The sequence below is a fragment of the Melanaphis sacchari genome, unplaced genomic scaffold (genome assembly GCF_002803265.2).
Source record: "Melanaphis sacchari strain LSU unplaced genomic scaffold, SCAv2.0 Contig77_pilon_pilon, whole genome shotgun sequence".
In the NCBI taxonomy this organism is placed as follows: domain Eukaryota; kingdom Metazoa; phylum Arthropoda; class Insecta; order Hemiptera; family Aphididae; genus Melanaphis; species Melanaphis sacchari.
Genome location: NW_020271547.1, coordinates 2,755,593 through 2,899,771, shown reverse-complemented (window position 1 = coordinate 2,899,771; position 144,179 = coordinate 2,755,593). Strand labels below are relative to the sequence as shown.

Here is a 144,179-nt window from a genome sequence, read left to right as displayed (position 1 = left end):
CATATTACTATGTACATGTTTATATATTGCATTATTATACTATTATAATCTATGATATTAATTTCAGAACAATAATTATAAGATGTTTTTGTTTATGCCAAATAACTTCAACAATTATTTAATTTGTGTATAACTGCATTAGGAATATGATATTACATGACTATGTTGTTTCCATATTAAAAATGTAAAATCTAGCAATATTTCTTTAAATCAAAAAATAATTTTGAAGACCAAATTGATCAAATTGAAATTTAAAGCTATTCAAAATTCCTATTTCGGTTTAACAAGTATGACTTATCTATGTATTTAAAAATTATTTTTTTACAGTACACATATAATGAAGTATAACAATTTCAGATGGTTTAAGTGGAAAGGGCACTAATCAGCCTTAGTTCCCAAACAATAAGACATTTTCGAATCACCTGCACATCAATCATACATTTTAATAATAGATAATTACACTGATGTCATCTGAAATATCTATGGAACATTTCTATGTAGTAGTATACCTATTGATTACCACCTACCACCCTCTCCAACCTACTATAAGTTCATTTTATCACAAAATTTTTAAGTTTTTCTTGAGACATGGTAGTTAGAAGTCTCTTTTCACCAATTTCAAACCCCAGGTGGCAGGCATTTATATTCATTAACTAAAATTAACTATGACATTTGTCATAGTTGAATCATAGACCATAGTACAGCACCACTGGCAATAGTAAAAGCACAATTTTCGTCAGAAGTCAGTACCTATCTAATAATTATTAATTGAAAACCCATTTATGGCAATGAATAATAACAAAAGTAACTGCTGCAATACTGATTAGAAGGGCTCGGATTTTGTAGCAAAATAAATTCTTAAAAAAGCATTTAAAGTAGCAAAAAAATAGCATTTATTAAATTAAATACTAAAAAAGGAATTTACGACCATATTATATTTGGTCAAGTTACTTTCATTAAAACTCATCCTATTGGGTACTGATAACAATTATAGAGAAATTATTTAGAACACTATACCTCATTGATTTATATATTTTACAGGTCATCTAAAGTATTAGAATATTTAGAATGTGCTACACTACACAGATATAATTCAAATAATTTTAAAACTATACAATTTCGGCATTATAACGATAATTATTTTATCAGTTATCCATTTATTAATATTTTTTTCACCGGTTTTATAATTTCTAAAAATAATAATACAGTATTTTTAGTTTACAACTTATAAATAAGTTAAATTTTCAAGAAAAGTAAGTAAAAATTAAGAAAAAAGGAAGCAAATAGAGGAAAAAGCAAATTTTGTGAAAAAAAAGTTTACTTCATTGATATCAGAACGATTTAAAACGTATTTATGTAAAATAATTATTTTTCTATTACACTCCCCTCAAAAAAAGCATTTGCTATAAAATATTAAAATCCGAGTCCAACTGATTACTGATTAGTGACAGTGAGTAGTGACTACTTAGTTAATTGTTAATAGTTAAGAACGCACCCTTTGTTCTTTGTGTTTCTGAAATAATAGCTGAAAACAATGACGGTAGATAGCGTTGTTGTTACCATTGGAAACCTCATCAAAATATCTAACATGTAAAACCCGCAGCTACAATTCTCTTTAAATTTTTAAATTTTAACAAAAAATAAATTATAAAATTCTATAATCAATAATATCTCCTATCATTAGATTATGACTATGAGCCCTTAGGTACTATTTATTTTAGGGATAGAAGAAGATCAAGATGTAGCTTTAAAGGTAAGTAATTTTTAATTATTTTTTTTTGTGCGTGAAATAATTTGAGAGTTAAATACAAAATTCCTCGTATTACATTGTTCTTATAACAATTAGATAAGTATTGAAATTGCATACCTTAGTTGCATTTTATTTTATATCTAAACATTAGATTAGGCTAAGTTCCAAATTTTTACAAAATACATTAAAATCATATTAAAATTGGTTTGTAGTTGAAAATTAAAAAAATAATTTTAATAAGCAAAGATGAATATAAAATTCAATTAACCGCATAAGTTTTTTTTTACTTTAAATAAAAATAAAAACTAGTATAAAATCGTATACATTTTGTACAGGTAAGTAATTAAGTTGAAGAGAATAAAGTTTTGAGGACATGACTATGCACACCTAAAACAAGAATTATTGTTATGGAGTTTTGTAAATAATTGGATTGATTTTATTCTAATAATAGTTCAGTGGTTTTAAATTTTAAACATAAAACACCAACGACTTTTTACGTTTTTTTTTAATCATTATTTAATTTTTTGAATAAAATCGTACACACCCAGTTTAAAAATCGCAATCACTGATTTATAATAGGTTCTTATACCTAATTCATTGTCTTTTGTAAACATTTAAAATTTATGAATCATTAAGTTTTTATCTGTAAATATTTTTTCAGTTATTATCTACATTTTACAATATATCTGCATTATAAATAATTACTTATCAATTAGAGCCGTCTAACAACACTATTAAACTGTATTAATGATAATAAGTAGTCGCCATAGTTGACACTCGACAAGAGTTGAAAAAATTTTAAACAATTAAAATTTGAAACACTAAATTATGGTTTGATACTGTATAGCAATGTCAAAAAAAAATTGGTACCTATATGATCTAACATATAAATGTTTATTTACTTAATCATACATAATTTATTATTTATGTAGGTAGTTAGGTACACTACAACTATATATGGTATATTATGCATATTTACTATTTTACTACCTTCCAATATACAAATGTAAACATTTACCTACACATAAAAACATTAATTATGTTATAACAAATTATCTCACCATAATTCAACTGTAGATCTGAATTTTGAACGAATGAAGAAAAAATAGGCTTCCACCTATCTCGTGTATTTACTACAGTAATATTAAATTAAATAAATTTATATTATTAAAGAAAAAAAAACAATACATTAAAATTCAGAATAAATTTATAGCGTTTTACTGTAGAAAGACACGGAAAGACTGTTGATGTCAAAATTGGACAAATGAATGTCGCTTGAACCAATACAATATTTTATGTAGATAAGGACATAATTTACAGTTTATAAATTATATAATATAATACATTTAATAAAGGTTATGAATTTATGATAATAGTCATTCTCATTAGTCGTTAGTCATTAATTATAGAATGGCTATCATCACAATACATCTCATATTAGTTAAACATTATAAGTTTAATATATCAATATAATTGTAATTTGTAATTTAAAAAATTTATAAATTATAATTAACTACATCAATATAGCAAATGGGAATTATCATACAAAACAAATTATTATGTAAAACACGAAAAACATTTTGGAGCCTATTTGCCACCCCATTTCCACCTATTACTATAAATAAATTCATTATTATTATTTTTAAACACACTGGATATTAAGTATTTCATTATAGTAGGTACCGTCAGTATTGTTATTTAATTATATTTTATTTTTTTTATACTTAGTTTTGCGTGTATGCCAATTCTTAAAATGTTAGATTTCCACTGGTTACTTAACTACGACGAATTTTATCAGTTTCATTAAATACAATAATCTATTTCTAAACACACGTCTACCGCTAGAAATTCCGTCAATGGATACTGGATAATAATCTCTACACAATATACATAAGAAGCATTAAGAGGTATTTATTTTTTAATATTTTTAATGTCATAACATTACCTAATAGGTATGCTTCTATTAATTACCTATATACATATATAAATATTATGTATAAATATTAAATACCTATGTATAATTATTAAATATTATTTATTAAATAAAAGTATTTTAATTTTTCTTTTTTTTAATAAAATACATACAATTAACATTATATTAAATAATATAATTAATATTATATTATATTATATTAATATTATATTATATTATATTAATATTATATTATATTATATTAATATTATTAATATTTATTATATTTAATTTAATATCGATTGCATAAAAGACATACTCGTATTATTTATACAATTTTTCATCGATATCATTTGTAGTTTTTTATTTTCTTAAAAATTTAATATACATTTTTGATTTCAAATTTTGGTGGAATAAGTTTTTAGGTGTATTTCGATAGGAACATCAAAACTAAATTTCGATGAGCCTAGTAGTCAGTATGTACAGCTACACAAAAATACAAAGCAAAATATTGCTTTACACTAATCTGCTTATCTGAACTTTTACTTCAAAAGTATTAAGTTAAATTGAATTAATCAACTGATTTTTATGTATCGAAAAATTTTAAAAAAATAGATGTGCTTCGGAATATGAAAGTAAAAGTACAAACTAGATCCAATTTATTGTCCAAAACTAATAAATAATATAACGTAATAATAAGTTATTTACAAATGTACGTATAGTATTTTAAAAATTACGAGTACCTATATTTAAAAAAATGTACAATTGAAAAAAAGTGAACGTACAGTGTTAACTCTTTTCATAGTGACCGTAAATTTAAATTGAGGGGAGGGGAATTATTTTAATATTATAAATATAATATAATATTTATCATTACAAATGCGGCACTGATAATATATATCCACGTATTTTATTATTATCTATCATTCGACACACACACACACACACACACATACTCACAGAGTAGACACACTATAACGCAACTGCAACTTACCGCAATATACGTCTGCGTGTACACAAGCTCCGCCCCGGCGCCACGGACTCGTCGGTTGGCCGACGCGAGAAGCTACATGCTCCCTGCGGCCGTCCACCGATGGGCGCCCCTCCCTCCGAAAGGGTCGTACACAAAAATTTCCCGTTAACAAATTACCCGATTCATTGTTTTATTATTATTATCGTAATCATCACCATCGACCGCGGAGCATTTACCTGTCCTGTGCGCGGAGTTACCGGTGCGCACGGCATTTCCGCACCGACCGCCGTCTAGCGTTACGCACACCGATCGACCGATGTCGTCGTCGTCGTCATCGTCGTCTTCGTCTTCGTCAATCGCGGTCACTCAGCCCAGCCCGCTGTCGGACGGACTGTCTTCGTTGGTGTTGTCCAAGAGGTATCTGTCGTGCGCCAGACCGCCGCATTTGTACAAGCTGGAACGCGAGAACAATCTGCTGGACGGCGGCGGTGGCGGTGGCGCAGAAATCTGCGAAGACTCCGTAATCGCCGCCGACTGTTGGCAATCCACCGCATGGGTACCACCGCCGACCGCGTCCACCGCGGTGCACGCCCGCTACGAGCCCTCGGACGTGTTCACGCCGCTGGTGTTCGAAGAGATGCAACCGCCAACGCCGCCGCCGCAAGCTCAGCCCCAGATGTCCATGTGGTCGCGGCCTATGGAACGTTACAATCAGCCGCCACCGTCGCATCACCACGTGCAATCTGCTTCCGGTGCGGGTAATGCGGTGCAGCAAAGGCGCCCGTTGCAGCACCTGCCGCCGCCAGCACAATCGTCGCTGCAGCCGCCCGCCTGCAAGACCGCGTCGGCCGCCGAACCGCAACACCAGAACGGCAACAAGCCCGGCGACTTGAGTTGGCTGGTCAACTTTCAGGTGGCGTCCATATTCGAACCCACCTGCAACGGTGGTACGACCGCCGGTGGAGGCGGTGCTGGTGCGGGAGTTAACGTCACGGACAGCGAATGGCCCGAGCCAGAGACACTGAAACAGAAAAAGAAAGCTACCAAATTAGATCAGAAACGTGAGTATATTTTCTACTGGACATTTGACTGGAAATGTCAAGTAAAATTATCTTATTAGGGAAAAAAACTTAAAATTTTAAGGGTGAACATTTTACGTCTACCTAATTGTCCCAAAATTGCACTAGCCGTTACTCTCTAGTCTCCTTTATATCATTATATTTCATAAATTTTAAGAGATGTTATCATGGACATCTATAAATAAAATTTTATAGGGGAGAGGCAAAACAGAAAAAAATTCAAATGTAAGATAAAAAAGATTTAATGTTATTTTCACATATCAATGTAAATATGTTGTTATGCTAACTATAAGTGTATTAATAAAATAATAACTGATATCTGTATCGTTATATATATGTATATTGTATATATAGTTAGTTAAAATAAATTTTAGTAAGTACCTATAGAAAAAAAAATCGAAAATCTAATAATACAATCAAATATGTATTATTCGGTATCAGTAGTCTAATGAAAACTGCAAATTTCTTCATTTCATTCCAAACATATTAATGACATCCTTAATGAAAATATCCTTATTTATGATCACTCTTTCACGATAAAAGCTGATATCATATAGTATCACACACAATCCATTTAAACGATCTTCACCTGTAGTCAACCAAAGCCACATTTTTACTACTCATAATGTACTAAACGATCTTTTTATTGTGCACATTGTCGAAGGCAGTGATAAAAAAATATTGAGTGGGTATTTGAAAAAACGAGAGATAATGAGCTAGATAAATCAATAAACAAAATTTCATCACGTTGGGATTCAATTAAATTGTTTTTAATCCAATACTGATACTAAAGATTAGATTCTTCTATCATTTTTCAGAGGGGACCCTGTCTTGCATCCCCAATGGGCACCCATGGATGGTATGACGTATGTGTACATTTCACACAGCCTTCAAAGTTTTCATTAAAGTCATTTTGTCGGAGGTTAATCACATTTTTAAATTAAGGTTTATGCAATTATGCATAAACATTGATACGAGATTTAGTTAATCGTTGATATTAGGTTATTGAAATAAATAATACTATAGGTATATTATATACCTATTATAATACCTGTACGTCAGTTTATATTACATACACCTTTCCGATATTAATTGTGAGTTGAATGAACAACAATGATACTGTATTTCGTGTTCGTTTGTTTTGATAGCACATTGATATTTATACCATTGAAATAATTGTCCATAATTAGACAATAAATATGACGAAACTTATTTTATATATTATCTACAGCTATGGTATACGGTATTACCTTATATACATCGGTATCTTCATTTGAAATTTACTATTAGAAATCGTTCATCGCTATCAAACTCTTATAGGTAGAAATCTTATTATTAATAAGTTTGTTAAATAATAAATGTATTTTGCTAGATATAGGTATATGAAATATTTTAATTAATTACTATTTTAAATTATATATTAATTTAAACCCCTAAGTTTTAAATTAACATTAAAAATATTTAATACATTTTACACATTTAAATACTAATAAATAACAGTGTTTATTAATTATCTTAAATAACACATTTTTGTCAATATAAAAAATAGAAAATCAGTTTATTAATCTGTTTAATAAATGCAGTGTAACTACATTTTTATTGTGTAAGATAATTAATAATTTTACTATACGATAAATATAATATTACAATTTAAAATACTTATATATTTATAATACAATCAAAAATCAATGGACATTTTCTTAAAAATAAATTATGTATAAAATAGATTCACTCAAATAACGTTGCCAGAAAGTGCATCACAAGGTATTAATATTAATATTGTTAATTTTACTTCCCCAAAAAACAATATATCTTAAAGTAATTCATTAAAATAATATTATTAAAAAATATTTATTGAATAAATATTAAGTCCATATTTAATTACATTGTTTTAGCCTCGTCCAAAATAAGTCGAAAACCATATAGAATGCCACCTTCAAGGTTAGATAAAGCTAATAAACCTGGATACACCTATACAGAAATGATTCATCAAGCCTTGATAGAAAAAAAAGAACTACCAGTAGCAGAAATCTATCAATGGATATCGTGAGTAAACATTGTCGTAATCTTCTACAATTGATAAGATAAAACTTAAATTAAATAACACAAGACTGTCAAGACTTAATCATATGATAATTTATCATTTATTGATGTTCATTTTATATGTCAAATTAACTTAAATGAGGTGTAAATTTTAAGGACGCTTTTCTAAAAACGGTTACCTAATGTTGTGAAACATGTAAGATGTAAGCACATCAGTATTTTGAAAATGGCCGATTGTATAGTGTTAATTTAACATAAATAGGCGGTATACTTGGACACTTTTAAATCCTGATCTAAATAGTCGAAAGCGGAAAGAGTGCATCTTACATAAAAGAAATCAATTATCAGTCACTTTATTATATATTTATATATAATAAATTATCTATAACCCATTAACCCTTGTGAATTGTGATTAATAATTTACCAAATTATTCATATTTATTTTTCTAAATAAACTTTATCACACCTTCAATTTTTTTTAAATATTTGAATCGTTAAGTGGGCAATAAATTGGTTTCAATGCAATAATTAATTATTATTTATTATTAATTGCTTTTAAATTATTTTTAAAAAACAGCAATTAAACTACTTTATACAAATGTACGAAAAACCATTAGTTAATTTAGTTTCTACATTTTTTTCAAAAGAATAATGTTCTACTAGAGAAAAAATTATTAATAAAATATTAACTTAGGTATTAACTTCTTAATTACCGAGGTATATTATTAAATCATTATGTAATTAGAATTTTGCAGTGATTAAAAGGTAAACCCTTTTCATTATGTTAACATGTCTTCACCACAATATTTATGTTTAATATTGTCCACGTATTTATTATGTAAATATTTTACTTTCATTGCATAGTCATCAATTGACAACCACAACAGCTAAAACTCCCACACCCGTATATTTACAATAACGTCCCTCAAGCGTGCTAATACCAATTTTACGGTTCAGTGGCAAGGAATCGCTGTTTATGTATTGCGTGACATTATGAGAACAAATATGTAGGTACGTAATATGTATACCCTAGACAAGTGCATTTAGGGCTGTGTGCTTATAGTATAATACTTAAAATAAAAATAAGGTTTAAACTACAAAGTGTAGCATCCAAAAATATGATAATATATTTTAGTTTATAAAATAAAAAACAATACTATTTAAAGTGTTAAATGCAATAGGCTTAGATAAAAATAATAAAAAAATTAATTTTGGTAATTTTTAATGAGTATAATTATCCCCTAATAAACAAATTTCTGAAGGTTTTATAGGTTATTACTTTAACCTTTTAAATGAAATAACATAATTTATAATTTGTAAGAAACCCACTTATTAAATATTTATAACATTAAATTGATAAGTGGAAATGTGACAATGCATCTTGTAACTGAATGTCTATTCGTATTTCAAACTGATTGAGTTGTTATCAGTTTAAAATCTAAACAAATATTTTGATGATAATTAATTTAGATGATATTATATCTAATTTATTTTGGTATGAAAAATAAAATTTACTTTTTTGTTGTTTCTTCAAATCAACCGCAACTGACTAATGGCTAATTATGTGTGTAGGGTTAAGCTAAAATACGTCTAAAGACAATGATTTCATTTGCACTCTAGTATCCTAATTTTTCGTAAAGATAAATCAAAATAACATTAAAATAATACTATAACATGTACATTTATAAGATACCATATTGTCACATTGATGTTACTCAACTTATTATCAAATAGTTTATCAAAAAAAAAAAAAATTAATGCTTTAATTAAAATAAAAGACAAAAAAATTGTCACATTTGAACAAGATGTTATTTTAAAGTTTAAACCAATAATGACCAATAGTTAACTCGACACTACTAATGACTATATTTTTAAATTTCATACCTACTTATCAGTTATTATATAATAAAATGTATTAAATACATTTTATTACATTTTAATACGATAATCTGAGTAAAATTCAAGTATAATATCTGAATATTTAAATCGATTATTATAAATTATAATTTCCCATGACCCACACCCTCAAGTTATATTAGTAAAAAATACTTCTCCTTTAGTTTCACTTCACCTGTCTATAAATTTCCCTTGCCACGTGTTAGTGTTTCCTGTGTAAAACTGTTTTGGAAAAGGGGATTATAAGGGTTAATAATGGTTTCTGTCTATTTGCTTCCGTAATCAACCGGCCGTAAAACTTTTTACCTATTCCCACCCTGATGTATATAGATGATATTATATACAATAATGACGATTATAATTTTATTTAAACTATATCGTTTAAAGTCTTCATATCTAATACGTGCTGTATTGTGTAAAAATGATCACATAAATGATTGTGTATATACGATGAATTTTTACTGTAAAATTTGATTGCACTTATTTTTAAAAAATATTTTTCCATTCATTTTCAATATGAATGTATTTTGTTATATTTAAAAATAAAAATTCACAAAAAAATATCTTGAAGTAAACTTTGACAAAAAATAGCACAACACACCACATAACTATACACTAATAAAATAAAATTACCTTCTATATTGAGACAATTTTTACGCTAAAACTCTAAATTAACACTTTACAAAATTTAATCTCTACAAACTATTTTTTAAGCTATATAGCTTATCTAAACTTACAGTATACAATTTTTGGGGTCAAACTTAAATAAAATATAAAAATAACTAGTAACAAAATCTTTCGACGATCAGCACCATTTTATGTCACAAACCAAATCTTATTTACCTTACATGTAGACTCACAAATGAAAAAAATTGTAGTTATATAGTAGCTTAAAGTAATAAAATCTCACATCTGTTTCTGTATGTATATATTTTAACATACATATACATTTTTACAAAATTTTTATTTCGGCCAATTCTTAACAATACCCATAAGATATCGAAAAAAAACTTGTGTCATTAATTGTAACCAAACTAGTTAAGTAGTTACTTAACATAATATGTCATTCATTTTATCAAAAGTTCTATATTAGGAAACGTATTTAATAGGTGGTTGTGTCCATAATCGCATTATTATTGTTTGATTTTTTAGGAGAATATTAGACATATTATGTTGGTGCCTAGTTTAAATTTTTGAGATTTTAAGAGTTTAGATACAAAGATACTTAATTTATTTAGATACAATTTTATGAATAATTTGAACATAAATATGTAGATACGTTGGAGTGTAGTGAAAGTATATCTAATTTAACTATAAAGTATTTTATTTATTAATGATTTACAACTTTTATAAAAGACACATAGTTTGCGTATTAGAAACATACATTTAAATATAAATACCTATATATTATAATATACTGGGGATTCTGTCACCTGCTCATCAATTCCTTGTTGCTTCAACCCAGAAATCTAAAATTCGCTTCTCTTTGAAGCTTAAAATTTGAAAGAAAAATGTTATATTTAGTGTTTGATAAAATGAAAGTTATTATAGCAATGTATACTTTCTCACAAAATATATTGCATTTTCATTCATTTTTAGAAAATTCAATACCCTAAATAATATGTTATATATAAATTGAATTAATATGAAAATCGAAATGAGAAGAAAGTTTTTCTAGTTTTGTATACCTATATATTTTGACATTTTTGACTAACCATTAAACTGCTCGTTAAAAGTATAGACACAAGTCACACAAAAAATATTTTTTTATCTGTTTTATATTCAAGCAAAATCCGTTATAGATTACATCTATTGTATTTTTAAAGATAATCAATCATTGCCTTATATCATTGGCAGATGTATGATAGTTTTATGCATTAGAATTCTGAATAGTGTCTTTTAAAGTCTTACATTTTCACATGTATAATATTGACTTTAAAATACCTAAAACTTAATTTTAAAATATTTAGAGAGTTTAAATTTGAATATATTATTTATTCAATAAACAGAACATTTTTATTTAATAATGTTCCTTAATTTATTTTAATTATTTTTTAAGTAAAATTATACTTATAATTTTGTCTTCTTTTTTTATTTTTATACAAACATTTTTATATTTTAAAGTTCTTAACCCTGGTGCCTTGTGCATACAATATTAAGCATAATATTTACTTAACAACACATATCAAACAACTATATGTTTTTTAAGTATATCTGACCACAAATGTAGATTTTTTTTATTCTTCAATACGACCAGTTTTGAAATAAAAAAAAAAAATGATTTTGTTTATGAGTATAGCGTGTGTATGTTACCTATGAGTGAAAATAACTCACCCCTACACACGTTTATTGTGTTCGTACCATCTTAGTACCAGGCACCCATTTGTGTTTCTTATAGAAATTAAAGAAATAAGGTTAACTTTTCCGAAGTCACGGCCCCCCTTATAAACTTGCCTGTTTAATATTATCCTACAACAATAGAGACCAGTAGACCATACCAATAATGTTTATAATTCTAATATAATTTCGACAATTCAACGTAAATCGTACAATTTATCAGATTACAAATGTTAACATTTATTTGTTCAAATATTAAAATTAAAATTACTATAAATATATACTTAATATATATATATATATGATACCTATACTGTCTTTACTTACCTATAAAATATAGTAAGCAAGTAACAATAGGTCATATTTTTGTAAAATATATAAATAACATTTTTGATTGATTGAGTAGATCCTAGATTATCTAATAGGTGTACTTAGCTTGCAACTATATTAACTTGTATTTTAGATTCTGCGTGAGGATTATAGGTAGATATTGGTTTTACAAATGATATGTTAATTTTTAATACTTACGATGTTATAGAGTAGAAAAAACTTCAATAATTGTCCACATCGAGAATATTTATTTTTCTGGTTATTAATGTGATTTGGTTGGTATTAAAAGGATTAAAAAAAATAAAATTCCCAATAGCGAAAATTTTCTATTTTTTTCTTCTGTAAACGGCTGTTATAGTTGTTAATTCAATTCATCTAAAACGATTTAGTTAATTCACATTTGAAATGTGTATTAGAAATAACTCAGGTCTCGGGGAATATAAAATGCATGTAAACATTGGAACGGAATTCTCAATTTGCCGGTTTTTTATTTTACGTATAATGCTGTGTGATATCTACCTAAGAAGTATTAGTGAATCTAAGAGATTCTTCCTTGCCGTTTTGTCATAGGGCGTTTGGTCCCCGTGGACCGGATTATATACGTATTAAATTGGTTAAAGCCTATTTAAATGACGTTTGATCCAACAGTTTTTATATAATATTTTTTTTTAAGTAATTTCTTCAGTAATATTTAAATAGCAAGAAAATAATATATTTCGAAATAATTCAATATCAGTTAATTACTTCTCGGTTTAACTTGGTAATTATTATTTAAAAATTAACAATAGAGAACGCGCTATAGCTGATTCTATTCAGAGGGGCCAAATATCTTAGCTTTATACTTGTCACAAACTCAATTGTTTGGCATGAAAGTCAAACGAACTATCTGTTTACCATGATAGGCATGATAAGTAAGTATAATCGAAACTTACTAAAGTATTACACAATTACTACATCAGATAAAGTTATTTGGTTATTTTATTTCAAAAATTATTCATAAATAGATAGGTACCTAACTAACTATTTAAGTGAAATACTAAAATGTATAATGATAATTTAAAAACTACTTTTTAATTTTTCTAATTATTAGTATACGCTGTGGCGTGATTACCGAGTATTCACGAGGTTTCAAAGGACATTGTTGTTTGTAGGCAATTATTTGTGATCGTAAAAATACATATGAAATATAAGGTTAATATCTTTCGGTAAGAAATCTACCAGCGGTTTTCCAATTATACAATTCTAGTATGCGCCACACTGTGTGATTTATCTTTAATGGCCATGCTGCGGATTAGGTATTAGCTATTTAAATAAAAAGAAATGGTTTTTAATTAGGTACCTACTTTAGCTAAACCTTATAAATATAAACGTTTACACTTAATATTGCTCACAACAGAAATACTGAGTGAAAATGACTTGCTTTATTAGTTATTACTTTATGGATTGGGTTGTTACACACAGTTTTATTATATTTCAGAAAATTCTCTCTTTACTACTGTCTTAGCTTAAACACCTACAGAGATGTAGGATAAAAAGTGTATTATTATATTAGCGTCGAATGAAAATCGCTGGAAAGACTGCTTAGACGCACACTAGCTGTAGCCTGCAGAGACTATGGATTTAGGGTTAATATAAATTGGAGAGAAATCCACGTATCGTTCCCTAGTAAAAATCATTGCTTGTCAGGAGCAACTTCATAAAAAATTACCTACATTATTATATTGAGAAATATTAGAAATCATCTGAATATTAATGTGATAGTCATACATTTATTATTTATTTATTTATTAGTTATACATTCATGCCTGTAAAAAATTATTTTCAATTTGTGTTTTTATAACACTAAAATTCCTACCACTTTTACACAAATATATACTGATGTAAACATTTTGAGAAACTGTTTTTTGTAGTTTTCAATGAATTAAAATATAAATGTATTTTTAAAAGAAATGTCTTAGAAAACAGTTAGGTAATACGTAGATTAAAATATACATTATTAAACCATCTTCAAAGTTTAATTAAGAACAATCAAAACAAAATAATTATTATTATGGATTTAAAATGTATTTATTTTGCAGAAGTCATTTTCCGTATTTTCGTGAAGACGACGAACGTTGGAAGAATTCTGTACGTCACAATTTGTCCATTAATCCTAATTTCAGAAAAGGTAGAAAATCTCAAGGGGCTGGTCATTATTGGCGGCTGTGCAATATCGAAGAAAGTTTAGGTCAACGAGAGTATTCTATAGCCACCGAAGACGACACATCATCGCCACAAGAGTCGTCAGAATTAGAACAAGCTTGCAAGTATTTAGAAGGCGAGCTACAACGAGATAGTTTGGAAGACGTAAAAATGATTCAGAGTATCAACACAGAATTAGAGAATGGTATGTTTTTTGGCGTTTAGTCAACAAACAAATTGTATTATAAAATATTTATTTTAACGTTAGATTAAGTTAAAATCAAAATTTGTATAAGTACCATTTTGTACAGTACAATATTTTGTTAAAATTTAATTTAATTTGTTTTAAAACCACTCTACATTACTTAAAATGTATAGTAGGTATTAAAACTCAAAATATTTTAAACAAAATTGATAATATATAATCCATGTTGTCAATATTTACTAATACTATTCAACTAATCTTGATAAGTTCATTCAGTCATGACTTATTTAAAATTATAACTGAAGAAAATGATTTGTTTATTAACTTAGAAAATAGCAATAAATATAATATATACTCATATATTCTACTAAGGTAAAATGTTTTAGTTATAAAACATTGATTAGGAATTATGTTTATACAAAACTACTAATTTCTAAGAATATTATAGTAATTTCATCAACTTTCAAATGTTTAAGCTTTCAAATACATGGTTTGTGGTTTTAACTATAAAATTGATGTTGACACCAAAGTAAAAATAATTATGTTATTGTTTTCTAATGTGCTTGTTATTTAATTGTAATTTTATTTTATTTTATTATGTTGTAGTAAAGAATAAAAGTCAATTTTATACATTTTTTGTTTTTGTTTCAGAAATATATACCAATTCGTTTTTGATTTCCAGTCCGTCAAAGTACATAAACGAACAAATCAGTTTATCAAATAATGATTTTCATTCATACAGTGATAACCTGTTGGAGGAGCCCATTGACTTTCAATATTACAATTTATAAATCTTCCAGCTCAAATTATTTTGGTTTCAAAAATTCCAAATTTTTTTACATATATATTTAAGACTGACCAACAGGTGACCTTTTTATAAAATTAAATTTACTACACGGTTGATTAATTTCATCAATCCAGACACTCGAATTTGTTCAGTTTGAAGTTTATGAAGCTTTTTTTATGTTACCATTATGTAAAAACATTTTTGATCATCCTGATTCTAGTCAATTATTTATTATTTAAAAAAAACTTTTGCTTACTCTTTTTTTTTTTTTTAGCAAAATACACTTATTATTGAATAGATTTAAATATAATTATTGAAAAGCATTTTTTTTTTTTATTTAGATATTAAGATGTTTAAATTAATATCTCGTGAATAGTATTTCATATTTTTATATATTATAAAAAAAAAAAAATGTATATAAAAAACATGTGAATTAAAACAACCTGATGTGTTTGGAGTTAGTTTGTTATGAATATTATTATATAAATTTAAGATAGTTAGAAATTAACAGTGACCACGATCTTCAACTCGTTGTCTTGGAGCAGCTTTAATGATACAATCAACACGCAAAATCATTTCAGCAGCCTCAGCTGCAGATACTAGTACTTGTCTCTTAACAACAAAGGACTCAGTTATTCCAATATCTCGCATACATCCTAAAGTGCCTTTTTCCATATCTAAAACAAAATGTTTAATATAATATAATACTAGAAAATTAAATATTTAAATATGATAACTTACCAAGACCCATTGTACTCTTGCCAAGGGCATGATTGGCTCTTAATTCATTGACAAGTTGTGCAGAATCTAAACCAGCATTATCGGCAATAGTGGTGGGTAAAGACTGTAGGGCACGTGCAAAAGCCTCCATGGCTACTGCTTCTTTTCCGGGTGTTTTAGCTGCTACAGCACTAACTGCATTTGCCATTAGCATTTCACTGCAACCACCACCATAAACAATGGTTGGTTCTCTCACGGTGGATGATAATACACACAAAGCATCATGCAAAGAACGGTCGGCTTCATCAATAATTTGCTCAGTCGCACCACGGATTACAATGGTGCATGCTTCACCAAGAGCTACGCCAGAGAAACGTAACAATGTGCTTTCCCCAATCATGGTTTCTTCGATAAGTTTACATGTACCCAACTTAGCTATGGCAGGAGAATCGAATGTCGATAGAATCTCACCACCAGTTACCAGGGCTAATCGTTCAATACCATCAAAATCAGCATGTTCAATAGCCATAATACCAGCATCAGCAAAAAGTTGTTCAGGATAATTGTAGATCAATTGTCTGAAATAATAAAACAATAATTTTAACTAATTTATAAATTAATCAAAATTTGATTATTTAAAACACAATTATTGACTTTAGTTTAACTTAAATTTTGGTTAACAAACAAGGTAATTATTTAACAGTATCTATTTTCAAAATTTCATAATCCATTGAATAATGCTATATTTTAGTAATTAAAGCATTCACAAAAATATCAAAACAATTTTATTTCTTTTATTTGACTTACACATAAAAATTAAAAATTAATTAATTTGTATCTAACAATTAATAAACTTTAAAAGGGTAAAAAAAAATAATATTTTATAATTTCTAATACAATATTAAACACATAGCAATCAATAACATTTTTATTTAAACAGAAAAATAAATTACCCTGTGTGCGCAACTATGAGGTCAGATACCACACACTAAAGGTAAACTAGAAAACAATAAAATATTTTAAATAGTAACAAGGTACATATTAAATTATATTTTAAAATTGAATTAATATAAACTTTTAATTATAAATATATAAATAATAAATAGTTCTTATAGCAGCGGTTTTCTAACTATTTTATTTGTGTATCCATGTTCCCAATAAAAATTTATGAAGCCTCAAAAATCAAAAATATCAGTTTTGATAATAACTCACAAAAACTTAAGTTAATTGAAAATTGTTTTTATAAAATAGTACACACATGTAAAAAATAATTTCATCAACAATAGTTAATAAGTAATGACTGAAGAAATTATTAAAACTTCGTTGATTTTAGATAAATAAATTTAATTATTGTACACATAAAACGAACAAAAAAAACCAAACTTGTATCTCTAATCTTTTTTTATGACTATGACACAGAATATGCAGGTTAATGAATAGTTTAAATGTTAATGGGTTTTCATATAATATTGAATGTAAATATAATATATGAATTTTATTAATATAGAAGATGTGCTCATGAAGCCCTTTAACTATTCTTGTAGAGTATTAAAAGTCCTAAGAGCAGTTTAAGAACCATAAATCTTATAAGCCTCATAAATCTTTTTTCCACAATTAATTTAATTTGAAAAAAAAATCATAACTAGATTTTTATAATATTATCAAACAATTTTATATTACCTGTTAATAAAAACATTACATTCGTGAGAAAGAATTTTTCCTATTTTATCTTTCATTTTTTCTTTTTCAGCTAATTCAAGTTCAGCTACTTTGGCCATAGAATCAACTTTAATACGAGATCCAAATACTTTAATTTTATCTGTATCCATAGGAGTGTTGGCAATAAGTATACGGGCATTTTCAATTCGTTTAGGTTGATGTTGGCCCGGTTTTTTGTCAAGAAGAAAACCTATTAAAATTAAAGTTAATAAATATTTTCAAGTTTTATTTAATGTCTATTAAATGTACTTACCTTCATCTAAAAATGAATCTTCCAAACATCCACCTTTTAGCTTAATAATCTGTATAGCTGATAAATTACCAGAACCTTTTAGACGCAAAATTGCATCAACAGACAATTTAGCAAAATGTTCTTTGTGTTGAGATAAAATTTTAGAACTTAAAGTTGTGCGAGCAATATTCAATAAATCTTCTCGGAATTTAGCATCATTTTTGCTATTGTCCATTGTAGAAGCCTGTAAAGCTTCATGTGCAATGGTTGTTGCTTTTCTCCATCCAGATATAATGACTTGAGGGTGAATTTTTTGATCAACTAGTTTTTCTGCTTCTCTTAACAGTTCAGCAGCTAAAAATGAATAAAACATCATTCTTCCAATTCATTTATAATAAGTAGTGTTTGATAAAAAAAAAATAATGTGAGAGGTACAAAAATGTACTATATTTATTATATTATCTTAAAGATTTATCAAATTAAATGTCTTTTAATTCAAGCAACAAAACTTTTTTTGAATTAGCTAATAATTGATGTTTTAATAACATTATAAATGTATTACAAAATTTAATTGAAATTTAATTATTATTGATGAATTATAATTTTTAAATACAATTAATATAAAAACTCAAAATAACCAATAAATATAATTATGCTTAAATAAATAGTTAACTTGATTAAAAAAAAAAAAAAAAATGATAGTATAAAAATAAATAACCTAGAATAGTTATTTAAAATAATAATAATTATTTGTAATTTTAATACATCAGACTTGGAATTTATTAATTATCAGTTAAAACACAAAATCAAATAAAAATATATTAATTATTAATTTCAGCCAATGTGATAAAAAAAATAATAGATTTGACAAGAAAGTAAGAATCTAAATATTATAAAACTCAAGTTGAAACACCATATGTCATTCATAAATTAAAGCCATAACCAATTTTTTATTTTTAAGTATTTAAATACCTAATACTAAGTTTCATCAACACAAAATATTTATCTAATTATAGGTACATTATAATGGTAAATAATTTAAATCATATTACCTAAAACAGTAACAGATGTGGTACCGTCTCCAACCTCACCATCTTGAACTTTAGACATATCAACCAATATTTTGGCAGCTGGATTATCAACTCCAATATTTTTCAAAATCGTTGCACCATCATTGGTGACTTCAACTTTAGCATCCATTCCTCCGCGACCAGCCGATATGAGTATCTTGTCCATTCCTTTTGGACCCAATGTGCTTTTGACCAAATCACCAATAGCGATGGCTCCAATAAAACTGGACAAACGAGCATTTTCACCTTTGTCTTCTTCGGCTTGATTTTTCAAAATACGAACTGGATTTAAAGAAACCTTTAATGGAAAAAAATAACCAAATAATATTACTAATTACCCTTAATAAAACGCCTACACAAGATAATTTAGATTTGGTAGGTTAAGTGAACACACGAAATAATTAATATTGTAACTTACCATTTTGGCGATCTATAGAATAATATGAATACTATACAACGAATAGAAACTATGCCGGAAAGACGGCTATTTTGATTTTAGAAAAATATTAAAAACTCAGTACTTTTTTGTTTGTTCACAAATATACAAAATCACAACGAGGTATTATAAATTGTAATAATGTATGGTCGACCGGTGGTGGGTGGTTACTGCCGTTTGGTTGGTTTAGCTTTAGTTTATCACAAAGTCCTTATCAAAGATTGTAGTTAATCATAGATACCAACCTAACATAGCAATGTAAAACACCGGGAAATTTGAAAAAAAAAACGCGCCATTTCTTAAATTAATACAGATTTGACAACTGAAGACTAGTTTGACCGATTCGATTTTAAGATCTAAATTAGAATTCTCTTCATTAAATGTTTATTAATAAGTACCATACAATCGATAAATATTTTTATCAGTTCTATATTATATGTTTTTATGGCGATCATCTTATGAAAACCGGCGACTAACCATCTGAACCATAGAGTTATTACTCCATGATCTGAGCATATATTGATCATTGGGATATACTATAAGCTTTTCTACTATCGCATCATTATAAAAATACTTTAAAGCGTAAAATAAAACTATTACGATTACCATGAAATTTTAATTGCTAGAAAAACACGTTCGTGGATAACTGATTTTGATATTGAGTTTTTTTTACGTATCAAACCAATAAACCTCACGTTTAAAAAAATTCCGACAAAAAACGAGATCCCTTATAGAGACGTATAAATTTATGTTCGTATATGTTTCTTCCAAAAAATTCGACTAAACAGTAAATCTTTACGTATATTTAGGATAACATGTACAAATGAGAAAATCAGTCACATATAGTAGTAAACTGCAAGATGATAGTTTTTGAAATAATGAGTAGTTCATAATAAAAAAACCGCCTTATATAATATAAATACATACATCTCAAACATAAATATACATTTTAAAATACTTATTTTTATTTTCATGCACCATATTATATTATATCGCGTTACATGCATACTTACACAGATACACAGTTTAAAGTCAAGTAATAACAGTATGTAAAATAACTTATAACAATTGTATTTACCTTAACATATTAACACTGACCTTTATATAGATGTAATGAAAATAATTAATAAATATAAGCTTATATGTCTACACGAAGTAACAATAATACTATATTTGTATTTTTTTATGTAATATATATATATATATTAAAGGTAGTAGGCAGTATGTACAATAGTTTACATTACGATTTACAAGTATCGTAAAAAATAAAAAAATAATAACAATTATCTTACACAAAATAGAATTATTGAATCATTTTTCAACAAAAATTACTTGGTGTTGTTTTTAAATAAACACTAAACAATGTAACAATGTGAATAGTTATGTACAACTCTCAATTATAATATAATGTTATGCGCTAGAAAAGGATAGATGATAAATTTTTTTCTCGTCCATACTATCGACGATCTCCTGCCGAGCACAGATGCCGCCCCTGCAGTGATTTTATACTTATAAGTTATAACCATTACAAAATGTACACTATCGACCTGACGTTATTCTTTAAACGTCGTCGGATATAAGAATCCACAATATCATATATTGTACAAGTGGAATATTCCGCCCCCATTGCCGGGATGTTTAGAGGTTGACTTCCCGGAGTTTCACGTGGTTGTCCAGCACCTCGGTGAACCATTTCCGCTTGGCCGGTTCCGTGGCGAACGTGGATACGACCTTGAGGTGCAGCCCGACCACCGATTGGTCGTCCATGAGCGCGATGATCTCGTTGCACAGCTCCGGCCTGTTCTTAAGCGCGTACAGGCTGACGTACGTGTGGCCGTGCTTGGACTCGACCTGCAGATTGGTGTCCACCCATTTCTCCACCGCGTTCGATCCGACGCTCAGCACCTGTCCCTGATATTCGGTGTACACCGGAGACAGCAGCAACGCCGTGTCCGATTCCGAACAATTGTTGAGAATGCACTTGTAGAACTTGTTGTAGAACACCGGCAGATACACCAACACCTGCGCAGGACAGACAAACACCGCACATATTCGCGCGCGGTCATTACGTTAATATTGGTATGTACATAATATTTTGGCGTAGCCAGAATTTATGAATGGAGAGGGTTTAAGGTTTAGATATATATCAGGAATGGACAGCTCAAAATTACTAAAAGGTCACTTTTTAGGGGTCGCTGTAAATTGCGTCCCGTTTTAAATTTTTTATGTAAATTGCGGCCCGGGTATATTTTATACATACGTAAATTGCGGCCCGGGTATATTTTATACATACGTAAATTGCGGCTCCGGTATATTATATACATACGTAAATTGCGGCCCCGGTATATTTTAATATATTTGCCTACTTTGTACAACACCAACGTTGAATATCATTCTTCAGAAGTTTTTGAAAACGAAATTTGAAACCATCAACTATTTTCAACGTTTTATTTTTTTTACTTTTCATAACTTCAATTGTTATTAAATTTAAAAAAAAATACAAATACTAATTTACCAAATACTGTAAATACTGTAGACCAATGTAAAAACTCGTGCGAAATATTTCGATCAAATGCACACAGCACACTGGCGGCTAGTAATATTATATAAGTGAGCATCAAGTGATCTTATCGATCAATATTAAAGATAATATAACCAGCCGACCGGAAATCGGAATATCCCGGGCCGCAATTTACGTACATTTCAAATATACCTGGGCCGCAATTTACGTATGTATAAAATATACTCGGGCCGCAATTTACACAGTATATAACTATGACCTTTTTTGCGGGACGCAATTTACCAACTCCGCTTTTTAGAAAATTAAAATCTAACAGGCCAGAACGCAGAAAGCAAATAAAAAGTCATTCAAAATATGCGTTTTAATTAGAATTACTTTGTTTTTAATGTAAAAGTACTTGTATTTTAACTTTATTACATTAACCGTAGTCTTCTTGTTTTGATCGCTGATTTACTAAATAATCAAATTAAAATCAATAGTGGGGGGGGGGGGTCAACACCAACCTTGGCTACACCCTAGGCTTGTCGCATAATACGATCAATATCAAAATCGGTCAGTAGAGCGCAGAATATACTTGAAATTTAAAAAAAAAAAGTATTAAATAGTAACATGAAACGGTTTCGTTAACGTTTAAATTATTTTTCTGCGCTGTCACCGTTAAATTCTACATGATGATTGTAGCGAATGGCCTGATGAGGTACGGAGGATCAGTCTACATCTTCCCTAAAGAATGTGCAAGGGAAACGCCGGTGACGGTTTATTCCGTCTTTACGAGGTCCTCGTCAATTGCAGACTAGTGCGATTCGGTCAAAAATTTCGTCTTTTGGGAAGATGTACACATTTACTGGAAGGCATTACGCGACCTAAGAAGAGTACCTAATGACAAGCAAAAGGCAGGGATGCTTGCCCAAAAGCTGTTCGTAAATATGCAAGACCACGCATAAAAACTGTGGTTGAAGGTGAGTCCGAGATATTTTTTTATCATCCATCCAACAATCTCGATTAAACATCAAGTGATTATCATATATTTCTAGACATGAATTCGTGAATCTCACCACAATAATTTACATACAATGAACCTTGTGAACGGAATAAACTTGCAATGACTCAGAACACTAATGGAATCATTCTTCAAAAAGAACATGAAAAAACTATACTATACAATACAAAAAGAACATAGAATTGTAGAACGTAGACTATAAAGAAAAAAATATATTTTATAGTAAATTAATTGTTTAAAAAAAAAATTTATATTTTATACTTTCTCCAGAAATTGATTTTGAGATAGTCCTCGTATTAAATATAATTAATATAGGTACAATATTATATGTATAGCACATCTATAAGTATTTGTTTCCACAACATATACCTATCACTATTATTATTAGGATGAACACAGTACACACTAATGTTATAATGCTATATACTGTTATGTATGTAAGGGAGTTCTAGTAGCTTTTAATTGAATGCTCTTCTCGATAAACTTAAATATTGAAGACATATAATATATTATTTTATAATTATTATTATTATACAAGTGATATCGAGAGCAAAAACCTACGATTTTTTACGTGATGGACAATAATTTTATTTGATATATACTTGGTGCCCAATGTCCATGTACATTGTACGTAGTATAAACTTTTTGTATTAAATTTCTATAATGAGTTTAATAGTCACGGTGTATTCCATAAATTATTATAAAAACAGTGTGATCATTACATGTATAATCGCTCATTAACATAATAACACGCGCCGTCGTGTATATATTTTTGCGTTTAATGTTATTATATGTGTTTAATTGTAATGAATTTAAAATAATTACCTGATAAATAAGTTCATTTGATTATTTGAATTCATGTAATTAGGCGATAAGCTTAATACAGAGCAAAAATATTCACACAGAGAATGGATATTGATATAAATTAATAAGTATGAGCACCTAAGAATAGTAACATTTATCATTAATGAAATTTCAATATAATGAATATTATTTTAAATTCTAGAGTGCGTATATGAACTTTTGACTTGACAATAAAATTTGATTATTTCTAAAATGGTTAACCTGCATCTGTCCAACTTTCATATACCTAGGTTAAAAAGCGTTTTTTTGGCGGTTTTTTGTTTTGTTTTTAGATTACTTGTTGTTTTTGAGGAAATCATGATAAACATCGAAATCGGGAATTACAACAAATCTAGAAATTTAACTATTTTTTAACTTTATCTGCTCAGTTGAATTATGATTTACCAAGTTATTTCACTCTAAAGTATCTTTGAAATTTAAAGACGCTCGTTGAACAATATTGATTAGGTACTCAATAATTATTTTAAAAATGTTCAATTAAAATATTAGTTTTGATGTACAAGTGTTAAATATCTGTTACATAAAATAATAATTTAACGATTTGTCAGTAAATACAATATACATTATGGTAAGTGGTTTTTTGAATTTAATTCAAAATGCAATTTATAGTTCAATATTTTATATATAATATATATTAATACCACCATTATGCATTGCCGTAAAAAAATATGTAAGTATATATTTTTATATTATTTAAGGTAGTTAATTTTAAATAATTATAGGTAATTATAGTTAACTTATTATTAGTTATACCTGAAAAACAGTATCTCCTAATGTGTATTCATCAATATAATGTGATCCATGCTCCGTAATAAAATCCGTCACCATTGATTCTATACCAATGGACATACATTTAAATTTGTCAGATATTGTTGATTTTAGTTCTGCCAATTGTGTGAAATTGTCAAATGTTTTAATTCGTTTCACTGGTCGCCTATAGGACACAATTACAAATTTTTGTCCAAATCCCATTGCTATATCAGGTACACCAAATCGTTCGGATACCATATGTCGTGATCTACTTGTTGTCAACAATTTCCATGGTTTATCGGCTAGATCAACTTGAAATCCGTCAAAATATACATCAAATAGGCAGTCCAAATCAGGACAAAATGTGATGTTTAGTAAATTTGTATGATTTTTTGTCACATTTAAGACTTCACTGAAAAAAATAATATTTATATTAATTAATATAAACATATTTTAATTGGTACTTAATAAATAAAGTAAAAGTAAACATTATGTCGGTATGCTGGTATCAATACACTACACAATATATTATGTATTCATAAAATAGTGATGTATTTACGGGGAGGGGGTTAAAGGGGATAAATCCCCCCATAGGCTGTATACACACAAATAATTTATTATAGTCATCATATTATTTAAAAAATTATTATTATTTATTTTTTTTTTTTTATCAATAATTGATTAAATTTGCAAGAATTAAAATATTATAATATATTGTACAATATTCTTATTTTCTTCAATTTTCTAATTTCTTATCTCTGATTTTAAGTCTGGTTAGTGGTTATTTAACTATAGTCCAGTCGTTCAGAGGTCTTCGAAGTTCAAATCACTGCCGGTGATGAAGTACAAATAACAATTTGAGTGAACTGCTTAATCATGTTATATTGATAATATATATAATAAACATACATTTAAAAACTAGGAGCCTTATATGTATTCAATGTGTTCACTGTTAATGACAACGAAATAACAAAATGTATATGCATATACATATATGTATTAATAGGAAAAATTATCAAAATTGATCTATGGCACACTATGAAAAATATTGACCCGTAACGGTATAACACTACATAATATATATAGCGTATCCATCCTACAAGGTATGCCGCGGTCGACGATTCATTCAACATGTTCTATACATATATATAAATCTAATTGTAGTAGATTTAGAATAATAGATATCTATAGTCTAATATGATTGTCTAAAAATGCAGTAGTATACGTACAACTGCAGCTATAACTTATACAAGTCATATTATTAAGTGTGTAGGAACAGGATTTCTCTGGGATCCTCACCCACTCATTTATACTATATAGGTATATAATAAAGCAATTTAGTCCTATATCTAGAACTTTTGATAATAGGAGGGGGTCTAAGAGTTTGTTTGTGGTTTAACGGCCGCTACACCTAGTAATGGCTTGGGATGGGCTGCATCATTGATCCATACTTAATCGAATAAATATAAATTAAATTATTTCGTATAGTTATTTATCATAATATTGAAGAGTTTAATTTCTATTATAACGACTTGTTTATACTATTTGTAATTAATAAAGTTTTATACTTGGATATTTCATTTACTAGTTTTGTCATTTTTACTGACGATATGCAACATAAATCTTATTAAGCTTTAAACTTATAATTTCGCTCTAACATTAACCTATATTACAGTATTACTTACGAGTATATTTTAAACAACATTATAAATAAGTATAAACACACAAAGACTGATTATCTTTTTATCTATATAAATAATAATGGAGTATATATTTATATTAATATGAAACTGTTAAAATTTGGTCCAGACACTAGTCTGATATATTCGTATTACCTTTAATATGTTAAAAAGGCCTCGCCTCTTTGACATCTATATAATATGTTTATTCACGAAAAATCCGGATAACATGTAATATAGTAATTTGGGATAATTTATCAAACAGTTACCTATACAAAATGTATAAATGTTAATAATAGGCTAAGAATATATATTTAATGCAATAAGATCGAAGTATTCTCATTTATATCAATGAAATAGCCAAAATACATTACCTAGCTGCTTCTAATTCAGAAGTTGATATGATTCCGAGGTACACTCATCATTTATTGTACAGCAGAGTAGTTATTTAAATACTCTCCTATTTATTAATTTATAATTACAATACTTAAATAAGGTTATCTGTATGGACTGCTGCGTAGATAAAATAATCTCTAAAGAATCGAAATTAACTAAATCGCAATTAATTTATACAAAATCAGTGGATAGTAAAAAATGTATTGTTTTATATAATTGCGTTTGATTTAATATTTATAAGTAAACAGTATTAAATAGATAATAATTATAGGCCTATACATTTATCGATCCCTATATAGTATATGCTATTTTTACTACATAAGCCATGAGGTTATACCGCAAATACTGATAATACACAGGTACATGTATGTGATTAGTTATTGGGAGAGCGCAATAAGGTCATTTATAGTTTATGTTATACGTAAAATAAGTAAATATAATGTATACGAATTTATAACGAGTTATAAATAAAATAATTATTTAACATTTTGAGGTTGGAAAACTAACATTGAACACATTTTTAATTTTTAATAAAATGAAGACAATTTTAACATTTTATTAATACTCAAATTTTAATGTACAATAATGAAAATGGAATTTTTTTTCAAATATTCTATAAATTCATATTGGGGTAATATTTATTGCGGTTGGTTAACCACACTAATAGTTTGTGGAATGTTCAATGCATTGACAAGGTTTTATAGTAGAATTATTTAAATTTTTATGACATTTAATATAATAATATCATAAAATTATATTTTTTCAATACTTTGGTAATTACACTTATGTTTATTTCATCATTTTTTTAAATTCATATTTTGTGGTTTTTATTGTTTATTATTAACGAATATTTATATATTTATGAATCCTTTTAAATCCTATCCCTGAATAATTATGGTTCCAAATTTTAATTGTATGTAGAGTTAAATATAAAAAAAATTAACAGTTTACTTAAAAAACCAAATATAATTGCTATAAGTACTTACTTGATAAAATATTCGATATTTTTCATCTTTTTTCTAATTACCTAATGATGTTTATTTTAATCGATAGTAGTTATATAGCATGTTTTATATTATTAGTATATTGGATAATATTTTTCTCTGATCATTTTTTATAGAACTAACTTCAAACAAGAGATTTTAGTTTTTGTCTATTTAGTATTTTATTATTTATGATGACGACTATTTTAAAACACAGTTTATTATTATGATACTAATAATAGTAATATACTGAAGAAAGTTTAACGCGGAAATTTATTTTCTAAAATAAAATATAAATACTTATTCTCATAGAATCAATTTATTTTAGATCAATGTAATATAATAAAAATTTAAAATTTTGAAATTCTGATTTTTGATTTATACTAAAATTTCAATTTTGCAATCAGGTATTTGATATTTTTTCTCTATTTATGGTGATTGATGTATATGTGTATCGTATATAGTCCCTAATTCTAATTTTACCACTTTCACGTAAGTGTACGTACTACGTGGTCTACCTTAACAATTTTACAGACAATTAATAATCTATAATTTGAACGATTTGTACCGAATCGTTGTAGCAATAAAGTTATTATTATCATGAATGAGAAAACGTGCGTTTATCAACACAACTTTTAATTAAGTGTAAATGTAAATGTATAATAAACTGTAAAATATAGACATAATTATAGACCTATAGATTAAACCTAACCTAAAATAGTGCTATAGTAGCCAACTAATAACTAATAAGTAATAATTGTACGAATATACCTACGTCTTATCATTGATTATAAATACTATAGTATTTATAATCAATGGTCTTATCCAGCAGTTGGTTAATATTATAATCTGTGTAATGGACGTAAGTTTTCATTAGGTTCGTTAAGTTGATAACTTAATTAATTACTAGTGTTCAACCAGATTCTAACTGAAATATTTAATTATCGGACAACAAATATTTTCTGACATTTTATACTAGGTTAAGGCACAACATACTCATCATTGCCACAATTTCTAATACTTGAAAAATAAATTACCATGAACATACATTTAAATTTTAAATACAACAATCAAGCTGAACGTAATTTGTACATCGGATGAAATGTCATTAGTTAGGTTTATTAAAGTTTAATATTCAATACAATTTTCAAAATGACGTTAATATTATATTAAAAAGCAAATGTTTTTAATTGAAAACTGAAATTATGTTTTATAATACTAAGATTTTGAACTTTGAAGTATTTAAATAGTAATTTTATTTTTATCCCTGAATAATTGATGCACATTATTATATTACGACATTAATTAATTATTACCTATTTACTTTAGTTAACGCAGGGCGCTACTTTTTTAATTCAACGTGGTAATTTAAAGTTAATTTTGTATTTAATACATTGAGATTTTATAAGATTCACAGCACGCGGTTAATCAAAGACTTTTCATCCTACAATTTTCGGCCCGTAGTTTAAACGAATAACAACAAAATTATTATTGGATTTTTGAAAAAAATTTTTTTTTTTTTATCGTCACCACAGTTATAAAATAGGCTGTAGTTGGATTTTTGAGAGTACACTCACGTAAAACGATCGGCGCCCTCGATTATGTCGTGGGTGACCATCTCCTTGGTGTTGGACACGTCGCCGTACAACACATCGCCAATGATGCCGAACCGCTGGAGCACGTCCACGCCGCGGCCGATGTCCACGTTACCGGTGGTGTCCACGCGGATGGCCGACCGGAGCGCGAGCAGCAAGACCGCGGCGACAGCCACCGCGAACATCGCAATCGTCGGATGCGTGAAGTGGGCCCCGGGGACGACGTTTGCCGTACCGTACCGATGACACGCAGGCGTCCGTCTCGGGGTCGGTCCACCGATGTGGCCGCGGTCAGCAGTCTGCAGCGGTTTCGACGGCGCCGGCCATCAACAAAAACGACGTATCGCGCGAGACCGGTCAAGCGGGGGAGCGCGCGTACGGTTGGCACTAAGCGGCGATTCCGTACTTACGTACACGCGTACTGCAGCGCCGCACACATCGCTCGTACATGCAACAAAATAAAATATAATATTATAATATTATTATAATATTATTTTATCGTCGGCGCGCGCGCTATGGAGCGAAAACCGAATGAGAGATATAACGTTAGACTTGGTCTGTAGACGGCCGACGGGAATTTATAATAATAATAATAATTATTATTATTATTATTATTAATATTTTTGTGTTCTATCGTCGCGTGCGTGCGCGCCGGAACGTTTGAGTCACCACCGCTCGCACCTTATCGTCGGAGATGTATTATTATTCGTTAGACAATCAAAACATAGCGCGCTACAACATCGCATCGCGCGCGTCCGTTCGTTCGTTTTAGCCACATCGCGGCCGCGCGTACTACTGAGATATTATAACAATAATTATTATTTTATCGCGAGATAAACCCACCGCTTCCGATATCATACCTTGGTAGCTATGTCAGATTAATATTATTATTGTTATAACCATTATAGCATGTGCGCGCGATCCTTAAACCGTGCCGGGAGCGTGTGCCGCGTAACGTCTTCGATGATTTTTTTTATTTTATTTTCGTTGCAGTTCGAGAGATTTGGTAAAAAACAATTGATCCTAATTGATTTATATTGGGGGAGGGGGAGAGGGGTTTGCAGAACCGTTACTCAATGACCAATATTATGATGACTAATATCATCGAATATTCAAAACGATATCGATATATTTCAATTTCATGTGTCGGTACCTAAGTGGCCGCATGAATGGAGAGCTCTAGTATTAGCCCCCTTACGGATGTTGATGGTGGTATAGTGTTGTCTTAGCAGCTCTTGTCCTCTCAACGAGGCTGTAGACAGAACGCTAAATGGCCTGATTTTAATAACGTACGACTCTTGAGAATATTCGATATTCGTTTGACATTTATTTTGAACGTGATATATCATATTATACGTGTACTATTGTTATAAAGCGTCAAAGTCGAAAAATCTATGAAAACTTCTCGTCATTACACTCGTTTACAGATTTATTATAGATATTATAACTATTTATGTCTATATTATATATAATGTGGTTTATTATCGGTTCTGTTCATAACCGTATAAATCGTTATACCTAGTTTTTGAACACTCATAATATTGTGTAATGAATTATTGTCCGGCTTTTGATAGTTAAATTAAATAGAACATTATTTAGCTATACTATACTATATAATTTATTTTACGATAAAGTTGCACACAAGTCTTGCACATAGGTGTATCAGTCAATGACCAATGAATTTATGATTATATACATCTATCATCGATGACGTTGTTCCGTTTATAGATATATACAACAGGAGTGGTTTTTTTTTATAGGAATTTCATGTTAGCACTCGAGGTTGCTGGTTTATTGTTCATGAATTTGACCTTTGTGTACATACCTACTTCGTATATATGTATAATAAACTGACAACGGCGATCACTCATGTAATCGAAATAATTGCGCTATAGATAATGTGAGTGTATTATGTACCTAAACTACCTATAGTAGTATAGTGCATACATAATGCATGTATACGTTATATATTACATGCATATAAATGTATTACAAACGTTTTTCACATAAACAAATCATCGTGGTTTGTACCTATTATCATGCGATAATTTGCAATTGCCTATAGTATTGTTAGTTGTTACGTGTAAATAAGTGGCAGTAATGCGGTATACACTATATTATTCACACCTTAAATTTCCTAAAACCATCTATCTAACTCGAAATCAATTATAAGTATGAACCAATTAAATAGATTATAGCCTATAATTACTGTTATGTATAATATAAAATGATGTATATTATGTAGTGTATACAACATAAGCTCAAGACTTGATTTAGGATTGTATGGGTCACAAGGCCATGGATTTTAAGTTTTAAACTGTTTATCTTTAAAAATTAATAAATGCCACTATACAAGTTAACTATTCATAATTGTTTCATTTGATTAAAACGTACTGGATTTTTAGTAAAAATCAAAACTATTAAAATTAATTATATTTATTAGTTAATTTTTTCTGCTGAAAAAATATCGAAGTTAAAAATTGAAACATTTTTCTATTATGAAAAGTCTTCAAATAAAAAAGAAAAAAAATCATGTAAATTTAATCCATTTTCACTCCGCTTAGAATCTAAAACAAAATAATAGTTCTAAATTAGATATTATTATACTTAATGAATAAGGATGGTAATTTCCCAGGAGCTAGAACAGTCAATTTTCAAGTTGTGACATAAAGTGTATACTAATGAATGTTGACTTAATATGAGTACCTATAAAATACCTTACTAATTTAGTATACCTACTATATTATACATAGAACAAGTATGTGTTAGGTATTATTTTCACATACATATATTATTATTATTATTATTTTTTTTTTTTTTGAGGGTATTGACCGAACGTACAAAAATATAATACGGAAAAATTATACCTATGTGTTAACTAAAATCCTTAACACGTACACTCACAATTATTTAGTATGTTTTAACAATATGTATTTTTCTCAATAGGTGCCAGCTACGTTTAATGTTCATTACATTTTTATGTATATATATTACATGTTGTCATATATGTATAATATATATATATATTTATAATTATTTTTAATACCGTTAGTTGCGTAATTTATACAATATACTAAATTTGTCCATATTAAACCTTCGAAATGGTTATGTATTTACCATCCGGGAAGGCAGAATTAATTATACTGTATAGGTATAAATTTATAAATAATATTCAGTATACCGAGTGGTAGCAGTATACCAATTAACAATAGTATAATAACTAATAATTTAACTACGAGGCAGCTATATATTTAAAAAAAAATAAGGTTGAAAAATGAATATTTTAATGACCTCTAAAACAAACTCATGACTTGTTTCAAGTGTTAAATAAAAAAAAATTTTCGAAAATTTTTTACCGTTTATAGTTTCGTTAAAGAGCTAAACAAATTAGTAATATACAGATGATATTCTTACCCATTGATCAACAGTGATAAAAACTAAAAGCAATTTTACAATTATTTATTAATGCTATAATTAATTGTTATGCGAGTATCATGTAATATATAACAAATTATATTTACTTCGTTAATGGGCGATGAAATTAATCGTATTTAATTGTAGATACGCACGCTGATAAAAATATAATTATACTATTATACTAAAGTAAATACTGTAAAATAGTAAATTATTATTATTTGCTAATAGCAAAGGTGGATTAAATACATACAAATGCAGAATGACTTGGCAAAATAACATTTTTTGCAGATATTACAAGTAAACTGATGAATAATAAAGCTAAAAAGTTTATATTTTACAAATTTTTGAAAAACTAATTTTTAAATTCAATAAAAATTTGATTTATTGCTAACTAAAGTTTATTAAAATTTAAAATTATTTTAAGATTACTTTAATTTTAGCACTGTTTTATTACACATTTAAAATGCATACTATGATCAGTCTGAATTATTGTATTTATAATAGTTAAAACACTGTTAACATTGTTATTGTTTAAATAATTAATTTATCAATATACGTATATTAATTAATTATTATTATGTCATATATAACTTATTTGTTTTATTCTTGATAGTATAATGTACAAAATTAAGTTTTAATATGAAAAGTTAAACTTCATTAAAAAACTTTTTTTAATAACGACCATAATAAGTTTTATACATTTTTTTTACCTAAATAAGTGTGTTTAATTTAATTGTAGTAAATATCCTAGTAAATTAGTGTAATTGTAATATTATCACACAATTTAAAACTAAAATATATTTGAAATTTTATAGAAATACCTATCCGCAAAATATAATTCAATTCGTTTATTTCATCAATTGATTTTAATGTTTATTGACATTTTTATTTCCATGACAACTACAACTAAACATATAGCTAAACAAAATCATAACAGGTAGGTAAAATTACGTTGCTCTTGTCTGATAGTATAAAATGATCGTTTGGATTGGTAAAAACAAATGGTGACTTAATGTTTTAAAAATGTTTATACGTATATTATTAGTTTTCACAATTTCTGCAATTATATTAAGTAAGTTAATTATATATATGAAGAACAAAAGTAAACGGTTGATAATTATATATAATTATTTTAATTCAACATAATTTTGAAAAATTGTTTTTATTTAAATGCAATTTTTATTTCTTAAAAGTTAAATGTATATTAATAATAATTGTAACTTAAAATTATTTTTATAATAACAATAATTTATATTATAACATTTACTTTTAGTCAATCCTATAACAGCCATTGATGAAATATACATATCACCCTTCATCTATGACGTACAAAATAATACTGATATAGTAATTGAAATAAAGGGATTGGCATCAACAATGGATATGATAAAATCTACTGTATGTGATGTAATTGATCTGGATTCTCAAATCGTTATGGTAATACAATTTATTTTGTAGAATTACACAAAAAATTTAAATAAATAAATCTTTATTTATTATTTATTATAATAAAAACTAAAATAATGTTGTATGAGCTTCCTAAATTTCAAATCCCAAATTACAGTTAACAATCAAATAGAAAAATATTATCAGTAAACCAAGTCATATACCATCAGAATTTATTTAGGATCTACTGAAAAACAAAATTCGTAATGCTCAATTTTTCTGAATATTAATCAAGCTTGTAAACAATCTATTGTAAAAGTGGTATTATAAATAATTTTCGGAAAATAAGTAAATTATAAGCTACAAATTTTTAAAATTTTATTATACATTTGTATTTTTGCACTGCACATTAAAATAGGGACTCCAAATTTTAAAAAAACCAACTGAAAAATATTGTAATTAAACATTAATCTCATATGTTTCAAACGTTGATAATTAATACTAATAATTAGGAAACTCTTACTTTGTAGTATTATCTGTTAATTAACAAACTATAAGTAAAATAATAAAGTGTACTTATTTAAATTTCAAAAATATGAAATTTACTTTAAATTAAGTTTGAAGACTTAAAACATTAAAATGTATCATTATTTCTGTTATTATAGAAAACTGATTTAGATCTAAGTAACACATTTACGATATTGGCACGGTTCGAAATCCCAACAGCCTTAGGTGCTTTTAAGATGCAATGTTCAAAGTTCGGTTCTCTTATGAAGTTTTATGGTAATTTTGTACTTGTTAATAGTCTACATTTGAAAATCGAAAACGTTGAACCAAATACAATAAAACTAGGAGAAAGTGTTTCAGTAAGTTTATACGAGTACAATGCATATTCAGTCTCTCGTGAAAATTATAGATACTAATAGGTACTCTGTACACTATAGATAATAATAAATCATTTTTTTTTGTATATATAAATTACGTATCAAGTTCAAACTGGAAATATTTAATTTGAACGAACCTGTTCCTTTATTATGTCATTTAACTGACGGAGAAGATTATATAATTTTACCAACTAACTCGATCACTGGAAATAAACTATCTACATGGATTACATGTCCTGAATATAAACTTAATAGAGCCACTGAATACCGAATAACAGTAGTATATTCAACAAATGCAATTGATGCAATGTTAAGGTATGATAACAATTTTTTATAAAATTAATTTTACAATTGTATATTTACTAAAAAATATTTTTTCATAATTATAATTACAGTGCATTTGTAAAGATTATTAAATAACATTCACTAAAATACGTAAAAAAAAATACTTATGGAAATAAATGATATAGTTATGTTATACATATTCTATATATATATAATATCTTTGTATTTTTCTATAAGATATATTATTCTCTAGTATGAACAATTTCAAAGTAGTGGCGGTTCAAGCCGATCGTCCAAAAGTGATGAAATCTGGATTCACTAAAGATTTGAGAACTATTTGGTTTCAATTTGATCAAAATGTAGAGGGATCAGAATCGTGTGATGCCATTTTTACGTCAACTACATTAAATCAATTTGGCCACGGTATAAATAATATAAAATTGATAATAATTGAATGTTTATAAATGTTAAATAATATTATTTTAATCTGTACAGACGCTATTTGTTGGTTTTCTTCTGATCATTTAACGGTACTCCTAGGAAATGTAAAAACTATTAAAGAAAATAAACTTCATGTTCAATTTTCTTCAAACAATAATATAAGGAGTTACAAATCGTTTCCGAATTTGAGTTCAACAATGTTAAATATTGAAATAATTGTACCAATAATTCCTTCTGAGGTGATTGATTCTTTTTTTTTCTCAAAATCAATTGTTTATTAAGCTGGTCAATATATAACATTTTACACTTATATGCATAATCTTGGTTAGATACATATTAATTTGATCATTGGTATGCTTAAAAGTAAATATGCATTGTAACATATTATTTATAACTTAATTAAGATTTGAGCTATAAACAATAATGTGATACATAGTTTTTTTTATAAAATCTATGTATTGCAACTTGTAAGTTGACAAGTTATGCTTTAATACTTAGATATTTTTAGAGCAGATAACTTAAAAAATACAATTAATTAAAATGATGTTACAACCACATACTATAAATAAAAGTTTTTTATTTTTTACATATATCAATTTTCCTAAATTTATTATAAAAATCAAATATTGTGTTAAAAATAATTAAATGTATGTACGTTGAAATTTTAATTGGTCTAAGGTAATTTATTATTATACATTAGTACATGTCATACATGGTATTAACTATTAAGGTATCTATATTACTATACATAGTAGTAACATTATTATTTATATCCCGAAACAAATATAATATTATTATTTATTAAATAAATGTTTTTATCATTCTTATTAACTTGAAAAAAAAATCGTTTTATTATACACATTCACATAATAGTTAGTGATTTCAAAGTTAAATGATAATAATTAGGAGAAAATATTTTGTTAGGTTACATTGCCGGTATATTGGATGAATGGGCCTCGACAATTTTGTAATGTTGACGATGGAGACATTCTCGGAACACAATCTTCTGACCAATCTATATATGATTGCACTGGTTCTCAAGTCATAAGTGTTTCTACCTTTGGTTCACCTATGCTCAGATTTAGTCCAATATTAAGCTTTAATGACCTCTCAGACTCTGCACAAATGTCAATAGACGAATCTTCACATCGATCTTCTTTGGTGAGGAATAGTGTAAGAAGTCTTGTAATAATGATAAATCGTCAAAACTTCACAAGCAGCATTTGTTTGAACAGTGCTTTGGTAATTAAAAAATAACCTAATATTTAAATATTTCATTGAATCGAAATTAATTAATTTCATTAATCATAATTACCTTTTAATAGATGTTGCCGTACGTAGAATATACTTTAGAATTATCAGGAACAAATATTTTAAACCAATCAGGCTTGAAAAGTCAATTCAAATTCAAATTAATTGAAACCCATGGTATTAAATCCCAACCAAAATTGCAAATAATGGCACGTCCTATCGTTTCAATTGGATCTGAAGCTATATTTGAAACAGTGTTATATCCTATTTGTGGAGAACCAATCGAGGATGATTATAATAATTTACAAGTAATATTTATTTTAATGAATTTCTTATTAAATATAAGCATATAATATATTAAAACATATCAAATGAAAAAAAAATGGGGAACTTGCTTCTCCTGTATAATAGGTTTTGATTGTACCTATAATGAAGTGCCTAAGTACCTATTCATTGCTCAAATGTTTATATAACAATTGAACTTAATGATAGACCATTACAAACGAATCTAAGCAAATGAGGTGGATTAATTAGCATTTATTTCTTAGAATAGTTACTTATGTTATAATTAGTATTTTATTATTTTAAAGAGTTGAAAAAATATTTACCGAAAGTTTCAGATTTATAAACTATAATTTATAAATCCATAGCGATATGTACCGTAGAATGAGGCGATTAAAAGTTCATGGTATAATAAATAGCTTAAAATAAGTTTAATTTCATTAAATGTATATAAAATAATAAAGTATATAATATTTGTAATAAAATTGCAAGTCCATAATCAATATTTATTTTTAAATTAAAACCTGAGTGTTGTAATCATTTTATCGAATTAATAAGTATATATTTTGATGAAATATTATATACTACGTTTTTATAATAATTGTATACTTGTATATCTAGTTAAAATTATTTTTTAGCATTACCTAGCATTGTAAATTTTTTTTCAAATCAAACTATCCGTTCTAAAATTGTTTTTGTGAAACAACATATTACACTGCATTCCTAGACCCCAGTGTTCATTATTGTGACTTATATACAAACTATTCATAATAAAGTACTGTTATTATTTTTGCTTTACGGCACGTAAATGATAACTGCAGATTCCTTATTAATTATTATTGTTTGAGATAATAAGTTCCTCAGCGATATGATTATTTTATCTTTTAATTGAGCTATTAAATTTATTTATTTAAATGGATAACTGAATTTTATCAATTTAAATAAAATACTGTGTGACATTAGTTTTATTATGTTTGTATATCTACATAACTTCATAAAGTATTCATTTTATAACGAATATCGCACGAGTGATAAATTAATATAGATTCACTGGATTTAAAAAATATAAATATTTATAAATTTAATTTTGTCGAGTTATTTATCAAACTAAAGACTAATATAACTTTTTTTTTATTTAAGTTTTTTGTATTTATCAATATGTATTTCGTAATTTTATTAATAAATACTCATTTTTTTAATTTTAACTTTTGTAGCTTACAAATAATTGTATTGATGAATTATATTTTTGATTGTAGTATAGTTGGTATTTTATAACCGAAAACAGTAAATACAATATCATCGGAGTGAATGGCCCAGTATTGATATTAGATACAAAAGAATTAATTCGAGGCAAAACTTATACAATCGGTTGTGAATTGCATAATGATATCATTTTTCCGGGGAAAAAAACTACAGCAATAGCAAAGGTAAATCTGTGCGATCAAAATATAAGTTTTTTATTTTTCATACATCTACACATTCTACAACCATATCTAAACTTATTCTCTACACTTTAGTTTTAATTCTTACGCGTATTTTTTTCTTTTTCGTCAATTTATGTATATTACAACTTTTTATACATTAATAAACAGTTAACAATAAATATCATAGATAATAGTATATAAAAATAATGACATGAAACCATTCAATTACAAAACCTTAACATTTAAAGTATTAAAGTTAAAACATTTATTTTTTTTTTTTTTTTATTTTAAAAATTCTCAGTAGCTAGTTTCTTTTTTAACAACGTGGAATATTTTGTGGCAATGTGAAAGAGGACATGAATTACATCACATATGAAAGGTTACTACGATTGATTAATTTAGAATTAAATCCTTCTTAGTGGCTTCTAGCAATTTAAATTATTGTTTATAATTTTACGTCGCCATAAAGTCATGGAGAGCTGTGTTTGTTATGTAATATGATGCCACCTGTTATAAGTCTTAAATTGATTAATTAAAAGGATTATATAGGGTGCATATATGCAGGTTTGCGGGGCCCAAATTTTAATGCCATATGGCAACATTGTTTAAATGATTTATTTGTGTATAAGAAATGTATGATTAAAACTCATGTTAGCTTTTACTGTTTTTAATATAAGTTGGAGTAAATCAAGCCTAGAATTGAGACATTACTTGTTTTCGTGTGGTTTAATCATACTAACCATTTGTTCAGAGTTATGCCTAGATATTTAATTGATATAAATTGGGCATTTCTTATATTTAGGAAAATGTTCACCTAGTCAGATTTTTCGTCATTAATTTTAAATTTATAGTTTTTTGACCAAAACTCAATTTTATTTAAACGTGATTGAAAATTAAGTGACACGATATCTGATTTAAGTTATTTGAAGCAAGTATTGCTGTTTCGTTAGCGCACATGGTCAGAAAATTTACGTGTATTTACTATTTCAGTTATACAAAGTAAATAATTCAATTATCACTCATGGATTATCCTTTCATTAGTTAATTCAAGTAAAAAATAAATGATCACTTTATATATAAATTTAAAAATTGCATTGTTTTTATTTTATTTATATAGGTATATTCTTATATTATATATCAAGACAAAACATAATATTATTTATGTGATAATAGTACAATTTTCGTATTTACATTAACGTTAATCATTAAAATATCAAACGCAAGAGAGACAATATTCGCATTGTTACATCTAATTAATTCAGTTTACCTCAAGAAAAAATATATTAACAATCAATGTTTAATAATAATAATAACGATCGTATAGTAAATCAACAATAAAAATATATAAATATTAACACAAGAAAAAACTTGAAAGAATATTGATAAAATATTGTGCAGAATATTTACGTATATATTAAAATGTATTTTGCTTTAAGTCAAGTATGTCTCTATATCATAGATTTTAAATAATTGAAATAATAATGTAATTGGTTAATTATTATTTATATTTTATGTATAGTTGTATTATATGGGTCATCAATTGCATACTATTAAAATTTATCAGTTTCATTATTTTAACTTAATAGCAATATTGTCTATAATATACTGAGTGATAAATTATTGTTTTGATATAGACTTAGTTATTCGCAGTTAAGTCGAACTCTATTCGAGGGAGGATTTGCGATTTGTAGAGTAAAGATAAGCTCAGCTTACAAGTACCCGAAATTCGAATATTTTCATCGTGTATAAATTAACAGTTTTAAATTTTTAATCGAATGCCTGGAGAAATTAGTTATGAAAATCGATAAAAAACCGACGTTGTCTATGTAAAAACTCCTTTTAAACATCGTTAATGGAAACTAGAAACAAAAATTATGGAATGCAATTTTAACGATAAATTATAAATATAACTTATTTATTGACTTTATACACAGATCTGTAAATATATTTAAATTAATTTTCATTCGTTATTTATAAAACATAATTTATTCGTATAGGTACTTGTCTTTTAAAATAAATAAAATTTTAAACATAATTTAAAGCAATATTTACCTATAAAATATAAATACATTATTTATGATATAGGACGAAATTGATTTTGGAATTGAATCGCTTAACACTAAAACAATTATTGTGCCACAGCAAATTGTGGTTGGATTTGGCCGATCTATTCACTTAAAAATAAAACATCAAAATTTTGTCGCAATGGGAAATGTGCAAGTATGTTAAAAGTTGTTATTTAAAATTAAATCTTTCAACGCAGACTTTACAAAGAAATATAAATGTATATTATAAAATAAATTCAGTTTTTCTTTGATATTTCAATAAAACATTTCATACAGCTTTATATTTATGTCAGTATGCATTAAATAGTAATAATTATACTACCACAGCATTTGTTTGTTATAGTATAAATGGCTTTGTAAAACAACTAATGGTGATGATTGTTTAATTGTTGGAAATTATCCTACATTAAAAGAAGCTATGGATGAAAAATCATCATCAACATCTTCAGAATTAATAATCCGTGAATTAACATTGCAGCCAGGAAGGTAAAGTATTTACTCGTAATCAGTAGCCTTATAAAGAAGTTCTGAAATGTTAGTTATTATATATTTTCAAATTTTAAATCATGTGAAAAATATTAAAAAATATTAAAAATATGAAAACGGAGCCTTATAATTTACTGAGAAATAATAATAATATATTTTTATTTTAAAATTCATTATCAAATCCACTGCATGTAATTTTAAATTGCCACAATTTAAAAGCACATACTTCCATGGTGGCTGTATAATTCTATATAATATTAGCAGTGCCACCTCGGTAGTGGTATATTATGTACAACTCCATTTTGTCAATCTTTCCACAATATGTATGAGCCCTTTTTGTTGTTGTAATATTATGTCTTTTTTTTGTTTTTAATTTTAATTATATAAAATTATTATTTAGGTATTACTTTGTGGTTCAAATATCATTAAATGGTATTCCGATTGACTCTGCTGTATCCGTGGTTGTGGTTTCTTTTGAATCTGGTCCACATATAATGTTTTATTGGCCAGATGGAAATTTCAACCCGAGTATACCTACATTACCCGGGAGTAGTGTTATAATAGCTGCAACTGTCTCCTTTTTAACTTCCAGTTGCTTAACTACTTGGACTACTTCATCAGATTCTGGATACAGTTACTTAACGTCAAAACATATGGTAAATACAAAATATCTAACAACAAAACACAGTTTTTTATTATTATTTTATGTACATATTTATACAGTATATATATGTATAAAATTGCTCATTACAAGTATTGAATTTTATATAGGTACATCATTTTTTAGTTGATATATAGACACAGATCACGTTAATTATCAATTGAATAATTCTTAACAATTAATAGTTTGTATATATATTATGTGTATAGGGTGGAAAAAATAAAGTCGTTAGAGAGTTTATGCTTGCTCAAAATGAAACATTTTCTCGTGATATTCGCATTGCAGTAACATTACCAAATAAAATTAACCAAAATACAGATTTTTTACTGAAATTAAATGTCCATTGTGCTTCTTTGAAACATTCAATATTTGGAGTTGTACCGATTTCAATAGTTGCTCCACCACGAACATCCAAATTAGAAGTATGTGTTTTAATTAATATATAGTAATTTCATTAGACTAATAAATTACATGAGGTATACATTAAATTCGTATATTACCTACATAAATCCATATTGTTAATTATTAGGTAACACCGAAAGAAGGAATTGGTATTTTAACTAAGTTCAAATTTTCTACTGATGCAGCATATGACAAAAAATCAAGTCACCCAATCCGATATAGTTTTGGATTTTATATACCAGCGTTAACAACCGTTCCAATATATTTTTACACGTCAACTTTCAGGTTACAAACAGAAACAATTCTTCCATCAGGTCAGTAAAACATTATTGTGTGTTTAGACCATAGAAATGGCGTATTTACTGCTCCTTCGCTAAACGCACACTACGCGACACACACACACACACACACATACATACACACACATTGTACAGACTTCTGAACGGAGCAATGAATGTATTTATTTTACAACAATATGTTTTTTTATTTATATATCTATTTGTTCATGTATATGTGTGCGTGTATTACGTGTATATAATCATCTTTTTAACCATAAAAAATGCTTGGATTTTCATTTTTGAGCGTGATTTCTGGTACTTAAAAGTTAAAATGTTCGTAATAATTAATAAAAATACTTAAAACTATAAAAAAAAATTACAGAAAAACAAGTTCATTTTTGCAACATTAACTTATGACAATGTTAGTAGTTATTTTTGAGACTTTATGTACAACTTTCAAAATACTTTGTTTCTCTTTGGAATATTTGTATATATTTGAAATTATTTAATTTCTTATTTTTCTTTCAATTTATATCAATACAATTTTTTTCTAAGTTAAAAATAGTTTCAAAATTGAATACAATAATAAGTTCTTCAAAAGGGTTTTAATTATTTTTTACTAGAATTAAAAAAAAAAATCCATAAAGCCCAAATTAATATTTCATGAATATCAATTTTCAAATTTTGTTACGGTTTATAAAAATCCCAAAAATGAGCAAATTGTTTTTTAATTAAAAACCATAAAATTTTTAATTTTAATACCAACAGCTTGAAAATACGTAATAATTTAAATTAATAAATATTTTGTTTTTCTAATATGAAAATTTTTTTGAGCACCAATCACAAAAACTACTTATTTGACATAAAATCAACGTCATGTTTTAAAAAAAATTATAGCCTATATAACTGAACCTCACTTAAATGTAAGATAATAAATAAAAAGAGAGAAGCAAAATTTCTCTTAAAACTTGACGCATCAAAGTGTATCGTATATACACCATTGGTTCACATAGGCAAATACGTATTTATATAAGTTTTTATTATATATCAAGACAATTGATTCAAATTCTTATTTTAATACAGTTAATTTAGATACATCAAGGATTAAAACTATTTTAAAAGTATGCAATATTTATGAAAGTTGTAGTACGATTGAAGGTCCAGAAATATTTGTCCATCATCCAACACAAGTTTCAGATGAAGATATAACGTAAGATTTTTTATAATAATATATTTAATAGTTTAATTATTTAAGTTATTCCATTTAATTATACCCTGGGTTCGTATATTGTTGTAGTGTACTAATATCAAAGAATAGTCACTCCAACTTTGACACGACCATTTCTTGTTATTTTTTTTCATAACAAATTTTCTAATTAAATACAAAGTATAAATATTTTCTACTTATAAAAATAAAAGTACATATTTGTATTTTTTATAAAATAAAATTATATTGTAAAAACGCAATCGTTTTTGATTTGTAACGACACTATACTGAAGCTGAAAAATAATGTATATTTATATTTTCTTATAGATACTTTGAACAAAAATACAGACGTATGTTAGTGAAACAAATGCTAACTGAATCGGAAGCTTATATGTTTATTTATATGATGACATTAAAAACTTTTAAAGTTGAAGTATATGAAAAAACTTCTAATGAACTATTTAATCTTATTTCAATGTATATTAATAATGATATTATAGAAAGGTATTAAATTTACAGCTTTAGAATTCTTATAATTATGTAGTTAGATATAATACTATTGTTAATTATTATGAATTTTATAGTGTATCCTACAGTATAGAATACATTCCATTTGGACTGGCACTTCTAGATACAATATCTCGTACTTTTTTTGTATTTCCAAAGTTTAATAATATAATTGTCTCTCAATCGTTAGTGTCATTGCGAGATCGAATATACGCAAAATTAATAGGTATACATAATTTTGATAAATTATAAGTGAATAGAAAGTATAAAAAATGTATTGTTATATTTTTATAGCTTACGATAATGAACCAATGTCAAGTACCGTAAATAACATGAGATACGTCTTAAACAATGTAAATTCTGATATGCATAATATTTACTCACACACAGAGATAAACACTGAAGTGGTACGTTTATTTCTATGTATAATAGAAAATAATAATAAATTCCAACTGAAATCTGTACAACATATCAATTTTTAGGTGAAATTGTTTTTACATGTCTCAGAAATCGTAATTTTAAACAAGGATGACGGACCTGACGGATTAAATGAAAAAAAAAAATTACTTGATAGTGTTGAAAATTATGCTAAACACGTTTGTTTGACAATGAATGAAGAACAGGAAATATATGTAGGTTAGTTAAAGGAGAAATAAATTTTTAAAATGTTATTAAAAATACGTTATTAAAATGGTACATAATATGCATTTTTATTTTAAATTGTTTTAGGATCATTAGTTGGGAGTTTCAGCGTACGACAAATAAATAGTGTCAGTTTAATAGAACCATACATTGAGTTACCTACTTGTAATTCGGATTTCCACAAAAAATGCATCAAACAAAGATCTAAGGTAATTATTTTCTGTTATATTTTAGAAATCATAATTTTTGAACAAAATGTACACGTTTGGAAAATATTTTTTCATTTGTGGATGATTTTATAATGGATCAAATTTAATTATTAAGTCATTCAAAACATTTGTCAACAAATAATTATTTTTAGGACTGAAAATTTGATATTCTAAACAAATATGAAAGTTTTCTATCCATAAAGTGCAATTTTTTCTTGGATAACCAACAACGAAAGAGAATCTGTGTGAACAATACTAATTTTCCACTGCCATAATTAATTATAGTTTACAATCCAATGCATAATTCTTAAAATAGTACATAATAACTTATATACGAATAATAATCATAAAAATAAATAAAAATTTTAAAAATTCAAACTTCAAATTAAAATTTAATGTATGCATTTAAAAAGATTTGAAAAATCAACTTGTACCACCGTTGCCACTTAAAAAAAAGGATGTGCATCAAAATCTCAGTTCTAATTGTTATTTTACTCAGTTATTCTCTGGTAGTAAATATTTCATTTCTAATTAGCTACCAATATATTCTACTATAAATATTATGATAAATTATATTTCATATTAAATTTGTATAAGTAATACAGTTTCAAAATAATTATTGATTAAATAAGTTTTAGAAATAACTTTCAATATTTATAGTACCTATAATCTATATGTATGTGTTTATTTTTTTTTTATACTAAAAATAAAATTCATAAGTAATGTAATATAATTTTATGTAAACTTGGTATTCGTAATGATAATTCTTTTTTTTTCAGAATATTTTTAATATTTTATACTTACTGTAATAATGTGATAATAATTCAAATATGTTTTGATTACAATTTAGGTTATGATCAACAAGAACCTTTTTTTATCGCATAGAACTGAGTTTCCATTATGTTTTATGGCTTTTCACTTCTATGACGATTTTTTCACCCAAGTGTATGGTAATAAAGGACAAATTCTGAAGAGGTAATAATAGTTAATTAAAAATTAAAAATATAAAACTATATATTATTATATTTACTGTTATATCAATATATCATAGACTCGCAGAGTTGATAGATTTTCCGAATTATACAATTCTTTTTTGGATAATCCTTGGAAACTGTGACAATTGGATTTTAAATTACAAATATGTTCAATTTTCATAACATAATTTTAAATTTTAAGTTATTTATAACCAATACAGTGAAATTATTTATAACTATAAGTAGGTTTGATATTGTTATGAATAGTATTAATCATGATTTGCTGTTGTACTGGTTAAGACTTAAGTCGGTTAAGAGATTCATACAAGATGTTAGAAATATTGGTCTCATATCATAACCCGGAAGTACTGGGGTGCAAAATGCAATTAAAATATATTTTACTTAAAGGTGAATATCCTCTACTAACGCAGGTAGGGATGTTTTTACAAGGACCGTGAGGTATTGAAAATGATTGTCATAATGCTGTGTGTTTAAAGCCTGTAGATAAAAAATTGAAATTATCCTTATCAAACTAGATTATAAATAATTTATTCATCACATATAACTTATAAAAACTAATTAACTCTATGATTGTTGATGACTGTCGATTACACAATTTTAAAATAATATAATTTTAAGTTATTTATGCATTTTTATTTAGACATAGCGGATTATATGGATTTTATATTATGAAGATAAATAATAAAAGAAAATCCAATTATGAAAGTGTAATATCAAATCCATCAAATTTATTGAATATTATTGAAATTCCATTACAATCTACAACTGATACCCAACTAGAAGTACGTATTGCACAATAATTTAACAACTTACTAAATTTACCTACCTAATTAATTACTTGAAAATTCTTAATTTTTAGTGTAGATATTGGAATGGTTTATTAGGTTGGACTAATGAAGGATGTAAGTTTCTTGGCGTTGTCACAAAATCATCTAATCAATATGTTACGTGTGAATGTCCGGCATTTAAATATTACGGGTAAGTTGTGCTATGAAAAATAAACCAATAAATATTAGTATAACTTTTATACAAAATAATATATATTATCTATTATGTATCACAGTATCATATTTTTTCAGAATATTTTCTGTAGATGTTACAAATGTTTTATTAGATAATTCTGTATTAGATTCTACACATAATACAATCGTTTATGTTAATAAAAACAAGAATCAGTTTTTCAATAATTCTTCGATTACTCAAAGATCTCTTTCAGATATATGTGTTGCTTTCAAGTAAGAAATTTTATACTTAAGAATACTACCTAAAATAGTTTTTAAATTTCAAAAAATTATAAATATCAGATTTTCTCGAACTACATTTATTTTGTTAATGATGATGTAACTCATACATAGTGAATAATGTCTTACAATATAATAATATTGTATGATATTTTGTCATAAATAAAATCTATTGAGTAAAATACTAAGTATTCATAAAAGTAGAAGGTAGAATAATTGTTTTTTTTTTTTTTAAAAAAAAAGATCTAATGATCGAGTAAGTATTTGTGTGTTATTAACTCAATTCTATTGTTTTAAGTTTCTAATTAAACAATTAGGTACGTTTTGTATAAATTAGGTATTTTAAATATATCCTAAAAAAAAAGTAACTGAATGTTTATACTCACGTTCACAGAATAAATGGAGATCCTGCTGATTTGCATGATCAAAATCTTAGGGACTTAGAAAATTCTCTAAGTCGACAATTAACGGAAAAAATTATATCGCTGTCTTTAGTTTTGAAAGAATTAAAGTTGATTTTGAGTAAGTTATTTTAATTATTATCAATAATTTAAAGTGTATGAATTATTGCATTACTTATAAAATTATTATACATAATTCAAGATATACATTGATTACTTATTTCATTTAATCTCTAAGTCATCGATCATAATAATTTTAACAAGGTAAATCTTGGAAACACTATAATTATTATGAATACATTTATATTCAAATATTTTACATTTTCACATAAAACTATTAATTATATAACACTAATTTAATGGCTTGGGTATTTTTAAATTGTCATCGGTTTATAACTTAAAAATAGAAAAAATTTCAACTTTTCGTTTAGTCATTTATATAATATCGTAAATGCATTTAAAGTATCAATCTTATAATTTACATTATAATAATTATTTTAATTTGTAAATACTATAACTAAATACAAAATAATAATTTAATTTCACCTTTTTGTTATTATAAATATGTACCTGTTATAGTATTATTAGTAAAAATTATAGTCAGGGGCGCTAAATGGTCATTTATAAGTGGTTAGCTATATTTTGGCACCTTTATTTTTTCTACATCTTATTAGCCTGCTATCCAATTTTTAAGCTCTTTGATGGTTGATGCATAAATAATTATAAATGTATATTATGAAAACTATAACGCATGTAATATAATATGAATAGAGGTAATATGTATATTATTTATAGATATACTTACACGCACATTATTAGTATGTATGACAAAAGCTATTTTTAACTTACAAATTTCTAATATTTACTTCATTAAAATATTAAATATAATATACATATAAGCCTTCAATCTCATAAATGCTCCATACACATACGTAAAATATATATTTTGTGTTCTATTTACTATGAAAAAGAAAAATGACCAAGCAATTAAAAAAAATTGTCATGTTTACATTTTGGCACCTTTATTAAAAAAAATTCAAGCGGCTCCACTAAATATACTGTACTTTCCAATCGAAATGGAAAAATAATTTTATGTATGAATTAGCATAATATTGTACATACTTTTAGGATTCAACATATTTTTATTTTTGTTATAGGTGAACCGATGTATATAACTTTACATTTAATACAAAATGTAAATATTACTACAGATGAATCTATTCACGATCTCGTTAAAAAACTAGCTGATGGATCTTTAATTTTATACGATTTGCATAGATTTAGGTTATATGTGCCAGAACAACCATTAAGAATTATCCAGCCCCGAAACTTAGGTAAAAATGTTTATAATTTTTTTTTATGATCCTTATTAAAACAATAAATAACAAAATTTATTATTTTTTAATACAATTATATAAATATCATTATTTATATTTATATTCAACAAATAAAATATGTATTTTTTTTAGAGTTTAGTGAAACGGGAAAAAATATTGCTTTGTTCTTCGCTATATTTGTCGCGTTTATCGCCTGTTTTGTGTTTGGTTCAATATTATTCAAACGACATCAACTTCTTACCGATATTTCAGATGTTCAAGTAAAGTAAAAAGAAAAGCATTATATAATTTATAAGATAAAAAATTACATTTTTGCTCAAGTTTAACTATCTATACAAATTAAAAAAGTATTCATAAAAAATATTTAAATTTATCTAAATAAGAATTAATGAAAAAGAATTGAATTCTTCATTTCTCGTCAAAAAAAATATTAAATAATAAATAAAACTGAGTTTATAAATATCTTAAAGAATAAAATGTATTTTAGTTAAATAATAAATAATAATGTAATTTTGTGTGAACATTAAAAATATTCAAATGGGTACACATTAATCATATTTACACAATGAAAGTATACCGAAAAAAATATTTTTTTCAGCAAAATTTAAAAATAAAAGATCCTATAAGACGACCAAAATATAAAAAATTAGAATCCACTGAATTGATTGAACAGAATACAGCCTCAGAACAAAGATTTAGCCATTTTAACAACAGTAAAATACAAATCAGTTTATTTTATAGTATTAAAATATTAAATAATTTGTTATTTATATAACTTTAATCATTAAATTATTATTTCAGATATAGAACTTTCGGACTCTGGTATTACTTTACATTCAGATAGAACGCAAGTCAATTTATTACAACAACTTCATTAGGTTATAACTCGTGTGCAGATGACAAGTTATGTTTAATACTAAATAATAAAATAATTAATTTGAATAAATAAAGTTGAGTATTAATTTTAATTTTTATACTTGATGTCTTGATGGATACAAATACCTATGTATCCAATTATATCACGAACATTTTGAATATGCAGCGCAAACTAGTATCTATATTTGTTAATTAATTAGATTTATTGCGTTTCCCGTTGCATTATATTCCATCCCTTATTTTTCCTGAATATCAATCAACCTTTGCAAGTTCTGCTTATTTTCAGAATTTATCTTTTAACTCTCAAGGTTTTAACCAAACAAAGATCGAGATAAATAATATGTACCGGTTAGTAGAATTTTTTCTACTTTTGAATACAGAAAAAAAATGTAATTACAAATTAAAATAAAACCTAAGGATTCGTACTGTATAGTAGATGCCAATGTGCCTCTTCATTAAGTAGATAGCTAACTGAAATGGATCAATAGATATAGATATGTTAAATTTGAATTCAGTGATAAATTATTGTACGTGATGAAAAAATAGTTAGCCTATATTTCTAAGAATATTTCATTAAATATATATGTACTTAATTTTATTATAAAATAGTAATGCTTATGACATATTGAACTAATTTTTGCCAAAAAACATATCGTGCATAAATATATTATAATATTATGTACTTATATATTAATTATTATCATATTACCAGCTTTTATTTTAAATTAAAAAACAAAATACAAATGTGGCAACGTGCCATAGAATAGTGTGAATATGTTCGTAATACAATAAGTTTAAAAGTTAAAATTAATCCAAATGTTTTGAAAATTTCATTGTATTTAGTAAATAATAATATTATAAATGGTGGAAAATTTTAAGAAACTACTTGAAAGTTAAAATGTTCATAAAAAAAATTTAAAAAACTCAAATTATATTTTAAGTGGTTTTACTCAAAAACAAAAAGGTAATCGCACATAAATTGAGATAAAACAATAAAACAACCCAAAATTTCAAATTTTTATAAGTAGGTATACATCTTTGAATAAAATGAAAAAAAAATCGATTTTGTCAAGATTTTTCTTTGATTTATTCTTTAAATTTTTCAGATTAATATTTGAAAGTACTGGGAATTTTAATTTTAACTCTATAAAATAACTAACTCTAGATCCGGTTTTCTACTAGAAACCACCCTTCAAGTTATACATCAAAGTATTTGCTCAACTATACATAGTGTTTTCTGACACAAAAAACATACATCATTGTAAAAAAAAATATTTATCGCTCGGTTCAAAATTTAAAAACATTTCATCACTGTTAAATCAATAAATTCATCACTTATTTAAAATTAAATAAATACACCCTTAAAATCAGCAGGGATGAACTTTACGACATATAGACCGTGTGGCCTAATGGATAAGGCGTCGGACTTCGGATCCGAAGATTGCAGGTTCGAGTCCTGTCACGGTCGGAAAATATTTGTTATTGCTTACTTTAATCGAACTGAAGATTTATTCTAAACAAATACAATTTTACAAATTTATATTATTAAATATTCTATTTTCATACCGATATATTTTTTAAATGTACTCGTGTTTAGATAACACATATTTTATAAAAATAATTATTTGCATATTATATTAAAATTATTACTTTTAAGTCAGGTTATTGAAACAGTTATAAAATAAATAAACTTACAATTTATTAAAAAGATAAAAAAAAATAGAACTTAATATACCTACGTATAATAATCATATTATATATATATACAAAAAACATTTTTATCCAGGTGTTTTAAAGATTAAGACCGTACTACTCTATTTGTAGAATTTATCTCATATTTTCCTAAATTATAAGACTCTTGAATAATACAATTAAACAACAATGTTATGTATGTTATACTTTAAACATCAAATTTTTATCCAGACTTTTCTATAAAAAAAAGTCAGGAAGTCTAAACCTTATGATTTGAAGCTATGGAGCTCCTCTAATTTTAAACTTCATTTAAAAACCAAAAATTTACAAAAAAGACAGGAAAATTTCTCGTGGAAATAATAAAAATACATTTAGTATGAGTGTATAAAAGTTTATATTATATACTCATTGATTAATCAGTTCTATCTATATAATAGGTAGTATATACATAAATTATTTTTCATATCTATTTATTTATATTTTACATTGTTAATAAATAATCATATTATTACATCACATAATCATTGATTATAAATACTATTTAATCATAATTATCATTATCTAATTGTGTGCAATCTAATATTTTATTACTGTTCAATAATTAAGCAACCCATACGACGGGAAGTTCGGCAGTTCGTCATTGTTTTTTGCCAATAAAAGTTGTTCTCTCTCTAATCAATTATACGAAGTATAAGAAAAATATTATCATTATGAAATTATTAGTAACATAAGACATTTAAAATATTTTGCACACTCAGTAATCCGTTTTAATATACTCTGAGTGAATCAATGGCTTATGTAAATACCTATTTATAAATAACACTAAAAATATATAATGATTTACACATTATCATTATAACATTTCTTTATCATATAATGTATATATAAAATTGCATAGTGAAACATTTTAAAAATATTAGTAATTATAATAATGATAAATAATAAATAAAAAACGTAATTCTCTAGATTAAATTAATTAAATAGTACCTATAAATAAAATTGTGTTTGTTAAAAATGAGTACCTAAACAAAAATACAGTAAATATTATATTTTTTTTATTTTTTATTTACATGCACTTTTAATTTATTATTTATATAACAATAATTGTTAAAATCAATAATATGAGTTCTATATCATAGAACGATAGAACATAATTTAAGTGACAAATAGCTGAAAGATTTGTTCTATACATTAATAAATAATATAACATGAAAGTTTTCCAAAAAATGATTTTGGATTCGAATAAAATTCATTTAAAACAAAAAATAATTATTTTAAATCCTATACCAAAAATTACTTGGTTTTAAAATTTAAAAAAAAACATTTATCATAAAAAAACGCAGGCTGAGAGAATATGATGTTAACATGTTGCAATACTAACGCCTTCAACAAACTTCAATATTATTAACAATAAGAAATTTTTTGCGACCGTGACAGGACTCGAACCTGCAATCTTCGGATTCGAAGTCCGACGCCTTATCCATTAGGCCACACGGTCTATGAGAATAAGGGTGAAAAGTGATATATTTAACAAAAGAGTATTATTAAAAAAACTTAAAGATTTCAATTTTAATTTATTATTCATTTTATTATTAGTTATTACACATTATTTACTTTTAAATCTAAGTACAATGATCCATATTTGTAATAAATATAATAAGTAATCAATTCTTGTTAATTTTTTAGTTTCAACTAGCAATTATCATGGAACATAATTAACATAATTTTGTATGTTTAGATATAGACAATATAGATAGTCAATTTTATAAAGTACCTAAATAAATAAATATGAAAAACTATTAAGTTTCATTACTCTCATTGATAGATCATTCACTATTATTGTCTACTCATTAAACTCATTACAATAGAAGCTATGTATAGTATAAACTAAATGTCTAAACTGAATAAAAAAATACATTAATTTAAAATGCTTTCTGTTCACGGATGTAGGTATTTAAAATAAATACCTAGCCACCTCAATACCTAACACAGTATATAGTAATACGTAATAATATATTATTAGGGTAAGATTTACAAATACACAATCATTTTTTTTTTTTTTTTTTTAGTTTTTATTTGAAATACACAATCTGGACACTTAGCCGAGAATACACAACCATTTTAAATTTGAAAATTGATTTAAATAATTATTTTTTTAACAGCGACTTAAATATTTATACTATGTAAATATGATCGGCTCAAATACATTTATTCACTAACCGATATTCTAATAATGTTGAAAACAGTTATGTACATTTATAATAAATATATATTAAGTATTAGATACCTATGTAAATACGTTGTGCAAATGTAAGGATAATATTTTACATTTTTACAGTACAATTCATAACTCATTTTCTTTAAAAAGTAACAGATCATAATTATTGTGTAACTTAAATAATAGTTACATTATTGATAGGAAATTAATAAAATATACAAAATAATTATAATATCAACTAATGGAGGTTAGGGCCGAGCTCTAATAAATTAAGAGTACTGTTGTTAGAGGGCAGTGTGCATTATCGTAATTATTAATGCAAGCAATATTGTATAACTGATCAAGTTTTAAGGAGCAAGGTCTTCACCATAATAATTAATTAAAAATATAATCAGTTGTACCTACATTTTATTATTTGAAAAATTAATTTACAACCTAATTTATTAAATAGACCTAGATGGTTCTACAAGTTAGCCTAATTGAACACAATAAATATAAACGTTTTAATCTAAATTGATTTTATTTTAATGTTTTTTACACCATTGATAGAAAACTAAATTTCATCTAATAATATTTGTTCGTCAAAATAAATTTAAAAACTGTAAAATTATTTATATACGAGTGTAATAAAAAATTACAAAAGTTTTCCGACCGTGACAGGACTCGAACCTGCAATCTTCGGATCCGAAGTCCGACGCCTTATCCATTAGGCCACACGGTCTACATATTCAAAAGTAAGAAACTATTATATTTAAGAGTATCAATTTTAATAAAAAAAATGAATTTTTAAATACTAAAACATTACCTATGCTATTAATTAATCTCTCTCTTTTTTTGTACTGTAGTACAAGTATACACAATATAATAATTTATTTGTTTATAAATTAGTAGTTAAAGTAGTTAATTATATGTTATACCAAACTTAAAACTTAAAATCGTTCTAATATCAAACAATTATTTAGTGCCACACAGGTATATATATAAAAAAAAAGATAAAATGAACAAAGAAATATTTTATTAATCTTACTCTGTGACACACAAAATAATTTATTCTGTGCAACTGTGCAAGATAATAGTAGGTATATTAGTATTATACAGTAATCGATATTATTAAATTGTTATAACTTATAGTATTAATAAACCACTATGGTTGAATATTGCATTATAGTAAGATTTAATCTAAGAATATATTTGTTTCTACGACTTTCGATGATATTTTCAAATAAGGTCGCGTAACGTGTTCACTTCTAGAAGGACTAGAACTTAGAAGTAAACATAATAGCTATTACCTACTAAACAACCTTTTAAACAGCTTAGTGTTTCTGGTATCTCTAATAAATTATAATACATTTTTAATTCAAGTTACTAATCTTTACGAATCAATTTGGTGATGTTCAAACTTCATATTATGCCGTTTTAAGTACACAAAATTAGTAAACAGTCGAAAAACTGTTCGCTTTTGTCACTTTCAAGAAAACTTGCTTATATTTTATTTTTTTACATTGCTTATTATTATATATTTAAAACCGTGCTAAAACCACAATATTTTATAAATATCTTAATATATATTATACATGTCTATTACTATATCACTAGGTATATTATAATTTATAAATTATAATAGAATAATTTAAGGGGCTTTACCAATTACCAGCTCAAGATCTATAACGATCATAGACACGTCAAGAGTTCCAGATCTATTAATTATCTATTAATTATTTAATATTTATTATAGAGTAATAATAATTTATTCTGTGTTGACTGTTAATACCAGCCAATGTTCAATGATAAGAGATAATGACTGATAATTGATAACGTTTAATCATTTTTAGAATTTAATTTTTAAAACAAAACAATTTAGAAAATGTGATCCTAAAGTTAACTCTATATAGTGTATAATCCTTTCTTAAAAGGACACATTTTTGTTTTCCTTAGTATTATTTTTAATTAATTAAGGTATAATATTTTAAGAATGGCTGCTCATGAAGGGTTAGATTATGATCCAGCTGATGGACATTATTCTGATGTTGTATTAACTATTAGAATACTTATGGGAAAGGTACGAATAAATGAATTAATATTATAAGTAATTTTAGTTGTATAATTATACATGTTTATGGGATATATCTATATATTAATACTGGTTACATAAATAATCAATAATGAACCCTTAAACATTATTCAATATCCCATTACATTTTAGTAAACCGTTAAATAAATTTTTTTTTTTTACAATCTGACGTTTTAATATTATATATCATTACTTATAAGTCAAACTTGAAATTACATTAAAGAAAAATAATTTATTTAATAGTTCACTAAAATTTAATGAACCAATTATTTTGAAGAGACTGTTGATTAAATTTTAATTCATTTTATTATTTTTATCGATTATTTATACAACCCAGAATATTTATATTTCAATTATTATAATGTGACTTTAAAAATATTAAATTTATTAATGGTATTTATATCAATTGTTTTTAGGAAATCCTTCCACTTATTGGGGAATATGGAGAAGTTGTCAGAGATCTTAGAAACCAGGTAATTATATATGATTGTGTTCATTACACTGTTGGTATGAATTTGCCAATTTTTTTATTTTTTTTATTAGGAGAGTAAGTACTTGCATTCCTTAACATTTTGTATTAATAAAATGTGGGACTTAGCTTCTGTTTACTCTCTTATATATAAATTTTGCATAATTTACTTTCAATGTTTTTCTATTAAACTTTCTAAGTAAAATACATGGCTGATAATATGCATATCTATGGTAAAATATAACATCATCTGATTATAATACTTTCTCAAAACATTTTCTTTAGAAAACAACAATTCTTATTGTTCATATTTAGAAAATTCAAATAATTTTTTCTCAATTTTATTTAATTCGGTTAAAATTTTAACTTATTGATGAGAACTTGATTTTATTTTTTTGGAGGGAGACTTATACATTTTGTTCTTTTTTCTCCTTTTTATGCCAATGTGATTGCACATTTTAAAACATAAATTAATAAGACATAGCAATCCAAAAAATCCTATTAAAGTATTATCTATTAATATATTTATTCTTGTTTATTAAATTAATAGTCTGAAGCTACAATTACTATCACCGATAGCTCGACTCCAGAGCGCATAGTGACTGTCACTGGCAATATTAATATAATACAAAAAGCATTTGCATTAATTACAAAAATTTTAGAACAGGTAACCAATTTATTTAATTTATTAATATATGAAATTAATTTTACTTATAGACATAAAAATTAAATTGTAGTAACTTCTACCTTAGTAGGTATGAGTTTCCATTTGCACAGAGAAAAACAATTTTTACAGTTTATATTAGCTTGATACTTAGACATTAATAACTAAAAGCAAAATTAAAGTATAGTAGTGTTTTTTGTTAAATAGATTAATAATATCTAGGTTTTCATCTGTTATATGTTTTTACTATGTAGCTGGTTTTCTCTCATAATTTTATAATTGTATAATTGTATTTAAATTGTTTTATTGATTTTGAAATAGACTTTGAGACTTATTTAAAGTATTATAGCTATTGACATTGTTGTAATACTTTAGCCACTCTTCTATTGTTTTATAAGCTGTATTCATAGGAATATATACATTTAAATGTCTTAAAAATATTTTTTAGAATTATTCATTTTATTAATTAAAATAACATCATCTTTATTACTTTCATACTAATATGTACAATAAAATTTAATGCATATATTTTGTTATTCAAATTATAGTCGATGTGATCTGATATTGAAAAAATGTAAAAAGTTTTTTTATAATATTTTATCAAATTAAATATTTACAGAATTCTCCTACTCACCTTCAAAATAATCGAAAACAATCTAGTAGTAATTCTACTACGATAAAACTTATTGTACCTGCCTCTCAGTGTGGATCATTAATTGGAAAAGGAGGTGTAAAAATTAGAGAAATACGAGAAGCTAGTGGAGCTATGGTCAATGTAGCTTCAGACCTATTACCAAATTCTACTGAAAGAACAGTCAGTATTAGTGGTACTGCAGAAGCTATTACCGAAGCTATTCATCAGATATGTATTGTAATGTTAGAGGTTTGTACAAAAATAATTATAATATTACTGTAATTAAAATTATTAATTTTAAATATCTGTTATTCTGTTAGACACCAGGAAGAGGACCTACAGTTGCTTACAGACCTTTTGTCACACAACCTGGACCTGTAGTACTTTGTGGAGGCCAAGCCTATACTCTTCAAGGATCACTAGCTATCCCAGCAGTTGGTGATGTAAATACACATATATATAGTTAGAGTAATTTTTATTTTTTTAAATCACTCATTTATTTTTACTTATTAGCTATCAATAAATTTTCTTACATAATTGTTAAACAACTTTTGTTTATCACACTATCAAAGGAAAATATAGATAATAATTATAGATAATAATATTGAGGATATGTCTTATAGATTTACTTAAGTATTGTTTTAAAAGAATTAAAAATCCATTTTAATGTATAACATTTTTATTTTTTTTTTCAATTATAAAATGAAATTATAAAATTTGAAATTGATTTGACAAACCCTCAAAAATATTATTTTTTATAATTTTACTCTAAGATAACTCAAAAATACGATTTTAAATTAATGCATTTTATCTATGTTACTTATGGGTCTAAAATATTACACTTTTAAATTTTAAGTTTTAATAAAGAAAAATTCTTAATTTATTTTGTTAGAAACAATAAAAATAAAAATAGGATTACCAGCTTGCTAGTTAAATGTTTAAAATAAGAATATAATATGAGCTAGCTAAAATTAAATTATACATGACATTTTTTAAATATAATTACAAATTATGTAGACTTAATTGTATTTAAAAATATTGATGATTTTTATTGATATTAAATTTCATACATAAAAAAAAAAAGTGATCAAATTATAATTAATTATATAATATTTAAAATCCTACTGATCTTATACTATTATAGTATACCTTAATGGTTAGAAGCAAGATACAATTTATTACAGTTAAAAATTATAAATATAAATAAATAGTGGTTTTAAAAAAAAATTTACTCTAAATAATAAATTTTTTTTTGATTTATTAAATAGATGTTTATTTTACAGCAAACGGCTACAAATTCAGCATTAAATACAATTGCAAGTATTGCCCCAAATTTAATTGCAGGTTCTGGATTAGATCCATCAGGTATTTAATTTTTTTTTTTTTTTTTGGTATTTCAATCTAATTATTTATTATATTATAATTAAATTTATTACTATTTTAGTGCTTGCTGCATTAGCGGGTAGTCAGTTACGAGGTGGTGGTGTCAGTTCTAAAACTTCACAACAGCATGTTACACATGAGATGGCTATACCCAATGATATAATTGGATGTATCATAGGTAAAGGAGGAACAAAAATCGCCGAAATTAGGTAATTTTTAAAGTATACTTCTTATATTTTAATTAAAAAAATATTATTGAAAAATTAATAAATACCACAATCTTCTTATTATTTTTTACTACTCGTGAAAAAAAATTATATGTATATACCTCCAAAACCAACTGCCACCAAAGCTTTCACCAACAATAATATGTTTATATGTTTGCTGTCATATAAGTCTCAACGAATTATAATTCATTATTATTATTTATATTTATATCACAATTTAGTGTTTAATTGTTCTCTGATCCATTAATCTACTTTGTGAAACTACAAAAGATTCATTTCAGCATCCTAAAATAGTTGTTAATTATTAACACTTACTAGAGGCGTACCTAGTATGGGTGAGGGTAGCTGGGTCTGGATCTCCTCTATAAATTTACAGAATTTAAAATTCTTATTACATTCTTACACATTGCTTAATTTTAATTGTACTTATAATTATTTTATACTTATTTCTTTTACCGATTAAAGAGTTAATGATTAAAATGTTTGTTGTTTTTAAATAACATAATTTGTTGTAGCTTTTTACATACAAAAAAATATTAGACCTCCTCCCCTTTGACAAAAATTCCTGGATACATTCCTAACACTTACACTCACACAAACACACATGGTCTTATTTAATTTTAGTTCTGTTAATTACCTATTTCCCTGATTTGTTAAATATAATCAAAGAATAAATTCAAATTATGATGAAATTAATTTAATTAATTTTTATTTATTCTATATATGTATCTAAATTCAATAACTTCTTTTATAGTACACTATTATTATATTGAGTAAAATAATTCTATTAAAAAAAAAAAAAAATTAAATAAATAATGATGTTTAATTTATAGTAGTAGTTGTACAATAGCCTAGCCTTGCGTATATTGTCTGCATTATCATATTTTATGATATTTACTAAAAATATTTATATTTAATTAATTATCCTTATCATATAACTGAACTTCGTTATTTGTAAATTATAATTTAGATTGTGTTCATTTATTCTCATCCCTTGATTTAATAGTTAATAGGACCTTTCATTTTAATACTTATATTTTTTGTATATATTTGATTATACTATAAATACCAATTTAATATTATATTATACAGCAAAATATTTTTACCAAATCATATCTTGTTATTGTATTATCTTAGTCTTAGTACACATTAACATGTGTTTATAAATAATACATACAAACATAATTAACCTAGTATTTCATACTGGAAATCCTAAACTATTGATCAAACAGTTTTCACCATAACATATCATATTCACACAGTGTTATGAGTTTTATGACACATATCTTATTATTATATACTTCTGGCCAGTCCAAATTTTATATTTCTAAATATAAATTTAAAAATTGCATTATCTTTTGTTTAATACCAATTAAAAACTGCAATTAATACAAAATTATTATTATTATTAATATTGCTGTACATTATGTATTTACAGAAGAATAAGTGGAGCCATGATAAGAATATCAAATACTGAAGAACATGAAGCATCTGGAAAAATGGAAAGAGCTATAACAATTAGTGGACAGGCTGAATCTGTTAATGTGGCTAAAACATTGATTAATTTAAGGTGGGTAATAACTAATAACATAACATTTGATAAGTTTCAATAATGTATTAAATTTATGGTTTTGTTAATAGTGTTGATCAGTATAATAAATCATCCGGAGAATCAATGGATTATGATGAAGAACTTTCATCTAATTTTATAGCAGATGCAAAAACAACAACTGAAACATTAGCAACATTATTGTCAAATCCAAATGGTTTAGGAGCTTTAGGAGCATTGACTGGACTAAAAGAATTATTAGGAAGTATTAATAATAAAAAACAAATAAATAAGAAAAAAGATAAAAGTGATAAATTTTCACCATATTGAACTAAGTGTATAAAATATCATTTTTATATAATTTTGCAACAATATTTTAAACTCTATGTATTGATTCCACGTGTATTATATTTTTTAAGATTACTGTAAAATTAAATAAAAATAATTGAATATATAGTTCCAAAACCAGTTTTTTTTGGTAACTAATAATTGTAATTTATTTTTTATTTTTTTTTGAACTTTTCAGTATTAATAATATTATTTTATAAGGTAACATTTAAAAAATAGTTTTTTATAAATATTTAGTTCTATCATTATTTGAATTTTTGATGATAAATTATAATTTTTACTGATAAAATATTAAATAAGCAAAGACAAATTATAATCCTTATGATCTTAAAGTAAAATGCCTGATAGTAAAGTAGGCTTGCCAGATTTTAAAATCACCAAACCAGGACATCATATTAAAATAATCTTTTTTTTTTTTAGTATGTTACTATGTTAGTATATTTATATGGAAATAATAAACAGATAACATAATACAATAATCATGTAATGATGTAATGATTTTATGTACAATATTATTCCATGTTTTGATATTAAATAATATAATGTTAAAGTTATTTTAGCTCGGCTTCCATTAACCGGGACAAAATTAATGACCAAAAACCAGGACGAATGACAAGCCTAGACTAAAGGTTAATATCAAAAATGTGATAAATATATACCAAAAATCTTATGTCTAATAATATACATTTAAATTTTCATCTATTGTACATATTATAGGTTTTAGGTTCTGAGGAGAGCAAAGTTTTAGTTTTACATTAAAATTATGTGTATCTTTTTTTTTTCATTTATCACCTTTAGTAGCAGAAAGATGATCATTTAGTCAAAGGATGACGTTGGTCATTAGATATTAATTATAATGAAACAACTTCAGTTATGTTAGTATTCGTCCTAAAATTTAGTAGCAGTAAAAAAAACTATAAATTTAAACTTTAAAGGGTAATAAATTGGATCAAGTTGGTGCTTAAATCAAAAAAATATCTAGTATTTTTCAAAATAATTAAGATAAACTAACAATTTACTGAAAAACAATATTATTTGTGCTCCCTTTTAATTTAATAATTGCTATTTAAAATTCTTTGTGTAATGTATTGATTTAATGTGATTTTTTTTTTTTTAGTATTTATACAATAATAAATCGAAATAATAGTTTGTACTTTAAAAAGATCTATAATAAAAATTATCAGTATTTTTTAAAATATCATAGAGAAAAAAAAATTAAGAATAACCGTGATTTTTATGTAAATCCAATTTTCAATAAAAATCATTTTGTTTTTTTGACATCACTCAAAAAGGAATAACTGTTAATACTTGAAATGTTTACCATAATGTGTTAAGATAATTTTATACGCATAATATACATTTTTATGCTATTTATACATATTTTATTTAAATTTTCTTTTTTTTCTTTTTTATACCTAAATGTCAAAAAAATATTATTCACTAGCTTATATAAATTGCTTAAAAAGTTAATATCTTCAAGGTTTTCAAATTATTTTGTTGTTAGAAATTCATAAAATATTTATTTTTATTTATTTCTAACATTTTTTTATTTTTTTTTTATTTTTATAATAATTATATAATCTATACTTCTTAGCATAATGAGTATAAGTGATAAGAGACAGAGAAAAAAAATACATGGTATTCGTGATTAAGAAGTCGCCCATTAGTGACTCTTTGCGTGATGGGATTTCTAACATTTGAAAATTAAATACAAAGTTTTTATAAGTTTTTAAACCTACATTACAAAAATTAATCTCACTGAAAGGTCAAATTAATTATTTATGAATAAATAATGTTAGAAGTTCTACGACATAGGATATTCATTTATATAATAATATATTGGGTATATAAAACATTAAAACGAATGACTATAGGTACTTGAAATTTTTGTAAAAGTGTTATTACTATCATTTTCTATACATAGTAAATCATTTTAAAAATCTTTTAAATCTTACTGTGTTATTTATAAGCAAGTGAATATTTTAGTTTGTTCTATAATTTTCAGTAAAATATTTAAACATCAAACTGCTTTAACATTTTAAAAACCCGTATGCCAATTATAATTCCTCAAATAGTTAAAAAAGAATAAATTTATGTCTTTATAGATAGGTACTAAGATACTTGACATTCTCATCAAATGTTTATAATAGTTATTACTTATTTATATGATCAATTTTTGTACGTCATGAATTTATGATAACATTTTAAAAATATTTTGACTATTTTTGATTTATTTATAATTATTTACAATTTTTTTCAGTTTTATTTCTATAAAGTTAAAAGTTTAATACAAGATTCCACAAACATATTTTGTTTTTAGTATAAAAATATTTTAAACATTTAGATATAATTATGAATTAAGTTTTATAAGCAATTGAAGTTCAAATTTTTATCAAAATTTGTCGAGATCACAAAAATTTGAAAACTTTATTACAGTTAATAAAATATGCATTTTGTATAGCTTTATAAACTTTCTTATTCTAATACTGGAGACTGGAGTGATTAGGTAGACTGAGACACTAAACTACTAGACAGGAGAATCAGCATCTACCTCTTTCTAAATAATAAATATCTATAGGTTAGGATAGGTGCTTAAATTAATCATAAATATTTTGAAAATATCACGTAATAGATTATAGATAATAGTATAATGTATAAAATATTAGTATTCATACGTATATAAATACGTAGGTAAACATAATGGTTAATTATTTAAGTCTTGCATATAGACTACAATCAATATTATTAAATTACAGCAATTTAGATAACTTAAATTGTTTTTTTATCGTTTAAATATCCAACATAATCAAAAATTGAACTTAAAATTCCTAATCCTTATTGTTTATAAAAATTAACTGTGACTGTATTTTTGATATATATTTTTCAAATTTTTGTAAGAAAAACTTACGAGAGACATTGTACAGTGAAACCTCGGTATCTCGAACTCCGGTATATCGAATTTCCATATGTCGAATATTAATACATAATATGTATGCAATGTTTAAATACATTTTATATTATAAATACACATTTTTCCCAATAATTAAACATTTTAATTTCAAATTTTATTTATGTTTTAAACTCCCTCGCTAACTCGAAGTTTCGATATGTCGAATTTTTTTTCGGTCCCTTACGACTTCAAGATACCGAGGTTTCACTGTAATTGAATTTTCAAGGTTTTTAACCCAGTTTTAAAATAAATTGAATAGAAAATAAAGTTAAATATTGAAAATTTTTATGAATGATTCAATATACCTAGTCATAATATTTTTAAGTTATTTCAAGAAAATAGCCATATGGATAGGTAAATAGTTGGTGCACATTTAAAGCAACATTAGTTTTGTCGAAAATTAATGTAATAATTGTAATATAAATATTTTTCTTCTTATTACTTTTAAGTATTGAGACGATTAAATTTGTTACTATTGTAGAAGTCCAGAAACAACAAAAATCACCTTCAATAAAACAATTTACAACTTATTTAATTATTGTTTATTATTTGAAAAAAAATTTGTCAAAACAATAGGTACTAACAAAAAAAAATAAATAATATTATATTATTTTTAATTTGACGTATGAAATAATGAGTTGGAGACCATAAATAATGACTAATGAGTTATGAGTTATGACATGAAATAGTGTTATTATTTATGTTTATCGTCTTGTGTATTATTTTTGCTTTACATTTTTTTTTTAAATAATAATATAGTATGATATATTGATATTGTTTAATGTAAATTTACACCTTTTTAAATAATAATATGATAATGTTTAATGTAAATTTATATCATCATATCTTTTTAAACAACAACATAAAATTATATTATGATATTGTAAATTGATTAATAATGTAAATATATAATTTTATTTTATTATTTAGGTATTAGGTATATTATTTTGAATAATCGTTTCATTCGACATTCGGTTATCCTTATCATTAACCAACCAAATTCGAATACATGTAAGCAGTAAGCACGTTGAGGTTAGGTCGACAGGCAACTATGTTATTGTTATCTTTTACTTACAATGTTTATGTCGGCTGTCAGACATTATACAGTAGTCAGAAGTGTAAATATTCAATTCACAAAATTCAGTAATTTATTGTGAAGTACCTTCTTATTAATACATTTAAATAATAGTAAAGTGTTTTGTGTTTAACAAATAAAATGGATTGAATTTTATTTTATTTAATGATTAAATTTTTTTTTACCACGTATTAAATTTAATACAGCATTATGAATTTTTATTTACATTAAGTTCGTCTTATTTAGGATACATACTCGTATTTCATCAAAGAAACTTATAATTAAAAATGGCTAAATTTAATGAATATAATGGATACATTTCATCAAGATATAACAACAGTACGTTTAGTTTTGTTGTATAACACTATAACTAAAAACTTTTGTGACAAAATCTATATTAACATTTAATTCAATTAAATATTTTTATAGGAAGCATGAATCACTCTGTTAGACGGAAAAGAAGAAATAAAAAAGATGGTAATTAGGATATGTTTAAATATGGACATTACAATTATTCTCATTAGTAGTAATGGAAAAAATACAATTTCCAATAAAAATTGTTCTGTATATTTTATAGTTAAATATAATTCCAGAAAAAACTAATACTATATTAAAAATACTTAAATTATAATAAAAATTAATTAGACATAAAATATTATCAAATAATTTATATTATTTAGGAATAACTCTAAGAATAACTAATGGTAATAGGGTATTATACTATATAAATGTAAAATTCATAAAAAAATACAAAGTAAATAATTTAAAAATTTATTTTAGCATAATTTATACTTGTAATTTATTTTTATTCTAGGATTTAACGTTTTGAAATAATAAATTTGTATTTATTAGGTTTTTTATTTATTAAATATTAATGAACAAATTTAGAAGTTATATGATTAAATATCATATATTTAACTGTAGTCAAACAGTTTTTATTATTGGACACGACAAGAAGAATATTAAATTAACAATATTTTTAATTCTACAGTTTAAAAAATATTTATTTTATTTTTATTCATATATGTTTTTTTAATAATGTAAAATAACATACATTTTTAATTAAATAATCATTTATCTTTATTAATTTTTTTATTTATCAATGTTATGTTTCAGATACATCAATCTTTTATTTTATAATTGGTTTGCTATTTGTTTTTCTTTTATTCGGGCGTGAATCTGAGAATAAAAATTCAAAAAAGGGGAAATATGTTACGACCATGATTGATACAAAGTGGAGTATGGTACCACTTGTCTTAGAAATGGCAGAATACATGGCTGAAGAAAATTCATATTCTCTATGGTCATTTGTAGATAGTATATCACAGCTTAATCCAGCCTTAAGTGAACTTGGTATAGTATAAACTAAAGTATTAATATAAGTTGCATTATAATTATGAAATGTTTTATAATGATATAGAAAATGATCAAATCAAATACAATATTGCATTATCTAAAGCAGGATTATTATTATCCAATTCTAAGTTAAGATTATTAAAATTTTCTCTATCTATGCATACATATTCACCACGTATTGAAATGTATGCACAAATGGCGGCTGATAGAGGAGTACAGTGTTCTACTTCTGTAGAGATTGATGGTGAACTTGTGTGTTCAATTAAAGAATTAAAAAAAGTTTTGCAACGAATAAGTGTTAGTTTTTATTCAAAGTATTGTGTACAGATTATCAATTTTTAAAACTATTCATAATTATTTTTAAAGGCTGAAGGTTCAAAACATTTGTGTGAAACATATCACATAGATCATCATCATCCTTCTTCTAAAAACAAAAGTAACATTGCAATATTGTATGGTGAATTAGGAACAGCAGAATTTGCTTCTTATCATACAGTATTAAAACAATATGCTCAAGAAGGATTTATAGACTATGTTTTACGTCATTTTGTAAAAGTAATTTGTTTAATATTATACATTGCAATTGTAATTTATAATCAATAATTTATTTATAGGAAAAGAGTGAACAGAAAGTCCGTTTATCTGGTTATGGTGTTGAACTACATATGAAATCAACTGAATATAAAGCAGAAGATGATAGTGTAGTTAAAGATAAAAATGATATGAATAGAAATGAAATTGAGGAAGATACTTCGGAAATTGAAGGATTTGATTTTAAGCGCCTTATGTAATTTTTATTTACCTACTTTATTAGTATTCACTATTCATACAAATACATTTTTAATTATTTAATTTAGTGAGTTATATCCAGATAAGAAACTGGATTTATTAAAGTTCAGAAATCATTTGTCTGAAAGTAGTAGTGAATTAGCTCCTCTTAAAGCTTGGCAATTTCAAGAATTGAGCTTACAAGCAGCACAGAGAATTATGAGTGGCCCACCTCAAGATGCTATTCAAACTTTTATTCACATTGCTCAGAATTTTCCAACTCAGGTAATTTGAAATAAAAATTTATTTAAAAGTAGTAAATATAATTTTAATGTTAATTTCTTTTAGGCTAGATCACTAGCTAATGTTAAAGTTAGTAAGGAATTACGAGCTGAAGTATCAAAAAATCAAGATAGTTTTTCAATGGGACTGAATTTGCAACATACTGATACAGTTTTATTATTAAACGGGATGTATTTTGACATAGACATCACGGATATGTCAACTATATTAGATTCTGTTACTCAAGAATTGAGTATAATGGAAGGATTATATTCTATAGGTAATTATTAATTTTTTTCTGTTAATGAATAAAATATTATTATTATTTTTTTTTTTTAGGCATTACTGACAAAAAAGCGATTTCTTCTATGTTGGCATTAGATTTTGGTAGTGTTAAAGGGAAATCATATGCAGTAGATATTAGGGATTCTGCTATTCAATGGATAAATGATTTAGAAACTGATGCATTGTATAAAAGGTGGCCTTCATCAGTTGATGATCTACTTCGACCAACATTTCCTGGCATGTTACGAAGTATTCGCCGAAATCTGTATAATCTTGTCATTGTTTGTAATCCAGCTTCTAAAAGTTCGTGGCCTTTACTAAAACTAACTGATTCATTTTTAAACCATCAAAGTCCTTTACGAGTTGGAATTGTATTCAATGTCTCACCAAAGACAGCTATAGGACTGAACGACGCTAGTGTAGCTTTATTGAATGCTTACAATTATATTGTTGAACAAACATCTAAACCATTAACTGCGTTTAAATTCATAACAAAAATTTATACATCAATTAGTGAAGACAGAGATGTTATTGTTGATGATGTCTTAAGTGAATTCAAGAAGCAATATCCCAAAGCATTTATTGATGAAATATTTGGTGAAGACAGTGATTATGATACTGCTCGAGTTCTGGCAAAAGAATATGTGGCTAAGACAGGGTTTAGAAAATTACCTCAAGTATTACTTAATGGGGTTCCATTACAAGAAAAATCTTTGGTGGAAGAAGACTTTGAAGAAGCTGTTTTAGTAGAATTAGTTACTCAAACACAGACTTTACAAAAGGCTGTATACAAAAGAGAATTGACTGATACAGACAATGTTGTAGATTGGTTAATGACTCAACCAAATGTGATGCCAAGGTAATCTATTGAAAAAAAATTATTATTTAATATAAATAACAATATTTTTTTATGAAATTATATACACATATATATCTATACAATAATTGTTATAGATTGAATTCACGTGTACTCAATACAGACTCAAGTAAAAATTTGCAATTATCTGATAAACATGAATCTGTTTTAAAGTCAATAAATTACATTACTTTTGCTAAGAAATCTAGTATTAATCCAATTACACACTGGATTGTTGGAGATTTTTCAAAACTGTCTACATTCAAATTGATCAAAAACACATTTGAACATTTAGTAAGCAAATAACTATAATTCATCTTAAATCAAAATATAGTATTTATTAACTTAATTAATATTAAGTTATAAGCATAATATGTATTCTGTATGATTGTAACTTATAATATAATAAAAATATCTTATAAATCTAGTATAAAATTATCTTTGAAACCGAAAACGTTAAAAACATATTTATAATATGTTATTTATTTTTTATCAATATTCTCAAAACAGTTTAAACTCTGTTGTTTGATTTGTATGGGACTAGAGCAATGTTGGGTTATTTAAAAATTTGTACTAGTTACTGACAAATACATGTAAAATAAAATAAAATTTTATTATATATTATTAAATACAATTATTTGTGATTAGATATTTCAATATTATAGATTATTATTATTACATTACATATTATAATTTGCAACATTAAATGATGTAACTATAATTTATAAATATCTATACAAACTTATTTTATAAATTTAGAGTATAGTATAAATTAGAAACAATTATATTTATATTTTTTAAATAATTTGTAAGCATTGTAAACTTAAAAATGTTACTATTTTTAAAGGTACAATGATGTAATTATAAAAGATTATTCTATAGTTTAACTAAAAAGTTATTTTATTAGTTTTTTGTTCCATATTTTTATTTCTCATACTTTACCTTTTATAAATTTTGTGAATTTAGGATGTATCAAAATTACATTTGTTTTAACTTTTACTTATTTTAATATTTTTTTTTTTTGTTTTTACAGAAATCTGATTCTGAATCACGTATAGGTGTAATTCCCAATCCATCAAATGATGATGAACATACAATCAAAATAAATAAAATAGTTTTTGAAGCTTTTAAACAAGAAGATAAATTGAATATATTAGTTAAGCATTTATCACAAGCAATTAAAGTTGATAAAAACCATATTGAAATTATAAATTCATTACCAGTAAGATTTAAACTGTTTGTTTATAGTAATCTAAAATATTAGTTAAAATAATTTTAAATGTTAAATTTAATTGTGTGTAGGAAGAAATACACTTTGAAGCGTCCAAAATAGATATACAATCGTATAGCAGCTTTGCTATAGAAGCATTGAATTTTGAAAGTGGACAATGTGGCGTAATCACAAATGGACGTATTTTAGGTCCATTTGATGAAGATGAAGATTTTTTAACTGATGACTTTGCCTTATTAGAACAACATACACTAAAGGGCAGTGTAAATAAAATTCTGAATATACTTAAAGAATCAGGTAAATTAAAACTTAAAAATATATTAATTACTTAAAATATAATTTTTAAGTGTTGTGTGAGTTAATATGTTTAAAAGTAATATAGTTAAAGTATCTTATTAAAATATCAAATAACATTTTATTTTATTCAAACTATTTTGTATTATTTATAGATGTATTAGATATTACAAGTGATATGATAATGAAAGCAAGTGCCTTAATTAGTAGCCGTTCTCAAACTAAAAATCGACATTCTATGCCCGATGTTTCTACTAAACATAGGTAAAATATTATGATTTAAAATATTTATGAGTTAATGACATTTTATAGATTTATTGTAAAACAATGAGATACTAAAACCCATAGATAGTATTCATGAAAAATATCAACTGTTAAATACATTTTTTTTTTTTTTTTTTTAATGAAGTGTAATTAAATTATCTGCTAACAATGAAGATGAACCAGTTTTTGAAATCAATGTCATTGTTGACCCTGTGTCTAGGGGTGCTCAAAAAGTTGGCTCTATTATTTCTGTTTTATCACGAGTACTCAATGCTAATATAAATGTATATTTAAATTGTGTTGATAAGAATAGTGATATGCCTGTTAAAAGGTAAGAAATAAACCTAATACTTTTTAATGTACTTTTGTTTATATATTTTATATTTCAGTTTTTATCGTTTTGTGCTTGAGCCTGAAGTCATTTTTGATAAGTCTGGTCATTTATCCCCTGATCCAATAGCAAAGTTTTCTAATATGCCCACTAGTCCACTATTAACACAAATACTTCATGTACCTGATAATTGGTTAGTTGAATCTATTGAATCTCCATATGATCTTGACAACATTCGGCTTGAAGATGTTGAAATGGGTGTTTATAGGTAAGTAAAATTTAACATAACTTTTTTAATGATAAATTAACATTTCAATGTTTTATTATTTTGGTTTATTTATTTAGCCGTTATGAACTGGAATATTTGCTGCTTGAGGGTCATTGTTATGATTCTGTTAACATGAATCCACCTCGTGGTCTTCAAATGACACTAGGAACAAAGTCGAGTCCAGTAATGGTGGATACAATAGTTATGGCCAACTTAGGTTATTTTCAAATGAAAGCTAACCCTGGGGCTTGGATGTTAAGACTCCGTCAAGGCCCTTCAGCTGATATTTATGACATTATTTCTCACGAAGGATCAGACCGTTCACCAAACAGTATGGATATCAAAGTACTGATAAGTTCATTTCGTTCTCACATAATTAAAGTCAAAGTTGCCAAAAAACCTGGTAAACAGAGTTTAAATGTGTTGGGTGATGATGATACTGAAAACAAAGGGCTTTGGAATTCAATTACCAGGTAAATAAAAAAATAAATTTAAGTTTCTCATATACTGATGTGATGGTGAATAAATGTAACTAATAATTTGTATTGGTTATCACTAGAGCCCGGATTTTAATGTACTTTAAACCATACTGATGTTCTCTAAAAAAATAGCCAAAAATGCCCTTAAAAAATGCATTTTTCCACAAAAATGACCTTAAAAATGAAACAATGGCATCATTTTTTATACAATTTTTAATTTATAAATAAGATTTAATTATTTTTTATTATTTCATTAAAAAAAAAAACCGAAAATTTGATTGATGTTGATTCGCATATTTTTTGGCCGTTCTGGAGAAATATTATTCATTCTAAACATACCAAAATACGTATATATTATAAATTAAATTCTAAGTAAGCCTATTGTACTTATTATTTGTAATAATAATGACCGAATACGAGACACGGGTGATGTTCTACAGTCAATAATAAATTTAGATAAAATAAGATAAAAACTGAATCGAATAATTTATTTTTAGATAATATTTTGAATTGGCTAAATTTATGTAGTATATTGAACATATATGCATTTAAAACCAAAAAAATGACCCAATAATGCTACAAATGCTCTAAAAATAAAAAAAATGTCGAAATATGCAAAAAAATGCAATATAAAATTTGTAGCTATGAAACTCTCGTTACATGAAATGGATTATGTACTAGAAACGCATTGTGTAAGATCAACCAAAAAAATATGCATTTTGCATTGAAATCCGAGCCCTAGTTATCACTAATCATTACTGCTCGTAATTTTTTTTTTCATAAATAATTTATTTTCACAAATAGATAGTTTATACTCAATATATATATTTTTTAAGTTATTCAAGTTAATATATTTATGAAAACATACTTTTTCATTTAATCTAAACTTTATCAATTTTTGCATCCCCATGTTACATCCCACCATTGTGTAACCAGTCTCGGTGTCTGGGTGTCGTGTGGGGATAAGTAGAAAAACCAATTTTTGTACAATCTCTGTATTCTTTCACTGAGCAGACTATATTATAAAGTTAATTTTTTTTCCTAAATATTAATTTAAATATCTTATTAATTCTATTACATTGTACTATTTAATATATATTATATATTCTTTCATAGTTCTTTCAGCTCAGGTTCGCCTGATAAATCAACTGATGAAACTATCAACATATTTTCTGTTGCTTCAGGGCATTTATATGAAAGATTTTTAAGAATAATGATGTTAAGTGTGTTAAAACATACTAAATCTCCAGTAAAATTCTGGTTTCTTAAAAATTATCTTTCTCCAACTGTTAAGGTATTTTTATTTATTATTTTATGTAATGAGTTAATAATGCATGTTTCAATAAGTATTATTCATGTAATTTTTTTATTTTAGAACTTTCTTCCTATTATGGCTCAAGAGTATAAATTTGAATATGAATTAGTTGAATATAAATGGCCTCGTTGGCTCCATCAACAAACAGAAAAACAAAGAACTATATGGGGTTATAAAATATTGTTTTTGGACGTCCTTTTTCCGTTAGATGTAAAAAAAATTATATTCGTTGATGCTGATCAAGTAGTACGAGCTGATATGAAAGAATTAGTTGACTTAGATTTAGGTGGTGCGCCATATGCATACACTCCATTTTGTGAAAGTCGTAAAGAAATGGATGGCTTCAGGTTAATTTTGTCTAAAAATAATATTAAATTTTATTTTAAAATGCATTGTTATTTAAAGATTTTGGAAACAAGGTTATTGGAAAACTCATTTACAAGGTCGTCGTTATCATATCAGTGCATTGTATGTGGTAGATTTAAAACGTTTTAGAAAAGTAGCAGCTGGTGATAGATTAAGAGGTCAGTACCAAGCTCTTAGTCAAGATCCAAACAGTTTATCAAATTTAGATCAGGTAAGATAAAATAATAATAATAATAAAAAGAAAAGAATCTTTAAAGTTATGTTTTTAAAGGATTTACCAAATAACATGATTCACCAAGTTTCTATTAAAAGTTTGCCGCAAGAATGGCTTTGGTGTGAAACATGGTGTGATGATGCATCCAAAAAAACAGCCAAAACGATTGATCTTGTAAGTATTATTTTAGTAAACCTTCTTTTTATAAATATTAAGATGACTTTTTTAATACATTAATTTTTACTATAACAATAGTGTAATAATCCATTAACCAAAGAAGCCAAGTTGACCGCAGCAATGCGAATTGTTAGTGAATGGAAAGATTATGATAATGAAATAAAAAAATTACAAATAAAGCAAAGTCAACATGAAGATGAAGTTTTTAATGTTGAAACTCAATCTAAAGGTAATTGGTATTTGTATATGAGGATAGTGTAAAAATGTGTACTACTATATGTCTAATATAAGAGTAACCTCAGGTGATAATCAATATTTGTTTGGTTCAGTCGAACTAGTTCCCTTAATGAATCAGAGTTATATACTGCCAACTTTTATTTTCAAGAGTTGGTCATGGCTGAAAAATTGCCTACAGTGTTAATCTTAACCTAATGCAAGCTGAATAATTGTTGAAACAATAAAGTGATGCTCTTGAGTGCACAACATTAGTAAATGCCTATTGCCATTGCTGTGCACAAAAGTCTCTTGTTTGAGTTAACTTTTGTAAGAAACAGAAATGACAATTGTCAATTTTTTCATTTGTATTTTTTTAATGGTTTTATTTATTCAATTATTTTATATTTTAGGAACAGAAGAACACACAGAATTATAATGGATTTATATTTGAAAAATGTTATACACAATTCAAATGATCTCCAGTTTTATAATTATATGTCTATTTTATATTCATAATTTAAACCAATAATTTTTACACCTTTGGTTAATTTAATTTTTGATTATATAATGTGTTAAAGAATAATAAATGAATAAATAAAGATATTAAATTTATTTTAACTGTGGTAAACTTTGTCTATACTTATTTATTTTTTACCAGGTAATTATAAAAAAAAACTAAAAAATTCTTTTATAACACAAAGTTTTAACTAAATATAAATCAATACAATTAATTACAAATTTGCCTCTTTACTAGACTAGTACAATTTTGACAATTTACATAACAGCACCAATGATATTTGCATTGGCAGCGTTCTGTTTGTTCAATGATTTGAGTAGTGTATCCTCGGCCACAGCACATAGTAAGACAATTTTCAGTACCAACTGCTGTAGAATTACACTTTCTAAAGACGGAAAAAACCATTTTAATAAAATATTAATTATACCTAGGTAACAACGTTTCATACCTGCCGACTGTTCCATAACTGCCTATTTTCTGGTCGTAATTACAATAATCTGAAGATTCTGTAATATAAACTAATGAACTGTCCGTGTGTTTTGGAAGTCCGAATCGAATTACTTGAATCATTTCCACTTTCATTGGTGTTTTATTGTACAATTTTAACAACTTGATGCCTACACCAATGAATTTATTCGGCAGACCTCGCCAACACGTTTTCACGTTACACGATCCTGACATGCCGTGACACTTGCAATGGGTTTTCACACTTGATACGACCACCTGAAAAAAAATTAAAATAACATAAGTTGTAGCAATATGATCTCCTTGCGGAACAGATCGCCGCACCGACATTCTTCTGTAAGTTTTTGTCTGGCATATAAATATTATGTATTGTTCATACGACGCACGGTTCATTACGCACATTTAATATTTCTCTTTAGGATACAATACAGTTTTAGTCGGTTTTTTTTTTTTTTTGACCAATCTTATTTAACTTAAATATTTACTAGTTAACAAAAATTGTTGGTCCGTGGGAATAAGTAGGTAAATAAAAAAATGGAATGCCGTGCCATCATTTTGCTCAAAACAATTAACTTTAAATAATATCGACATCCAAGGAGAGCTATACATACTGGACCCATTTTGTGTTTTATAATTGCGGACAAAGTAATTAAAATCATGTGAGTAGCGGACGAAATTTAAAAAAGTAACATTAACATACTAATTGCGGATAAATTTCCAATTATTATTTTTGTCTTTTTCTATATAGCTATTATTTATCAACATTAATATTGTGCCTGTATTTTTGAGACGACCGTCAAAAAATTTATAAAATCAGTTTAATGACGATCTTACAACGATAACCTTTATTTAAAATTACAATGTGTACAGTGAAAAACTTAAAAAATTATACGTGATTGGGTTCTGTTTTCATTGAAAAATGCGCAATACAATTCAACGGCGGGGGCATAAACCAAAAAAAAAGGAATCCATTTTTAAAATTTGATACATATAGTGCTTAAATGGAAAATAATCTTGAACATTAACCACATAACCATTGAATAACAATCATTTGTACGGTAGAAAATAAGCAATAATGCCAAACACAAAGCGGTAGAACAGTTATGTGAACATCCCAACAAAATTATACATTTTGAGATTTTACCAGATGATTTGAACAGTATATTAGACATAAAAGATATAAATTTGATCCAAAAAAATATTCACACTACTAGAATATCTAATATTACCTAAAAACACTTAAAATTGTGTGTGATAGTACCTAATGAAGTAGATAAATTAAACACTAAGTGTGAAGAGAAGTGAAATATGGATTATTGCTATTGAGTATTGACAGTCGACACAAGTATAAGTAATATAAGTGTATTGAGTTTTCTGATGTTAAAAATTCAAAATTTTCCAAAAGTGTGTTACTATTTTGATAGATGGTACTTATCCAAGCTGTTCATCTAATTTACTTATTAATTATTTTTGGTTCATGGCATAAAAAATAGTATTCAGGTACATACCATTATTTTTTTGTTTATTGGAAGGCAAATTAGTTACCTACTGATTATTGTACCTAATTAAGTTCTTATTAAAACAACGTTCTCCAATACTACCAACAACTATTAATATTGATTTTGAAAAATCTATTCACTTGCAGCTGTTCGTCTAGTATGGCTAATAAGAACAATTAAAGGATGTCGGTTCCATCTCGAACATGATCGGTACAGAAAAATGGAATCATTAAATTTAGCTTAAGTAGGTATATATATACAGTACTAGGGATGAAAAGAGAAACTTTTTAAAAACATTTTTCAGGCTTTCATTTATGTTATTAATCGAAGTGGATAACTGTTTTACAGACTGACTGTACGCCATGCATGATTTTACAGATTATGTGTTATTGAACCAAACAAAAACAAATTCTGCAATGTTCCCTTCAGAAATATAAACAGAATTTTCTTATTCAATTTCATGAGTCCCAAATGCACGTGAAAGTTTTCATGCTGAACTTAAAGGTATGTTTTATTAATTTATAATAGTCACCACAATATATATCAATTGATCGAGGTTTTAAGTGAAGTACAGTGTGGTAGTTATATGTAAATTAATTGTACTGCTGTTCGAAATTTAAAACGAGTAAAAACACTGTCGAATAGATGACATTTACCAACATTAACCCCACCTAACAATTTCTTTGAATATTTGTGTCCGCAACTCACGCGGTTCTTATTTAACTTGATTTTTACAATTAGTATTATGACAATGAAACTTGTGTCCGCAATTGTTATAATATTGAACTAAATAATTTGTCTGCGACTAGCTAACCCATTAATAGTTTCATCATAATTTATAGGTAATAAATTGTTGTAACTACTTTATTTTAATTTTTTTTTCTAATGAATTAATTTAATACATTTTCAATACAAAATATACAATGAGATGCATTTTCTTGACTGATAAGGTCAAAATCATATACACAATACAGATGCATCCCACGTATAAGTACTTATTAATTAAAATATGGAATAGTTAGCCATTAGGTAATATTATAGCGGTTATAGGTTAAAAAAAATGCAAAAATACATATAGATATAAATGACTAGGCACTTAGATTCAGTAACATTCATCAGCTAACAATTGATTTGCCTAATGCATGAGATAAAAATCTACAAGTATATTAACGGATTTCCAGTTGACAATCAGTTAACTCGGGTGGTGGCGCCTAACCCTATGTTTGTGGAAAGGTGTATACTATAAATAAGTGGTTGTTGAATAGTATATCTACTGTGGCGATTGATAGGTTGCGTGAAAATATTTTTTAAGGATTTCTACAGCACAAAAAAAGTTAGCAGAATAAGATACCAATCGTCATTGATACATACATATACGATAAACATTACCATAATCTAGTGAGAACAGCTATGCAGGTGGCAATATTAAAATTAAATAGCTAGTGTTTGCCCGATATAAACATTATGTGGTATTGTGGTTAAATACTCCGATATCACTACTAGGATGTATGTAGTCGCATATATCTAGATCCAGTAGCACCGATGTCGACTAGGTATCAACCAGAAAGGTACCAAATGGGATAAATCTATTAGAAAATTTTTATTGAGTGGATATCTAGTACTTGTGCAGCCGTGAAGGTAAATGACATTAGGATTTGTATTTGCTTTTTGTTCAATATCAGAAAAAAAATGATTGTAGAGTAATAAAATGTACCCATTATACGCATGCATATACTATATGTATTATTATATGATTTTGTAATGTAATTTACCTATGTGTTATTGTAAAATTTCCCGATATTGTGTATAATATATCATCAATCATCATATTTGTACATTGTATATACCAGAGGTGGCCATTAACCTTAACTTTGGGAGCCGAAAATTTATAAAGCTAATTCGAGGCGAGCCGCATTGTAAAGCAATGTTTATGAAATGAAGACACATTTTTGCCTACACATACTAAAAGCACCGCCGCCGTGCCAATCTATACCTAATAACGACTGTAATGATAACGAAATCGATGGCAATAAAAATGCTATCTAACGTTTTAACGATTCAAACAAATTTTAAATTTATTAATTTTAGTCTAAATTTAGTTCAAGAGCCGCGCGAAACTAATTTAAGAGCCGCATGCGGCTCGCGAGCCTCGTTGTGGCCACCCCTGGTATATACTCTTGTAAATAGGGCATTAATTAATTATGTGTATTGTAAAATATATTACCGCGGTACCTATATGTATATGGTGAATTGGTGATATACTTTTGTGCATGCAGGTGAGATTTTGGTGCGTTTAGACATTTTTCTTACCCCTTATGGCTTACAAACAAATTAGCGCTACTATAAAGGTCGAGATAAATATAGATTATAGACTATGGAGTATATACGTAAATATACACATTATTCGGTACAATTTATGCTTACAAAGTAATTAGTGTCTTACTTTTCGACCTATTTTGTAATTGTGTTCGTCGATGATAGACATGGCTCTCTGTTCACGCCATACCGCGTCTTCGTTGGCGTTGGTCAGCAAGTCGTCGACATCGTCATCGTCGTTACCGCCACCACCCCAATCTTTGTATTCACCCGATACTATTGCCGCCAAAGGGTTTTCTTTCTTCACAAACTGTCTGGCGAACTTGGCACCCCACCGGATATTGTCGTCGCACCCGCTCCACTTGAATGTGCCATCCGTGTCTTCCGGGTGAGTGCCGCACCCGCAGCTTGATAACATTCCGGATGCACAGTCCCTGGTCATGGTGTACGTCAGTGCAGCTGAGCTGAGCGCGTATGCGAATGACTGTTCTTTCGTGCCTGCAGCAGTGTATTATATAATTATATGGCGACATCGAATTCAATAGGTTTATTATGAATAGATATTATTGTATTGTAATATAGTATTAGGTACTATCTCTTGTTGATCATTCGTGAGACGTTTATTTTCTGTTACTTGTGTTAGTAAATTTATAAATAAATATTAAGGCGCAGGACATAAATACTTAGCTACCTATTTATGGACTAAAATAGTTTACCTCAACATTGTAGAGGCATAATTGTTTCCTTGATTAGAATCTATAGGTTTTGCACCCCTTTATGGAGCCTAACAATATATCATACTTATCAGATACTTAATCTATACCAGCTAGTGGTTCCCAATCGGGGGAGGGGGGTATTTAGATACTTAACGAGGAGAATACAGTGATGATGAAATAATGAGAATTTTGTTAAAATAATTATGCCATTTTACAATCAGTAAAAGTATTATCAAACATCCCTACAAACTGTAGACTTATTGAGAAAAAACAATTTGAAATTCCCCATTAAATTTATTCTACATTCAATACCTACTTAATATAAAAATATTTATAAAATTGATATATTAAAAAATATAAAAATAATATTATTAATTATTAAGTTGATTAATATTTTATTTTTGAAATTATGAAAAAAAAAATTGAGTCATTAATTATATAATATATAATTATTTTGTATCACTAAAACAAAAAACAAAAAAAACCTATTCTTAACTAATTTAAGGGGTGGGCGCGGGATTTTTGAAGATTTATAAGGGGCGTAGAATAAAAAAGGTTGGGGATCACTGATCTTTACGATAAGGAATTGAATAAAATAAAGATTTTATAACTTGTAGTCATAAGTATAACATTTCGTTGCCAGGGCATAACATTATGTAATACTAATATCTATTAATTATAGGTATGTATTTTAAATTATTTACAAAATATATTTTCAATATTAAATAATTTTGTATAGAAACCGTTTTCACGCAATTATGATATAATAAGTGCTTATACTTTATTATTTTGTGAATTAGTGCGTGTCTATCATAAAGTTCTAATTATTATAACAATTCTCGTATATAAAAGTGTATACCTATGTATATGAATATTGAGGGGTGATGAGGTAATTTTCCAATATAGTAAAGTCAAGCAAGCCTACAATATTACATGTTGAATGACGAATGTTGTTTGTCGTATAGTATTATAAAATCATTGTATAACTTCGTGTAAACGACACAAGATTTAAAATGTCTGATAAAGATATTTTTAGGGGTTAACTCCACGCCTTAAAATGACTAGTGTGCCATTTGTGACAAACACATTGCAGATAAAACTTATATTAAAATGTATATTATATACGCGATGGAGTGAAAGAGAGAGAGAAAGAAAGAGAGAGAGAGAGAGAGAGAGTTGAGTTCAAACATCAAACGGGTATATGATTATACAACCTATTAATCCTGCGCGGTATGCACCTGTAGGATATGACAACTGTCGTTGACTTGTATACAACTTGTCATGTTTGTCTGTGAAAAAGATGTATGTATTTGAATCACAAATTAAATGTGATGTTCGAACGCGCCTATACATACGCCGCACGCATATAATTAAAATATTCATAATATATAATATATATTATAATCGGATACGGAGCGAATGCCTATAGGTAATAATATAGGTACACATAGAATGTAAAAAACTAGATAACAAATGTAATTAATAACTATATTTAGGTAAGTTAACTATTAGGAAGGGTTCTAATAATTATTTTTTAAATATTATTAACATGATCATAAAAATTAAATTTAAAAAAAGAAAATATTTAAAACTTTTGTTTAAGAACAAAAGACGTATTGCGTGGTGTATAATACGTGTTAGTTGATTACATATTTTGCAAGTTGTTTACAATTTCTGTTACACTCCGTACGTACACGTCGTATGGTGATTCGATCTATTATGATAACGTGTCGGGGAATACGTCGGGAGCACTTAAAAGAAAGAAGAAAAAAAAAAAACAGTGAAAAAAAACTGTTGAAAAAAATAACTAATAAACTAGTTTTTCAACCTTTGACCAGCTCCGGCGTGAGTCCCGGCGCAGACCGCACCGACGAACAGTTCCACCGTCTGTTTTGCAAGACCGACTGACAGGCGACCACGGCCAACGCTGCGGCCCGGGAAACGTGCTGCATGACTGGACGCCAAGACTTGCAAATGCGCGCTTGACGCGAGTCCAGTCCGTAGGTTTTGCGTAACGTCTGACAAACGCCCACGTCGTTCCAGTCCACTTTGCCGGCCGCTTTCTGCATGCCCCTGCAGCGACCGTACGTCATTATAATAAAATATTATTTATAAGACACAATTATTATTATAATACGTACCACTGTGTAGCATACACACATTTAGATATAACAGTGGCGTAGCTATGATTTTGTTCTGGGGAGGATGTATTGGATAAACACAAAACGGGGGGCTTTTAACCATGCCCTTATATTGCACAATATTAGATCCGTGATTATAACATAATATGGTAATATTATAATCTTATATCAAGTATAATCCAATTCATTAAACATTAAAAAAAAAAAAAGGTTCTGAGGGATCTATCCCCATTATCTCCCCTACCATAACTACGACACTGCATTTGAGGTACAATTATTAAGGCTTGTATATTTAAATTTATAAATTATTTTATCCCGGGCATACGGTATTTGAAACTTATAAGATACACAAAAATATTAATGCTTAGTTAGGAGTTTATATACCAGAGCTCTCAAAATTGAACGTGAATCAAGATTCACGTGATCACGTTTTTTTGTCTGTCCGCGTGTATTTATACATAGAAATCCGTGAATTTTATTTATATGTAATATATTAGTAAATCACGAATATTTATTCCACGTGCATTTAAAACATATTATTTACTAAACATAGGTACCAATACAATTATAGTAAAATATTTAAATAGATATGTTAATAATTTCCATAAAAAATTAAAAATATCTGTGCCTATTGTTATAAAACTAAATATTTCATAAACAGTATTTTCGTAAAAAGGCGGGACGATAGAGCGATGTACAACATGCACATCAGCGACGTGAAAATTTTTACGAACAGTACAAACCGATCAGCCCATTAGTTACGGTTTAATACTAGTTTATTTTTGTCTTTTTTATTCATGACATTTTGTTTTCATTATTCAATTCTTATATTTTTTAAATTATTTTTAAATGTATGTAAAATTTAAACACATTTCATAATAGATAATAGGCGAAAAAACTGCAATCTAAAATAATACTTTCTGTGAAGATGTTGATTCGAAATAAATAATTGATCATTGATCACCGCTATGTAAAAACTAGAAAACCATTGGAAGATACTAAATGTATTGGAAATAAAACTCTACATGATGTAATAACAAAATTCGTACACGTGAAATAGAGACCTCTAGTTTATATGCATATATAATATAATATAAATGTTTTTTTTTATTTATATTAAGTAATAGATACCTATGTATAATTTTCGATGGACCCCGGACCCATCATAATACACATATAATCGAATTAGAGCTAAGCACGTAGCAAATAAGTTAGAAACCCAAGCTGGAATAAATAATAAAAGGTCAAGGGTAGGATATATTTCCCTTGTTTCTTCCCCGTAAATAAGCTCCACAGGCAATTGGTAAATAAGTTACTTACAATATCGACTCCAGTTTTATTATTTAGTACGATCGATGATTAAAACAAACAAAATGTTTAGAAATATCGGTAATAGGTAGGTCACCTACTTAATACCAATCTTATAAGTTATAAGTATACTATTGTATGATCGAGGAATAGGTACAGCACCTAAACTCGTTAAAATGCTAAATAAGTACATAAATTTGCACACCTTCTACCCACACTCGAAAAACCAAAAAAATTGGGCCCTAATACAACTTATAAATTCTTAATTAAAAATAAACTATAAGCGTTAACAACTCTATTATTTTTTTTCATATAATTATTTAGTATGTTTAAATTGAGCACGGGTTCTTTTAAATTATAACACATAGGTATATAGAGTATATAGACGCACCAATTGCCTGACGGCGCTAGTAGCTGGTTCCCGGATGAATAACCACTATTGAGATAGATACGTAATGTCCTAACTTAATCATAATCGTCCAGATAGATAGTATCTATATAGCTATATTTCTCGTGATATGAAAATAAAAATACATTTTTATTATTAAACTTGTTATAACTTGGTATAAGTGGTTTCTATTTTTTAAGAAACTGTTAAAATTTATGAAAAGAGTAATAATGAGTTTCTTTAATGAGTCTAATGTTTAATGCTTAATTGTTTAATTTTTAAAGTGCTATATGGATGAAATCAAACACGGTTATATAATTTATTATGCTTAGAATAGTAAAATAATATATATTAAAACAAAAAATTAAATTAAAAAATATTCAGTATTTTTATTTATTATTTTCCTTTTTGTATTTTTAAGTATGTGTAGTGGAATGGTATTATGATTTAAATCATAAGTTTTTAGTCTACGGTCCATCAAGTTGATTAATGTTTTTAAATTAACATATTAATTTTATTGTTTTTAACTTATTCACTTCTTACTAAAAAATTTATAAAATTTTTAGCCCTTGATGTCAAAGCGTATCTCAGATTTGATTTCCCGTAAAAAGATTAGAAATCTCTGGTTTAAACAATAAATATCCTAAGTCAATGTCAGTCAAAAATACGTTACCTATTCTATAAATCATAACAATTCAGCGAACAATTATAACATAGCCGATCATATTCAATTAGGTTAAGTTATGTTAAATAAAAAAACCTAATCTAACCTCTGTATATTGGTATAAACGTCTTTTTTTCATTTAAACATTTTATTTATCAAATTTAATATATATTAATGCGATAGGTAAAGAAGTTATGAAGGCAAAGCGATAAAAAAAAAATAACGAAAATGTTATCTAGAATCTAAATAGTATACATTTTATAGAAAAAGTAATTTTTATTATTTACTTATTAACTTTTCTGTAAACAAGTATAAAATTCAAAATGAAACTTAACTATCAACCGTTGGGTTAACAAAAAAAAAAAAAAAAACTCATTTATTATTATTAAATATTATTTATTTTTTTTAATTTAATAAAATAAAATCACAACATACACAATTAATTTGCGACGAGATGATCACTAATGATAAAGGTAACATTTGTGACTTTTTAAAGTTTTTGTATGGATAATAATATTTTAAGTCTATTTCTCGCGTTTCATTAGATTTTCTGCGCCGCTTAGTTGGAAACGAGTTAATTTTGTGCCACGCGCCACGTGTTAACTACCTATTTGTTGAAAATCTTCAGACATACTGTGTATAGTATAAATATATGTATATTAATACGTTCACACATAAACACATCGTATAATATATTAATATTATACTTATTACACAGTGTATCTGTGTATGGGTGTTTCATCTCACTGCATTAAATATCTACTTGTTAAGATTAATAATGATAATAGGGCTCAGCCTATATAAACCATACTATTCATTAAAATAGCATAGGTAACTAATGGAACAAGAATCTATAAAAACTAAATAAAAATTGTGATCTATGAAACTAGATTAGATTAAACCTTAACTATAACCCAAAATAATACATAAAATAATATTGAATGCCTTATTTATAATATGTAGGTACTCAAAATATTTAATAACGTAAAATAATAGTTTACTTGCTGATATATTTTCTTAGTCCTATATTTACAATTAATTTTCAGATCAGATTATTTATTATTTTTTTACATTTTAATTTTTCATTACTGAATAGGTTAGAACAATTTCATATTTGTCTCCTTAGTGGCTAAGCCCCTTCCTTAGTACGCCACTTTTATAATATGTACATTATAAGTACATAACACTAAGGAAATACTTGAATAGTTTCGAGAATATACAAATAAAAACAGATTAAAATTACCAACAAACCTGTCTTATCGTTAAAATTTCACGATTGAAATCAGTTTATCGTCTTATTTTCTCGTTCGGTTTATACGATTTAAAAGAGTTAAAATATATATGTTTGTATATTATATATTATGCAATACCTATATATTTTTATTTTATTGTCGAATATTTACATTTCATTCGCGTGTCAGATGATTATCAATTAAAAAAAAAAAAATCTATAATATAGTTATAGTTATAGTGTTGGTTATCTACCAACTATATAACCAATAAATATATAAACCGCGTATGTCGATCGATTTTAAATATAAATTTTATTATATACGTATATATATTTATATCAAATTTACTAGTTTGGTGTAAAATAATTTCGAAATTTATAATAGTTTTTCGAGTCATATGTCGTGTCAACGATTATCTGTTAAGCTGAACTTATTAAAAATATCATCACCGTAATGCACTTTGTATTCGTTCATCATTTATAACGGTATTCATTACGATAGTACAGATCACACTAGAGGATATTCTATAAACCGATTTCGTTCCTATATACGCCGTGTATATACAATACAATACATATTTTTATTTTCATACATTAAGCTTTTAATAAATACGTGTACATAAAAATCAGGGAAATTGATTGAAATTCCACGATACAATAGGACAAGTATAGTCATATTGACTATTGCAGACAATAATATTTACATATTATATTTATTTTTCACTCTCATCACGTGAGAAATAATCAAATAAATACTTACTTATTATCAGATGCTACAGTCCTATAGTATTATATATATTATACTAATGTACTTGTATACTACACATGTCATGCGTATCAATAAATGTGTTAGATCCGTAATAATATGTCTATATATAACTAAAGATTGTTAATATATATATATATATATATATATATATATATATATATATAATATGAGCAACTCGAAATCTACGTAACGACCGCCTAACTAGTCTTAAGTCCGTAGGACGATTAAATAATATATATGATATAATACGTATGCTAGAATGTAAATGTAATAAAATAAACTAATAAGTAATAACTTATATTTATTAAATAAATATAGGTTATTATTATTGTATATGAATGAAAGGTATCTACATCGTCATACATAATATAAAAACCCCGAAAACCGGCATACGCATATTTATTAGCCATAAACGTATATTTTCACCCCGATTGTCCAATTAGGGAATTTATATTTGGGTGGTACACCATATATTATACACATTATTGTATAGTTAAACTGTACAATACCAAAAAAAAACCTTTTTCTAATTACATCTATAATTAAATTATATTTGTTATTTTGTACGACCACCGCTGCTCTGTTGCATTTCAGTGGCGCAACTATATAACTATCTTATTAGCTATCTTATTATAATATATATCTTATATCTTTTATCATCGATCTTTCCGAATGATTTTCAGTGAACAATTACCTATATGTGAGAACACTTGGCTTAATATGTATTCTATAATATACATTATATATATACGTTAATCCAGACATACGACAAAACATAAAAAACCATCATAACATATAAATTTTCCCATTTTTACCTCCCGTGGTGTTAAAAAAATAATAATATATGATATAGGCGGTATATTAAAAATGCGCTATTGCAGATTACTGATAATCTAGATAAATAGGTACATATAGTGTCTTCGGGCAAATAAACATGTATATGTACAGAATGATTTTCTTTAACAGAAAACATTATCATCTCGAAAAGAATTAACGTTTTTGTAAATATTTTTTTACATAATATAAAAAAGTCATCACAAAAAATACTTGAAAAATAATATTATAATTTTGACTATTTTGTATTAATCATTTCTTTAATTTTTTACTTTTTAGAATCACAGCGTAGGTAAATTCTTAAACTTATGTTCCAAAACAGAATATTTTTCAGAAAACTTGTATGTATAAAAATCGAATCTTGAACGAATTGGTTGTTAATTTAGAATTAAGGATTTAAAGTTTTATTACAAATAATGTTACAGAATAGTAGAATACATTTTTCGTAATACCTACGTGTCTCTTAAAACATTTAAATTTTAAATATACAGCCATTAAAAAAATAGTAAAATTATAAAAAATGTTGTTTTTTTATGTCTTCAAATTATATAGAAAAGTAATTTCAAAAACATTTAGGTAGATATCATACATACATTACTATTATTTATTTTCGTTTGAAGTTTTTGAATGCAATATAACAATGCATCAAATAAAATAAAATAGGTAAATAAATATAATAATTAATGTAGAATATAAGTACAATAAGATAGCATATAAACTACACTTTTAATACAAACTAAATAAATCATTCTTTACAATATTTTTAAGCAGTTATGGTGGGGGTATAGGTACCTTTTTTAAAGAAGTACCTATGTAGTATGTATTAAGTATTAACTAAAAATAAATACATTCATCTATTAATGATCAAATAATAAAGTAATAAACATTACTAGTTTCTATTAAGCAATTAAGGTATTAAAAACCATTATAATTTATATTTATTATGACATTTTGTTAATGATCATTGGTCAGTGGAAATTTTATTTACAAGTGGAGCTGATGTACTGAAGCTACAGTTTTTTTTTTTTAAGTTATTGTTAGGTTTAAACCGTGTAATATATTGTTATTTATTCATGTTTGGAAAATGTTTCAATTGATAAACCTCCATTACTTAAAAAATAGATGACCGTGAATGTATGATTAAAATAAAGCTTTCAACTATACACTGAAAGAAACAGAACAGCATAATATATCGAAGTGTTACATACTCGTTACAAATGTGACACATAAGGTAGTAGGTAATGTATTAACGAAATTGATTCGGGTGGGTCGTATGGACTACATAATATAATGTAATATACCTAGCGGTCATATGATAAACTAAATAATATATGATCCCATGTATTTATTATAATTTGTATAATATAGTTAAGTTGATGAGGTTATCAGAACACTGGTTAATTAGAATATGAAAAAACGATCACGAGCAAGTTTTTTTCGTAAATATAGATACTTGTAATACTCTTTAATACATATTTTATATTATAGTATGTAATAACAATCCAATAATGTACTAAAATGTCTGTAAAAATGTATATTTTTTATCGAGACGTGCATTTAGTAATTTTTAGTTATTTTTATCGCGAATTTATTGCTTGTATCAATATTGTGTAATTATAATTTATATTGTACCTATGTTGTAATCTTCACCTTGTATCGTTTTAAATATATTTATTCTACTGAGAATAAGACTCGACAGAATTTCTATGTAGATATTTAATTACAAGTTATTAATTACATTCGTTTTCAAGAAAAAAAAAACAATTGCTAATTATAAAAATTAATTTCTTCGGTAAAAAATAACACCGTGGGTGCCTAATTATACATCGATATATTTATACTTGTACGTACTTCGTTTCTTTTGTTGCATGATGGTGGCTAGAACCTAATTTTGGAGTAATTTTGATTTCTATTAATTTTTTGTATGTTGATAGCCATTCTATTTTCCATTTAATTTAATATATGTAAAAGAGTTTATGTCTTTATTTTATATTATAACATAGTTATATATTTTATCAATGTTCTTTTACAAGATTAGGTTCTTTTTAATTAACTTTTGCAAGCCGGTCCATTTTTTAATTTTTATAATTACATTGTTTATTGGTATTACTATATTCTATTTTAAATTAGAAAAATAATCCAAATTTCTCCTTAAATATAATAGCTATGCGAATTTACGCTGAAGAAAATAAATCTTGGAGACCCTTTCTTTTTTGGCAGTTGCTCAATCCCCTAAATTTTGTTTATACAATAATACATATATAATATAGGTTTTTTTGTTTCAAATATTTTAAAAATTTTCTGATATTAAAACTAAAAACCGAATTGAGACTCGCCAAAATAACTATTTATGACACATATACAGGCCGTTATGGTCTACAATTAAAAAGATTTAATTTACGTTTCTGTCAAATAAATAATAGTGTTTAGAAGTTTAAACATTTTAAAATTAAATACTTATGTATATTATTTATTATTTATTAATTTTTATTATAATTTTTAAGTTAAAATGTAAAATATATCAATAATACTAAAACTTTTTTTTTTTTTTTAATATGACTTAATTTTGGGATATTACAATCTATACAGGTGTACAATACTAAAACTTAAATAAAGATCAAACTTTGGTACATATATAATAGTCTCTCATTATAAAGTAATTTAAGTAAGTAGACTTAAGTGATAAGTTCCCCTAAACTTTTAATAAATACGCTTAAAGTAATTATTGATTTAAAATATAGGTTCACCTCGCTTTGAAAATTGTTTAAGTGGTGTCCTTGTTCTTTCTCGAAACGTTTAAGAAAAAAATAATAAACATCTATTCTTAGAAAATAATATGTACAAAACATTTTTCCGATAAATAATAATAAAATATTTGAATTTTTAAACTAAAAGAAACAAAAAGTAATATACGAATCAAATAAAAATATGAATTCTAAAATGATGTGTTTTTGCACCTCTTAATCGTTACTACCTATCTACTATTTTATATATATATAATGCTAAAAATGAAAAAAATGATGTTACATGTTATTTTAGGTTAGAACTTTGAGTAAACTTATATAATGTTATAATTTTTTAATTTTATAATTAGATAAAATCAAAAATAAATTATAATTTTTGTCTTATCAGATATCTACTCTGTACATAAACAATTTTTTTCTGTATTTTCCTCATTTTAAATATTCAAACTAAATACATAAAATTCTTTTTTTTATTTTCTCAGAATAAAATTCTAAATTTTTCCCAAAAGTTATAAGTTCTTATTAGTCAAGTATTAATTGTAATATAATAATAAATCATTAATGTACCTAAGAATCGTATTTTTATATAGTATATTAAAACTATAATATTAATTTAAAGAAAAATTTTGGTATTTATATATATATATACTAATTGTTTGTTATACATATAGCTACGGGTTATAAGGAGATTTATCAATTAAATAAATGTAATATTATTAAAAATAAAATGGTTATAGACGTGCTTGGTAAATTATTATGTATATTGTTTATCAGTAAATTTCATTATGTTAAATGCTTTATTCAAACATGTGTTATTTATTTAAATGTCGACAAAATTTAAAAAAAAAAACCCCTGAAAGTATTTGAAATATAAAGGTGTAGTATAGTTAAGTACAGTATACTTAAAGTTTTCCACTAAGCTGTATATATTATTTATTTAAAACAGCATTTAGAATTTAGATACAATCAATATTATTATTGTAAGATAATATTATATATATAGTATATTACTTATAAGTTGTTAACAAAATATTTTATTTTTTTATTGACAAGTAAAATACTAAAAACCACTCAATTAAGAATTATAAATTATAATATATTCAATTTTATATTTTCATACATATTTATCGATGAAGGACTTAAAAACCGGTCAGGGCTATGGCAATATAAAAGGGTAAAATAAAATACATTGCTATATATTGTTTTACATTTTATTTTATTCATCCAAATATTTTGATCCGATAAAAACGTCAATTATATACATATGCATACGAATGGTACTGATCTAAAATCAATAAAGGTTGAAATGTCTTAACGGTTCATAAAAACTGATTATTGGGTGAAAACTATCTAAATAATTGTCTTTAAATTTATACAATCTAGGTACTAACACCTCAAATGAAGAGAAAGGATATTGAATCATTATCGATAAACCTTGGGGTAAAACAATAATTAGAATTTTAACAGGACCTATATTATATATAGGTTCGTAAGTACGCAACTAACTTTTTACGATCTTCCCAAAATTAAATAGGAAATTCATAGTCAGTTTCCTGTACGACTCTCTTTTTTTATAATTTAAAATACATTCAATACTCTTTAGTACAGGGGAATTTAATAAAAAAAAAATAAAAATTTAATTAATTCATCAAGATCAATTATTATTTTATACAAATAACCGTAAATTAGCAAAAGGGAATTTAGAGATTTTAGTCATTCTTGTTATAAATATAATTTAATGGATTTTATTATCTTTATAAGATTAATTTATGGTCTTAGCGACTGAAAAAATAAGATAGAGCCGTTATAGAAATTCTCTTTTATTTATGTAACAGATTTATAATGTCCCTTCTTTGAGCACAACTACAGTAACCTCACAAAATATTGACAGTTAACACTTGATGTCTATGCCCCCCATATCTCTACATATCTATGAAAAATACTCGAAATTTAAACAAAAATGAGTTTTTTATTCAATACTACATTTCGTATGAAAATTACAATAATCAAGTTTACGGTTATTATCATTTATTGTAATTCGCGACTAAGAATATTACTATCTATGCTCCTTTATGCTTAAAATAAATCTATATATCACTTGACACTTATCAGAAATACAACCATAAATATAATAATTGTTCGTATTTTAAAAAATTGTGTCGGCTTTTTTCCCTTAATGCCATACTCAGTTAAAAAATAAAATGACTTGACAGAGATTTGAATTACCATCCCCTATTTGTAAAATGGTTAGTAAAATGTTTAATGAATATTCATCGATGTCAATATTTATTTTTAAAATTTATGTGTTTTGGCTAAAAATATTTTTTAATACAATTTAATCGATACCAAAAAACAAAATTAAACATACCGTGAATTGAGAGTCAGTAAAATCTTACAAACTGCATTACCGAGTGGTTTTTTAGAGCAAACGTGTAAATTTAACAGTACTGGAATTGTGTACACATTCCAAAGATTTATTCAAGAAAATATATGTAAAAAGTAACACTTATATTTCCAGTGCGTGATTAATCGTCTAGATACGCGCACTACAGGTGTATAGTAATTTACATTCACGTTTTTGCTTATAGCGAAAACATTATTTCTGAACACTTAAAAAATTATGATTTTCTCGTTACATCGATGCCCTTTTCAAAATTAAATGACTATAATATTAATGTAAATATAAAGTAAATAAAATTACTTTCTTACACCATGTTTAATTCAACATAAAGATAAGAATGTGCAAATATTATAATTTGTCACCGTTTATAACGAAATAAACCGTAATAAACCTAATCTAAACCCAAAAATAATTATTAGGTATGTTCACAAATAATATTTGAATAATATTAAAGTATCAATACTTAAAAAGTATTCAATTAAAATATTCTTAATTTATTTATAGATTATATCTCATATTATAGGTATTATTTTTTTTAAAAATATGTATTAAATATAAATATATTAATATTTTAACTATATTTTATTTGTTAAATTTACGAATAAAAGACTTCTATAAAGAAGCAAAATTCTGTTGAGGCCAAATACAACTATCAGCTTAAAAGTATATTGTATTAAGTTATATGTATGAATTGTAGATAATTCAAATAATAATAGGATAGTTATTGCGTTTTTTTATAAAATACTAAATAGTTTAATATACTTAGGTACATCATAATATCAATAATTTTACATGCATAATAGAGATATACTATAAAAATTCCAACTATAATATAATATGAAAAAAAAAAAATTATTATAATTTAAACTGCGGTTGTTTTGTCTAAAATAACTATACGATTATATCTGCATTTAATATTTTAAGTGTTTATTCCACCTTGATTGGATTCTCATTTTAGTTTATGTATTTAAAACAAGGAAAATAGTGCGTGCTGTGTATAAACGAATATTGTATTAGAAGGTATAATAGTAAAGAGATATACATATAATTACATACATTATTATCCATTACCCATAAAGTGGCATTTTAGTATTCTATACCTACTAGTAATCGAGTTATATAGTGTATATACTTATTCCATCAGTATTTATTTCGGTGAAACACAGAATTAAAATAATCTTAAATAAAACCAATAACATACGAATAACATAACATGTAAAAAAATTACATTATATTATATTTCGATAAAGGTAAATAATATAAAAACAAATAAATGCAAATAAACAGTGACTATTTCATTGAATATTTAATTAACGTTTAAATGCTGCTGTAATATATTTATATGTATAATAGTACCTATTGATTTTAGTTACCTATCAACATAAAAATAAGTTTCATAACTTATGTGAATAATTTTAAAATAGGCTTTAAACATAGTTATTCAAATATTAAATGTATGGATGGAACAAAGATCTGAACGTAGATAAAGGTATATCGTATATGACATTAAAATTATTAGTAAAAAAGTAAATAATTATTTAAATTACATGATTAAATAGTTACACATCATAATTAAAATTTGAATTCGGTTGATGTATTTTAATTATAAGTATAAAAGTCTATTTTTCATGATTAGATAAATTTAATATTTATATAACTATTGCAAATAATGTACCTAAGGGGATGAAATAGAGAAAATAATATCATAAAATTAAATAAATTAAATACTAAACCATCATATTTAAAAGCTTAAATAATTAATAAGACATTATTTTCTCGTAATTAAAAAATCAATTTGGTTTTATTTCAAACTAAATAAATGACGAATGACATTTAATATTAATCATTAATCAATACACTTATTTTAGTTTTATAATTTGTTTGTTTAAAATAATAAATTAACTATGTAGTTGATGTATACTATTTACATTCTAATATGGCGTTTGTATTTTAAATAGGTATAGCCATTATTATATACCTACCATTAAATCTATCTTGACGTTAATATAAATTCAAAGTTTATAATAAATAATATAATGTATAATATACAAGCCATAAACGGATTTTTTCAAAATGAGTTTTTAGTTTAAAAACACATATCGATTGTATTTTTAAAGTAAATTAAAATCTACTAAATAATTCGAGTATATATACATTATAAAAATACATATTTATTGAATTATTATCAATTATCTATAGTGTTTACCTATATTTCTCCGCAATATAATTAAATTAATACATTTAAATTAAATCCATATAAATAAAATAACGGCATATAATATAATAAAACTTTTTATTTTAGTAATTAATTTAGTTAGTATGGACGTAGTATCTTGAATTATATGATTTGTATTTAAATGTTCATTTTTATAATGTTTTATTATACGTTTAAATATTTCACGTAAACAGAAAATAATATGAGGGGTAGGGGTCATTAATTAAAAACTAAATATTTTTGTTACTAATCTTCAATTGACATTGCAAAAAAATGTGCAGGTACCTATTTACACTTATAATAAATTATTAATAAACCAACAGTAAAAAATAATTTAAATTAACCTTCCATGATTACGTTAAAAACATTTTTGGGAGAAGGGGATTGAACCCAACCGCCCTCTTGTATAAGTGCTTCGTTCAAATATAGATGTACATCTAATTTATTAGTAAGAATTTCGTATTCATTGTATTCAGCAGCGTATCACTATCACATATGATGATCTACGATTTTTTTTAACCGAACAATTGACTAAGGATGTCAGGAAGATATAATGATATCATTATTCGTTATAATATATATATCATTATTTATTTCATTGTTCTTATTTTACTTATCCGACTAACATAATGTTAATATCGAATCAGCATTATTTATCCTTTTAAATTCGCCTTTTTTTCTATTCATAAAACAAAAGTGTCTACTCATGTTTTGGACAGTAATAATTCAAATCTCATAAAGAATTTGTTAGGTAGTTAAGTATTATTTTAAACCATGTGAACACTTATATTTTGGTATCTGAAAATAAATTATTTGGGTATGAAAATTCATCCGTGGCCGAACCCTTAAATTTTGTTAACATTTTTTGCTTCTACAAAGTATTGAACACAATACCTAAATAGATTTTTTTTTTAAATAATTTTTTTCGCATAAATTATTACAAATTAACTATCTTTAATAACAACCGTTTTTAATTTTTCTACAGGTTTATATATATCAGTATGTAATAAATAGCAATTACCAATACAAGATTGGATAATTTAGCTTCGACTAAACCTTTAATTTCTCCCACACTCTATCACAATTTTATAGCCAACTATAAGTAATATAGTGATACAATAATTATTAATTATTAGTTACTAATATTATTATAATACTCGTGAGTGAGCATGCATTAAATTTATTTTATTTTTTTTTCGTTTAGGGTGTGCCCAGACATACTTAACACACCTGTAGCTCCGCCTATGAATTTGTATCAACAAATATTAATTTTTTTCTAATAATCTTATTTCTCATTGAATTTAACAGCTGTCAAAATATTTAAAAAAAAATAAACATTTAAATATTTTATTGAAATAAACATATACATAAATAATTAAGTGAACAAAATTATTATTAAAATTTGAAAAATAAAATAAAATTTGTGTCAGCTATTCAGTTGTAAAAAGTTACTAATAAATTAGATAAATCGTTATCACTGATTAATGAGTAATGATCATACATTTTAAGAAGACATCGTGTTTGCTTATGTAATCTCCGTCATTCTAACGCGCATATATAATATACACGTTTTAGGTTCAAAAGAATCAGTTTAACTTTTTTAATTCAATACTTAAAATTTTAAAATTCTCTCAATTCAAAGCTTTTAAATTAAAATACAAAAAAAAGCGTACAAGAGACTCTGGAGAATATTTGTGCCTTCAAATTTAATAATAGGTTAAATCACTCTCATACTAAAAATAACTAAGTAGAGTGGTTTCTATTGAATTAAACATTGTCCATGTTATGCGTTAGTAAGACTGAGAAAACATAAGTGCGCGAGTACAACGTCGTCTTAAATAGATAAATTAATGTATGTATTTGAATACGCAACATATTAAATCAAGATGATTATCCCACGTATCTGTAAATGGATAATCGTGGGTGAAATTGATAAAGTTGTTTTGATAGTACATCTTTTTAATCATTGTGTTAAAAAAAAATTATCATGCCATATCTTAAGTAGATATTTTGTTATTCAAATACTATGAAATTGTATTATGTCTATAATATGATCGCCTATAATAATTCAATTAGATATAAATGTATAGATATTTTAATTAAATTGTAATTAGGCATTTCCTGTTTTTTCATACATACAGGTTATAACTATGATTTATAGAAACACAAGAATACATGTTAATCCTATTAATTTTGTACAATAATATATTGTAATTCAGTGGGTGACCATTCGATTTTTTAACGCAAAAATATTGATATTAATATAGCTGTCAAATAAAAAATATATTGAATGCTAACAGGCATTTTTTTCAATATTATAAGTTAAAAATAATTCAAATCATCCAAAATCCTAACAATAGATTTTTTAAAGTTGGAAAATAGTTTATTTTAAAGTGTAATAATAGATACATATAACTTGAAAGAATAATAAATAGGTACTTATAACTTTCCGTAGCCCCGGTCGTATAAGTTTATTGTTAAATAAAAAATAAGTTCATCAACCATTTCCTGTTTATTGCAAAGTACTTATTACATCATAATACGAGTATATACAATAGCTTGAACAATTTGAAAAAAAAAATGAATATTATTATTTGACACGTAAATAAACTTAAATTAATAATGGTATTGCATTGTATTGAAATAAAAATTAATAGTAACAATACAACAAAACATAACTTTCTTTTAACATTGACAAATATTAATAGCAATAGTGTATTTAATACCTACGCATGAACTGTTGATAGAAAATAATCTAATTGTAGTTCATCAATTAAAAATGTAATTTTAAAGAAAAAATATTCAAAAAAAATATTTTTTTCGTTTTAAAGTACGTAGGTTGAAGATTCGTAAACATTTTATTCTGATACATACGTGTAGTAGGTAGGTATTAATTGTTCATTATACTAAGACATTTAGTGGTAGCATTATTACTTCTCTTTAATAAATATTTCATAGTTTCGTTTTTGAATAAAAGTTGTCAATTATTTTTAAATACAAATGTACCTTTTATAAAACTTACCTACCTATAATGGATGTTTAAAATCGTGTCTTTTTTTAACCATAAGAAAAGTATAGCCATACTAAAAAGTTTAACTATTTTTGAACTAGAAAATAACTAAAAATAATATTAGGATTTTTTCGAGATAATTCTGTTTAACTTTGTTTCATTCACAAAAACTGAGCGTTAATAAAGTAATTTATTCACGCCCATTTAATAAAGCTAATCCAATCACAGTCGTCTTTCATTATTATATTACGTTTGTTTATTTAACGAGGTAAAAGATGCATTTCAGTTATTTAGATGTTTATATTAAGTTATATTACATATTTAATACTTATGAGTTATGATAAATTCTTTTTCAAATATAGACAGGTGTAAACTGCGTAGTTTGAAAATGTAGTTATATAGTTGAACAGCTTATGATATGATTAATGAGATCGAAATTCGAAATATAAAGAAATGATTGACATGAGTAAGAATATTTAAAAAATTACGAACGGGATAAATGTAAAAGCTAAATTTGAATATAAATTGATTGTAATAGGTATAATGACTATAATGTATATAATACTATATTGTAGAATACATTATGTATACACAAGTATATACTAACATAATATGATAAATACAATACCCCGAACATATTCATGCAAAATCATGATTTTTTTATGCTTTATTTTATGTATAATTAAAAAATTTAATATATTTTATACATGTATAAAATATACGATTTTATTAAAACTATATAGGTTTCTGAATTGAAAACTTAATTTTTCTGGGACACTAGTTTTTTTTTTTAAGATTTAGTATAATCAAGCTTTTTAAAAATTCAAAATGTGTATTGTGTAAAATTATTTTAAATTAAATTAATTTTTCAAATTGACTAATGTAGTCTACTGACTAGTAACTACTTATTAATTAAAATAAGTGTATATATAATTAACAATTTATAAAAATATTTCATATAAATTTCCGCTGTTACTTTAATAAGTATACCCCAGAAGAGTGGTTTTATAAAAATGAATATAATTTTAAGATTCTAAGTTCTTAATACAGAAATTAGATTTATAATTATATTCAAATTTATATAATTTACATATAATGCATAACTTATAGACCTAATAATATAATTTATTAGTAAGATAAATTATTTATAAATTAATAAAATATAAATAAAAAGACAATAAAGTTGTTAAAAATTTTAAAAATAAAATTAATAATTAATACTTACAGCCATTGAATACTGTTCATCTGTATGATTAACATTGGCAATACAATAAATATGGATATCCGTTTCCACATTACGAGTTCAGTTTTTTTCAAGCACAGTCTTTTTAAGAACGATATAATTTTTTGAGGTCATAAACTAGAATTCTGAAAATCATATCTCTTCAAACACCTAGGAACTTAATAATTTTATCTGTTAAAAATAATTTAACTGATTCTTTGTCATAAAGTACATAGTTTTCATATTTAGTCACAAACGTTCAGAATAAATGTAATAAGAGTAATGTTAAAAATACAACAATAACGAACATATTGAAAACCATTTATTTATTTAAATTAAAAATAATTTATTGAAAAAAAAACAATTTAACACTTATGATTAATTAAAATTGCATTCCATAATTATATCAAATATATTATATAAATACTTAATAATTTGTGGACGTAAAACATAATTTCTTAAATTTTAATCTATGTATATATTGAAATAAGTATTCTTTTACAAAATAAAGAATGCACGATACTCGGAAGACCTTCTACAAGGATACGGACTAACAGGTATCTTGTTACACGCACAACTAACTTGACACTAGGTGGTAAATTGCTCTCTTATAGACTAGTTTTTCTTACTTTTGTTTAACGGCCCAAATTATTTCATTTGGGGGAAATGTGTATTTTGTGTGTGTATGTATGCATGTGCGTGTGCGTATTGTGTGTGCGTCCTTACGTGTAGAGTGTAAGAGTAAATTTAATAAAGATTTATGCAAAATTAAATTAAATCACAGGTAACGATAAAGAAAAAAAACCATGGCTCATTAAGTATAAATAATAACATCCCAACACCAGAAATTAGAAAACGCGTAATTATTAGTGATGTGGGCTCAAAAGTACAATTTAAAAACAACGATAAATCAAGGAACTTTTAAAATGTTAGTAATCAACATTAATAATACTAAACTACACAAAACAAAAATAAAAATACAATAATACAACTTACTAGGTACATTTATGCTGTGGAAATAACTTAACAGTTACGTTATAAGATATTGTATATAATATTATTAAAAAAAAATTTAATTTATTTTTTTAATATATACATTATGTATACATTGTTTAGCAATACTAACTATAACTTTTATAATTTCTACATTGTCGAGGTATACATTTATTTAATTATTTTTTGAAATTAAATTAATACAACGTAAAATCGTTTATTTATTCTTGAATTTAAAACAAATTAACTTAACATTAACGGCTACGCTAATCTTATTTTGGGATATAAATTACTGAATAGGTTAGTATAAGTACAGTAATCAATATTTAATTTATACATTATACAAAGTGCAGATTATTTTTAAACGAAACTTTAATATTATATATTAATTATTAATAAATATATTACATAAATTCGGTTTACCTATTTATTATTGTGCCATTTATTTCAAGGAAGAATTTAAATTATGCAGTACAACACAAATAAAATACTAAATATTGGATGTGTAATGACATGCCGACTATAATAAAAAATATGTATTCATAATTTTTTTATTTGATATTTTTAATTCATACATTTTGATCTAATTATAAAAATAATTTTGAATGGATAGTGAGTTCCATCATGTAGAAAAAATTTAATGCATACAACTACTTTTTTATATTTATGGAAATGATTTTTGGTACTTTAATTTTAATGAAAATAAAATGTTCAGTTAATTTATAAAATACTCAATATTTATTTCATTTCATTTAAAATAAAGAGGAATAGAGTGATTAAGTATGTTAAGTGGGTGAAGTTAAAGCCTATATACGAGGAAGGGAGACATTTATGTTCTTTCGTGAGAGTTCTGTGAATTTTTATTTTGTACAGGATTTACCTATAGTAAAAACAAAAAACTTAACTTACCGATCACAGACAAAACCATCTAAATCAGGGGTCGTCGATCCACGGTCCACCTTGTCATTATTTGCGGCTCGCGAACATATTTGATAAAATTAGAACGGCTATAAGCCATCATTTAACCTTTAAGTTATCGCTATCGAAAAATTGGAAAATATGCGATATGGTAAACTGAATAAATGTTGGCTATTGCCTTTAAGTTTTTTTTATAAAAGTACAATATTAAAAAAAATTAAAATAACAATGAACTTTCAATTTTTTATTAAGAATATATTGACACGGAGATATATCCTAATCTTCGAAATAATACATTAAAAATGATATCTCTTTTTGGTAGTATTAACATTTATAAGCATATTTTATCACGAATGAAAAATGTCAAATCGAAAACTAGAGCTTGATTAACTGACTTTCATCAAGAAAACTCGCTGAGGATTGTGTCGTCTCAGATACAACCAAATACAGAAAAATTAGTTAGTGAAAAACAATGTCAGTTATTACACTAAAAATAAAACAAATAATTTGTAATTCAAAATTGAAATATGTTCTATGTACGTTTGCCCGCTGCCTCAAAATATTTAAGACCTCTGATCTAGATTGTTTTTGAAAACACAAATACTGTTATGTTTTAAATAGTTATCTTTGCGTGGATTTGGTTAAAAATGATTTTACTTATAGTAAACTAGAATTCTCAATGGTAGAAACCTCCTAAGATAAATAAATTATAAAGTTTGACGCGATTCGTTTTTAAATTGCATTATTTTACAAACCGTTTCGACGCTTATAAATAAAATCAGTCTATATTTCTATATTTCTCGTAATAATCGTAATTTTTTTAAACATTTAACTACTTGTTTATGCTGTTTTTTTGAATTAATATATTTATACCCCAATCCCTAAATTAATTAAATGCTATCGAGTTATATAATTTTAAAATAAGAAAATTATTTTAGTTTTTAAAAATGTAATTTTCATGTTTCTGGAAATGTGTTTATTATTACTTAAACCAAACAATGTTTAGATTTATGGATATTAACAATAATAGTCATCAGTGATTTTTTTCTAATACACATTCACCCACCAACTAAAAAAAATATTGCTGGAACAAACACGATGTTTATCTGTACAAGTATATCATCAAAATATATGAAAATAGCAAACCAAAAATTACAAATATATTTACGAAGACATTATTTATTCACATTAAAAATATGCTCCTAATTATGTGCCTCAGTCACTAATGTGTTCCGATATCAAGCATCGGCTGACGTCGTTAGTTTTCGGATGGGTAACCATGGCGCACACACATACACACACATGTTTCAACCCTACTAAACAAACCCTATACAAAAAAAAACTTACTGTTCCTATCCACAACTAATGGCCTTAGTTTCCAAGATTAAATAAGATCAATAAAAAAAAAAATTCAATAGGTTCATCTAATATTCTTCTTTCTCTTCAACCTAACTCCCAACTATATGAAATTCGCTTCCTTGTTCCAGATCATCGTAAGGCTTTGTTCCTCATTTCTTTTTTTGTCAAACTATAGTTATTTTCATGTTATTTATTATTGGGTGCATACTGTATACAAATTACTGCCCATCAGCCTCAAATTGCCTCCCCTGATTTTTTTTAAAAACGTTACTCTAAAACTCGAATTACTTTCCGGTTTCAGAAATATTGTTTATCTGAATTTTCTCCTATTTTAGATAGCAATTTTAATGTACTGGAATCGTCTCAGTATATTTAATTTATCAGTTTCTAGCTTAAATTATGAGCGTATATACGAAAAAAATAACAAATAGGTTATAAAATGCATAAAATGCATCTTATAAAATAAAAAAATTATCAATCTATTTTAAAATTAAATATTAAAATTATTTAGTTAATAATTTAAGCAGCCTATAATTTATTAATGATTATAGATACACCTTTTAATAAAATATTTGAACTTAAAATGCACATAGAAATAAATAACAATAAAAAAAATTAAGTAAAATATCATATTGTTAATTATTGCTATATAGTTAAAAATTTAAGTTAACAAATACTAATTATAAACCTATTAATAAAATGTTTTATCTAAATGTTTTTTAGATTTAAATTTATTTGTTAATACTTTTAAATATTGAAATTTTGCTTTAATTTTTTTAATCTTTCAGATGTTCAAAAGCTTTTCGTTCAAGATAATTACAGAATAGGTACTATCTGTCTATTAATCTTTTGCTCTGAGTCTTTCATACAAAAGTGAATAACCTTAAAATTTTCGAACTGAATTACAATAAGTTGATTGATTTTTAAATAAACTGAATACATTTTTGTGCATATGCCACCACCGATTTTTCTGAAATCCAAACTTAAATCCATTCTAATTAAAATTGCTTAGCTATTTTCACTAATAACGTTAATTTTGAATGTAATGTAATATGTACGTACCTATAAACGTGTTATTTAAGGTAAAGATCGCACATAAGAAATTATGTTGAGCTGTAGGTGGTATTGAATAAGATAGTTAACAAATCATTAGCTGATAAACAGTAACAAGATTATTGAATTCGTCAAATTAATCTGTCTAGAAAATATTGTCTTAAAAATAATATTTTTTAACATTACAGAAATTTATGCAATAATCAATAGCAGACCGTACTATCGATATATTAATTAATATAGGTATGCTATGGGAAGCAATTCGAGTAAACCGTTTAGGTACCATATCAGAATTGCATCTGGTTATTTTTGCAGGCAATTTGAGTAAAAAAAGGTTACCTACTTATTTTTGGGAGATAATAATTTAAATCACTCTATTATTCTATACTATAAATTATTTCCAATGCTTAAAAAAAATTATAAATATTGAAAATTTGGAATTTAGTACATATTTTCATTCAGACATCATTTGTTATCTGTAATAATGATTAAAATATTAGCTAAGATTTTAGTTCTGTTTAGTTTTTATGTATAATTTTACCAAAATATTAAAAAATATGAAAATACCTACCTAGTTAAGTATAAAAAAGTTATCAAAAAGAGAATACTTATATTTTTATAAATATATATTATATATTATATAGGTTATCTATTTAATTCTCCAGCTAAGGACATGCCACTAACAATCATCCATCTTTACATAAAAAAATATAAGAAAATTGGTATAATTTATTTGATTAGGTTTGTTTATATTTTAAGCTTTAGTTAGGTTAAAATGCTAAATAAAATACTATTAAATTAAAATAATAAAGCTCTACAATTTATATATGGTCAAATATTATAAATTTTGTTAATTTAAAGCATAACGCAAATAATTTAGACAATTAATATTAGCTTAATAAAAATATTTTACACTATAATTTTCTGCTTTTTATTTTATTTCATTTATTGTTAAACAGTTTAAAAATATATATATCAAGAAATATTATAATGGTATATAAGTTGAAATATTTTCTATGTATATTGAATAAATTATGTTTTAAAATGCTTTAATAAATTAAATAAAACTTGGATAAAATATTTATTTATATTTGTAAAACAAAAATTTATTGTCAGGTAGATGAAATACCTAACTAATTTTTAAGCTACAGAATCTTTTGTTGTCTTTCTTTAATATTTATTTCTTAAGTAATTTATTCATGTAAACACCTTAAATATTCTTAATATGCAGAACTTTGAAGAAACATGGACAAAGACGTTTTCAGGTTTATTTTAATCTGCAGCACAAACTAAGAAGATTAAAAAATTAATTTAATTAATTTAGAGATACTTTTATGATAATACTAATAATAAATATTATTAAACGGTTATCCGGATTAAGCAAAACTACAGACTAATATGAATCAAATTAAATTTTAATGAGGTTTTACTGTATTGTAATTTTGATTTTTTTTTTTTTTTTGTGCTTTAAACATTTTAAAATAAAGTGTCTTTTGTCAAATTAATCACTTTCCATTTTCATTTCAGAGGAACTTGAGTATTTTTGTTGAAAAATATTTTTTAATCAGTATATAAAATATAATTTATTAGTTTTAATTTTAGTTAAGTTAGTTTATACTTCTTACATTATTTTTATTAATTCATAATCATTTATAAATGATCTAAATTATTTATATTAAAAAATAATAAGTATTTATTTGAGTGCATTTATAAGATGGGTAACTAAATAATGCAAAGCAAAATATACAAATTAATTATACAGTTTTTTGTCCTACTACTTGATACTTCAAGTGTATATTGTAAAGAAATTTAATTACAATACATATTTTACAAATATAAATATATAATATATATATATATATTATAAGACTATTACAAATTTATATAAAAATAAAATAAGAGGTAATAACAAATAATTATAATTTAATTGATTGGATATCCATATTATATTGGATTACAAATATTTTAGGTGGACTTTATAATAAAAGCAGGCATGATATTATATTAAATGTAATTGATCATCATTGATAGAAATTTGGAAACTATTTTTGAGAGATCTTTAAAATTAATTTTATACAATTTTAATAGGTATACAATAATCACGTTTTTTTTAAATTACATAATTAAGGCAGATTTACTTTTAAACTGAAATTTATTTTTTTCACAACCTTAATTTATTTAAATTCTAATAATATGGTTAGATTAATACTGTAAATAATTGATAAACTAAATTTATAAATATATTTTTTCAATTAATTTGATTATGATTGTTATATAATGACGATTTTTAAACTTTGTAATTAAAAATAAAGCATACAAACAAATTCCTACAAAACAATTTTCCAAAAATTTTTTGAAGAATTCATACAATTTTAAAATTTTATTAATTTGGCAAATTTTATGAAAGTATTTATTTTTCTTTCAAATTTGTTATTGGTAAAGACTTCAATAAACCATAAACCTATTTTATTACTCCAAAATGAAATATTTTCTGAAAAAAAGAAACATCAGCTTTATCACTTCTACTCAAAACTTAATATACAGAGAAAGATCTATAAATTGTAAGGAAAATAAATAGAATTTTATGTAGATACAAATTTTCTAAATAACAATATGTTTTTAATAACTAATAATAATTGGAATAATTCTATAAATGAAACATTTGATTTTAATTAAAACAATTAAAGTACTTGCGTTTGTTATCATGGGAAGAAAGTATTAAAAATACCATAAGTACTTAATAAAATTCAAATACCACATGTTCAAATAGCAACAATCAAACATTCATATTATTTAATTTTTGAGATCTTTATTTAAATGAATTATAATGAATCTGAAAATTCATTCGAAACTTAATCACTAATCCTATTGAATTTTTTTCAATGAATAGCAAATATTATTTTTAGCTACTCATCTCAAATTCTTTAAGATAAAATATATATTATTTATGACTCTAATACAAAATAAGTTAGTATATATTAGTTTAACGACAAAGCTATTAAACGTGTTATAAATTGCTTATCATGTTTAAAAACTATAGATTAATAACAATGTTAATAGCAGTGATGTATTATAACAATTATTAATGGTAAAATACCTACAATAGGTAAAAAGATTTACTTCCACCAATATGACATGAAACACTCAAGTGAAATGTTCTCGAGTAATAAAAATGACCTGTCATGATTTGCGTCCTTTTTTAGTAGATGTCTTGCGTTTTGTCCTGAGCCTTGTTGTAGTTGACGAAGTATTACTTTTTGAATTTGTTTTATTAGATTTTGATTTCACCTGTGCTTGATTTGTAGATTGAGATTGTACAGAAAGTGAAAGCTGTGCATTTGTATTTTTTTTTTGTGCGCCCAAATGCTGTTGTACTAAATCAGGTAATATACCTTTTTGGGCTAACATAGTTAAAAACGTACAAATAAACTGATCATAATTGTGTGTACGTCGACAATCATCAATTTTATATTTATTACGTTTTTCATTCTCCTCTCGTAAGATACCTAAAACATTAAATAAATATATAGCTTGATGAATATTTTATTATTTTTAATTAAATTACCTTCACTCATGTTTATTTCAAGTTCTAAATTTTTAACTAAAGCTAATAAGTCTTTAGGAGAAAAAGTATGATTAGATTTTAAATTGTTTTCCAATTGTTGATCATTATTATCCTCTTTATCTGAAGAATGACTTGAAGGAGTTTCCCATCCTTTAGGCATAGCTCCTGCTTCTAAACATACACTTTTTATATCTTTTGGATTTCCATCACCTTCTGATCCACCACTTGATGATTGTACATGGATTACTACAATATTATTTGATTCTGGACACGTCTGAAAAATTATAAAAATCTAATATTAAATGAGAAAACATAAATATTTATGTAAATTTAATTTCAACAAAACTTTAGATTTTACATGAAAATTTTAAAGCTTATTTTAAAACATCAAATGATTAATTTTGGAGGTAATAATGTTTCAGCAGCATTAAGTATCTTTAGAAAATGTAACATTTCAAGTAAAATTTGATAAGATAGTGAATTAATAATTGTTTAATGGCCTTAACTTACCGTACAATATTTTATGTTTATAAATGTATAGTGGGTATTGTGTTTCTTTGTTTTACTTCTGTTATATAATTATATTATAATATAAATTATATTGATACAAATATACAATACTTTACACCAGTTTTAAAATAAAAATTATTCAATTTTATTTAAAATAGTGTGTTAAATTTTTAAGTAAAAAACTTCAACCTAAATGCTGACTTTAAGATAATTATTAAAATGTGTCATTAAATAATCTATCATACATTTATAAATTTATGTAAAACTTTAACTGACATTATTACCACAAGGTAACAACTAAATTATTCTGTATGTTTAAATTAAGTTACACATACTAATAGGGTTTAAATTTTTTTTTTTGAAGATTGAAACAAATCATATCACCTTTTCTTCATTATAATCTTTTGATGTGCCAGGAATGGGTGAAATATCTTTTTTAACAAATTTACTTGGCGATTGATCATTATCATTGGTTTTTCTTTTTTTTTCAAAATCATCTACTAATACAAGTTGTTGTAAAGCTTCTAATACAATTTGTCTATTTGTTTTGAGCATATTTAATTTGTGGGTAATAGCCAATCGTTTATCAGGAACAACAGCCATCAGATTGAATCGTATATCACTATACTCAGCAGCTGCTCCAAGTCGATCACTGATAACTCTTCTAAACTTTTCAGTCCAATCTTCACCTTCAGCCCATGGCCCATGATCCATGGGATACGGTTTCAATCCATCCAATTCATATAAATGACCATTTATGGGCACATAACTGACAAAGTGATATGCCTCACCAGTAAATCGTCCAGTTGTTAAACCTGGTGTTTTATCCATACGTGGTCTACTTTTGGGCATAGCATGTGAATTATGGGCTCGTGCTAATTCAGGAGTGTTTCCAATAGCCCAACCTTTATTTTCTGGATTCATACCTCGAGTATGTTCTTTAAGATGTCCCAATGTCTCACCTAAATGTATATCTGAACAGTTCAGCAAAACGGACAGCAGGGCATGAGTAGCACAACTATTAGGTATCATTTGTTGAGCGAAAAATATACTGTTAATAGCATCATCATCCTTGACAAATATATCAGTTTGATCTACAATTTTTCTGCGGCTACGACGTTCCTCAATCCATCGGAACAAGAATATAAAACCATAAACTGGACTGTCCAATGGTTTCTGAAGGTCATAAATCTCTTCTAATTGAACTCCTTTTACTCCAAAATCTTCTAGAAGCAAAGTGAACAAACCAGGATCGCTTTCTAATTCCAACCATCCTTGTATGAGCCTATGTAAATCCACTGGCATTTTAACAAAGTGAACATAACAAAATAATAAAAATAAATATTAACAATTCAAATTTTGAATTTCACAGAAATTATTATTATCAATTATCATACATCATCTATCATTTATTAAGTACACAAATCTTGATAACGTATAACTTACTCCATGAAATTGTAATATAGGTTATGGTTTTAAATATTATTAAAGTTCGTTATTTAAGAACAAAAAAGTAAAAAGTTAAAGAATAAGTATTGTAACATTTTGACGTCTTGTCAATTGTCATGATAAAAATTTAAAATATAGGTAAATTGTAGTGACAATGTTACTATTTTTATTAAACTATTTATACTTTATGCCGACGATTAACTTTAGATTTTTCTTTAACTGACAAGAATTATTATATTTCGACAAAGATATTTGAAACGTGTGTAACTACTTAATATTTTACAATGATGACATTTAAAACTGGCTTTTTATTTCTCACATTCATATCTTTCAGTCACTCACGACCAAACAGTAAGTAAATTGGTTCATAATTAAATATTTGAAATACTAATAACTTAAGTAGAGTATATCATAAAATTTACATGACTTTAATTTATTTAATTTATAATTTTTACTATCACTTGATAACTACAGTGGATATTTACATACAACCAAGATTAACATTTTAAAATACAAATTTTAAATTTTTAAATTTTATATTCATGTTTAAAAATGAAATCAAATACAGTATTTAGAAATAGGAAACGTTGTAAACAAACAAAATTAAAATAACTTTATAGATAAGTTCATTGTATATAATCTATATAAAAAGACTTAAAAAGTCTTAACTTTATAAATATGATAAATTATATTTGCTTCTCATTATTATAGTCTATTATTTCAAATTGATTTTGTGTTTTTCGATATTATTCAATTTTGATTTCCAGCTAATTCCTGTGAATGTTGTATTCTTTATCTAAACCTTAAATCCTACCGTTTATCTTACAATATATTCTTGGTATTAATATTAATTTGAAATTATGATTTTGAACTGTAGGTATTAATGTCCCTGAAGTTAATTTAGGATTTTTTCTATATTAAGTTTTTAGAACCTAACTAAGCATTGTAAGTCAGTTCAGTTCAGTATTTGAACCATCCATTTAAAATGATATAATATCTGTAAAATAAGTCTGTCAATAAAATTAACCAAATCTGTTACTAAAGGACCCCACATAGAATGACATAACAAACAACTTACTGTATATATTACCTAAATTATATCAATAGATTTTAAAACAAAATAGACAATGTTATTCATTATATTGGATATTGCATTAATGCTAGGGAAAGAATCCTAATTTTAGCCTGACAGACATTTTTTTCTGGCTTTTTAGATGTTAAAACAATACTGTTAATACTAAAATTTAAGTAGAATTGGTTTTAAAATTGATAGTAAAGTTGTTTTAGATCATTTTACTTTTTTTATTTTTTCAAATATTACTGAAAAAGAAAATTTTATTGACTTGATATTTTAAACTTCTCTGAGGATAAAAAAAAATTTAATTATTGAAATTCAAAACTTAATTTATGATAATAAATAATAAGTTTAGTTTCATACTCATTTATTACATTTGAATGCATTTTTTAAACAATATTTATACAGGTATAGTATATTCAGTCAATGCAGAAGATACAAAAAATTGTTGTTCTCCGTCAGAAAGAACATACTCATTACCTCCAATCTATTGCTATGCGGGGAATGAGAAAAGTGTACTTAATGTTTTTCAAACAATTACGGTATGCTATTTTAAATTCATTGTAAAATTGTTAATGGATATTAATTATATTATGTATTTTACAGGTGGATTTATTAATTGAAAAAACAGATGACTTTATTATATATCAAGCAGTAGATCAGTATGCAGTTGAAGAACAAATGTTATCTGATGAGGCTATATTATCTTTGAACAAAATAATATCCTATATTTGGAAACGAAAAGATTTCAAATTAGATCCATTTCAGCCATCTTGTTTTAGTATCAAAACAAATGCAGATTTTAAAATAATAATTCATTCTACCGGTAAAGTATTATAATTATTAATCAGTATTATAATATGTTAACAAATATTTATCTTAAATATACATTCATTTTTTTACAGCATTAGATATTAAGAGATTGACAATGTTTATCGTTGGTATTTTTCTGTTTGGGTATTCAGCTCGATTAAGCCATAATTCATTGTTTTATTATTTGTGTGGTATTACAGTAGGTGTAACTGCTTCATTTGTGATTATAATATTGCTCATCAGCCGATTAATTCCCAAAGTATGTATATTTTATAATTATTGTAGTATATACTACGTATGTATACATAAAATTATAATGTTTTTATTTTTATTTTATTTTTTAGAAAAGAATGATGGTGGGATATTTAGGAGCAAGTTGTATGTTAAGTCTCTATGCTATTCAAATGTTGATAGAGAATCTCAATATGATATTGATGTTATATTATAAGTATATTTTGGGGTATATTGTTTTCTCTATGTTGGTCAGTTTTGTGGTTTGCTATAGGTATGGACCAGTAACAAATCCAAGATCCATTGACCTCATAAGATGGACATTACAGGTATTATATTTATTTTTAAGGATAAGGTGCGTTAATATAACAAATCAAATTATTATTTATAATTTATTTTTTATATGTCAGTACAGTTATTAAAATAAAATATAGTCAAGTTGTAATAACTTGAAAAGCTTGACAACTCAATTTTTTTTTATTCCCCTAAAAATTTTTATAACACTCAATGTAATATAAGTCTTGTTAACTCAAATATAAAATTGTGATGAATAGCTTAGTCGAAGTATATTATTATATCTAGGTATTTCGTAATACTTTGTTTTATCTATTTGAAGATTAAATGAGTAGATAGAAACTGTTGTGCATATTTTTCATGTTGTTAAACATGTCTCAAAAAACGAAAATTAAATCATTTAACTTCTATGTTTGAAACCATAGAAAAATTAGAAGATTTTGTCAATAAACAGCCGAAAACCCAAAAAATAATTACAGATTATTTTTCTATTGTATTTAATAAATAATACATATGTACATACTTATAATATAAATTTATAAATATAAATTTTATATTTTACTACATAACTCAAAGTTTTGATTTAATTTTAATAAATTGAGTTAGGTATCCCTTTTCATATTCGAATTATTACGACTTGATTGTATAAATTGTTAAATATTTGAACTAAATATAAATCTATAAAAATATTTAGCAAAATTATGAATGTATAAGTTTTATAATGATAGGTTTTGTCATTATTATTTTTGTATTAAAAATATTCTTCTATCATCATCTTTGATGGTAATATTTATTTGGTTCTTAAATTCCTTGTATTTTCTATAATAATAGATAAAAACTAAAAAAACATTACAGAAAAACAGGAATATTAACCAAGTACCTATTTTTAATGATATCAATTTTGTTTAATGTAAAATAAAGATTTTGGTTTTTTAAATGTCTGAAAATTAAATTTTAATAGAATTAGAAATAAAGAATAACAATAATAATGGTTTTATTATTTAAGTTACTTAATATTTTATAATTCAAAAGATGTTTAATTAGAAACTATGTTCCACATTATTTTTAATTTTTTATATAGTTATTTTAAAATTAAAAATCATTAATATTTATACCATAATGATTATTTTTTTATTTCATTTAGGTAATTGGTTTGTCTTTGGTTATATTATGTAGTTTTCATTTAGAAGCTATGGTTTTCGTGAATATTTTAAGTATTATACTTTACTACACAAAGTTTTCACTACCTTTTGGGTAAGTTAACAATAATAATAATTATTATTATTATATTAACTTTATAACCTTTTATGTTACAGATTATTACCTAAAAATAAACCAAAACCACGTTTATTATCTGAAGATGAATATGTACAACAATCATTGATTGAAACACCTAAAGCACTCGAAGAACTGCGAAAGTACTGTAAAAGTCCAAACTGTGATTCATGGAAGGTTGTGAGCAGGTTACGTGATCCTAAAAAGTAATTAAACCTCAGTAAATCAAGATAAAATGTTTATCAATTTTCAACAATATTTTAGATTTGCAGAATTCATGGAAACATCAGCTCATGTTAGTGCAGATGCAGTCGATGAGCACGAAAAAGAATTGGAAGATTATGATACAGAGTACAATGATGAATCAATTTCAGAAGATGATAATTCTTCTGATGATATAAAAAGATTAGAATACACCAGTGATAGTGAATAAATTATGATAACTTACCTTATGAATTTAATTGTAAAATTTCATTTTTAATACTAGTATTATTTTTTATATATATATAAGTGTAAATAACCTGTATTGTTATTCTTGTGTTATTACTTATTATTATTATTTTTTTTATTGGCCTTAAAATTAAAATAGCAAGCAACTAAATAATTTACAATATTTATTTTTATTTTTTAAGTTACACGTTGTTATGCACATAATGGACTTAATAATATATTTTTAGCTTTACAATGAATAATTCTAAAAAACTTTCTTCTGAAGCAATATTGTTAAATCCAATTAGTAATAATATATTTAATGATTTAATTTATGAAACTGAAGAACAGAAAAAAAGTATTCATGATACTGATTTTATCATTGTAGACGACTATGGATGCATAAAAGTAATTGTTTTTTCCAAATACCTAGTCGTACATTGAACTTTATGTTTTATAAAGGATGATAATGGACAAAACATCAAAGTGACTAAATATACTTTAAAGAATGAACAAAAAGTTGTTATTGAAATCATTAATTATGGTGCCACTGTTGTTTCTTGTTGGGTACCAAATGCACTAGGCGTACTAGAAGATGTTTTACTTGGTTTTGACTCAATTGAAGGTTAGTGATATATTATTTAATTATATGAAACAGTTATCATTATGTAAGTATGTTAAATAGACTATAGATTACATAACACACACTCCATTGGTGGTACATTAGGGAGAGTAACCGATTATATTACTAATGGTCATCTCGAAAATGACAAAGGTGAAATTTATGAACTTAACAAAAATCGTAATGGTCATCACTTCAATGGTGGTGAAAAAGGATTTGATAAAGTCATGTGGGATGGGTTTGTGTCGGATGATGAATTAGTATTAACATATTCAAGTAAAGATGGTGAAGAAGGGTATCCAGGTACATTTCAAGCTCGAATAACATTTCGTCTGACTTGTAAAAATGAGTTGGTTGTAGACTATGTCGGTATGACATCAAAATCAACTCCAGTAAATATGGCCTCAAATATGTTCTTCAATTTAGCTGGACAAGTAAGAACTTAATTAAATATCTTGTTAAGTATTATTTTATATGGAGAACTTTAATATATTATAGAACACCGGAGAATCTGAACTCATGCATCATTCAATAATGGTCAATGCTGAAGAATACATGGTAATAAAAGAACCAGAGAGAAGACCTGTTGGCTTAATTAAAAACGTGCATCGCACATGCCTTGATTTACGTGTACCAAGGTTATTAAAAAAAGCTTTTCCTATAGTTCCTGGTTATGGATACAATCATACATTCAAATTGTTCAAAGGAAAAGAACGAAAAGCGTTTAATTTAGCAGTCAGGTTAATATAAATACAATTCCATTGTTCAAAATATTAGTTTGCTGTATTAAACATTATTTTATTCAGCTTAGTGCATAAAAAAAGTGGTCGCATGTTAGATATTTATACAGATATGCCTTGTATCTATATAAATACTGCTCAGGATTTTCCAAATTATGGTACATCGTTATTTAAAGAAGAGGTTATGAAGGTAACTAATATAGAAGCACCATTGGCAAAATTTGATAAATATGAAAATGAACAAGATAGTGTTATGTCTGATGAGTATAAATTTGAAAGTGACGTAGAACTAATAGAAGAAGAAAACAATTTAGAGTACGAGATGAAAACTTTGTCACAAATTAACCATATCCAGGAAATCAAACCCATCAAAGGCAAATCAAATACTATCTATAGCAAACATTCTGGAGTCTGCATACGTCCACAATTATTTCCAGACGCTGTTACACATGTAATTTTATTAATTTTTGTTACTATGTACATTAACAAAATTAATTTTAATATTTGATAATCCTCTAGAAAAATTTCAAAAGTATTATTCTCAAACCATCAAATATGTATAGTCAGCAAGTCATTTATAAATTTGGAGTTATTGTTTCAACTGATTAAGATATTTATCAAAAAATAATTTAGTTTATTGAATTGAAATAAATCAACAGATTGACAATTATTATTGATAAGTCTAATGATTACATGACTAATGGAATTAAAAAAATAAAAATTTATTTATAAACAAATGTATGTTTGTATTAGACTTTTAGGTTTGGAAACTACTGAACCAATTGACATATCATTTTGACACATATTCTTAGAGATTTTGGGAGTATTCATAACTTTGTTTATCAATTTTTATAAGTAGCCATAAAGTGGCTCACAAATAAAATTCCTTTTGGCTAATGAAAATCAAATTTTTTTTATTTATGTATAGTTACTATTGGTTACTGAAATTAATTAATAATATATACTATGTATATTATACTTTTATATAATCTATATTTTTAAATAATTGTTAATAAATTATATGCTCAAAAACTATACAGATTTTGAGAAAAATTTCAAATTGTTCTTAAAAGTATCACAAAAGCATGTTTAAAAAAATGCTAAATGCTATATTTCAATCCACCATAAGTGAATTTCTTATCTCGTTTGAATTAGTTCATAAAGTGAGGTTAAAGAATTATTAAAAAAAAGTTATTTTTGTAAGTGCCAAATTTACTAAGCTTTATTTTTCTTATATGAAGATTGATCTTTATTTCCAAACTTTTAATAAAATATATTTGTAATATAACATTATCAGCAACTTACAGTAAGGACATAAGGTGAATGAAGTTTACAGTATATGATGTGTAGTGTGTGCTATGTCCAGCAGATTTTATTAAGTCTTAATAGTAGACATCATTAGGTAATAGTTGAATTTTTATTTTCTTATAAATATAGTATAACAATATATTATTAAAAACAAATTTAAAAATCACTTTTATTATACTACAGATAATTGTATTAGAAAAGTGTAAATACTTTAAAATTAATAAAAGTATACTTTCAGTTTTAATTAATTCTTATAATCTGTCAGTTTAAAAAAGGAAAACTATAATTTAATAAGATTTTAAAGTGTATAAACTTTTTGGAAAGTAGTTTAATTGTGTTTTGAGCAATAAACTTTTGTTAAAAATTTAAATGTGGGCATTTCTTCATACAACCAAACTGATGTTGTTAGTAGAAATAATACACCACCTATAACAATATGTGTAAGTTTGTTTTCTTCGTAATATTTTGCCTGAAAAAAATACTTTTATTAGTACACACAATATTAAAGATTAATTTTTATACCATAAAAAAATTAATCTTAGTTTCATTTATTTAAATTTACTAAGATCTTTTTACTAATAGTTTTCATTTAATATCAGATTTTTTCAAAGTATGAAAAATTTAAAATTATAAAACAATTTTGTGTTACTTAATAAAATTATGCTCACCTCAGAATACATTGAAACGATAGTTGACATAATTAAACAACAAATAAATGATTTTTTTGGTATTAATCCATTAAGTGGATTATAATCAGTATTTTTATATTGAGATAGAATGTAACGACCACTAAAACAATTAAATGTGATTAATACTAAACATTGTAATATTTATAATTTTTTTTTTTTACCATTGGATGATTCTAAATGTGAAATTACAACAATTTGCAAAAATAAAACCAATTCCACCAAAAAATGTTGAAAACAACAAAGAAATAAATAAAAATATCACAGATAATACAACCATTTCCACATTGTATCTAAAGTTTAAAACAAAAAATATTACACATACAATGTATAATTTTAATTAATAAAACAATTGCAAACAAACTTGTTTAATTCAGCAACATTCATGGTAGCTGCTGCATAACATTCAGTGATACCATTGACAGCTAAAAATAGAATGGCTAAAGAATGCATTTGTAACAGCACTGGTCCAATTCCAGTAGCCAATGTTGATCCTCCATAAAGAAATAATACTAGTTTGGCATATGCTTGTCCAAAGGATAGTGCAATTAGACCAATAGAACTATTGACACGTAACAGGCATTCCAAAACGCTAGCTGCTTCTTTTATGCGATTAGCATCCTAAGAAATTGTCATTATAACATTCATATATCATAAGTCAGGTACAATATTGTATACCTGTTTGATTTGTGTTTGGATTGGCACTTCTCTTTGAACAAGTTGACTAAAATAGAAGTATGCCGCTGTTTCAATGGGTTTGAATAAAAATCTAGCAGCTAATGATCCCAAATTGTTGACAACATCGTATACACCTTGTTGATCAAATTTTAATGTGTTAAAGAATGTCATTACATAACGTTCACCATCAGTCAACAGTTGTTTCATAAATCCCTGTTTCAAGAAACTCCACAACAACATAAGTAGTGGAAAATCAACACATTCTGACAACTTCTAAAATAAATTTTCATTTTACAATTTAATGTTGATTTAGACATTTAGTTAAATGTATAGACTTACTCTTCCAATAAAACTTGGAAAAAATTTCCGCATAGTTTTGAATGGAAAATCTTTTGTACTTTTTTTTGTATAATACCAAAAGTATATGTAAAATGACATTGTATATGCTATGACTGATGCAAGTTGTGCAAATGAAAATGCTAGTACAGCATTCTGACCATTCCAATATAACACCATTGTTGTATAAACAATTGTTCGGACAGCAATGTTTATTATTTCTAATACAACCTAAAATCTGTTCAGTTTTATTTACAAACAAAACAACAAAAAAGAGCCCATTTTTCGCACTAAGCTCAAAGGGATCTTTTTTAATTTCAATACAATTTGAATACTTATGTATACACTAATATATTTTTTTTAATTACCTGTAGCTTGACAAATAAGAACGCTTGCGCTATAATATATAACTGTTCACAGCATAGTTCAATGATGCAACTTATAATAATTGACCATACACCAAATTCATAGTAAGTAGTAACTGTAATTTCAGGTTGGCTTAGTAATCGAAGCCAAATATAACCACATACTCCACAAATAATGGCACATAATGGTACACTAAAAATAATATAATATATATATATGTATTATTCAAATTTTTAAAAAAAAATCAGATACTCCATACGAGAACCAAATGAGATTGATGACCTTGGGCCAATTATGATGCAAGGTATCTGTTAGACACGCACGGCGAAATGCTTCTCTGCTCAAAAACAAAATTGTCGACTCGAGTAATAATAAACGAACATTAGTAATTCCTATTTCATTTTGTGAAACATGTCGCAGCACAAAAGCATTAACAACAAATGTCAAGCATCGAAATGCAATCTAAAATTATTAAAAAAAAACAATCAATAACAGTGAAAAGTATTTTTAAATATTAAAATAATAGATATAACGTTTAAACTAACTTGCAAGAGTATGTTGAGTGAAGCGTTTTCAACGCTACTTTTCAAAAAGTTTTTCTTCATTTTAGTACTTCAGTTATCAAAATATTGTGTTCACTACATTTATCTTTTGTATATAAATTCGATAAAAATATTTTTTAAATTTTAAAAATGTAAGTACATGTTACATACATGATAATTATTTATTATTTATATAATGAACACTACTAACTGGGCAATGGAATTTTTAAAAGAACGATTTACAATTATTCATCTCACCCGATAGACAGAATTTGGTATCTCAAGTAGGAATTTGGAATTAATTTATTGGTAATTCAATTTTAAATCGAACGGACATATAGTTTACATACTGTGCGTGTACGATGTATTTTATTGGATAATTGACTACTTAATCCTGCCTTTAAAATCTTTTATACATGCCGTGAGAGTGTGAAATATAAATTGTGAAGAATCAAAAGCACAAATGATCGACGATAAATAATTCCGGAAAATGCATAAAATCCGTCGTCACTCGTCAGACCGTGAATCAGAAGTCCGAACTCTCGTTCCCACTAGTTTTGGTACTTATCAGTTATCGCTTTCTGATAAGGTGGTAACCAATGTGGATTGATATCAATCCATCTGGATGGTAACGGCCAACGGCTATTGCCACGAAAAGCGATTGCTTCGAATAATATGACAATTGACAGCGAGTTAATTTTATTATGAATAATAATATGTAAATATATTTGGGATAACGTTGGTAAACGCACTTTAAAAATGGATGTTACTAGTTGGTAGGCTATATTTTTCGGCTGTTTTGGCATACCTTAAAATCTAGTTGACTAGTTGCGCATGTTGCCATGTCATTTCATGTTAATGCAATGGTAAATTAAATTTAAAAACACATCAATAATTCGACTATTTCCGTACCAAGTGTACCTAAATAGTAAATTCTAAGTAAATAAATAATCTGTATTTCTTCTTTAAGAAGAGATCTTTTTTAATGTTAAATTAAATTTATATTGTAAATAGTTTCTATAATTGAGTAATGAAAAACGGGCACTTAACAAAAGATAAATCCCTGAGCATAATTATCAAGATTTTTTGGTTTTCCGGTAAGTTGAATTGTAAATAATTTTATTATTTTTGGGAAATCTTGTGTTGAAAATAATTAGTTTTATTTCTAAAAATCTAATACATCAGACGTACTAAATAAAAACAAAATTGAAAATCTATACAATTTTAAAACTAAACTATTTTTTATTTGCAACTTATTATTTAATATTTTCAATGATTTTGGTTTTTCTAATTGAATGACAGTACAAACAACTCACTATAGAAAGTAAAAAAAAAAAATAGATAAAACCAAAGAAATGTATATATTAACTGTATAATATTGCTCTCTGTTACCTACTTAGTAATAAGAGAATATAATTCTTTTATAATTTTTATATTTGTGGGCTTGTGGCAAATGAGAACATTCCGGTTATTCCTAATCATAAAAACCAACATCATTTGCTAATCTATGGTCAATTTGTGAGAAATTGAAAAACCTTCACCTCCTTCTAACTGAATCAATACAATATTTCTATTTGTCTAAAAAAATTGTATAAATTATTTTTAAATTAAACAATTAATACTGATCTTATTTCTTACTTACGGGGGGGGGGGGACAGAGTCAATAGTTTCGATTATATCTCTAATAATTGACATAACATCATAACTTTCTTGATAATCTGCACATTTCATATGTATCCAAAGGTATACTACAATATAAAATTTGATCAATAATTATCTTTGGTTAAATACCAAACTGCAAACATTCTTTTTCAGATATATTTGTAATCTATTACAGTAATAATTATTAATTATAATATACTATCTAGTTAAACTAGACAAACTTAATTCACGTCTATGACCTTTGTGCGTTTGACAAGTTAAGTAAATAATTATGTCAGCCAAAACTAACTCACAATAAACTGAAGGATACCTATATACCTACCAAATCTACAATTATAATAAAAGCACATACATGAGTATAACCAAGTTATAACTAAATTTATTTTATTTTTTTATTATACAAAGAGAGCGGATTCATCAAAAATGATTAATTCAAATTCTAATTTTTTATATATTTAATTTGTACTTAAGACCATTGATGGCTCGTATAGTTTACAATAGGTTGAATACAAAAATTTTACTCCAACATTATAAGTATAATGATAAAATTAAATTTACTATTTAATGTAATTAAGTACATTACGTATTACGAACAATGACAACGATAAGAACGTAAAAAATATGACTTAAGCACATTGCATTCGTGTCACGACTCACGTTTCACTGTATGATTTGTGCTGAAGTGTTGATAATTGTAATAATACCTACACGCAGTTGATCAGTGACAGAATCTTATCTATATAGTATATAATATATTATTATAAAAATTATTATTATACCCAAAAATTACTAACTCTTATTGGTCCATTAATAAATGATTATCCAAAGGTCACTAAAGGATTGTTTAACAATTGAAACCATCTAGGCTGCTTGCTATAAGGTTTGAATTCTAGTTAAGTACCATTCCACTGTCAACTACTATTCCTGAATAGTAATACGTAGCCAGTAATATGTTAAACAATCAACCTATAATCTAAGTTCAAAAACAAGTGGTTGATGAAATGGGGAGGAAAACTCGGACGCCCAAAAAAGAAAAAATGCGAATAAAAAAAATAAATATTAATTATATAAATAAAATAAGAAGTATGGAGACTACTGTAATGATATGCTCACATATCATTGTTTATTACATATACATAAAATTCAATTAAATAAATTAACGGTCAAGTTGTCGCACGCAGATTAAACCCTACAAACATCCTTTTGCCACTGACGAAAGAAAACAACTTATATTATATGATCACAAAGGAATTGACACATGAGTTGTGACAATATCTCGAAAAGCGTGTGAACCAATTTCGTTAGCCAGCGGAGGCGGGCCATGGTACAATGAAGCTCTCTGTCGTATAGAAGAAAGACTATTTCTTCGAAAAAACGCTGAGTCCTTTTTTTATGATGGCATGGCCTGCGACTCTGGCTGGCTCGACCAGGTTTTCTCCCTGCAGTGCACGAGCACCAGCCAAGCCACGAGTGCACGAGCACCAGCCAAGTCACGAGTGCATGAGCACCGGCCAAACTATCGAGTGCATGAGCACCGACAAAAATTACGAGTGCGGGTGCACCAGACAAGCGAGCAGGAGTTTTTTCCCAAAACCACCATACGACATACACACAAGACTGCGAGCGACAACTGGACTTCTTTCTTTTTCTAATTCAAATCAGTGTTGTTTTTCTTATTTAAACATAAGTTTTCCTTAAATCGTATCGTAACTTGTGTCACCTTATACCTTTCTCCGAGGAACGTATTATAAGTATTCACTGCGGCGAATCAGGTAAGGTGCATGTCTAAAATACTAATTGTTAGTACAGGTTATGTTACTATCTAATTTGTGTAATGGTGTATTTGATCACATTCTTGAATCACGATCTCGAGAACCCTCCGAAGAACGGGAGGAAGGTAATAACACGAGAACAAGCATACCCAATATTTATTAATACCGGACTTACATACAAGGCTTGTGTCCCTTGTGTCAGTCCGGCCATATCATACTTATAACTTACATCGCATCATTTTAATATTTTTATATTTATACGTTAGCTTCACCTTTTTTGTGTTATTACACTACAGTCTACATCGAATTTCTAAATCCAAAAAAATATTACTTATTATCAATTAAAAAAAAAAAGAGATTCTAACATGATTTAATTATTAAAGTTTATGATTATATTAACATTTATAATCAATAATATGATAAAATATTTATTATCTATCATCTGCACAATAGACAACGATTGAAATTAATATAATTACTTACTGATAAAAATGAGGTAGGTACGTATACATAATATTATTGTTTTACGTGTTAGGTAAACATAGGTCATAGAATATTGTTCGGCGTATAGTATAGGCAAAATAAGTACATAAGTGCAGTGTTCTATCCTATTATTGTTGATAATTATTAATCATAATATATATTTTAGCTCATCGCAATAACTCTGTTTATCGAGAGGATGGTGATTTTAAAACACTGATTTGTACAAACCAAAACACATCACACCCCGCCGCAAATATCCAAATCCCAACTTCTCAGCACTAGTTGTATGTACGAAGTAACTACATTATCTCGACGAATGGAGTATAAATAATATAGTTTAGTTATGACAAATGTATCTAATACTGTGTACACAATCAAATATGAAATTATCTGAATATAGTGAACATTTTATAACTCAACTAAGAATAAGTCTCATATCATAATATTTAAATTAAAATAAAATTTAAAAAAATCATCACATTAATTCCAAAATACTTTTGAAGTATCATTTTAAGTTAAAAATAAACTATTCACTAATTGTTAATTTTTATAATTATGAGTAAATTAAACGTATTCACATAATTCAACATTTAAGTATGTTTTTAAGACAGCATTTTAATAAATCATAAAATTTGTTCTGTTGTAAAGTAAACGTCGAGTGTACCATCGCATTCTGCAGTTGCAGGTAATTGTAATGTATAAACAATTTTCTATAAAAACAGGACAATGACATTTAATCTTATCTTCCTGTAAAGAAATAACGACGATAACTTGCGTCAAAAATTTCGGTTGAGCGTTTGCACGTGTAAAGTACAGAACCATGAAACTAGCTGCTATGATCTGCTCTTGTAACTGCAGGTAATCCAATACTATATACTTAATTCTTAATTTACTTTTGTATTTCTCAAAAGGGATAAAAGTATTGGAATAAACATATTTTTTATAATTATATTTAATTTAAGGAACATAAAAAAAAATCAAGTTTATAAATACTTTTAAACTATTTAGTCCCAAAATAAATTATTATATTTAAAAGGAACTGCGTATTAAATTTTCAAATTTTAGCTATATAAATAGAACACTATTGACACATGACATGTATTGTCAGTTATTAGACTGCTATTGGAGTCATGACTTCGCTCGTCGTGACGAAAAATCCAGATGTTGCACGAGGCGCACCCGTAAACAGAACAAATACCAAAAACAACAGAAATCGATTGAGGACCAAGGACCGATGGAATTTTTTGAGGCGAGTAGATACGCAGATAATCCGAGTGAAACGGATGCTGTGAATCCCAGCGTTGGCGTTTGCGTCACTGCGGATAAATTGTATCAAACGGATGTGAATCCCACAGCGTCGGCGTTTGCGCGTCACAGATAAATTGTGTTAAACGGAAGAGGAGGACGGACGGCAGCGGCGACAGTGGCGAGTTGTACAGCGACGACCACGACGTGCAGACTGTCGTCGGCCACGGAGTGGTCGGACGCTATTATACAACACTCTATAACAACCCGGAAGACGTTTGGGAATTGTATTCGCGGGACGCTCAATACTCGCAGGTGGACGGGGACGGCTCGCGAACCGTGGTCACAGGCCGGCCACAGTTACGCGAGCTTTTCAAAGCTGCGGGTGCGAGTGGCCACATCGCGGATGGCCATGGCGACGGTCTACCCGTGGTCGTCCGATCGATTCACATACCGTTCGGTGTGCGCCCGGCCGCAGTTTCTGGTGACGTCGACCACCGAACGGCACGTACAGTCGTTCGTGGTCCGTGTAGATGCGCGCGGGACGTCCACGGTGGTCGCGTCCACCGTGCGACGCGCGACGGCCGCCATCCGCGGACTGTCCCGGCGCCCCGACCGGCCACGCCGCCGCCGCCGACCACCAGCTACCGTCAACCGACCGTCCGCAGCCGCAGACTGTTCTCGTACGGCAACCGTCCAATGACCGTCCACCAACCGTCCCGTCCGCAACCGTCCACCAACCGCCCAAAGCCGTTCAACGACCATCAGATTTTCGTCGGACACATATTGCCGTCCACGACGTCTGAGGACTTGTCCCAGACGTTTGATCGGTTTGGGACGGTGTTGAGTGTACGTATATCAAAAGCGGTTTTGACCGGACCGGTAAACGAACCGAGTTAAACTGCGGATTAGTGTCATTCAGTGGGCCCGAGGGCGTTAATGTCGCACTTGCCGCGGAACACCGATCACGCGCTGATCAACGGCAATCGAGTCAACGTTAACAGGCCCAAACGCCGGTGGTTAGGTTAGGTTACGCTAATGCATTTTGATTCCTGATACCTCATCCTCTCATCCCTCGTCCTTCAGCCGCCGCCGTTAGGTACAGGTAATTTATTTTACTAGAATAAATTGAAATGATTAAGCTATTAATAACTATAATTTTATAGGTAACCGACGATGAAAAATTGGTATAAGAGCGAATAACCACTCTCCAACTTGAAGAGTGAAAACATCTCAACATTCAACGATCGGTAACGAAGATACTTAATGGTTCATACACTACTGTGACACTTGTCAATACGAGGCAGCGAGTTTCCGGAGCCAACACATTTGAAGAACGATTCCAGCGATAAACGTACGCAAAGAACGACGATTGAACCCGTCGAAGTAAACAGCCAGAACGAAGCGATAATCGACGACAAGGACGCCGTAGCGAAGTCAATAAAATCGATTAATTACTGCTGACGCACCTCCGGGCAACAATGGGCAGCCGACTACCAGCGGCTTTACACGCGGTTGTCACTGTCCTTTGCCGCCGGTCACGCAGTGTCTCTCGTGGTTGCGACAGCGATCGACAATCGATCTACCATTCCGATTCACCATAAAACAAAGTCCTTTTTAACACTATATTAACCAAGTCCCGCACCCGCTCGACGCGCCTGTTCAGGCGTTCGCTCCGAGCCGCTCAACCTGACCACGACTTACATAAGACCGCGGAAAGGTATTGCGGACTCATTCCTATTGTATATAATTCTATGATAAGTGTCTCACATATTCTATCATATAGTCGCGCCTCTACAGTTCCAACACCGTTTGTCGCGGCTCGGATTAAATTTACCCTCCACACATTGTTATGTTAATCAGTTTATGATATTGAAAAATAAACTTCCTACATGATACCATAAATTGGTATTATAAATAATTTATAAAGGTAGGTCGCCGAATACCAGCGTAGGTATCGTATCATATTATTGCAGATATCATTTGACATTGCACCACTTTAAATTACTAAAATAATTATTTAACACGATGAAATATTAAAAAAAAAAAACGTTTATGATAGAACATAGAACTTAAATGTAATATAATCAGTTTATTTGGATTTTAGAATAATACTAAATCTAAATTTATAAATTGAATGGAAAGTTCGTCATGAGTTGTTCATATACCAATTAAAAAAAACGTAAGCAAGCGCGGCTATACCAATTTGCTGTATATTATAAGTCAAGTGGATTACAGTTTTAGGCATGTTTAACTTGAATTTTCAAGTCCACATTTTCATAGACTTCTAATAGGTGTGAGTGGTATAATAATTAATAATCGCACAGTAGCCAGTAGGTACGTAACATTTAAACGGAAAATTTCACAAATTTTAGACGCGAAAAATAAAGTTTTTAATTTTAAATAAGTATACTATTAGGCATTTTAAGAAAATCACTTTATTTTGTTATAGGTATTATAATCCTCATTTGTAGTTATAAACTATATTATATTATAGTATTATAAAAAACGTACAAATGTGTACCTACGTTTACACGTAAAAATAATGTTAACGTACCTATATAGGTACTATTTTGTATATAATAATGGTGTACCTATATCGGATGTATGATTAGAAATATATGATCAAAACTAGAAGATTGGTAATATATTAATACGCATCATTAAATTGTACCGTGACGTCGCGACATACACTTTACATACTAATTAAATTTATTATACCAGATATGTTTTAAATTTAAATATTTAATTGTAAAACTGTAAGTAATGTTTTAATAAGCGCAAATTAATAAACTAAAATAAGAATAAAAAGTAAAAACTGTACGATACATCATATATTATTATAAATGTAGAACCACGATTACTGTTACAGAGATTTCCTGTCATCTGTATTTATTGTGTATAATGTACAGAATAATCGCAATCACGGTATGTCACGGAGTCATGCGGGAACAGACTTGAGACTTGTGTAGACTCCATATTACCGCTGCAGAGTCATTGCTTTTTTGCTGTCCTTGTATATCAATAATTAAACTTAGGATTTGTTTTTTATTTTTTTATTTTTATCAATTGAATAGATATAATCATTAATACAAAATAGTATTTGTCAGCTGTTACTAAAATCATGCCTTCGCCAACATAAAACGTATAAATAAACAAACATTAATTGTTTTTCTTATAACATCAATACCAAATTTGATATTAGGTATACATTCTTATAGGATACGAGTTAGTGCTTATCATTCACTGAAGAAAATATTTACCTCATAAAGTTTATTCGATATTGTATATTACGTATAAAAGTATATATATATATATATATTATGTGTGTGTGTATGTGTGTATAAATTCCTTATAATTTTATTTTAAACATTACATCGTTGTATTATTATAATTTTAAAAAATATTTGATATAAATATGTTTAATAATTTGAATTGTTTAATACAGTAATACATATTATATTATACATTGTGTTTTACTACTACATAATTAACTTACAGTATCGAATAGCAGTTTTGATTATGCACAGAAAAACATTTCGTTGCATTGATTTTGCGATGGATACTTGCAATCCAGCTGATTAATAAAAGCTAATTTGTGGATATCCATATTAATTCTCTTCATGTGCTGTACTATTTGGGTCCAGATGGTAGCTTTACCAGGAGTTTTATTACGGCACCATATAACTGTTAACGTTTGGCCCGAATTACTGCCTTCAACTAGAATAAAAATAAAAAAATAATTAAGTGCGATAGCTATTAAGTTGTAACTATTGACGTCTTATCTAGCGAAGTAATGAATAATTTGAATCTCGTAAATATGTTGGTTATAGGTACTAAACGCATATTTTTTCAGTGCTTATAGATTAAAAACTAGTAATGAAGTATTAAAAAAATGTATTTTAGAAAATAATAAAATTACTCAAAGTTTAAAGTAATTTATAAAATTAGAAGACTTATATCTATACTGGTTATACGTAATATATTCTAATATAGCCAATAATAACTTAATTATCTGTTACAGTGATAATATTACGAAAATAATATAATCTGATATTAAATTATTATAATTTAGTAATTATACAGCTTAAATAGTCGTTTAAGTACTAAGTCTTACTTATGGGCATTGAGGTGATCATATAACCATATTGGAGACTAGATGCGATAATGGTCATTTTATACCTCAAAAAAACTAAAATTGGTTATACATAATTAATTAGCTCATTATTTTTGTTAAAAAATGGTTATATTTTTATGTTAAATTATATCCTGGTTAACTTATGTAAGTACTTACATTTACATCCATTTACCTTTTCAGTAATACTGCATTCCGATTGTGATATTACGCTCAATGACGTTGAAGCTCCTAAAGAATAAATTATCATCTATTATCATAGTTCTACTTTTCACACGAAAATCTATTTTTGATAAAGAATTAGTAAAAATATTTTAAAACTTAATTCGAGTCAAGTCTCTTCTGATAAAATAAACAATATGAATAAGGTACCTTAAATGATATTATTGTGTTGTGAACTACCGTTTTTGCGACATACAACGTGCTATCAATTAAACTAGAAGTCCAAATACGTAACAAGAATTGACAGTTACTGAGTTATCTATGTAAAATCACATTTATTTTGAAAAAAGATATATTGACCTATTGGTCATCTGGAGCTTATCTAACGAAAAGGGGGTGAGAGCCGAGAGGTGTACTTAATAAATAAAAATATATAATACGTTAAAATAAGTATAGGAGCGATCGATATTCTACCCCACGCAACCGCCCCTACCCCTCTTTCAGTGTAATTATACATCTATTAACGTATACGTCGTATACAATGTAAAATAATATTATAATATACGTATGTTTATTGCTTACGGCTGTAAATGAAACCTTGAATTTCTTTTACATTATTGGGCGACGCGCACGACGCACCTCCCAAATCGACTGTTAATTTAGAAGTCCTGAACATAATAATAGTACGTGAAAACGTAAGACAATATAATATAAAAACAAATAGTTTGTATATTTTAATTAATAATAATAAGCGAATTATAATTTACAAAAAATTCAGCTGTTTTGTAATATATTTTTATAACTTTTTGGCTCGTGAAAAACAACTTACTCGATGTTAACTGCACTCATGTACACTAGCCAGCTACTGTTCTGGAGATTAATAAAGTTTGCTAGTATACAAGAGCATGGCTTTTGATTATCTGTTTATGAAACAAAATAAGCTACATTTTAAAGTTTAAATATACTATGCTGATTATTATTAAAATAATATCGTGTAATTAGTCATTAACACATTACTATAACACGTTTAACACAAAATAAATTTATAATCGGAACTACTTTCAAAGTTTAAAATCAAAGCATTTTTACTCTCTCTAAAAGTGATGGCAGACAAAAAAATGATGAGATATTATAGTGACCAGTAGATTGAAGTCTGTAAACAATAACACTATTTTAAGTTCGATGAAAAATATCTTAAATGTATCCCTATTATCGAAGCGTAAAAGTATATTTTATGATTCGTGGTAGTGGTAATTTTAATCGATATAAACGGTTCAATACTAATCAAAACATCGTTAATGTGTTATAATATTTAATATTATCTCAATACTCTAATATCATATTGTTAAAATAAATATAAAATGATAATTGATAAACACTGCTATTGAACTTTATTTTAATTGGTAGAAAAGTTAAAACCCTGTTCTCTGCAGTTATTATGTCATAAACATAATATTATATAAAATTAAAATGTGTAAAATAAATGGGTGTTATAAATGTATTTAACAAAATCGTACTTGAGAAAATGCTACAGTCTTGACCGTCGGTGCATCCAGTCGACATAACTGCATACCACCTGCCACTGATCTAAAAAAATTACAAAAGCTAAGAATATTACACTCTTAGACACTACAGAGCAAAATAATAGGAACTTTAATTATTTTTACAGATATTAAATGTTTATTGAGTAATTATTTAAAAAAAAATAATAATTTAGAAGACAATCCTAAATAAATTTAATAATTGATTGAATTTAAAAATAAATTATTGTTATTTCTTGTACCTATAAAGTTAAATATTATTAAAAATAATTTAATTGATTCATTATTTATTAATTATTATACTTACAAAGTTACAGAGATAATTATATACTTAATTTATAATTATATATTAATATATACCTAGTAGCAATTAAGAAAATATTTAAATTTAAATGTTCCTCAAAACAAGTAAATTATTTAACTCTTTATAAATATATATATTATATCAACAATTAAGACCAAAAATGGCTTTAACATTGTTTTGTACACTTTTAAGTGTTGTACTAGTCATCTCTCATTCAATAAATATAATCACGCACTTCATTTTAGAAGATTGGTGGTAAGTATTCGGCGTACCTACCAACACTTCAAAATATAGTATAATGAAATTAATTTAACAATACATTACATCTGTAACTTCTTCTTCTTGCGGTGCATAGTTTCCATTAACGCCGTAAAAACATTGTCCACCCAAGAATATTAAAACCACCGAAAATATTGAAAACTGACTCGACATTATTTAATTTTTTTTTAATGACAATTGTTTGGTAATTTGCTTAATTCAAAACAAAAATTTATACATATTATAATAAACTATATAATCATGATCTCAAATTTCCAATGACTAAACTGTGTGTGGTTTGAACAGTTGCATAGGATTGTGTATTTAGATCGTTAAAATATTAAATTATACAATTTTTTTGTTTAAACAGATGCGTGATTTCAAATTGTATTTTATTCAATTTAAAATTATGTATATTAAAACGCAAAAACATTCCATAATTTAAAATAGATTAGCTATCTAGTTGTTTTTCATTTTAATTATTTCAAAAACAAATATTTAACTTGTCAACGTTATAGATTACTTTTTTACTTCTTTACCGATTTTTAAACAATAATAATCGTAATTAATTTAAAAAATGGAGAATTAAATTTATTAACAACAATTTAATGCAGTTGTTTTTATTAAAGTAATATTTTAATAATTACAATTTGCACTAGCATAGCTGTATAATGTTTATATTAAATAAAATAAACTTTATTCTAAATGTCAAAGAATAAAACTCAAGAGAGTAATCTATTATATTCAATTTTTCAATCTAAAATTATTAAAATTGATTGCAAATATTCGCGATTTTAATACATTTTGTAAAAATTTGAACTTTAATTGTAACTTTATGATTTTTTTAGCAGTAGTATGACGAGCAACTTATGAAAAACCTTACGATGTTTAACTATATCTCCACAGGTCGGATTGCTTATCGGCTTTAGTAGATCTACTTAACGTAAATGGCCAAACAAATGACAATCTTTATACATTTTAATATTTCCTAATTTTTAGGGAAATTATATTCTCTTGTCGTAATATGTCATTTCCCTTATTAATGTTTTTTGACAGTTGACCGTTAGGAAAATATTATAAATTTACATTTATAAAAATTAAAAATAAATCCTCCCCTACTTAGTTGAAACCATTGTATGCATCCATAGTTCGACCGACTCAAATATCTTCACTAGGGCTCGGAATTTATCTATTTGTATGTTTTTTAAATAGTCCAAAAAAAGCTAGATAAGCTACAAGGTTGAATTATAGTTAATAGATTTGAAATACCAAGTTTTATTTTGCATATTTGGACATGTATCTACAGTATATTTGCGTATTTTACGATTTTTCTTTACATATTAACGGAACGATTTTTTAATGCATAATTTAATATTTTGATTATATTAATTGAACAACGTACCTATTTACAGTCAATAGAATTTACGAATTACCTTATCTCAGCTGATATGTTATGTTAGTTTGATAATATAGACAATCTGTTGTTGAATAAGTTTTCGTGAATCATATTTTAGCCGCGTTTCTTTGTGTTATCGTGATCCGGGTGAGCGTAATTTTTTTCATTCAATTTTATTTATATTTAAAATATCAAAAATGAATACAATTAGACACGAATAATAAGCTAAACAAATTTGTTGCCAATTATTAAGGAGTTTTTTTTCTACAGATGACTAAAATATTTAAAATGTAACGTCAAAGTGAATGGAGAAAAACGTTTTACGGTTAACTGGAAAGCTCAAAAGTTCAGTTGCACGTACTAATTCATTAGAAAAAAATCTAATATTAATATATAACTTGTACATTCCATATTAAAATTTGACCAGGACGTACCGTCCGTCCGTTTACCATGACAAAGTTGTACGTATTTATTATATTAAGGATTTACTTATTATTTAACTTTTTAAAACCAATACATTTCCAACAGATCGGGAATTTATCGTTTAAAAAAATTTGTTACGGTCAACTACAGTCACAATACGATCACGTGGAGACCTTTCGTAAAACGTCGTGTATTTTTTTCAATGCGATCAACGTTATTTTGTGCGGGACTACAACAAATAACAACACATGTGTGTATCATACATCTATACTAAAGTAATGCATTGGTTTCTTTTCAATGTACCTATTAAATCTGCGTATCGGTCGGTCAATTCTTAGAATTTTGACTGTATATACACTCGTGTACTACCCCGCATATACAGGTAGTTTGGTCTATACAACCACTTTTCATTGTACGTCGAAAATTTTAAACGTATTTTTTTGCTAGCAGCGAGTGTATCAAACATGTATATTTTACTTAATATATATATATATAGTAGACGTATATAATAATGTAATGTTACAATACAATGTGTCCGAGAGGAGAGAACAAACCGGATGTGTTTTTATGCTGCATCCGCAGTACCCAAACTGTGTGCTATACACATCATAATATGCGTATAATAATATATAAATGGTATGGTACAGGGGTGGCTAAACTTATTTTTTAATAAAGATATCTACCGAAAATATATTTTTCTTTCGAGGAGAAAATATGACGTAGAACTAAAGTCGACAGTGGCACGGCGATTTATTAACGAGTTACCAAGTGTATGGACAATAAATTCTTACAGAGCGGAATCGACTTTTAAATCGTCTATAATCGATGTTTAGCCACCCATGGTATACTGAATTACTTAAAATCTGTACACATTATACAATTTATTATCTAATTAGAATGGATAAATAATATTTAAAAATGTTTTTTTTTCATTTTAATAGATTATAATTACTTACACAAACCAATATATTCAGGAAAATTCGGATTTAATTACATGCGCAGTGTGCACATACAAAATTCTAATAGGTACTAACATTGGTATATTTAAAACTAAAACTATAAAATTAAAAATATGATTTTTTTTAAACACCATTAATAACAGCAAGTAAGACATTTTAAAAGGTTCAAGTTTCAAATTGTTAACAATATAATAATACGTTTTAATAGATATATTATTAAAATAATTTGTTCGACGATTTTTTTTCAACATACATTATGGTACCTTATTCAACTGTGGGATTTTCTAACATAACACTCGCACAGTGAATAAGTTACCTTGATGTATGGCAAAACAAATAATAAGAGCTAGCCTAAAAAAATCATTAAAAAAAATTAAAAATTCAAGTTTTAATAGATATTTAACAGTACCTAAAGGAAAATAGTAAAATAAACATTATTAAACATATTATTAATTAGATACTACATTAAGTATATCACAAACATGAAATTGTTTTGCTCTATAAAAAAAATAATAATAAACGTACAATAAAATAATATAATTAAAATACTGTTTTTACAGTATGAGAAATAAATATTGAAGTTTTCTTATGAAATTCCGAAGGTAACATTAACATCTTTAGATTTCCATAAAAAGGCTAAAGACGTATGTGTTACCAAGAGGAATCTTTCACAAACAATAAATATACCTTCGGACGTAGATTGATCAAAGTCTAGTATTCTGAAATTCAAAATAGCTGGTATACATAACAATTTTATCCGGCTCTATTAAATCCCAAAGAATACTAAACCCTGCTGTGGCCGTGTACGTGTAGTCAAGTTTTCACAAAATATCCAAGGTATTGGGTAATGGATACAGAAATCTCTTGGAATATTAATAATTAACTAATCCCACAGAAAATCCGTATTCCGTTACCTCGAATTCAATACATTTGAAAAAGTAAAAACAATTCGTTGATTACATGATGCATCATAGAGTAGTAAACATCTTTAGCAGAATTTAATTTGTATGACTAGCGAAAAATGTTTAGACTACCCGAATGATAGCTCATAACTTCAGCTGTGCACGCCTATATATTTTATATAATATTAAAATATAAAAATTAAATATTAAAATTAATATGCACCTGAACGTTTATAGGTGTTCTAAAGTAATTTTATGTATCTAATAAACTTTGTAAGACAGTAAACTGATAATATTAATTTTAAACAATAACTAAATGTTTCTATTTCAATTTAATAATAAAATGTAAAAGTTTAAAACAAATCGGGTTTGAATAATTATGCAATTCATAGTAATGCAATACATTCATGTGTAAAATAAAAATATATTATCTAATGGTGAATTGCTAAATATAATTGTATTTATGATATAAAATTAAATAATATATATATACATAATTATTGTGAATACTGCAGTTACCATCAATCGAAAGTATAAACTCTAGTCACAACTTTAAAATTCAATGTTACTAAGAGTTATACTAACAGTCGATGATCACCTCTATATAATATATGTATTATTTAATAGTATTATTACAATACAATATATTCTACTACATTACTCTTTATAATAAACATTTATTTTTTTTTTTAACTATACGTTAATAAATCGATAAAAAAAAAAAACAATGTTATAAAATATTATATAAATAATTCAAATTACCTTAACGATCCCCATGGAGACAAATTCAGGATATTAAATAACTCGTCTCTCGACACCAGTACTAAAATAATCGGTTTCTTCAGTTTAGAACAAGATCTTATACTGACCCTAACGCAAAGAGAGTGTGGGCGCGCGTTTAGCCTTTGTATTGTGCGTAGAAGGTCAGTCGATCGAGAAGGGATGATGATGCTATACCGGCTACCTGTTTGCGCCAATGGTCGTTTTCATTCGATTCCATAGAAATATGTCGAAAACAAAATCATGTGGTTTTACTAACACGATATAACATGACATTACGTTTAATATAATATGGTTCTTATTTCTTAATCATTTTGTACTATATTATACGTAAACCACATGCATATAAATGTGCAATATACATTTATATATGCATGTTTTAATTTATAATATATATTTCAATATTTCATCCATATTATTTACCGCGCGGGCTATAAAAAATATCTTTAGTTTTCAAACACTGTTATATGTTAGATATCGTGTAAAAATTCAAATTTAAAATTTGTACAATTTTATTGGCATAGTTTTCTGAAATTTGGTCTCTTTAATACTTCAAGTAGTTCATTGAAATTCGATATCGTATATTTTAAGAGCTGATTGACAAACATTAATAGTTTAATTTAAAATTTAAATATTTATCACAATAACAATTATAAATTGATTTAACTTATCAGTTTTTATTGCACCCATTTACATAAAATATAATAATATAGTATAGTATTGGAAGTTTTATATATATTATGTAATTGTTATTTAATTTTATTTTAACTCGTTACTTTCGTATAATTTTTACTTTTGAACTATTTAATTATAACTTTAAATTAATTAAACGAGTTTTTGGTCTTGAAAAGTGTATCATTTATAATTTTAATTATTTATACTGTTTAGTGTTTTCTCAGTATATGTATATTATTGTATATCTCAATAATCCATCTATATAATTCATAAACCATACATATTTTAAAGTTTAAATTGCAATAATATCCAAAATATATCAATTATCAAATATAGGCGCAAGTTAATTTCGTGTTTCTATTAGTTTTGTTTAATGGTTATAAACAGTAAACAGGAAAGTGTTAAAAGCGAACTGCATTAATAATTATTAATTATATACTTAAAATCGTTCTCAATACAAATAAATTCATTCATTGGGGTTTTTACATATTATATTAAAATGTATTATTCCAACCATAAAATACTTTTGAAATTTTCAAATGGGTAGAAAATTTAATATCGTGATGTTTAATTTTATACTACATATACAAAATATTTTACAGAATGCAAAGAGGTACCTTTTATAACATATAGATACTTATTATATTACATGGATATTTTATGGTAGGTTCCAAATACCATGAACCCACACCCTATTACTATAATTCACCATGAAAAATTCAATTGTATAGTTACTATACATAATATATAGTGACAATAAAGCCGTATGGTATCTGCAATATTGGGTAAAAACTCAAAATTTGTGTTTTGGAATCACAGTGAAACAGAATATATGGTGTATTGGTATTGGAGGGAGTATTTGACGCGTGTAATATATATAGGTACGTTACATATTTTATATATTACCTATATACACTGTCAGGTGTTCACAATTCAAACAGGTACTTCTAAATACTGTGTATACTGTACAACAGCATGTGCAATGCTCTTTATTGGCATAATCTGTTAACAAAATAAATATTTCAGTTATATTTACAAAAATAAAATATTTATAGGTAGGTACATTGAAAGATAATTACTATTCATTTTTTTTTTAATTCTGTCACACATTTTATTTAAATCATACCTATTTATGTTTAATAATTAATTAGTACTTCTCACTGTTTAAACAAATACAAATTAAATATTACCAATATTGATTGAAGTGCAATAGATGATTTATTATTAATTCACACATTTGACATACAAGCTAATAAAATAATTAGATTTGTATTTTTTAATAAAATGATTATTTGATTTAACTTATAGAGAAAATTTAACAAAACAAAACTAATACCATTTTACATTTTGTATTTTTTTTATTATTATTACTATGATATAGTCATATATACAATATATATACATTTATGAAAGAAAAGTTTCAAAAATATAATACTTTTAATGTCAGTATTTAAATAACTTCACTTATTTATAGTAAACTATAAGAACACAATATGATATCGGTATAATTTTTAAACGGTTTTATTAGGTGTAACCTAAATTATATTAAAGGTAAACTAATATTAATAATATTGTGATTAAAGTTAAGTAAAAATATATCAGAAGTTAACTTATTTAATAATATTAAATTATACGTACGTATGTTATGTATTTCATTTTATGTACAAAGAAACGGAGGTCATAAAAGATCTGTCAACCGCTGCAAATTTGGTCCAATTCAGTGTTTAATTGACACTTTTAAATAGCAATTAAATTAAAACTACATTCGTTTCGAGGTTCATTTGTATTGTCTAAAAAAAAATATATGAATAATTATATAAGGGTATTCTTGAAAATAAATAGCAAATATATTATGATATATAAACATATAGTTATTAAGTACACTTTTTTTAGGTAGGTATATTGTAATTACCCGAGTATCATAAATAGATAACTTTTCACATCAAAGCCTTCTGTAAGTTTGTCTTATGGTCATAATGTGTAATATAGTTTAAATATGCAATTTAGTCCAAATCTGAGCTTAAAATATCCATAAAAAATAATACTTATTTACTATTTTAGATTTTTTGGTTTCAGTATGAACTATATTTATAATAAGGAAGTCTGTATGCAATTTGGTGCTTGGAAAAGTATAAAAAAAATAATAATAATAATAATCAAATTTTAATAAAAAAAATACACCTCTTTATTTAATACAAATAATTAATTTTTATACAATATTATGTAGTTAACCATTTGTTTTTACTTATCATAGTGCATAAAGGTAGATCATTATAATCCTTATAGTATTACTTTATAATTATCGATATCTTATTACATATTTAATAGTAGTAAATAATAATTGTCAATATACGCATGCCATTTTTCTAATTATTACATAAAAAGCTATTATATACAATAATGTAATAAATAATACATAGTTCGGTACCTATTTTTATCTTAATAGTACCACAGACAATATGTTCTATGATTAAAATATCATCTATATATATATGTATGTAAAGATATAAGATGTCAATAATTTTTACACACATACATACACCAACAAACTACGTTAACCTAGAATTTCCCGTAACACATAAAAATATAATCCTAATAATTACAATTATAATGAAAATTGCAATTAGAATTAATACCTAATAAAATAAACGAATTTGATTCTTTTTCATTGATTCATAAAATTTACAAGCCTTAGTTACAAAAAAATAGCCTATTTATAAATTTTCAGCTGTGAAACAATTTGTAAATTTTTGAGATTTTTTTATAATTTGAACTCAAATGCTTATAAAAATAATAAATTGCACCTATGAATTTTAAATATTTATAAGAAAACTTTATGTGGGATCTTATATTGAATTTTTAATCTTTTTGATCAAACAAATAATTTGTTATCAACGTTTATAGAAATATATAGAAATAAAAACTTAAAATTGAAAATGGCTATAAATAACTTATAGTCAAAATATTTTTTTAAATTTTATCATGTGAAGAAAATGATATGAGTAATTTAAAAATTTCAAGTATTGATTGCTATGAGTTTTAGAATTATAAAATTTTTTTCCAAAAACTTGTTTGAACGTAAAATTTTCTTTTTTCCATACAGTTTTGTTGTCTTTTCAATTATTCTATAACACACTGATAATTTTAAATTTTAACCTTTTCAGGGTATCAACTAGATCCCATTTTCTATCCAAAACCACCCTCAATGTTGAAACTCGAACCATTTTTTCATCACTCATCGTAAAAACTCTCAATGTCAGAAAAAAAAAAAAAAACAGTGTTGTAAAATCAATACATTCATCACTTCGCTTAGAATCTAAAACAAGGGCTTTCAACATTTTAATTTTTTTTCATTGAAATTGCATCCTTGCTTACATTAGTAGTTTTTAATACATAAGGGTAGACAATTATATTTTTTGTCATACTATTCTATGGTTGATGAGGTAAACACGTAGACATATATTTTGTAAAATCTCAGCTTTGGTCTTGGTAAAATAGTAAAGGTAACGCGCTGTGAGACTATTTAAAATTCATAAATAATTATCAAGTAGGTATTTTAGTTGGTCTAGGCAACATCCAAACATATGTCAAATTTTTCAACTCCTTTCTTAATACATATTTTTGCAGTTATAATCTGATACACCTATTGACTATTACTTAATATTAGTTTATTCGTTGATTCTAATCCTAGTTATACACCAATAACTGATGATGTCATCTATACTAAAATGTTAATTACACTATATCATACTGTAATTATTTTAACGATTAATATTTGTACCATAAATTTATTTATTATTTTTATCCATGTATTATCCATTTACTAAATTATAATTATTACTGTAATATTTTTTAATATTTTCTCTATACCTATTTAAAAGTTACTATACATAATACTAAAATACACTACCTGCTATACTTATATTAATATAACATTATATCTATATATTTCTTTATTTACTTTAATTCTGTAGGTATGTATATATTATTAAATTACATTGTAAATTGGAATACATTTCCGTTAATAGATTTAATTATCATGAATTATCTTCGTTTCTTTTGTTGTAATTAGTATTTATAGTATTAAATATAATATGTAATGTATTGGTTAGTTTGAACTAATAATAATCAATTATATGTTTATATACAGCTAAAATATTATTATTATCATAAAATTATTTAAAGTTTAGATAAGAAATGTGCCGGGGAATACCCTGTGCAATTGTGATACATATAGCTGCTAACAAGTAACAATATAAAAGGTAAGCTTCACTAACTATTATTATTATTTGAATAGGTACTTAAATGAACCAATACACTGTCAGATTAAATGAGCTGAGTAAATTATTAAAATTTGAAGCCTCTAATTCAACTTATAATTTAAAACTTAGTATTTTAATTACACTTTAACAAATGGCACAATTTAAATAATTTTAATGTATGTCGTGTGATAATAATAAATGGGAAAAGATATTTTTAATTACTCCATAATTAAAAAAAAAATTTATTCAATATAAACTTAAATCAAGCTCATCGTCAATTTAAAATGTCAAAGTGTAACCCTCGAGTTTCTTTTTTTTCACGTAGTCATGTAAATACATTAATATTCAGCTTATTATACTCACAATATGTTTATAATAAAAACTTTTAAATATTGTACATACTTCAATAACACAAATAAAAATATTTCAGAAATTTAAATTGATCGCTGTAATAGTGTAGTCAGACAAATAGAAGTAATCAACATTTAAGAACCACATTAACGTGTATTCACAGTACAACGTATCTCGTTTAGTATATTAAAAAATAGTTGCTTCAAACCCTATAATAAGGTTACTACAATATATTAAATAATTAATACGTAGGTGACAAAACGTTCGTAACTAGTCTTCAAGTTAATACTACACGACACAGACGAACATAGTAAGAACCGACTTAACAATAACGTTATACCGATGCAATTGATGTTAAGTTATAACTTATACTACACACGTATAACTAAATTTATTAATGTATAACATTTTCAGATTTATTTTACTCTTACCTACATACGTCCATCAGCCATTTCAATAATCCTAGTCGGTGTTCGAGATCGTCTTAGAACAGTTGTAACCATCGAATACTGCACAGTGCATACTGAATAAATGTAACGTGAGTGCGACTGGTCGCAGAGTCAAAAGACCACTCTCGTCGCTTATCTGGACTGGTTTTTGCGGATAAGTAAATAATATTTTGATCGCTATATTGTATACTATTACATAGGTAGACAGACACACACAACTATATCATAGCAATTGATCGGCATCTTCGATAATAATTGATAGGAATATCATCGTAAAACCGTACGCTCATGTCTTGATGAAAAAAGATATAAAAATAAGATAATATATTTATGCATTGTTTAGTCTTGGAAAATATACTATTGTATATTTTTTTTTCTTAAAATAATTTGATTTTACAAGTAAATGTATAACCTAATAAATTGAAATTTTCAAGTGAAGAAATATCCACAAAATCAATCCAATTTATATATAAAATAAAATTTTGTGTATAAACTCGAATAACGTATGACCAAATTAATATTACAGAGGTAGGTATAAATGTGCTTTCAAAAAAAAACATTTTCTCCTTCAATAATGTAGATTGTAGTTATTAAAAATCTGATTTTTGTACTTTTTTAACATACCTACTTAATAAAAACAATATTTATAAATTCTTGAGATATTTTGTGCTACTTAAGCCTTGAGGAATATCCTGCGGAGATACAAATTCTGTTTTTCAAATGAAAATAACTACCATTTTATACAATTAATTGTTTAGTGGATGAAAATTTTAATGTATTTGAACGAATAGTTTTAAAATTATTTAACTTTGTATACTAATTATAATAAATCTATTTATCTATGATAATAAGTCTGAGAAATATGGGGCTATACTGCTATAGTAATTTGAAAATTTTAATTTTGTTTATAATAATCTATCAGTATCGATATTTTCTAAAAAATGGTTTACATATAATAACTAGATCTGAATTCATATATTTTATATATTTTCTTAAACCTATTGTTAATGACGTAATATCCTTAAAATAAACATTTAAAAAACTAAAAATATTTTCGTTCAAATTTTAAACTAGGCATATTAAAATTAAAAAATAAATATTAATTTAATTTGTATTTAGGTACACAAAGTGTGTGTATATCGTATATCATAATTAATATCTATATATACCCAGTGCTTACTAAATACTAAATAGGTCCTAGTCATACTTATAACTTTATAAGTTATTGGATTAGAATCTTGATTCTTGAAACACGTTGAGATTTCGAAAATGGACGATAATTAATATTCATCAATACATTATCCAATTTAGAAATTTTTTTCTCGTCAAATTTTGGTGTCACGTCAATTCATCGCGGCTAAATGCATCGTGCGTCAAAATTCACCGTAGTCATTTTATCGCAACGTCAATTAATCGCGTTATAATTTATAAGTCAATCGCGCGACAATTTATCGCGTGTTATCGTATTTTATTAATTTCTGAACTTTGCCAATGTTAGCCTCAGTCTTATGGTTATGACAATCGTCAAATTGTCATTTTAATTTTTAATCGTCGTGTATTTATCGAGTAAACTTATTTATTATTGTTTGTTTTTTAATAAAATTATTCTATTATAGCTTTTCAAATGTTAAAAATTGAGAAAGAGAAAGGTATGCTATGCTACGATAGCTATATTTTTTTTAAAGAAAAGGAAAATGATACTAAGTCCATGTGGAAATTTAATCAATATTATAAAAATAAATATTACGGACAACTTCACCCTAGCGAAGGAAAAATATTAAAAAATATTGACCAATGACCATAATCACGTTTTGAGTTTATCAGACGTTGAGGTAAAAAAACACTTAATAATCTATCAGAAGATGTAGCCAGTAATAGGTAATAGGTTTAGCACTTCCATAATCAAATCCCTAATGAATCGTCTGGGCAGTTACCTATTATGAATAGACTAAAACGTACCTACTATTCAACGTATACCTAATAGTAAGCAAAAATTAAAGTTGCCTGATGGCTAAACCGATTTAAATTTTGTCATTTGACGAAATGACAAAAACCATAGATGGAAATCTTTTTTTGCAATATGATAGTGGTATTAATACTAAACGAATTTTAATTTTTTCAACATGTTTATTGTTTATTGAGTCTTATAGGCTTATAGCACAATGCGACAATTGGTTTTGTGATGACGCATTATCTAGTTCTCCATTATTATTTTACCAATTTTATATAATTCATACTGTTCAGTATTCTAATGTGTTGCTTATAATTTTTAATTGCAATTGTAAATGTTGTAAATAATGTATATTATGTAAACTATACAATATTTATTGTGATTACTGATTAATGGTTTTTGATTCTTTTGTGATTATTTAAATAAATAATAATTATTTAATAAATATTTGATGACATTTTGCGATAAATTGAAGTGCGGTGAATTGACCGCGATCATTTGACTTGTGATGAATTTAGCCGCGGTGAATTGACGTACATCCGAAATTTTTGCGAAATTGTAAAATTAGCGGAAATAGTATGAATAATATTACGAATACATCTCTCTTGTTATTAACTTTAAAATATGTATTACTGTATTAGACATTTTTTTCAATATCAATGTAGTCAATGTAGGTATTTATTATACTTACCAGTTACCAGGAATTAATTCACACTGTTTTTGTTATTATTAACTACATAGTAATATTATAATGTGCGATTAATAAATTAGTTCAACTTATCGTAAAACAATATAAATTTATAATAAAATATCACTAAGAAAAATATACTACGATGGCTGTAGTGCTGACGATAGTGCAAAGATCTCCACGTCTGTTTTTAGACTTTTCGTATTACAATTTACAACGGTTAATGAATGATGGATTTATCGGTGAATTTAAATTTGACGCATTCTTGATACGGTTAGTGGTTACCTATTCTCAATCAGTGTGGTAATACTGGAAAGAAAAATTACTTGTGTTTCAATTTTTTTTTTTTTTTTTAACTATTTGACAAGTTTACATATATCAACATTTTTTGTAATGAATTATAATATTATGATATACTTAATAGACAATGTATATGTACCTACTAATCTAAATGTATATAAGTAATAAGTATATGTACAACAAATTAAAAATTATAATCAAATAAATAAATAATATAATTAAAATATACGTAATAATACTAGCTACAAACCGATTAAGAAATGGATGAAGCTGATTCTTTAATATACACTTGGTCATTAAAACATAATTTAAAGATTAAAGTTAAATTTGTAAATTAAAAGCATAATCTAATTTAAATATACATTTATATCTAAATTAGTAAATAATTATTTTTCAATTTATCTAAAACGTTACTTGGGATATAGTTTTGATCATTAAATTATTGTTTATTATTATTATTTAATGTATGTTTATGAATTATGGGGGTTATATCTATACTTTGTGATATTTCTCTGTATTTGCACGATATCTTACATTCTTACGTGTAGATTAGTTTAGTACCTGTATGGTCTAGGTACTAGAGCGGGTACAGTTTTCCCGAAAAAATTTGATTTGGTGATATCTCGCTGTTATCAAAATCGGGAAAACTGTATCAGCCCCTTAGGTACTCATGGAAAAATGTTAATACAGTATTAATAATACTTCTTCTAGTATTTAAAATTGTATTTCATTATATTTTAATTTTGTTATAGTAGGTACCTATCTTGTATGTTGTCACTTGTCAGTTTGTCGGAATATTTTGTATCAAATAAGTGTATAGGTAATTTAAAATGCGGATATACCTATGACGAATGGAATTGCTCATTTTAAAATATTATTAAAAATTAATTTTGAAGAATCATTTCCTGAAATGTCTGCAATATTTTATAATGGCATTCAATTTTGACAACAAAAATAAATTATTAAAAGAAATCGGGTGTGTAAAATTTTACAAGGATTTTTAGAAAACTTCATTCTTATTTTATTTAACGTATAAATCAATGTAACTATAAAATATTAATTATTAATTAAGTATGCTATTCTAATTTGTATTCAATTTATTATTATCATATTTATTTTTTTAAAAGAAATGTATAATTATACAAATATATGTAGATAGGTACAACAAGTAATAGAGTGATATAATGGTAAAAAAAGAAAGACAAACAATAGTAAAAAACTTGATGTAGGGGATTATTAGGGGTACTCTTAAATGGACTTTACAGTTGGTACTTTGATTAACGAGAAGAAGGGTGGAAGAGCTTAGAAAAATTATAGGAAGAAAATCTATAAATTATTATTTTTACGTATTCACTATAATCAATGCTATAATCTATAATAAAATATTAATTTGCGTAGATACACTTGTCGATTAAAAAATTGGTTACTTATTTAGGTAAAACAACTTCCGTGTTGAAATGATCTGAATGATAGTTTTATCCATGAATTAAGATTTCATGGATATCATTTTAATCCATGGTTTTATCCATGATGCTGACAAGTTGCTGTTATTAATGAGACGAACACATTTAAGCATTTATCATTGGTCGAATGTCTGAAAATCGCAATGGTTGTCAAAGTTGTTAAATGGAATGGAATGTTTAACATTTCCATCAATAATCGACTACCAAGAAAATAAAAA

The 144,179-nt window shown here is 26.0% G+C and overlaps 12 protein-coding genes, 1 long non-coding RNA gene and 3 other non-coding genes across 18 annotated transcripts; 7 read left to right on the top strand and 9 right to left on the bottom strand.

Annotated features, from left to right (window-relative positions):
• Positions 1-4,856: 4,856 nt before the first annotated feature.
• On the top strand, positions 4,857-15,737 carry LOC112601356 (forkhead box protein O1-like). The gene is made up of 4 exons (XM_025348941.1): positions 4,857-5,696; positions 7,610-7,760; positions 14,399-14,706; positions 15,358-15,737. Exons 1-4 carry the CDS (start codon positions 4,952-4,954, stop codon positions 15,495-15,497), a joined length of 1,344 nt encoding a protein of 447 aa, XP_025204726.1. The 5' UTR covers positions 4,857-4,951; the 3' UTR covers positions 15,498-15,737.
• Positions 15,738-15,866: 129 nt separating this feature from the next.
• LOC112601355 (T-complex protein 1 subunit beta) lies at positions 15,867-19,806 on the bottom strand. The gene is made up of 6 exons (XM_025348940.1): positions 19,653-19,806; positions 19,217-19,532; positions 18,186-18,518; positions 17,894-18,122; positions 16,235-16,791; positions 15,867-16,170 (listed from the first exon to the last, which is right to left on the bottom strand). The coding sequence occupies exons 1-6, from the start codon at positions 19,653-19,655 to the stop codon at positions 15,998-16,000; spliced, it is 1,611 nt and encodes a 536-aa protein (XP_025204725.1). The 5' UTR covers positions 19,656-19,806; the 3' UTR covers positions 15,867-15,997.
• Positions 19,807-20,873: 1,067 nt separating this feature from the next.
• On the bottom strand, positions 20,874-30,235 carry LOC112601375 (torso-like protein). Its single transcript, XM_025348982.1, has 3 exons — positions 29,441-30,235; positions 24,809-25,217; positions 20,874-21,692 (listed from the first exon to the last, which is right to left on the bottom strand). The coding sequence occupies exons 1-3, from the start codon at positions 29,641-29,643 to the stop codon at positions 21,309-21,311; spliced, it is 996 nt and encodes a 331-aa protein (XP_025204767.1). The 5' UTR covers positions 29,644-30,235; the 3' UTR covers positions 20,874-21,308.
• Positions 30,236-33,898: 3,663 nt separating this feature from the next.
• Positions 33,899-50,159, top strand: LOC112601335. Its single transcript, XM_025348897.1, has 29 exons — positions 33,899-33,947; positions 34,149-34,312; positions 34,927-35,127; positions 35,252-35,460; positions 35,684-35,853; positions 35,926-36,110; positions 36,796-37,113; positions 37,197-37,430; positions 38,661-38,831; positions 40,914-41,048; positions 41,238-41,380; positions 41,781-42,036; positions 42,251-42,463; positions 42,571-42,757; positions 43,805-43,931; positions 44,256-44,432; positions 44,513-44,661; positions 44,730-44,842; positions 44,918-45,071; positions 45,165-45,286; positions 46,137-46,261; positions 46,922-47,063; positions 47,141-47,259; positions 47,361-47,516; positions 47,917-48,044; positions 49,081-49,257; positions 49,393-49,520; positions 49,859-49,973; positions 50,062-50,159. The coding sequence occupies exons 1-29, from the start codon at positions 33,899-33,901 to the stop codon at positions 50,136-50,138; spliced, it is 4,644 nt and encodes a 1,547-aa protein (XP_025204682.1). The 3' UTR covers positions 50,139-50,159.
• Positions 50,160-51,531: 1,372 nt separating this feature from the next.
• On the top strand, positions 51,532-51,604 carry Trnar-ucg. Its single transcript has one exon. It is a non-coding gene; the product is annotated as a tRNA-Arg (tRNA).
• A 1,649-nt stretch (positions 51,605-53,253) lies between these two features.
• Trnar-ucg lies at positions 53,254-53,326 on the bottom strand. Its single transcript has one exon. It is a non-coding gene; the product is annotated as a tRNA-Arg (tRNA).
• Positions 53,327-54,694: 1,368 nt separating this feature from the next.
• On the bottom strand, positions 54,695-54,767 carry Trnar-ucg. The gene has a single exon. It is a non-coding gene; the product is annotated as a tRNA-Arg (tRNA).
• Positions 54,768-55,879: 1,112 nt separating this feature from the next.
• Positions 55,880-61,453, top strand: LOC112601342 (poly(rC)-binding protein 3-like). Its single transcript, XM_025348915.1, has 9 exons — positions 55,880-56,105; positions 56,534-56,590; positions 57,137-57,253; positions 57,870-58,133; positions 58,205-58,327; positions 59,168-59,249; positions 59,329-59,476; positions 60,933-61,064; positions 61,136-61,453. The coding sequence occupies exons 1-9, from the start codon at positions 56,019-56,021 to the stop codon at positions 61,371-61,373; spliced, it is 1,248 nt and encodes a 415-aa protein (XP_025204700.1). The 5' UTR covers positions 55,880-56,018; the 3' UTR covers positions 61,374-61,453.
• Positions 61,454-65,581: 4,128 nt separating this feature from the next.
• On the top strand, positions 65,582-74,634 carry LOC112601284 (UDP-glucose:glycoprotein glucosyltransferase). Its single transcript, XM_025348807.1, has 22 exons — positions 65,582-65,755; positions 65,846-65,893; positions 66,533-66,769; positions 66,837-67,069; positions 67,139-67,327; positions 67,387-67,559; positions 67,630-67,825; positions 67,889-68,102; positions 68,162-68,966; positions 69,062-69,257; positions 69,997-70,185; positions 70,266-70,491; positions 70,644-70,752; positions 70,898-71,083; positions 71,142-71,351; positions 71,429-71,824; positions 72,947-73,124; positions 73,206-73,492; positions 73,551-73,722; positions 73,783-73,899; positions 73,981-74,131; positions 74,529-74,634. The coding sequence occupies exons 1-22, from the start codon at positions 65,704-65,706 to the stop codon at positions 74,552-74,554; spliced, it is 4,590 nt and encodes a 1,529-aa protein (XP_025204592.1). The 5' UTR covers positions 65,582-65,703; the 3' UTR covers positions 74,555-74,634.
• A 154-nt stretch (positions 74,635-74,788) lies between these two features.
• Positions 74,789-98,867, bottom strand: LOC112601299 (protein Wnt-11b-like). 2 transcript variants are annotated; one of them, XM_025348834.1, is made up of 6 exons: positions 98,791-98,867; positions 98,562-98,736; positions 81,460-81,704; positions 79,043-79,413; positions 75,084-75,358; positions 74,789-75,020 (listed from the first exon to the last, which is right to left on the bottom strand). In XM_025348834.1, exons 2-6 carry the CDS (start codon positions 98,630-98,632, stop codon positions 74,846-74,848), a joined length of 1,137 nt encoding a protein of 378 aa, XP_025204619.1. In that variant the 5' UTR covers positions 98,633-98,736; positions 98,791-98,867; the 3' UTR covers positions 74,789-74,845. The 2 variants fall into 2 exon arrangements, with proteins under 2 accessions (XP_025204619.1, XP_025204618.1); XM_025348833.1 differs by having other exon boundaries at positions 98,562-98,847.
• A 6,948-nt stretch (positions 98,868-105,815) lies between these two features.
• Positions 105,816-108,320, bottom strand: LOC112601298 (ubiquitin carboxyl-terminal hydrolase calypso). The gene is made up of 3 exons (XM_025348832.1): positions 107,341-108,320; positions 106,447-106,720; positions 105,816-106,387 (listed from the first exon to the last, which is right to left on the bottom strand). Exons 1-3 carry the CDS (start codon positions 108,259-108,261, stop codon positions 106,062-106,064), a joined length of 1,521 nt encoding a protein of 506 aa, XP_025204617.1. The 5' UTR covers positions 108,262-108,320; the 3' UTR covers positions 105,816-106,061.
• Positions 108,321-108,514: 194 nt separating this feature from the next.
• LOC112601296 (nuclear envelope integral membrane protein 1) lies at positions 108,515-112,603 on the top strand. Its single transcript, XM_025348831.1, has 8 exons — positions 108,515-108,756; positions 109,889-110,022; positions 110,087-110,306; positions 110,386-110,552; positions 110,638-110,853; positions 111,963-112,072; positions 112,135-112,299; positions 112,358-112,603. The coding sequence occupies exons 1-8, from the start codon at positions 108,690-108,692 to the stop codon at positions 112,524-112,526; spliced, it is 1,248 nt and encodes a 415-aa protein (XP_025204616.1). The 5' UTR covers positions 108,515-108,689; the 3' UTR covers positions 112,527-112,603.
• Positions 112,604-112,738: 135 nt separating this feature from the next.
• Positions 112,739-114,816, top strand: LOC112601295 (aldose 1-epimerase-like). 2 transcript variants are annotated; one of them, XM_025348830.1, is made up of 6 exons: positions 112,739-112,930; positions 112,985-113,147; positions 113,250-113,578; positions 113,643-113,884; positions 113,951-114,335; positions 114,404-114,816. In XM_025348830.1, the coding sequence occupies exons 1-6, from the start codon at positions 112,778-112,780 to the stop codon at positions 114,491-114,493; spliced, it is 1,362 nt and encodes a 453-aa protein (XP_025204615.1). In that variant the 5' UTR covers positions 112,739-112,777; the 3' UTR covers positions 114,494-114,816. The 2 variants fall into 2 exon arrangements, with proteins under 2 accessions (XP_025204615.1, XP_025204614.1); XM_025348829.1 differs by having other exon boundaries at positions 112,778-112,930; positions 113,208-113,578.
• Positions 114,817-115,505: 689 nt separating this feature from the next.
• On the bottom strand, positions 115,506-117,918 carry LOC112601294 (protein RFT1 homolog). Its single transcript, XM_025348828.1, has 9 exons — positions 117,804-117,918; positions 117,518-117,720; positions 117,261-117,450; positions 116,896-117,123; positions 116,557-116,829; positions 116,243-116,499; positions 116,043-116,171; positions 115,861-115,981; positions 115,506-115,661 (listed from the first exon to the last, which is right to left on the bottom strand). Exons 1-9 carry the CDS (start codon positions 117,861-117,863, stop codon positions 115,521-115,523), a joined length of 1,602 nt encoding a protein of 533 aa, XP_025204613.1. The 5' UTR covers positions 117,864-117,918; the 3' UTR covers positions 115,506-115,520.
• An 8,450-nt stretch (positions 117,919-126,368) lies between these two features.
• On the bottom strand, positions 126,369-129,679 carry LOC112601293. Its single transcript, XM_025348827.1, has 7 exons — positions 129,429-129,679; positions 128,777-128,846; positions 128,089-128,179; positions 127,842-127,927; positions 127,257-127,328; positions 127,080-127,154; positions 126,369-126,682 (listed from the first exon to the last, which is right to left on the bottom strand). The coding sequence occupies exons 1-7, from the start codon at positions 129,534-129,536 to the stop codon at positions 126,483-126,485; spliced, it is 702 nt and encodes a 233-aa protein (XP_025204612.1). The 5' UTR covers positions 129,537-129,679; the 3' UTR covers positions 126,369-126,482.
• Positions 129,680-135,120: 5,441 nt separating this feature from the next.
• LOC112601383 lies at positions 135,121-139,622 on the bottom strand. Its single transcript, XR_003115048.1, has 3 exons — positions 139,542-139,622; positions 136,136-136,287; positions 135,121-135,499 (listed from the first exon to the last, which is right to left on the bottom strand). It is a non-coding gene; the product is annotated as an uncharacterized LOC112601383 (long non-coding RNA).
• Between the last annotated feature and the right edge of the window lie 4,557 nt (positions 139,623-144,179).

What these genes read in the sequence shown, in the direction of transcription:
- LOC112601342 (XM_025348915.1), top strand. Translation starts at nt 56,019, where the DNA reads ATGGCTGCTCATGAAGGGTTAGATTATGATCCAGCTGATGGACATTAT. An exon ending in TCAGAGATCTTAGAAACCAG is followed by an intron (nt 56,591 to 57,136) that starts GTAATTATATAT and finishes TTAAATTAATAG; the next exon opens with TCTGAAGCTACAATTACTAT. An exon ending in TTACAAAAATTTTAGAACAG is followed by an intron (nt 57,254 to 57,869) that starts GTAACCAATTTA and finishes AAATATTTACAG; the next exon opens with AATTCTCCTACTCACCTTCA.
- LOC112601355 (XM_025348940.1), bottom strand. An exon ending in CACATCTGTTACTGTTTTAG is followed by an intron (nt 18,519 to 19,216) that starts GTAATATGATTT and finishes ATTCATTTTTAG; the next exon opens with CTGCTGAACTGTTAAGAGAA. An exon ending in AGATTCATTTTTAGATGAAG is followed by an intron (nt 18,123 to 18,185) that starts GTAAGTACATTT and finishes TAATTTTAATAG; the next exon opens with GTTTTCTTCTTGACAAAAAA.
- LOC112601298 (XM_025348832.1), bottom strand. Translation starts at nt 108,261, where the DNA reads ATGCCAGTGGATTTACATAGGCTCATACAAGGATGGTTGGAATTAGAA. An exon ending in AAGATTATAATGAAGAAAAG is followed by an intron (nt 106,721 to 107,340) that starts GTGATATGATTT and finishes ATAATTTTTCAG; the next exon opens with ACGTGTCCAGAATCAAATAA. An exon ending in TGAAATAAACATGAGTGAAG is followed by an intron (nt 106,388 to 106,446) that starts GTAATTTAATTA and finishes TTAATGTTTTAG; the next exon opens with GTATCTTACGAGAGGAGAAT.
- LOC112601299 (XM_025348834.1), bottom strand. Translation starts at nt 98,632, where the DNA reads ATGTGGAAACGGATATCCATATTTATTGTATTGCCAATGTTAATCATA. An exon ending in CACGCCGGAGCTGGTCAAAG is followed by an intron (nt 79,414 to 81,459) that starts GTTGAAAAACTA and finishes ACACTGCTGCAG; the next exon opens with GCACGAAAGAACAGTCATTC. An exon ending in AGTTATGGAACAGTCGGCAG is followed by an intron (nt 75,021 to 75,083) that starts GTATGAAACGTT and finishes TTCCGTCTTTAG; the next exon opens with AAAGTGTAATTCTACAGCAG.
- LOC112601296 (XM_025348831.1), top strand. Translation starts at nt 108,690, where the DNA reads ATGATGACATTTAAAACTGGCTTTTTATTTCTCACATTCATATCTTTC. An exon ending in ATGTTTTTCAAACAATTACG is followed by an intron (nt 110,023 to 110,086) that starts GTATGCTATTTT and finishes TGTATTTTACAG; the next exon opens with GTGGATTTATTAATTGAAAA. An exon ending in AGGTTACGTGATCCTAAAAA is followed by an intron (nt 112,300 to 112,357) that starts GTAATTAAACCT and finishes ACAATATTTTAG; the next exon opens with ATTTGCAGAATTCATGGAAA.
- LOC112601356 (XM_025348941.1), top strand. Translation starts at nt 4,952, where the DNA reads ATGTCGTCGTCGTCGTCATCGTCGTCTTCGTCTTCGTCAATCGCGGTC. An exon ending in GAAATCTATCAATGGATATC is followed by an intron (nt 7,761 to 14,398) that starts GTGAGTAAACAT and finishes TTTATTTTGCAG; the next exon opens with AAGTCATTTTCCGTATTTTC. An exon ending in CAACACAGAATTAGAGAATG is followed by an intron (nt 14,707 to 15,357) that starts GTATGTTTTTTG and finishes TTTTTGTTTCAG; the next exon opens with AAATATATACCAATTCGTTT.
- LOC112601295 (XM_025348829.1), top strand. Translation starts at nt 112,778, where the DNA reads ATGAATAATTCTAAAAAACTTTCTTCTGAAGCAATATTGTTAAATCCA. An exon ending in ACGACTATGGATGCATAAAA is followed by an intron (nt 112,931 to 112,984) that starts GTAATTGTTTTT and finishes TGTTTTATAAAG; the next exon opens with GATGATAATGGACAAAACAT. An exon ending in TCTTCAATTTAGCTGGACAA is followed by an intron (nt 113,579 to 113,642) that starts GTAAGAACTTAA and finishes AATATATTATAG; the next exon opens with AACACCGGAGAATCTGAACT.
- LOC112601335 (XM_025348897.1), top strand. Translation starts at nt 33,899, where the DNA reads ATGTTTATACGTATATTATTAGTTTTCACAATTTCTGCAATTATATTA. An exon ending in AATATACGCAAAATTAATAG is followed by an intron (nt 44,662 to 44,729) that starts GTATACATAATT and finishes ATATTTTTATAG; the next exon opens with CTTACGATAATGAACCAATG. An exon ending in AGAACAGGAAATATATGTAG is followed by an intron (nt 45,072 to 45,164) that starts GTTAGTTAAAGG and finishes AAATTGTTTTAG; the next exon opens with GATCATTAGTTGGGAGTTTC.
- LOC112601293 (XM_025348827.1), bottom strand. Translation starts at nt 129,536, where the DNA reads ATGTCGAGTCAGTTTTCAATATTTTCGGTGGTTTTAATATTCTTGGGT. An exon ending in AAAGGTAAATGGATGTAAAT is followed by an intron (nt 127,155 to 127,256) that starts GTAAGTACTTAC and finishes AACCAATTTTAG; the next exon opens with TTTTTTTGAGGTATAAAATG. An exon ending in GATCACCTCAATGCCCATAA is followed by an intron (nt 126,683 to 127,079) that starts GTAAGACTTAGT and finishes TTTTTATTCTAG; the next exon opens with TTGAAGGCAGTAATTCGGGC.
- LOC112601284 (XM_025348807.1), top strand. Translation starts at nt 65,704, where the DNA reads ATGGCTAAATTTAATGAATATAATGGATACATTTCATCAAGATATAAC. An exon ending in AAGTTTTGCAACGAATAAGT is followed by an intron (nt 67,070 to 67,138) that starts GTTAGTTTTTAT and finishes TTATTTTTAAAG; the next exon opens with GCTGAAGGTTCAAAACATTT. An exon ending in GGAAGGATTATATTCTATAG is followed by an intron (nt 68,103 to 68,161) that starts GTAATTATTAAT and finishes TTTTTTTTTTAG; the next exon opens with GCATTACTGACAAAAAAGCG.
- LOC112601294 (XM_025348828.1), bottom strand. Translation starts at nt 117,863, where the DNA reads ATGAAGAAAAACTTTTTGAAAAGTAGCGTTGAAAACGCTTCACTCAAC. An exon ending in ATCAATCTCATTTGGTTCTC is followed by an intron (nt 117,451 to 117,517) that starts GTATGGAGTATC and finishes TATTATTTTTAG; the next exon opens with TGTACCATTATGTGCCATTA. An exon ending in TCCAAACACAAATCAAACAG is followed by an intron (nt 116,500 to 116,556) that starts GTATACAATATT and finishes ACAATTTCTTAG; the next exon opens with GATGCTAATCGCATAAAAGA.
- LOC112601375 (XM_025348982.1), bottom strand. Translation starts at nt 29,643, where the DNA reads ATGTTCGCGGTGGCTGTCGCCGCGGTCTTGCTGCTCGCGCTCCGGTCG. An exon ending in GAGGGCGCCGATCGTTTTAC is followed by an intron (nt 25,218 to 29,440) that starts GTGAGTGTACTC and finishes TATTTTTTTCAG; the next exon opens with TGAAGTCTTAAATGTGACAA. An exon ending in TAGGAGATACTGTTTTTCAG is followed by an intron (nt 21,693 to 24,808) that starts GTATAACTAATA and finishes TGTCCTGCGCAG; the next exon opens with GTGTTGGTGTATCTGCCGGT.